At 46.0% G+C, this 103396-nt stretch overlaps 12 protein-coding genes and 1 long non-coding RNA gene across 17 annotated transcripts; 7 read left to right on the top strand and 6 right to left on the bottom strand.

Moving 5' to 3' along the window:
• Positions 1-10353: 10353 nt before the first annotated feature.
• On the bottom strand, positions 10354-13787 carry LOC135400089 (neprilysin-1-like). Its single transcript, XM_064631829.1, has 2 exons — positions 13571-13787; positions 10354-12558 (listed from the first exon to the last, which is right to left on the bottom strand). Exons 1-2 carry the CDS (start codon positions 13712-13714, stop codon positions 10492-10494), a joined length of 2211 nt encoding a protein of 736 aa, XP_064487899.1. The 5' UTR covers positions 13715-13787; the 3' UTR covers positions 10354-10491.
• Positions 13788-15503: 1716 nt separating this feature from the next.
• Positions 15504-20173, top strand: LOC135400090 (uncharacterized). The gene is made up of 6 exons (XM_064631830.1): positions 15504-15877; positions 16697-16917; positions 18297-18468; positions 19306-19425; positions 19554-19666; positions 19979-20173. Exons 1-6 carry the CDS (start codon positions 15745-15747, stop codon positions 20123-20125), a joined length of 906 nt encoding a protein of 301 aa, XP_064487900.1. The 5' UTR covers positions 15504-15744; the 3' UTR covers positions 20126-20173.
• Positions 20174-24080: 3907 nt separating this feature from the next.
• On the top strand, positions 24081-30734 carry LOC135401533 (endothelin-converting enzyme 2-like). 2 transcript variants are annotated; one of them, XM_064633995.1, is made up of 7 exons: positions 24081-24348; positions 24929-24973; positions 25657-25674; positions 25852-25869; positions 27029-27482; positions 27860-29081; positions 30212-30734. In XM_064633995.1, the coding sequence occupies exons 1-7, from the start codon at positions 24081-24083 to the stop codon at positions 30563-30565; spliced, it is 2379 nt and encodes a 792-aa protein (XP_064490065.1). In that variant the 3' UTR covers positions 30566-30734. The 2 variants fall into 2 exon arrangements, with proteins under 2 accessions (XP_064490065.1, XP_064490067.1); XM_064633997.1 differs by lacking the exon at positions 25852-25869.
• A 1223-nt stretch (positions 30735-31957) lies between these two features.
• Positions 31958-36080, top strand: LOC135400091 (endothelin-converting enzyme 1-like). 2 transcript variants are annotated; one of them, XM_064631832.1, is made up of 3 exons: positions 31958-32869; positions 33234-33386; positions 33870-36080. In XM_064631832.1, exons 1-3 carry the CDS (start codon positions 32834-32836, stop codon positions 35940-35942), a joined length of 2262 nt encoding a protein of 753 aa, XP_064487902.1. In that variant the 5' UTR covers positions 31958-32833; the 3' UTR covers positions 35943-36080. The 2 variants fall into 2 exon arrangements, with proteins under 2 accessions (XP_064487902.1, XP_064487901.1); XM_064631831.1 differs by having other exon boundaries at positions 31958-32195.
• Positions 36081-37753: 1673 nt separating this feature from the next.
• Positions 37754-42240, top strand: LOC135401534 (stress-induced-phosphoprotein 1-like). The gene is made up of 9 exons (XM_064633998.1): positions 37754-37876; positions 38633-38759; positions 38881-38983; positions 39709-39829; positions 39893-39989; positions 40061-40222; positions 40877-40980; positions 41412-41575; positions 42026-42240. The coding sequence occupies exons 1-9, from the start codon at positions 37853-37855 to the stop codon at positions 42096-42098; spliced, it is 975 nt and encodes a 324-aa protein (XP_064490068.1). The 5' UTR covers positions 37754-37852; the 3' UTR covers positions 42099-42240.
• A 904-nt stretch (positions 42241-43144) lies between these two features.
• On the bottom strand, positions 43145-47168 carry LOC135401536 (GDP-L-fucose synthase-like). Of its 2 annotated transcripts, none has more exons than XM_064634000.1 (9): positions 46977-47168; positions 46629-46771; positions 46060-46174; positions 45553-45681; positions 45252-45459; positions 44552-44683; positions 44005-44084; positions 43545-43644; positions 43145-43290 (listed from the first exon to the last, which is right to left on the bottom strand). In XM_064634000.1, the coding sequence occupies exons 2-9, from the start codon at positions 46760-46762 to the stop codon at positions 43235-43237; spliced, it is 954 nt and encodes a 317-aa protein (XP_064490070.1). In that variant the 5' UTR covers positions 46763-46771; positions 46977-47168; the 3' UTR covers positions 43145-43234. The 2 variants fall into 2 exon arrangements, with proteins under 2 accessions (XP_064490070.1, XP_064490071.1); XM_064634001.1 differs by lacking the exon at positions 46977-47168 and adding an exon at positions 46825-46843.
• A 1096-nt stretch (positions 47169-48264) lies between these two features.
• Positions 48265-71029, bottom strand: LOC135401535 (heterogeneous nuclear ribonucleoprotein U-like protein 1). Its single transcript, XM_064633999.1, has 22 exons — positions 70731-71029; positions 69941-70068; positions 69541-69582; positions 69280-69351; positions 69135-69188; positions 68239-68380; positions 67213-67270; positions 66464-66529; positions 64902-64975; positions 64417-64556; positions 63476-63575; positions 63275-63387; positions 62513-62668; positions 61403-61519; positions 61217-61339; positions 56593-56721; positions 55114-55282; positions 52252-52479; positions 51539-51616; positions 49560-49777; positions 49423-49477; positions 48265-49352 (listed from the first exon to the last, which is right to left on the bottom strand). Exons 1-22 carry the CDS (start codon positions 70873-70875, stop codon positions 49078-49080), a joined length of 2682 nt encoding a protein of 893 aa, XP_064490069.1. The 5' UTR covers positions 70876-71029; the 3' UTR covers positions 48265-49077.
• Positions 71030-71555: 526 nt separating this feature from the next.
• LOC135401538 (delta(3,5)-Delta(2,4)-dienoyl-CoA isomerase, mitochondrial-like) lies at positions 71556-76419 on the bottom strand. 2 transcript variants are annotated; one of them, XM_064634003.1, is made up of 8 exons: positions 76210-76419; positions 75848-76028; positions 75694-75782; positions 75427-75566; positions 75192-75305; positions 74127-74255; positions 72556-72720; positions 71556-72063 (listed from the first exon to the last, which is right to left on the bottom strand). In XM_064634003.1, the coding sequence occupies exons 1-8, from the start codon at positions 76238-76240 to the stop codon at positions 71962-71964; spliced, it is 951 nt and encodes a 316-aa protein (XP_064490073.1). In that variant the 5' UTR covers positions 76241-76419; the 3' UTR covers positions 71556-71961. The 2 variants fall into 2 exon arrangements, with proteins under 2 accessions (XP_064490073.1, XP_064490074.1); XM_064634004.1 differs by lacking the exon at positions 76210-76419 and adding an exon at positions 76113-76202.
• A 145-nt stretch (positions 76420-76564) lies between these two features.
• LOC135401537 (retinol dehydrogenase 14-like) lies at positions 76565-77722 on the top strand. The gene has a single exon (XM_064634002.1). The coding sequence runs from the start codon at positions 76573-76575 to the stop codon at positions 77614-77616; it is 1044 nt and encodes a 347-aa protein (XP_064490072.1). The 5' UTR covers positions 76565-76572; the 3' UTR covers positions 77617-77722.
• A 97-nt stretch (positions 77723-77819) lies between these two features.
• Positions 77820-81100, top strand: LOC135401540 (dr1-associated corepressor-like). The gene is made up of 7 exons (XM_064634005.1): positions 77820-77975; positions 78246-78318; positions 78407-78500; positions 79039-79167; positions 79247-79352; positions 80306-80403; positions 81010-81100. The coding sequence occupies exons 1-7, from the start codon at positions 77934-77936 to the stop codon at positions 81071-81073; spliced, it is 606 nt and encodes a 201-aa protein (XP_064490075.1). The 5' UTR covers positions 77820-77933; the 3' UTR covers positions 81074-81100.
• Positions 81101-81885: 785 nt separating this feature from the next.
• LOC135401541 (triokinase/FMN cyclase-like) lies at positions 81886-89698 on the bottom strand. The gene is made up of 13 exons (XM_064634006.1): positions 89333-89698; positions 89088-89198; positions 88853-89037; positions 88321-88399; positions 88062-88154; positions 87647-87681; positions 87480-87561; positions 86543-86632; positions 86305-86421; positions 85967-86110; positions 84198-84332; positions 82642-82886; positions 81886-82178 (listed from the first exon to the last, which is right to left on the bottom strand). The coding sequence occupies exons 1-13, from the start codon at positions 89535-89537 to the stop codon at positions 81921-81923; spliced, it is 1779 nt and encodes a 592-aa protein (XP_064490076.1). The 5' UTR covers positions 89538-89698; the 3' UTR covers positions 81886-81920.
• Positions 89699-91318: 1620 nt separating this feature from the next.
• LOC135401542 (uncharacterized) lies at positions 91319-99780 on the top strand. The gene is made up of 22 exons (XM_064634007.1): positions 91319-91388; positions 91468-91483; positions 91573-91712; positions 91794-91946; positions 92069-92271; positions 93381-93581; positions 94003-94105; positions 94461-94602; positions 94803-94865; positions 94945-95043; positions 95643-95732; positions 95796-95972; positions 96092-96139; positions 96229-96327; positions 96398-96448; positions 97121-97231; positions 97370-97483; positions 97568-97684; positions 98106-98283; positions 98371-98571; positions 98888-99105; positions 99511-99780. Exons 1-22 carry the CDS (start codon positions 91386-91388, stop codon positions 99735-99737), a joined length of 2754 nt encoding a protein of 917 aa, XP_064490077.1. The 5' UTR covers positions 91319-91385; the 3' UTR covers positions 99738-99780.
• A 774-nt stretch (positions 99781-100554) lies between these two features.
• On the bottom strand, positions 100555-101723 carry LOC135401543 (uncharacterized). The gene is made up of 2 exons (XR_010424840.1): positions 101017-101723; positions 100555-100722 (listed from the first exon to the last, which is right to left on the bottom strand). It is a non-coding gene; the product is annotated as an uncharacterized LOC135401543 (long non-coding RNA).
• Positions 101724-103396: the final 1673 nt, after the last annotated feature.

Consider the following 103396-nt stretch of genomic DNA (forward strand, 5'->3'; position numbering starts at 1 on the left):
ACACGCATTAAAGACAATAATTTTTAAAAAAGGAGCACCGTTTAGCTTCGTAGCTACACTCTTAAAAATGAACTTCACCGCATAGCAAGCTCCTAGCCAACCATCATCGCGAATGATATCGTTATCTGCCCTGATTTGTTGAAAATGGGAGGCGTACGCCTTTTCTGTGACAATTATGAACAGCATAAGTGTCACAAAACAGGCGTACGCCTCCCGTTTTCAACAAATCAGGGCAGATAACGATATCATTCGCGATGATGTTTGGCTAGGAGCGTGCTATGCGGTGAAGTTCATTTTTAAGAGTGTAGTATAACCACCTTCCATGAGGTATAACCCATTTGTTGAAAACGTGAGGCGTACGCCTTTTTTGTGACAACTATGAACAGCATAAGTGTAAAAAAAAAGGCGTACGCCTCACGTTTTCAGCAAATCAGTGTTGATAACGATATCATTCGAGACTATGGTTGGCTTGGAGCGTGCTATGCGGTGAAGTTCATTTTTAACGGTGTACAAAATAGGCTATGCGGTGAAACTCATTTTTAAGAGTGTACATATACGGAACGATTCGCGTGAGAGGAACATCTAATGATCGTGCTGCACCGATCAGAGAAATGATTTCTACACTCTAAAAACAGAACTTAACCGCATAGCACGCTGTGCGCCAACCACTGCCACGAATGATAGGGTTGTCGCTTCTGATTCGAAAACAGAGGGGGGCGTACGCCCTTTTGTGGCAATTTTCATATACCCAAATTGCCACAAAAGGGCGTAAACCCCCCTCTGTCTTCCAATCACCATCGATAATACTACACTCTTAAAAATGAACTTCACCCCATAGCACGCTCCTAACCAATCATCCCCTCAAATGATATGGTTATCTGCCCTGATTCGTTGAAAACGGGAGGTGTACGCCTTTTTGTGACACTTATGCTGTTCATAATTGTCACAAAAAAGGCGTACGCCTCCCGTTTTCAACAAATCAGTGTTGATAACGATATCATTCGAGACTATGGTTGGCGAGGAGCGTGCTATGCGGTGAAGTTCATTTTTAAGAGTGTATCATTCGTGCCAATGGTTGGCGCGCAGTGTGTTACGCGGTGGGGCTCTGCTTTTAGAGTGTATGGCGCCGATCGCCACATTGTTAAAACAGAACTTCACCACATAGCACGCTAATAGCCACCATCACCATCATTCCGAATGATATCATTCTGTGTATTGATTTGTTGAAAGTGGGAAGAGGCGCCTATCTGGGGCACATTATCTTGTCCCAGATAGGCGCTATCTTGTCCCTATCTGGGACAAGTTAATGTGTTCCAGATATAGGCGCCTCCCCCCTGTTTTGAGCAAATCAGTACACAGAATGATATTATTCAGAATGATGGTTGGCTAGGAGCGTGCTATGTGGTGAAGTTCTGTTGTAACAGTGCACTGCAAGATTCAAAATCGAAAGCGGACGTTTTGATAGCCGACAATGTCCCCGCTGAAATACGCGGCTCGCTCGAAAAAACGACTTTTTAGAGCGGTCTTTCCTCCAACCCTATAGGGACATGAAGAAGACGTGGAAAGCTGCATCGGTGGCATGCATATTTCTCTCTCCGAATTACTCATACAGATCGTGATGCGTACGGAGCTGAACCTCAACGGAAGTCGTCACGTGACTACAGTGTATTCGCTTCGTATTGTCTGTCACTTTTTAACTTAATTTCGAAATGAAGAATAAAAAGCTTTTCGAAACGGCTTTTGTCAAAAAACATACGACTTGCTTTCTCCTTTCCCATCCGTACCATTTTCATGCTCAAACCAACACTGTCTACAAACGACCACAACTAATAAGCATTGACATAACATCTCCATTTTTTTCTTTTACAAATCAATCAATCAATCAATAAGCATTGAATCCACGGTTGATTCGAGGCGCGTCCCTTTATTGGCATTTGTTATACGCGTGAAAGAATGGAAGATGAAGACGTACACTCTTAGAAATGATGGTGGTGGTGGTGGTGATAGGGCTTGCCGTTGTCGGCCTCACGTATGTGGGCAACGTCACGACTCACGCCCTGGGGGAATGTGCGTCCTGGGCCGACTTCTAAGGGAACTGTGCCGACATATGTCTGAAAGCGTCTGAGGCGCGCGCTCTTAGAAATGATGGTGGTGGTGGTGGTGGTGATAGGGCTTGCCGTTGTCGGCCTCACGTATGTGGGCAACGTCACGACTCACGCCCTGGGGGAATGTGCGTCCTGGGCCGACTTCTAAGGGAACTGTGCCGACATATGTCTGAAAGCGTCTGAGGAAAACCCAGAAAAAACCCCAGACAGCACAGCCGGCACCGGGATTCGAACCCGGGTACCTCCCAGTCTCGACGTGACATGGCCAGCACGCTAACCAGTGGGAGGTACTCTACACTCTTAAAAATGAACTTCACCACATAGCACGCTCCTAGCCAACCATCATCCCGAATGACAACTTTTTCGCCCTTGATTTGTTGAAAACGGGAGGAGGCGCCTATTTTGTGCTCATTATGCGCGGCACAAAACAGGCTCCTCCTCCCGTTTTCAACAAATCGAGGGTGAGAACGTTGTCATTCGGGGTGCTGGTTGGCTAGGAGCGTGCTATGTGGTGAAGTTCATTTTTAAGAGTGTAGAGTACGCAACTATTTCGCAAACTGGAAGTGCCCTTCTACCGGGAACGTTACCGAAGTGGTCGTGATTTGGAGAGCCCGTGAAAGCATTTTCGTATGTGTTTCTTTGGCTGATTATAAAGGGAGTACAAAAGACAGTTAAGGTGTTGCGAGCAATACTGTTGTAATAAAAGCGAATTAGCCACGAATTAGCCGAGTCAGCGAATTAGCCACGTAGGAGTTTATACGTTAACGTTTATGAATGCACTGTGGCCAATGAGTTCAACTGAAAAAAAAAAAAAAACACGCACGCACACACACACACACAGTGCCCTTCATTGATTACTCTGTTTATGTCTGACGTGTACGTACTACTAGCTGCGTACGAGAGTGACATCTAGCGGCATCATCGCGGGTGCAATCTCGCACGTTTATTGTACGTGATTTCGCCGAACTACGCTTATTTGGGTCAGCATTATGAGCACTGTCGTCTGCTCGAGTATTTTTGGTTGGCACTTTTGGTTACAGAGGCGTCAGATGCGATAAAGCGAGGGAATGGGGTTCTGCTACTCACAAACTCAGTCTCGTTCCCTGAGGCATCCTGTGGAATAAACGACATCAAAATTACCTCTACGTGAGAACAAATATAGGGAAGAAAGTGAAACCATTATTTATAAGTCTGGCGTAATACTATACACATACTGCATAAACCGCGTCTCACGCGTGCGTGCGTGCAAGGTACACATAATCCTGATTGGTTGTTATCGAAGAGCTTGGCTTCTGTGAAAAATCTTACCGCCTTGGAAAATTTAATATATCGGAATCAACTTGCAGCAAACCATGAGCTGCGAGGGAGCATTTTATGTCATGTCTGACCCTGAAAAGCTTCAATGTCCCAAATACGTTATTACGTCGTGACACCGGGCACGAAGCCGGAGAAGCAAATGGAACGTTTCAGGGTAGCAACTAAATGGCGCTGGTTTGAGAGTGCAGCAGTCACGATGGACCTACCGCACACCCTTAAAAATGAGTTTCACCACATAGCACGCTCCTAGCCAACCACCATCCCGAATGACAACGTTCTCACACCTGATTTGTTTTTAAATCCCATTATGCACGTGCATAATGGTACAAAATTGGCTAATCCTCCCGTTTTCAACAAATCAGGAGCGAGGATGTTGTCATTCGGGATGGTGATTGGCTAGGAGCGTGCGATGTGGTGAAACTCATTTGTAAGAGTGTAGCACTACGGAGGGCCGCGAAAATCTTGAGTACTGCCTCCTGTCTTTTTAAAAAAAAAATGAGTAAGAAAATAAAAGTAGACCTGCGCAATGAAAATTAGGTGTACGTTCGTCAACAGCGAATAAAGACTCTGAGAAGTGTGGCACCGTTCATCGAAGGTTTCTGTGTGTAGCGTGCTTGTCCGTCTTTAGAAAACACATTTTCCACGAAAGGAAGACCCTTATATGGACACTTTGTGCCCGGTGATGTCGTAAGTTGGTCGCACTATCGTTCGACGCACTATACACGCAAGCCCCGCAAGTTCGGGGAACTGCAGGGAAGCCAATGTCTCAAAGAAGCCCTCATGTCCCATGCCAATAGAAGCTATTCCTTCCTTCGGAACATCTTTAGTCGGAGCGACAGAACGGTATACTCGGTCGCGAGAATATACTGTGTGCATTCGCTAATTATTTTTTTATGGATTATCAAAGAAAAAAAAATATCAGCAAGCAAAAAAAAAAAAAAAGCAACAGATTGCTTTCGAAACACTTTCTATCGAGATGGCTGTTATTTGTCGCGCGACTGATATGATGCTCACCTGAGGGAAGTCCTTCAGATCGAAAACGATAAAAGAGAGTTTTTGCACTGCGTACGCAATTCCTTTGCGTGCGCTGAAAAGTGGCGTGTCCTCACTGCGCACGCGCTATACGCAAGGGCACGTTCGGCGCATGTGGAATACTGGCCCGCTATTTTCGTGCGCATGCACTACTACAACTTTCTTGGCAGTGTTTTTTTTTAGTTTAGTTTTAGTACCGCGTACGCAATCGCATTGCATACGTATGTATGTAACGGGTGCACACCCCACGTGCACCGGACGTGGCTGTACATGTAGCGCGTGCGACATGCGAATACGCTGTTTCCTCGCGTACGCGCAAGGCAATTGCGCACGCTGCAATAAAAAAAAAATCTTGTATTCTACGCGTTTTCCGCCATCTCTTTCTTTCTTTCTGTCTGTTTGCTTTCACCGCAACAAAAATGAGGGTACACTCTTAAAAAATGAGCTTCACCGCATAGCACGTTCCTAGCCAACCATCAACTCGAATGATATCGCTGTTGCATAATGTAAAACCCCGAGACTACCCTACACTCTTAAAAATGAACTTCACTGCATAGCACGCTCCTAGCCAACCATCATCTCGAATGATATCGTTATCTGCCCTGATTCGTTGAAAACGAGAGGCGTACGCCTTTTTGTGACACTTATGCTGTTCATAATTGTCACAGAAATGGCGTACGCTTCCCGTTTTCAACAAATAAGGGCATATAACGATATCATTCGAGATGATGGTTGGCTTGGAGCGTGCTATGCGGTGAAGTTCATTTTTAAGAGTGTAGCCATTTTTTCATTGTGATATCGCTGTGTGCCCCGATTTCTTCAAAACGGTAGGCGTACGCCTTTTTTTTTTGTGACACTTATGCTGTTCATAATTGTCACAAAAATGGCGTGCGCCCCTGTTTTCGGCAAATCAGGGCAGATAACGATATCATTCGAGATGATGGTTGGCTCGAAGTGTGCTATGCAGTGAAGTTCATTTTTAAGAGTGTAGGAGCCGCTCTGGTCCCCCTTGCGGTGCCTTTTGTTATGTGTTCGCACCGCGAAGCAACTGTTCCTATATGAGCGCGCGTAGAGACGTCGACAGGATACATCAAGAAGAAGTGGAACACAGGAGGGTTAGTACGCATCCTGGTCCGACTTGAGGGGGAACTATGCCGACGTCCGTCTGGAAAGTGTGCTGGAAAGTCCGGGAAAAGTCCGGGAAAACCTCAGCACAGCTTCGTAGAAGGATTCGAACCAACTCACTCCCAATCTTCAGAATGTCCTTGGAATAACCACCAACGAGCGAATGCTGTATCGTTTCTTCCGTGCCGCTGGTCCTTGGTGGTGATCGTCGCGGTGACGTTGACTGCTTGTTGGCTTCACAATCTGTGGACATCGTCACCACTGTAGCTGTGTGAAGATTTGACTTGATATGAGGTGATGGCGTATAAAGCGATGATGAGTGGTGCTTGAAGCAAAAGGATGATCGACACACAATGTGAGCATAATTCAAACCAGGCGGGTTGCGGAGTTACCACTTCGGAGTTGGAATGATTCCGGAATCATTCCAGATTTAGCAGACCCCGGAATGGAATGTAATGGAATGGCGGAAACTGTCCTTACAGGAGTGGAATGGGTTGGTCAAGCCATTCCAGGAGTGGGAACTGACCATACCTTTTCATTCTGAGGAATTGAAAGGAATGGAATTGTGACAAATATCCATTCCTCGGAATGGAATGGGCGATCCCGTTCCGCAACCCTGATAAGATTCCCCTGCCCCGAAAAAAAAGGAAAAAGACGCGACAAAATGCCTCATAGGGGTCTGCACACTAACCTACACCCTTAAAAATGAACTTCACCGCATAGCACGCTCCTAGCCAACTATAATCTCAAATGATATCGTTATCTGCTCCGATTTGTTGAAAACGGGAGGCGTACGCCTTTTCTGTGACAATTATGAGCAGCATAAGTGTCACAAAAAAGGCGTACGCCTCCCGTTTTCAACAAATCGGGGCAGATAACGGCATCACTCGAGATGATGGTTGGCTAGGAGCGTGCTATGCGGTGAAGTTCATTTTTAAGAGTGTAGTTTCCAGAAAGAAGCATGCTACCCTACCCCATTAGGGGTGAGACAACAGCAACGTTTAACAGCTTATGGGATGTCTATGCGACGCATAAAATGATCAAAACACATAAGGCTCCATACATGGGCTCCATTAGGGGTGATCTTAACTAGCTATGCTATTGTGCCCCTATCGCGGTGTTTGTGTCTCGTTTTTAATTGTATTGAATAAACAAAACAAAACATATAGAAAAATAGTGAGAAAAAATAAAAAAAAGTCGCCAATTCACGCGATTGAAGTCGGGGATCGCCAGCCAGCGAAAGGGAAGATGCACGTATGATATCGTACCTATACTTCACGTCCTCCCCCTACCAATACTACCACAACCTGACACTACGCTCTAATAGGTAGGCGTAATAATTTTTCGGGCGCTCGATCACGCTGAGCTTCATAACGCGTCCCATTGTGCTATTGTACGAAGCATATAGCGGTGGTTCCCACCAATCCCGGCCTTGTTTTTCTTCTCTCTCTTACATCACGCGAATCCTGCCGCTCCTTGTCTCCACGAGGCTTTCATAATAAACGGTTGCGGCTCCCGGGAAATTCCGTCCGATTCAATCGCTTTTTCTTTTTCCTTTCCGTTGATGTCCCTTGTCTTTTTTTCTTTTCCTTCTTGTTATCCTTGTAGGTAACAACTCGCAAACAACTGGCCGATAACAATTGCTATACACTCTTAGAAATGAACTTCACCGCATAGCACGCTCCTAGCCAACCATAATCTCGAATGATATCGTTATCTGCCCTGATTTGTTGTAAACGGGAGGCGTACGCCTTTTTTGTGACAATTATGAACAGCATAAGTGTCACAGCAAAGGGGTACGCCTCCCATTTTCAACAAATCAGAGCAGATAACGATATCATTTGAAATTATGGTTGGCGAGGAACGTGCCATGCGGTGAAGTTCATTTTTAAGAGTGTACGCTACACCAGCACCATGCCATAATTCATCTTATTATTCTTCATAATTATTCTTCGTTTAAGTTAATAATAATAATAATAAACACTGAAGCTTCTCTTGATTTATTGATCGGTTGATTTATTCGGGTGCAAGTATTCGTGTAAAGGAGATTGCACTTTATCAAGTACAAAAAAAAAAAACTTTTTGTACCTGATATCAAGTGTAGACCGCTGTACACGAAAGCTCATACCAGAATAAACGAATGAAGGTTCAGTGTTTATTATTATTCTTTCTATTTTTTATTGCGATTATTATTGCGAGTTCCAATCTGGACTAGTTGACATTCCTTCGTTTTTACCCGAAAGTTGTCTCTAAGTGTCCTCGTTCCTCAAACGTTTATCGCCAAGTCACTGGCGAGAACAGTCAACACGAATTTGACATCCTATCCCATGAATATACACTCTAAGAAACAAGGGTGTTAAAAGGTGGTAACTTGTATAGTTACCACCTAGGTCAACATAGCGTCTGATAAAGGGTGTAAAAGGGTGGTAGAAGCATTTATCATGTATCCAAACTGCTACAGAAAGGCGTACGCCCTCGCTCACCGAATCAGAAGCGGTAACCCTAATATTCGTGGCAGGGAGTGAGGTAGCAGGTAGAACTTTGCAACCTGTATAGCCAGGGCACAGACCAGCTGAACACGAACAGCCTAAGTAACATGAAGTTATCGCTCCGTAAAGAGAGCTTCGCCACAATGTTTCGGTGTTGGGCGGAGAAAGCATCTTGCGTTTATCAAATACCGGCGCAGCGTTGTGGTTTCGAGCAGTTAGGCGTCATTAACGAGCCATTTACTTTGTGAGTGGGGGAGAAACTTAGATGATGATCGTGGTAGGAGAAAAAAAAAATAATACGGAGATGCGAGCCTGCTCAACGCGAAGCTTCGACAATGAATGTTGAGCGAGCCGTTTTCAGCATTGCTATACCGGATTTCATTATATTGTTCTTTAAGCGATAGGAAGTGCACTGTACAATGTCGCTTTATGTAACATTCACGTAATCGTTGGCTTCCCGAGAGTCACAATATACGGGTCTGGTCTCAAGCGACGGATTATTTATGACGCTTCCACTGGATGGGATATATGATCAATATGAAGCCACAACAAGCCTTAGAGGAACATCGTAAACCACTGTGGCTTCCTGCACATTAGCCACTGACATGCTTTTACACGCCGATTGACGTAATTCGTTGTTGTAAGGACGTAATTCATTGGTGGACAAGCGTCCTTTCACGCTTCACCGCGTCCAGCCGTGACAAAAATATGTAAACCGAAACCAATTAATTACTGCAACAAATGACCCGCTTGCGTGGCAGATTTTTCACTAAAAGGTGTCCACTGAAGGTCCCAAAAGGGGTAGTACCCATTTTAATACCGACGGCGCCCTGCTTTAGAAATAACGTTTTTTGACGAAACTCATTTGCATTTTTATTTAAATAATGAGCGCCTCCCACACTCTAAGAAAAAAAGGAGTAAAACGGGGAGTAATTGCAGCTTCTACTCCCCTAGTCTGCAATTACTCCCCATTTTAGTCCCCTAACCCAACATTTAGTCCCGACATTTACTACCCAGGACTGCAAATTGTCACTAAACTTCGCGAATGGTCTCCTGAATGCGACAGTCTACTTAAATATGTGCCCTTGGTCAATTTGAACGACAAAAGGGTGTATAACTCAGACAACGTAGCAATTTTCCAGACACACAGAGTAAGAAACAGTTAGCGCATCTTTCTTCGCAAATTGTGCCCTAGTATGGCGCAAGATTTTATATCACTCGATATATCACGGTTGATGGTTTGCTTCAAAGTATTTTCATGCATGCGCACCAATTATGTACCTGGGACTCTTACAACAGCGCGTGAAATCCGGTCTTCACTCTGTGACATGCATTTACTCCCGAAAGGGACTATTTTTTGTGGCAATGCAATTACTCCCCAAAAGGAGTAAAAGTACTCCTTTTTTTCTTAGAGTGTGCACTCATTCACACGGTGCACAGTTTGTAGGCGGTATCGGACAGATACTTGTAAAAAAGGAAGTAGTACTTCGATTGGTGCACAAGTTCGCGAATTATTTAGCCCGGGCATTTAACTGAAACACTCTGCATATGAATACACAGTATACATAGTAAGTACTATGCACGAATTCCTGCACTGACGAACAGCAACGCACGTGTCAACACTCCGCGTGGCGGCCAAAACGAGCCGACAGCTGAACGTGGACAAAGACCGCTAACGAGACTACTCAAAAGCAGAGGCATATTACAGCGTCCTACAAGTTTTCTTTTTGACCTATCCACGTGCCATGAATGAAACCACTTACATTATACCGTCCCGTCGCGTGGACTACTTCGTCGTGACTTCTGGTATAATTCCATATCCGCTAGTCGATTGTTACACCTTGGACCCCAGTACTGCGGGGGGTCTGGAGGCTTAAGACGTCGAAGAGGCGTCAGATTTTGGTAAAATGTTGGTCACGCGTCGCTGAACTGAGGTTCTACGCTCAAAAAACAGAACTTAACCGCATAGCACGCTGTGCGCCAACCATTGCCACGAATGATAGGGTTATCGCATCTCATTCGAGGTGAGAGGAGGGCGTACGCCTTTTTGTGGAAATTATCATATATCCATATTGCCACAAAAAGGCGTACGCCCATCACTTTTCTCGAATCAGAAGCGATAACCCTGTCATTTGGCAACGGTCGGCACACAGCGTGCTATGCGGTGAAGTAATGGCGGGGAGTAATGCGGTGTAATGGCGAGTGTAATGGCGGGGATGTAACATCACGGCGTGTAAGTATGAACCCCACGAAGGTAGACACACTCTTCATTTCTATATCGCACATATTTGATATCACACACCGTATATAACCACGAGAGTACATACTAGACACTTAAAAGCTTCTCATATTTTAAGAACTGACCGAATCTTGAAGACAGAAAAGTTCGTTATCCACAGTTCCTCTTCGAGAACCAAAGATTACTAAGTGAAGAAATCACATTTTTCCAGAGGGTTCATGGAGGAATTCGGTGAACACCCAAACGCCTGCGAGAACGCTTTCGAGTTCATCAGCGGGAAATTACAGCGGTGTTGTTCACTGCGGCTTCGCGAACACAGCGTATAGCAATAGCTCATGAAGAAGATTTGTTCGCCAGTGAACTGAGGAAGCGTCGCTAATCGCTGGGATCGTTTCTGCCCTTGCTTCGCTTCATGCTCGAAGGCGCGGAAACTTATGGCAAGGGCTGGCAGGAGCGGAAATATGGGGCTTCCGTCGCTCCTGTTGTTCAAGGCGCAATTCAGCCTAGAGTTGTAGGCTGCGAGGCTATCGTTGCCCCACCAGGTCTCCTCTTCACCGTTTTCTGTCAGAGATGCGCCTTGCTTATCGAAAGACTTGACTATTTCAGTCGCGTAATATTGTCCAAAGCCACCGTAGTTCATTGCGGGAGTTCCGTGATGGTGGTGAAATGGGAATTCTACTGCGTGTAATGCAACGAATACCTTGTTCATGACGTGACTGTAACGGATCATGCTATTTCGAGTGAAAGTAAACTTGCTGTATATCTCCTGGATACGCTCGTGCCCAAGAAGGGCCCTTACGGTCTTCGCGGTTGCCAGGTAACTGTCGAAGAACGATGAGTTGACTGACGGAAACTCCTTGTAGTAACCAGCAAGTGCGTCAGAGGAGCCCAGAATATCGCCTCCTGGCCACAGGTCCGTGACGATACCGAGTAATTTCCTCGCCGCTGTGGATTTCGTTGCGTTGTCAATCCAGCTGGAGTTCGAAATCAGCTGCTCTGAACTATTTTTTACGGACTGGATCAGTTGGTCGACCTTCTGGCGCTGTTCCTTCCCGAAGTTTGTATTGAGAAAGCCGATTACAGACAGCAGGCCGTATGATTTCTGAATGTTCTCGAAGCAGAATAGGAACTTTCTGCTTTCATATTCTTCTGCGCTGCCGTACATGAGGATTCCAGCCTGAGGAAATCCCAGCAGCGCTAACAGTGCATACTTCTGCACAAATGTCCAACCGATAACGTTCATCAGCCGACCAGTCGGTATAGATGTCAATATCATGTCCACGGCTTTCAGTCTCGCGACATTCTGAACGCACGCAATGTCCGAGGCAGTGAAGTTGAATATCGGGTGGTAAAGGGCATTTAAGGTGCTCAACCAGTGTTCTACAGAAACGGACTCAGTGACGGAGCTGATGCCAGCTATGGGGAATGTCACTTCTCTGCGATCTTCTTCGGCTTCCGAGGCCAATATCAGAAGGACTGTGGCTTCGTCCTCTTCCAACTGGGTTATATTGAGCGACGTCTCTAGCATGTCAGTTCTTCCTAGGACGGCAACGTACTGTTTGACGTATGTCTCGTACAAACGCTGCTTCACTATATCCGACTGCCTCTGGACCCACGGAAGCCCTATCGATCCCTGGTCCACATGGACCATGGGGAGTGACCCGCTGCGACGGATAACGTGGACATCAAACCACAGCCCCATGTTCCAGTTCACAGACAGGTTCACGAGCAGATCGAATGGTGATAGGCCTCCTCGAGGTTCTTCGGGCCAAGACATCTGCATCATCTTCATGAACTGGAGGAACTTGTCTCGGTCGTCATTCGACGCTGCCGTCGTGCGCATGCACACATTATAGAGACGTGCTGGCAGAGATATTTCCGTCCTCAACTCCTGCGTATACTGCAGGACGGCGTTCCAAAGCATGTCTTCTTGAACGGACGAAGCGGCTTTCTGCTTCGGTTGCCAACCTCCGCAAACGTACTCGTAGAAGTTGTCGCAAGGCTGTACGACATTGCTGAGAGCAGCTTTCAGTGCGTTGCCATGCGCGGCGCAGATGTCATTGTTGCATAGTATTGCCTGCGCCAATCTCTTCGACAATATTTTCTGAATCAACGCATACGCGGCGACGACCAGCACGAGCGTGGTGAGGAAGATTACAGGGAGCCACAAGGACAGTTTGCGCTTGTTCAGCAGCGACCTTCTTTCATTGTTCCCTTCACTTGTTTCACACAACTGACGCATGCTCTTCACCTAAAAAGAGTCGTGAACATTTCATTAGGAAGGAACACGCTCTCTGCGTTCTGCTACTTTTTTTATTACTTTACTGCGCCTCTCTCTTTTCAGCCACTGTGCTCCCATCTACCAAACAATTTTGTCGGAGCGCATCATTGGCGAAAAAACTTTGCTTGCATAACGGCCACCGGGCAGCGGAACCCCTGTGTGCCCAGCGTTCATTTCATTTCATTTTTTTTTTCATTTCTATTTATTTTCCTTTTGCGCTACAGCTGGAGGAGGTACGCCAAAAAGCAGCAAACGCTGCTTGACTAGGGCACTCCCCCATTGCATTTGGCGTCCGCAGCAGCAAGTCAAAGAATTGCATTAAGTTTCAGCACTGTACAGTGGTAAAAAAGAAGACCTGATGCTAACAGAGATATATACAGTGGTTACAACACGTTGTACAGTAGTATGCAACGCAACACATGACGGCAACACGGAACAAAAACCTCTTTGTAGAACTCAGAAGGCTCGCGGGAGGAGCAGAGTAAATGTTAATATTCGCAAGCAAGAAACGGTTGAGAACTCTCGCCATTCTGGAACTCAAAGACTGTGTTCCATAGTTCGTCCTATGAAACAGAACTTGCCGGAACTTGCAGTTTAAGGGGCGTTGCGTTGCACCCTCATATTCATAGATGCTTGGCTAATATTAGTATGGTATAACGAATTCGCAAAATTCAGAAAGTCCGTTGTAGCATCTCGTAGTTACTGAATTATTGATAATATGAGCATTATATCTATAATATATCCCTGCATCGCATCTGACGCGTATCACGTGTTTCGTATCTCAAGGTAATGCAAGCTATAAAGAAAAGTTGCCTAGAGTTCGTTGCCTTGGTGGCATGAGTTCAGGACTAACTTCGATAAGTCATCAGAGATGCACGTCTATAAAACATTAGTACCTTCCCTCTAATTTAAAATCGCCGAAACGGTCACCGGATGCCTGTGGCAGAACCTAAGACTATCAATGTTCTAAAAAGTCAATCACCATGTCCTTCGATGGTTCATAGCGTTTCTTTGTCATCCATCGTACGGGACTCAATGTCCCGGCAGGAGTAGCGTGCTGACTCGATGCCTTCGGTTGTATGTGTGTTCCAGGATTCCTGGACCAGAGCGGAGAAGGTGACAGCATTGCTGATTTTCTTCGGTCGATACGCTCCTGTTCATGCGCTGAGATTCAGTGTGGCCGTCATCCACTTCTTCGTCATCGGGTACGCGTGGATCTTCTTCTTCTTCGTCCCGCGGAGAATGGCCATTAGCCCCAAGGGAGATCGGCCAGGGCTATGAGGATGTCCAACGGTACTATGACTTGACGGTGACAATTTGGGTGGGGAATGTGAAGGTTGGTGGAGAATGTAATGGTTGAAGTGGTGGAGGTGCTGAAGTTCTTGTTTTGGCTTCATGGCACAAGGGCAAGCATCGTGCATGTCGTGGTTATTTGCATAATTGACATGTAGGGGCATTGTAGTATTCATTAGCAGTAGACATTGTAGTAGAGTCATTGTGTGGTAGTCAGTGTAGATGCGTGACTGCGTGTTTGATCACTGGACCATAGAGCACGAGGCTTCTTCCTTTAACTATGGCGGGCTACTTTAACATCCGGGCTTTGAGCCGCAAATATTAGCATTCACCACCATGTTCGACCCACTGGTTCCACCTCTTCGTCCTTTTCAGTAATTTTTGTACAAAGTCTGACTTAGACTTGTCTACACTTTGTGATTTTGACACAAGCGTACGTCTCTGCAGCAGAAAAGCTTTACTACCATGAAAAACCACTGAAGACGCTTTCCGCTCAAATGCTTTCTTATGTTGCCAGCTGTCAGAAGATCACAGAAGCGTGAATCGCAATGAATTACTGAACAATTGTATAATGCCGTACTCACTTTTAGGACATCAGTTTTCTTCTTATATATATATATATATATATACTCATTGAACGATGCGACAGCGCCAGAGGACACGTGTTTCGCCGTGTTTGCGGCTCGTCGGCCCTGGGTAGCTGCGCATCGTTCGGGATTGGCAAACCAGAGGTCACTCAGCGAGCGATATACACCTGGGAGGGTGACCGAGCACTCCTCAATGCCACAGTGCAAGCCAGTGAATTATAAAGAGGGGGGAAAAGCCATTAAAAAAATAGGTAAATGATGCTAGACGTGTTTGAAATTCAAACTTACAGTTAAGATGGCTTCTATGGCTGCACGTAGAGAAACAGATACTCATTGAACGATGCGACAGCACCAGAGGACACGTGTTTCGCCGTGTTTGCGGCTCGTCGGCCCTGGGTAGCTGCGCATCGTTCGGGATTGGCAAACCAGAGGTCACTCAGCGAGCGATATACACCTGGGAGGGTGACCGAGCACTCCTCAATGCCACAGTGCAAGCCAGTGAATTATAAAGAGGGGGGAAAAGCCATTAAAAAAATAGGTAAATGATGCTAGACGTGTTTGAAATTCAAACTTGCAGTTAAGATGGCTTCTATGGCTGCACGTAGAGAAACAGATACTCATTGAACGATGCGACAGCACCAGAGGACACGTGTTTCGCCGTGTTTGCGGCAAACACGGCGCCGCAAACACGGCGAAACACGGCGAAACACGTGTCCTCTGGTGCTGTCGCATCGTTCAATGAGTATCTGTTTCTCTACGTGCAGCCATAGAAGCCGTCTTAGCTGCAAGTTTGAATTTCAAACACGTCTAGCATCATTTACCTATTTTTTTAATGGCTTTTCCCCCTCTTTATATATATATATATATATATATATATATATATATATATATATATATATATCTGAGATGCCTCCTTCTGGGACCCTGTTGACCTCGTTGTATCTCGTACACCTTCCTCTTGGGTGTTAACATAAGATAAAAGAAGTGGAAACGAAGGAGCTATCGACACATCGCAATGAAGAAACGAAGAAGAAGAAGCGGACTGGACACAACAAGCTGCATTGCTTTCTCCGCTGTGTTGATATACCATGTAGGTGACCGGTTAGATGCTGCTACTACTCCTCACCATTCCGTAGTGTTCGACAACTCCAAAAGTCTAACTTCAGTGTGAACCCCGTACGGCCAGCATCACCAGCGGAACCACCAATGAGAAAAGCATTAAACTGTCCTTCATCCCGTGCCCAGTCGGTGATCTGACCTCTGGAAGAGGTTGTCCATGATCTCAGGAGGGTCGTGCCGCAAAATACTTTTCACGGCTGTTCTGTTTGTGGACGTCATGGCGATTGCTGCTGGACAAGTGCTTCCCAAGAGGACCAGCAGCACAGACATGGATGGACATTACCAGCTTTGTAAGTTAAAGTCTAGCATAATCATTTGTGCTGTATGTGTTCGGGCATACAACGTGCGGTAATAACCTTGTTCCAGCTTGTGATGACAGATGAGTATCCCCCCCCCCCCGTGTAGAATGTTGAAATCACGGACGAGCGATGCCACAGGAATGGTTTGGCCTAACCTGGCACAATGCAGCTTGGGGAGTCATTAGTCAGGGTACAGATCTGTCTCAATAAACAAGCTTCCCAAGCAGCACAGTATGTCGGCGCAACATTGAATCAATATTGGTCCAAGATTGGACCAATTTTTTGCCGGTATTGCCAATATTGGGACAACATATTGTGCTGCTTGGGTTATTGGCCGATAATGCACCAACCAAGGTCGGGTAGGCCAGCCTAGCTATATTGCCAAGCTTGGCCCAATCTTTTTTGTTGCTTGGGCATAGTTGGCCCATCGTTGCTGTTAATCGGTGCGCCGCCATCGTGCCGACAAAGGGCCGGCTATTGCCCAGACTTGGTTCTATACTGGCCCTGTGTTGGCCGCATGTCTTATAGCCCGCTCTGCTACATTGGCAGTATTATGTCGGGCCGAATAAGGCCAATGTCAATCCCCAAGCTTGGCCCAACCTTTTTTTCGCGAGGACGGCCCAACAACTTTTAGGTCGGAAGCACACATCGGCCCGGCATTCTGCCGACGTTGTTTTTCCCCTTGGGGAGACACCCTGCGGTCCAGGAAGGGAATATATGGCGTGCATTATAACCCCCCACCTACCACCCACCACCCAAATTCTATTCTGTGAATTAGAAGGTGCTCAACAGGCGTGTTAATGCGTGCAGTCTACATGAACGATCACTGTGGCGCTGGTCAGAAGCCCCAGCAGATCCATCTTCTCCTATACAGCGAGAAGGCGAGCGCCATCTTGTTCTCTCACCGTCGCAACTCCACCCTGCGTGCTGCCCAGTGTGCTCTCTCCTTCAAAGTGGATGGGAAGTTCATCCTTTCCTTCAAGTTCTTCGACACACTTTCTGAAAGCTTCCTCTGCTTCATGTACCTCGAGGTATGAACGCCGCCATCATGCATGGCATCTATAACCCGAGCACGAAATCAGGTTAAGCTGGGCAAAATATATTATTTGTGTTAAAGTAGAATGCATATACGTGTGTAACCGTTGATGTATACGAACGCAAAACAAACACTTTGCAAACACTTTAGCCTCACCATTGCCCGAGCAACAACAAAAAATTGAAAAGTGCAGTTAGTGCGTAGCACCGACGTACTCGAACCCGCTCCTCCGTGGCTAGTAACGATAGGACGCGGAGAGCGTGTTGGTTATACATAAACATGACTAAAGAACACAACGAAAACAAGGAACGGAACACAGCATACGTGTCTTTGTGGTTTGTCTTGTAGTGTTCTTGTCCATCTGTGGTGCTTCTCATGTGAGCGACAGAACGATTAGTCGAGCACTTTTATCGAGAAAAATCAATGTAACACGAGAACAATGATCAGAAGCGAAAGTGTGCTAGTAGTATAGGGACGTGTTGAGTGAGAGTACAAGACTGGGCTAACGCGAACACCTCCTCGCCAATCCAGCAGTCGGCGCGATAGTGCCAGCGTCTGTCCAGAATATTCTTCTCTCGCCAGCAGCGGTCGGACGCCGGACTGCGGACTCGCCACCAGTCGTGAAACCTTCGAATGTATCATACGCTATGCAAATAGGTCAGCCTTTCGCGCAGCCCCTCAGCTTTTCCCTCTCCCCTCGTGCATGTAAGGAGGTCTCCTTGGCTCACTCTAAAATAACGTTCCACAACAACTGCATGTGTAAGTGCACCATAGTGCTGTGACCCGTCCGCGAATACCCGCTTAATTCCTGCTTTCTGAGTGGACAGACGCTTTGTCACCTGCTTTCTCCAACATTTTCTTTCTCTCATGCGCAGAGACCTACTGCCGTAGCGTAACCGACATTGAGTACGCTTTATAGCGATCTTCGAGGCGTTCACGGAGTCTTAACTGAATATTATTTGTATCAATTTTTCATAATTTCTGTTCCAAAGAGTCATACTTGCAACAAAGCACCATGCCAGACACGACTCTATAATACTATAAGCACCTGACACGATCCACCCACATTTTTAGTCATGATCAAAAAGCCTTGATCAAGAAAATGATGCCAATCACTGGTCTTTTTAATCGATGGAATCCTAGCATGTATAACCAAACACTCTAACTATCGTCACGACACATAACAAATATCACCAACAATCGTCTGCATTAAACGTGCCATGACGCAAAGCGGCCATTTTTGCGACGTGTAGAACTACGTGCGAGATTTCTACCAGACAAACACGCCTGGTAGGTTTGTCGTGATGTAGTTGTGTGGGGTTCCGTGTTAGGACTCGCCACTGTGCAGCTCAGACTGTGTTTAATTTCCATCAGATCTCCACGACTGCGGAGTCAACGGATTTGTTGTGTGGGAAGGACTACACGGGTACCAAGAGCATGGTGAAGGCGTCCCCTACGATGACCCTCAAATGGAGCGTTTCGTCGAGGCATGTACACAAGACCATCGGAGGCTTCGAAATTGTCATCACAGGATTCCAACAGCCAGGTATGGGTCTGCAACTGTAGACTCTGCAAAAGTATACAAGTCATGTGGAGAAGTTAGCTAGCAAAATGGCGCTGCGAGCATCGGCGCCGTCACGGGGGTTACAACGGGGCCGTTGCTCCCCCGGCTTCCAGAAACGGCGGGGTTCTGAACCAAGACAATGTAGTTGCGGGTACAAAACTTCTGCCAGAATGCCAAACATTCTGGTATGCCCCCCCCCCCCCCCCGCCCCGCCCCTGGAAAAAATCCAGGCAGCACCTATGGATGCGAGCATCATATACAGTCAAACCTTCTCAATATCATGCCTGGTAATCTGACGTCCTTGCTTGATGACCATTTTGATCGAGAACGTTCCCTTCTCCATAAATATTTCTCGTCAATATGACGATTAGCTTATCTGACAATGACCAGGATTGTTAGCACAAATGGGAGGGAGCGAACACATGTGCTCTACACTGGACAGTACGGCCGCGGAGGTGTTGAACGCACGATACTTTTGTCTTACAAGTGCTCTGTGCTTCCGGATGACGCATGTCCAAGCTGCATGTCCAGATGACTTATACAATGTGATCCATGATGCTCTTGTGGCACAACCGTGACAAATCGGGCAAGTTGGTAGATGTCTAACGTGGGGAACTAGCGTAAAAGACGTGGACAAAGGAGAAGCTTATGGGACGAGCGCTCTTTTCTGTCCGTGTCTTACACACGCTCCATGAATATCGAGAGGTAGTAGCAAACCTAAGCTGAAGGACTCGAGATTACCGCGGGCGTACTGCTACTACGCGAGTGTGTGTAGGATTGTGTGACTACTGCACTAACATGAAATCGGTTGTTGTGCAGAGGGCAGTGGCGGCTGCGGTCGTGGTCTCAAACTTTGTAACAACGGTCGCTGCATCTGGGATGGCTTTGTTTGTGATGGAAGAGATAACTGTGGCGATTACAGCGACGAACGACTTTGCTGTGAGTTGTTGATGTGCCTTGCAACAGTTTTCACAAGTTCCATTGCTCAAGGTTAAAAATCACACGTTTAAGGGAGAGGCTGCTAGGGTGATAACGACGTACTGTCATTTCTTTTTTTGCTTTTCTAGTTGCTGGGCGACAAGACTTCTCTTTGTACCTCATCGCACTGTTCCTTTCTTGTCTTTTGTTTGTGGGAATTGGAATCGTCTTCAAGATCATGTACAAGAAATATCCATTGGTGGTGAGTGTGAAGCATAGAGACCTTAAGCTATATGACACCAGCGCGCTTTCTGTAAACGATGTTCTACTAAGATACTCACCATGGAAGAGTGTAAGACTATGACGGTAGGGAAATGTTGGTCTGCTCGCATTGTCATCACGAGATTCCAACAGCCAGGTACAAGCATAGTGGTACACCAGTGTAAGGTGATTGATCTAATCAATCACTCAATCCGATGCCTTTCCACATAATTGTGAATGGCGAGAATAAGCCAACTGCACACATGGCTGAAGCTGTTGCGTGTAATCGGTGGTCCGATTTTTGCCATTCCAGATGCCTGAAAGAGAGCCAGAACCTATCCCAACTGGACCAGATCCGGGTACAATTCAGACTGTTCTTTTGCCAGGTCCTCCGCCTGCCATGATTGTGAAGCGTAAAGTGTCTTCCTCTTCGGTCCGCTCAAAATCATCGAACAAATAGAGGAACGTAAAATAAAGTGTTATACTTGTTCATGCCAGAGCTCCTCGGCACAGAGGGAACTTTGATATGTACTGAGAACCTGATAGCTGCGAAACCAATCTAGGTGTTCTCGTGCCAAACCGTCAGCCTCAGGTTGTAGTGTTCCCCTGACAAAGGTGCTCCGTACAGATCATGTCACAATCAGGGATTTCCTTACACCCCGCCAGGGAGGATTTTTGCTACGCCCCCCTGAAATTTCTCAGGTGACCCCACCCAGCTCGGCCACCAACACGTTCTGGCAGTGAGTCCGGCGCAGCGAATTACATCCTGCACTGTCAAACTTGAGCTGTAGAACCACAGTAATGCAGATGATCGTACCATGCATTTGTCCAAAATCATTTGAAAGTGACTGTTCAATAGATATATTGCCCGCATATACGAGCAAAACTGCGTGCTGGTACGCAAACTCAATGTGGACCATCAAGAACCATTTGCGCCCAATTCAATCAAGCGAGGTACTCTACTTTTTTTCGTCTAAGGTTTTCACCGTTGGTTACTAGGTATTCATTGAGCTTCGTGAGACAAGGTGCTAGCCTTTTTTCTTTGTCGGTCGTGTGATTAAGCATCTTAATGTTGAAATGCCGTTCATAATGAACCTGTATTCTACTGTACTGTGTTCTAGCGTAATAACATTGTACAAATAAAACGGGAAAGCTGCGCAGATATGTCACCATTGTGCCACGACTCTTTCTGTGTCTAAGAAAAATCACGTATGTGGAACCTTCACCAAGCATACCTCCCCCCCCCCCCAGTGAATTTGTGGGGAAATCACTGGTTACAATAGGAGGGACATTGCTACAACAAAAACGACACTACACTGTACAAGGGAATGTCACAAAAAGTGGTTTTGCGTGAAAGTGGTCTTGCCGGAAATTATGATTGTCCAGTTCATTTATTATTTCTGGAGGTGACGAGTTCCTGCCGCGGATGCAACGTAAGTGATTCGGATGTGGAGTTGTGAGAGCGGCTTGAACGAAACGGGCCCCTATTTTCCGGCTCGACCCAGCCCGAACATTCCGAAATGAGACCCAGCCCGGTCCGAATCTGTCAAAGAATGACTAGATCCGCCCGTCGACTATAGGAGCTGCCAAAGAAATCGTTACAGAATATCCAGGGACACTTTCCATGCGAACACAGTTTAAAACATCGTTACATTCCAGACTGTTGCGCCCTTCTCGTTAATAAATAACGAATGGCTGATCAAGCTTTGATGCCTAATCATGAGACCCTTATGCGTCCCGAAAGATCATGCGTTTTCTAGCTGTTTCTAAAATGTTTTATTTGTTGTGCTGTCGGTGCGTCTCTTGTTTTCGAAATAAAAATATTCACAATGCATCGCACAATTGAGGCATGGCTCAGCCCAGGCCCGGAGCCGAACAGGTATGGGTCTCCCGAACCTGGCAGGCGGGCGGATCGTGGACCTGTCCGTGTCATCTATAGAGCTGACATCGGCTCTACCTTATGGATGGAATTTGGGTTTGTCCGATGCAGTTCTTTTTGTCTGGGCATGTGAAAGTACAGTGAACAAAAGAAACAAACGGTCAGTCTTGTAGCGCGTTGTCAGACGTCTATAGTCATAGTCACTAGTCATAGTCAGACGTCTGCTGTCTGAAATATGATGTCCTGTAAGCTGAATGGTCCTCTCACCTCCGATTGCTCCGGCAATCTCTTTCCTTTCAGACTTTTTTTTTTCAGGTCTAGAAAAAAAAAGGATCCAACGAGTACGGCGGGTGTTCAATGCGTTCAAATCCCAACTCCCTCAGAACCTGCGTTTGCCTCGCCTGCTGTATGTGCCGGTGCATTGTCCTGTAAAACGAGAATGCCTTTCCATAGCTTCCCGCGCCGTTTTTCTTTGGAAGCCTCCTTTAATAGGCATAGCAAGCTGCATAGTAGTATGCCGCACTAGCAGACCATGAAGAAGACATTTATATCGCCGTTCCAAAGCCGGGTAAAGGTGTAAAAAGCAACAAAAAGCCCCAGAGATCACCCCTCTATGTAACTTGTGAGGTCGCAAAGCTCCACCAAATGCAGTGCAATTACTTCCTGATACTGTATTACGACACTACTCTCTTTGTAGCTTTTTTGTTCACCATTTCCAAAGGTAAAGCGAACACAGCGCAGTAGCGAAGTGTCTGTGCTAAGGTCTGTTCTGAAGAAGAAAGAAGTCTTCAGAAAGGGCTAGCTGCCACTGCCTTCCTGGCTGAAGAAGAAGAAGAAGGGTCATCTCCATTCTGAATCGAATCGCAGGATGAAGACTGCACAGGAGCCTTGCAGAACACCGCAGGGTGCAATAGAATTCTCTCAACAGACAGCGGACTTAGGCTCAGCTAAGCGAGCAAAGAGCTCTTCTTTAGCCTCCTGGAGAGGGCGGCTACGTTTCTTCTTGGGTGTGCCTACTTCTCCCCTTGGACTTGCCGGGAGTTGTGAAAGCAGCATAGGCTGCCGGTATGGCAACGCCCCTTGTGGGCGGTTCGTGGACAGCATCGCGGACCTTTGCATCCGAACAAGATGTGGCCATCTTGAAGACAGCTGGCGTCCACTCTATCCCAGTGGCCTTGGTCCCCACCGACGGTTCGAGGGTCCGACTGGGAAACCCTAGGCTTCTGCACTCACAAATGGAAGCAATCTCATCATCATACCGCGATGTGACTGAGGTCAAGCCTTACTCATCGGGCGGCGTCTTGATCCGTACTGAAAGCCTTCGTGTTGCCGTCGACTTCCTGTCGTGCTCCCACTTCGGGTCTTCCGCGGTGAAGTCGTTCATCCCCTCTCACCTTGTCTCGATTAAGGGCGTCATTCGCGGTGTGGACACCTCACTTGCGGTTGGAGACCTTTTGGAATCATTCTCCTCTGTGCATGCCATCTCCGTGCAGCGTTGTTCTAAAGTGGACGGGGGGCAGCGCATTTCCTTGCCCACAGTCATCGTCTCATTTGCTGGCTTTACGCTTCCTGCGGAGATCAAAGTATGGCCTCTTATCTTTCCCGTGTTCTCTTTTACTTCGCACCCCCGTCAATGTACCAATTGCTATCGCTTCGGTCACGGCGTTCGTAGTTGTCGCTCCAAGGCTCGATGTCGAAAGTGTGGAGGTGAGCACAATGAACCCGACTGTACGTCCCCAACGATCACCTGCTGTCAGTGCCACCAGTCACATTTTGCGGATTCTCCTTCATGCCCGGCTAGAGAGTCCGAGCAATGCCTCTTGTCTGTTATGGACCAGCGGCATTGCTCGAGGCAGGATGCCATACGCGTGGTATCTGGGCGCGGCGCATCCTACGCGTCCGCGGCCAGCGCCGCTAGCTCTGTCCCTGTAGCCCTTAATCAGTCGTTCCTCATTGATCTCATCAAGACTTGTGTCACGCAGGCGCTGGAAAAGTTCTTCAGCTCTCTCATTCCCACCGCTGCCGTCGCTAGTGCCTTGCAGTCGACTTCGGCTGCTAACGAGCCTCGACCACAGGAAGGCGCATCAGGTGTAGCCTGCACCAGCGTGCAGCTGCCGGATAGGCCGTTTCCTGATGCTTCATCTCTTCTTTCTACTGACGGCTCCGAGATGGACCTTGCGGGCCCCTCGCCTTCGGCTGAAGGTCAGGCAGGTCAGCTTTCTCCATCGTGTAGAAGACGGAAAAGGCGGAGACGCAGGGATAAGGCAGGGAAGCCTGAGGATATTCTGACCCAGCTAGTCCAAACAACAATCGTCAATGATTCTCAGCCTTAGCGTCATTCAGTGGAACTGCCGTAGCGTGTTATCGTCTCTAGTTGATTTGCACCTCGTCATTCAGGTCGTCATTCCATTCCCCCGCTCATCTTTTATTCAGTCATTTCACTCATCTCATCCTCTCATCGCTTCACGTAACCATCGTCACCATCAACCATCAACTGGGCCCTCATGTCACGATCCGTGGCCAATTGCCCCGTGCTATGCGCCACTGCGGAGAAAGACGAAGAAGAAGAAGAAGAATGAAGACTGCTGAGAAGAAGCAGAGCAAGAAACATGGGGCGCGAAAGGCCTCACCTGGACCTTCAACAGGCCATTCGCCGAACCGTTCTCCTGGCCCTTCAGACAGACGTTCAGCCGGTCAATCACCAAACGTTTTAACGGGTGCTTCACCAATCGGCTCGACGAGTCCTTTCGCGAACCGATTTACGAACCGATTCGATCGGAATCGCGGCCAACCTGCACAAAAAGGTAATGTCAGTAGGCGGCGAATTTTAAGCAAGATTCGTGGGCTGTACTATAGCAGTGGGACTGATGGCTTTTAAAAGTTGGTGAGTGTTTAAAAGTGAAATAATGCATGGAAGTGAGAGAAGGCCATATACCCGAGTCTAAAAATATAAGAATTATATATGTAATTATATATATATATATATATATAAGAATAAAATTATGTGGTCTAGAACCTTTTTATATGCATTTCATTAACACCATCTGAATCACAGAAAAACACGGCCACGCTAAACCCAACGGCTTCGGATGGGTGATATTGCGAAAGGTATGAACCTTGGGTTAGGTCAGGTAGGCCCATTTTAGTTAGGTTAGGTTACACAGATTGGGGGGTCTGGTGGGGACGGGGCCCCACACCCAGGCACGCACTAAGCGGTGCGGGCATGAGACTGTGCCTGACTAAAGATGGCGGAAATCAGCCCCATTGCTATAGTACGGCCAAACTCCAAATTAGGAGGCTAGTGCGGAGGCTAGTGCAAGCTGTTCCTCTCTCAGTAGCTGTAGCTCACGGTTGCAAAATGACCCCAAAACTTTTTCTTTTCAGAGGCCTCTCGTACTGGTAGCCGGAAGCGAAAGCCCCAGAAGCAGCGTGAGCTCCCGTACATCCTCAATAGTGAACCGACTTAATTGTATTCGTTCTAATGTATTGATCGGCCCATCTACGCGTTAAATGAGTTTGTTCTCAAGGACACGATGAAGACGTCCCGCACGATTAATTTTACGAGAGGGCCACGGCATAGGCGAATTTTAGGGGCATGTCTCTGCTGGAGGAACTAGTACGTAATAGACCTCTACCTGTTTTTAAACAAATATCGTTATAGTGCTCGACAGCGCCACGAATTTGGTAGAGTTGAACTATACGTTCAAAGCTAGTGGCTAACAAGGTCGCGCCCGAAAGCCCCGGTCTTGAGGGGATTACGATGGTCTCTGACAGGGACGCGACTTTCGGCCCTGCTTTTCTTTCAATAAGAGGCAGCGAACAATTGCCAATCCTTGGAACTCAGCTACTCCCCTTCCGATTTGTTTCGGTTTCGGCCTGTCTACCAATGTCAGCATGATGACGTTTGTCGGGCAGAGGCTTATTAGTAGCTCGGGAAACGAAGGACGGACTACAGGGCACTGAACTGACAAACACACTCTCTTTCACGCTCTAGTTCAGTACATGTTGTTATCTTATGCCCCTCGCATTGCGAATATTTAACCGTTTCTGACGAAACGTGCCGCAACAGCTGCATAAGCTCGTTTATCTACTTTTTTTTTTCTTTTTTTCAGGCGAATACAAGATCGAAGGTAAGTTACTGTACATCGTTACAACACTCAATGCAATGCACTTGCTACTGTTACCTGAAGCGGACCCTTGTTCGTAACCACACGTAGATCTGATCGCAACAAACGCCATCCTGCACATTGCCTCCACAACCTAAAGCTTTCTCCCTTTTACTTTTTTTTTATTTATTTATTTTTCAGACCAACCGAAGATTGACGGTAAGTCCTATTAATTTCGATTGTAGTTGTCGTGTACACTCAGGCTGAGTGTATTTTTGAAATTTTATCAGAGAATAATGATCCCGTACGAGAGGAGAATCTAATATTGAGAACGCGTTCCATATGACAAGGTCCCACATGAGAACGTGGTCCACGCACCAGACTTCTTCACCAAATCATGCGATAGTATGGCATGATTTTAAACAGCAGTTGCTCCTTAGCGTGCAATAACATATAATTTTTGGAGCGTGTCGTCATGAACCAGATGCGGCCTGAAGACTGGCGTGAATGCAATAAATGACATAGGAATACAGTGTGAGATGTTTGAATTTACGGTTCTCCGATAGGCGCGCCCCTGATGGCGAAGGAAAATTTCGGTGAAAGGGGTTGTGATACTTCTGGTTCGTTACATGGTGCACGCGTTGTACTGCACGGCCGAATACTGAAAAAGTAATTATTGTTCTACATATCGAAGTCTGTAGGAGACAAACCCCTGAACACACTTCACATCTATGCATTTTCATAATTTAATACGGCATAGTTTTTTTTAACGATGAAAGATGAAACTCACTCAAAAGGTTAGCCAGCTGTAGGACTCGAACCCACAAGTTCTGGATTGCCGGTCCAAGGCTCTACCAATTGAGCTAAACTAACACGCCTTCTCAGTGACTTCCAGGGTGCGTCATCTGGAGCGACAAACCAGCCACTCTCTCTCACTCAACCTCAACCTGAGTGAGAGAGAGTGGCTGGTTTGTCCCTTCAGATGACGCACCCTGGAAGTGACTGAGAAGGCGTGTTAGTTTAGCTCATTTGGTAGAGCCTTGGACCGGCAATCCAGAACTTGTGGGTTCGAGTCCTACAGCTGGCTAACCTTTTCAGTGACTTTCATCTTTCATCGTTAATTTCTTAGGCAAATTGAAGCTTTGTATGTATTTGTCCCTTCTATGTTGTTCCAGCCTCAGAACATCAGTTCTTTCATAGTTTTTTTTTTTCTTTTTCGGCTGAGTGTCACAGCCCCGTTAAGGATCCGGACGCCTCAGCATTCTGACCTGGAAGACCGTAGGATAATGTGTTGGTGACGAATATTTCTGGGGGGAATCCTATGTCAGCAGGAATCATCCAGGAGGAGATAACCTTTCCCACTTTTTCTTTCGCGCAGTTGCTGAGGTTGCTGAGGAAGACACCAGATCCCCTAGTCCTGCAAGTATTAGAACAGAAAAGAAGTCAATATCTTTGAGCCGGACCATAATTGTGATCTGCGTCGTAACCGCCGTGTTCCTCCTCCTACTGTCTCTAGTCTTCAGCGGCACTTTTAAGCGACTTTTCTACAGCGAAGGTCATACCGGTTGCCGGAGCAGCCAGTGCCTTGAGGCTTACGACCTCTTCCAGACGATGCGCAGTAATAACATCTCGGCATGCAAGGATTTCTACCAATATTCCTGTGGCGGGTGGCACGCCACAGGGTCGAACCAGTCGTCGGCCATGGAGATGCTAGAACGCATGCTCTCGGACTCTCTCAACCGGACGTTTTATCTGAAGGCCCTCGAGGTTTCGCAGAAGAACCGCTCTTACAACGTTCTTACCTTTTACAAGTCTTGCTACGCATTTTTCAGGTAGCGTCAGTTTGAGCTCTTCGTAAGATAAACAAACTCTCGAAAAATGTTGATCACGCGCGCAAAAATCCAAGCCCGATCCAGTGTAGCGGGCTGTAAAAGTTGATCGTGGATAAGTAACAGTGATTTACCACAGGTTCGAGCCCGACCTATAGGACCGGCGATGTACGGGCTCGAGCTCGGGCTCCGCCCGGGGCCATACTGGTCCAACCCGAGCCCAGTCCAGGCCCACAAAAGAGGCGGCTTTAAGCGGGCCGGGCAGAGCTCGGGCAGTGCTCTAGCATAATTCGCTTAAGCTTAATTGAAATATGCAACTTAGCTTCTTTGGAACTGTAAATTCACGCAGCTTTCCTGATGACAGTGTCGTTATTTTTCAGCGTGGAACGCACTTTTAAGGAACTGCGAGAAGGCCTCTTACCGCGCTTGAACTTGTCCTTGGAGAAGTCAATGAAAGATCCCTTGTCCATCTTCAATGAAGCCGTGCACATGACACTGTCGAGAGGAATTGATACCTTCTTTTCCATCTCGATTGTACAGAGCGATGGCAAGTATCTAGTTGTGATTACGCCTGGAAAATCGCTGGAACGGAAACTCCTTAATGACGCCGAATCAGGGGATCGCTCCCATTTCAAGCAATACATGCACGATTTCATGGCGACAATCGACCCTGGGGTGCTCGACGGCAAGACGCGAACCCAGATCATGCTCCTCGACGAGAAGTTCGGCAATATAACGAAGTCATCCGGAAGTGTTGTCACAAGGAGGGTTACTGTAGGAAGGTTACCCACTGTTCCCGAGATGATGACGGAGGACAGCTGGCTTGAAGCGTTGCGTCGCAACCAGCCAACGAAGAATCTTGAAGAGGACAGTACCGTTGCCGTGGACGACATGGAAATTGTCCAGGAGATCACTGAGTTTCTGTTCTCCGGTAATACGTCGTATATGTCTCTCTACCTAATGATGCAAGCGACGGGGACTTTCCTAAAGCTCCACTTCAACGCCCATGTCGCTCCGCAGCATCTCTGCACCATGTTGTCGTGCCAAGCCTTTACTGCTGACTTCACGGTCCTGGCTGCTAAGGAGCACATTGGGGAATCTAGGACAAAACATTTCCATTTCTTTTTTAACAACGCTCGCAACCAACTTCTCAGAAGCCTGTCTACAGGGAACTGGCTTGACAATGGCACCCTGTATGGTGCTGCCACTCGAATGAAAGCCATCGCCTTAAAGACCCCTGCTTTTGAGGCAGAAGCGTTGTCGTCAGGTGTACCTGTTATGAAGCCGGATTTCTTCAGCAATTATGTCGCCATGTTAAAATATAGGAAGGAACAAGACAATAGGCACCCTAAAACTGATGATGAAAGAGACAATGACGAGAATGAACCCCAGTGCAACGTCTTGTTAGGAAGCGCTGCCATATTTCATGATGAGAAGAAGGAGATAATAGTGCCCATACTTTTCATGATGCCGCCTTTGTACTTCGACGTTGATGGGGATGACTTCATAAACTATTCGATCGTAGGCAGAAACCTTGTTGAACTCCTTACGATGTCCTTTATCGGAGGAGGAGATGAAGATCCTCCTTGGTGGTCAAATCAGGTATGTCTATTTATAGAGTTTATTTACTGATGTCACAACTGTAGAGAGGTGGTGGTGAAGGACCTTGCCGTTTTCTGCCTCAAAGAGGTGGGCAACGTTTCTGTCTTCACATAGTGTTTAATTGACCCTAGATCGCGTGTCTAGGATGCGATCCATGGCTGAACCCCCCTCCTTAGAAAAATCCTGGATCCACCCCCGCCTCCAATGTGGAATTCCAATGGCAGATTCGGAGCGCCTCCGGAGCAAGTTTTGTTGCTCCGCCGAGAGCAAGTCTGTTCGATTGGCAGATTGGGAACAGTTCTAGAGTCTTCCAATGGGAGCTTCGAAGCGGCATTCGAGCCAAGCTCGCTCCAGGGAGCAACGCAGACTGATCCGCCAAAATAGGCAGATTCAACCGGAACTCTATGTGACGTGTCACTTGTCGCGTGTGCTTTCCATTTCCTGTCTCTGCTTCGCCAACATGGCCACTTCGCAACGCGTCCTCGCCGTGACTAGTCTTTCGCGTCGTACGTTGGTAATTCTGTTTCGCGAAGGAAGCGATAAGTCAGAAATTACAATGGCAACGTTAGGACATTAGAAGGACCTTGATGTTGCAAAACATGGGGTTATAATGGAACATGAGTACCTTCTTCCTCCGTCTCTGGCCGCCATGCACCAAGGGAGATTGGCCAGGGCTAAACTCCAAGTTGGGCGCAAGTGTTCCAGTCGCAGATTCGGATCGCTTGCTCTAGGCCAGATCAAGCCGCTCCTTTGCAGTGTCTGCCACTTGCTCCGACTCTGCCATTGGAATTCAACCTAAGTCTCGACGTGGCGTGGCCAGCAGGCTAACCACTGAGCCACGCGAGCTGATCATAACTGTAGAGGGCACTAGCTTCGAAAAGACGAGACCGCACCAATGATGTTGGTCCTGAAGCAGTTTGGTTTCTGTTTTGCTGAATTTAGAGGACTATTAACGCTACATTGCTGGAGACGCGCCAGCGACCGTGACGCTCCCCAGCAAGTCACATGTACTTCGGCATGTACTTCAAGCTTCAGACTTCTGTCGTTCAGTCGAAATACGAGGGGAAAAAAATTTAATTACCGTGTCTGGCTAGACTACTGTTAGATTGCACTGTTATCTATTCCGCCAGGTATCGTCAGCATTCTACGACAACACGCTGTGTTATGGACGTCAATTTACGACTCTTCTTGGGAACGCCGTGGGAATGACCGCCTACGTGAGGAAACGACTCTATGCGTCACTTCGAGCGGTGTCCCAGGCAGCGGCCTCGCTGGGAGATATCTTCGACGAAAAAGAACGGCAGTTGTTCTTCGGACGTGTTTGCCAAACCCGTTGCCGACGAGTCTTTGACGCTGAACCGGCGCCGATCCCTGCCAGGCCTGTGTGCCACTTCGCCGTTCAGAACGTCCCACTTTTCTTCGATACCTTTAAGTGCGCTGCAAACGACACGATGAGACCTCAGATAACCTGCAAACCTATGTGATGTAATAATGTATGACGCTGCGCAAATGGCGTTTGTGGAGTACGCTGAAATTTATTTATTTATTTATTTATTTTATTTCAAAAACACAACATTTTAGTTCAAATGTTTATATATTGCACGGAAATCGAAGTCTGTGGGCATAGATATGAAATAAACAAGCTCGAACGACCACTCTGTTAACTCTGTACTTGCACAGTCAAGTACAGAGCTCTTAATTCTTTTATTTACGTCATGAGCAGGGCCGGTGCTAGGGGTGTACGGGGCCTGAGGCAAAGGCACATCGCGGAGCCTGTTTCACACGATTAAGTGCATATTTGATATTTTAAAAAAAGTAACCCCTGGTTGAGGGCTTGGTGCGCGGGGCCTATGCAGGCGCCGGGCTTAAGGCGGTCGCCTTACTGGCCCCCTATCGCCGGCCCTGGTCATGAGCGGCTAAAGCTGAGGAACATTCACATTTACTACTGTGTCTCGTAAACCACGGGTGGTAGAGTTTGGAAACATTGGCACGGTGGAGGATGAAGAATAGGAATAACGTTCAAGGCGAAGGAGCTAGACCACGTTACGACGACAACGACGCCTGAATGCGAACTTCAGACCAACCTGACAACGCGCCACAAGTGGAGCACCCGTTGATGCGTTGCCTCGGGCCACAGACGGGAGAACTTCATCTCATAAGGGGCACGTACTAGGATAGAAAATTTGAGCTTGATAGGCACAAATAACGGTGGATGCACATTTTAATCGCGGCTTCATCGATGCGCTCCTTCGAAATACTTCGCCAGTGAAGCTTATGCGACGGTTGCATACAGGGCGCATTCTGAGAGCATCTGTATATAGAGCCCATCTCGTTAGTGAGTTCTCGGAAGGTTGCGCCATGATATGTGGATTCATGCTTGCGTACTGCCTGTTACAAGAGGTTAGTGACCGCACTGGATCATGGTGATGGTGATGAGATAAAAAATAAATTAAATGTGGATGTAAATATGCTGTTTCACGAACGTTTCCCAACTGAGTAACTCGGAAAGATGCGGCTCTATGGAAAGGCTTTCTTTTCAATGAACAACCCGCAGACGCTGGCCAAGAACAGAGCCGTAAGCGGCGCATTTGCAAACGTTCGTAAATAAAACTCCTAACTTTTAAATTTTACTTCGGACACTTTCGGGACCTGTGGTTTCAATTAAACTCTGCCCGTTCGTTTGCGTGCGCGTGCATGTGTGTGATACGACACATTCATACATGATACTACTTGAGCCATGTTAACGGAACACTACTGTAATATTAACGACAAGTTCTTCATTAAGTTCTCAACAAGATCCTATTAGTCCGACGTAAGGCTTCGCACCTAAGACCTAAGGCACGGGATGGTAGAGGAGGACGAAAGTGATTGTGACGCACGCAAAGCCTCGTGCTCTCCCCACGCGACATAACCTCTGGGCGGTCTAGGTCGATACAGATGCGCACGGACGCAAAAGAAGCAGCGATGCCATCGCTTCGGCCGGCAGGATCCAGATCTTCACGCAAGCAAAAAGAGTCGAAGGCACCGACCGAAGTTGCCGGGCCGACTTCTACCAACGCACCGAGCCCTGCCCCATCGACATCCAAGAAAAGTTCCGAACCATTGCAAGACGTGGTAACGTGGCTGTCTGTTTTCCGAAATGTGGTCATGTTTGTTTGTTAAAAAAGAAAAGAAAAGCGATATGTATAGGGTGTGTGCGGATAAAATAGCCCCACGTTTACGCGCGTACCGCTATCCCTGCTTACCGCAAGAACTTCGACGCAAGGTGGCGCACGACGACGCTATTATGCGATGAACACACACACACAAAAAAAAAAAAAAAACTGCGCGCGACAAAAAGAACAAAGAAAGCCACGTAAACTTAGTTATCCGTGCATCCCGAATTGCCAATACGGAAGCCAATAGGTGGTCACGGCACAGTTGCGTCCACCTACCGCTAGGAGTGCCAGATTTCGTTTCGGTTTCAACACAGGTGGCACCACTAGCGGTAAAGCGACGCAACTGTCATGTCCCATTGAAAATACACCGGGGGCATGGCGGAGAGCAATGTTCGCGTGGATAACAAGCAACAGTTGGGCTGGTTGGTATAGAGTGCGACATCAAGAGGGCGACAACCTGTCCAGCCCTGTGTATTCTCGTGGCTCGTGTATTTGTTGCTGCTTTATAGACCTCTACCCGAGAAACGTCATCATGACGCTGGTAAGACGGACTGAAACCGAAACAAATTGGAAGAGGAGGGCTGGGTTCCACGAATGGACACTTGCTCGCTGCCTCCTATTGAAAGAAAAGTAAGGACCGAAGGTCGCGTTCCTTTCAGGGACCATCGTACTCCCCTCAAGACCGTGGTTTTCGGGCGCGACCTTGTTCGCCCCATAGCTTCGAGCATAGTTCAACTCTACCAAACTGGTGGCGCTGTCGAACACTATGACGTCATTTGTTTACAAACAGGGAGAGGTCTATTGGTGAATGCAGGTTCGTCTCGGGAGCGCTGTCCCCGAAAGAGGGAGAAACGCATGCATACGAAAACGATAATTTTTATCCAAAATAAAGATTCGTTAAAGATAATACAAAAATGTCCTCATGTCATAATCCTGGTGCCGAATCCATGAAATATTCCTGTTCCAGCATGACAGAACGTCTATTCTTGAGCAGGTGCCCACCGACGCGGGGAAGACAGCAACGCCATCACCTCGCCCGTCCCCACGAAAACAAAAGGAGTCCAAGGCGTCGAGTGCACGTGCCGCTCCTACCAAAGCGCCAAGCCCGTCGACGTTGAAAAGACGTTCGGAGGCGTCGGAGGATGTGGTAATATGATGAATTTTACTATTTAATTTGATTGATGATTGATTATTGATAATGATTGATTGATTAATTTAATATGATGAACAAAGTAATAGAATACCGACGACTGAACAACCTACAAGGTCCTAAAAGGAAGTGCGCCCCAGCACCACGTTAAACAATCCGGGGCTTTTCCATCGCGAGACAACTGGCCCCAGGACAAGAGCCGCCGATATTTCGAATAGAGTCCGTTCAGCGAAGAACAACAGCCTCGTAAGAATAGTCTCCGATTCGTCTAATTTCTGTTGCCCATTGCCCAGGCCTGTTTCATCAAAGGGCAGTCTCTGTTCGAAATATTGCCGGCCTGTCCTCCTGGGGTACTTCACTTAACAGTATCCTTACCGATTCGCTGGATTATCTACCCTTCAACTAAGGGTGCATAAGGGGCACAATTGTCATCAACCTGCCCAGACTTCGCCTAGCACTGAATATAAATCCCTCTTCCAGATGAAGAGGATGCAACAAATGTGTGCAACAACCCAAGGAAACCTTGAAACGAAATCGCTGCCGAAGAAAAGCAACGTCTTCCTGTGGCTCACTGTGGCTGTTGTCCTCGTTGCCGTCGTGCTGGTCGTCTCGACGTACGCGCTTCTTCAGAAAATGCTGTCGAGACAGTCGGCGCAACCAATGCTGTGTACCAACGAAGACTGCGTTTCGCACGGCTCTACACTAAAAGCTGCCCTTAGCGACGCTGTGGAACCTTGCGCCGACTTCTACGAGTACGTCTGCAAAGGTTGGCAACCTGTGAACGAGGCTGCTACAACTGTGCAGGAAGATATGCTTTGGAGCGCAGTACTTAGATATACTAAGCAGTGGAAGAAAGAAACGTCTCTACCAGCGCGTCTGCACATGACCTGCATGAACACATCGAAACCATTAGAGAGTGAGCGAGGCAAGTTTCTCGATTTCATGAGAGCGCTTCGCATCTCCTGGCCCGACAAGCCTGAAAAAGGCGCATCGCCCTTCGATGTGCTCGTCGGCCTTTCTGTTAACTGGAACATGGGACTGTGGCTTGGTGTTCACGTTATCCAGCCCGTCGGATCGCACCGCATGATCTACCTGGACAAGGGAACCATAGGAGATACTTGGTACGAGAAACAGTCGTCGCTGTCAAAGGAAGGTGTTTATAACAATTACGTTGTAGAGTTCCTCACTCTGTTAGGAAAACCTGTGGAAATTTCGCTCAATATAACGCAGCTGCAAAACGACGAAGATACCGTCTTGCGGATGCTATTATCGGAGACCGAATTGGATCAGAGGGAGGCCACATACCCAATATCTAGTATGGAGTCCGTTACGAGATCTATCCCTGTCCAGCTGTGGTTAACAACGTTAAACACGCATTACCATCCAACGTTCAAGTTCACCAAAAACGACATTGTGTACGTTCAAAGCGTAGCGTGGCTGAAAGCGGTTGATGAGATCCTGAGAACGATGCCCAGCGATCGGCTGATGAATGTTATTGGATGGACATTTGTGCAGAAGTATGCGCTCTTGGCGTTACTGGGATTTCATGAGGCGGGAGCCCTCAGATTCGGCAGCGCCGAAGACTATGCGAATACAAAGTTGCTATTCTGCTTTGAGAACACCCAGAACTCGTACGGCCTATTGGCAGTTGTGGACTTCCTCAATAAAAAATTTGGCAGGCACGAACGCCAGAAGATCGACGAACTGATCCAGTCCTTAAAAGGTAGTGCACAACACCTCATGGCGCACTCCGCCTGGATTGATGAGGAAACCAAATCTGCAGCAAGGAAGAAAGTATTGAATGTCGTTACAGACCTGTGGCCCGGAGACGATGTCCTGGTATCCCCTCAGGCGCTTGAAGACTATTACAAGGACTTCCCGCCCATCAACGCGTCCTTCTTCGACAGTTACTTGGAACTCGTCAAGAAGGTCAGGGCTCTTCGCGGACACAAGCGCTTCCACGAGATCTACCAGAGGCACTCTATCTTTACTGCACTTTCCATGTTCCATTACAGTTATGTCATGAACACGGCATTTGTTACGCTACAGGCACTACAAAATCCATTATACCATCGCAATGGAACCCCCGCGATGAACTACGGTGGCTTCGGCCTATTTTACGCGTCTGAAATGGTTAAGTCTTTCGATGAAGAAGGCGTACGGTTCGTAGGCACGACGGAAAACAACGCTCAACTAAGCTGGTGGACCAACGCTAGCTCAGCAGCTTACAACTCCAGACTTAATTGTAACGTCAAGAACAGCAGCCAAAGCAGAGTATTTCCGTTCCTGCCAGCATTGGCCGTAAGTTTCCGTGCCTACACGGAGGAAGTGAATAGTGGGCGACAAGCAGACCTCCAACTAGCGCCACTTCCTGAGTTTTCTGGGAGACAAATCTTCTTCATGACCTATTGCTTTTCGCTCTGTTCAAAGAGCCACAATGAACGACATGACTGCAATTTTCCGCTGATGAACTCTGAAGACTTCGCAGAGGCGTTTAAATGCCCATCGAATTCTTTTATGAACCCACCGCAAAAGTGCAATTTCTTTGTTTAGAACCTCGATCCAGACGCCAAGAAGGCAGTCATGAACCACGCGGAGTCTCTTTACGTTCCGCAGTCGTCTGTGGATTGGGTTCACGTCTCTTGACTGGTACGGCATACTGTTTGCGTTACAAGTAAAGCAAAATATGAACGACAATTTTTCTTTGCCTTCTTGTGGTGCGTCCAAGTGAATTGTGCCAAGGTGCCCTTCAATACAAAAATTACAACACACACAAAGGCACAACAGACAGGAGCGGAAGAAGAGGCTAATATAACAGTATTCATTATGTAGTGTCGTACTTTGACCACCCTCTGAACCAATCAGAATTAATCAATCTGCGTTACCGTCGCCAGATAAGCGGAAAAAATCGCAGGTGTGCGATCAAGTGGTGTGTGGGGTTGTGCAGGTTGATGCGAAGGTGACATGGTAACGTGACATCTGTGCACGCGCAGTTTCGACGTCTGTAGTCGGAAGCACTTTTTTTTTCTCTGCTCCTCTGGAGAACCCTGTATTTTCTGCTGGAGCGTCCTAGGAAGAGAAAGAAATCAGATGTATGCCAAAGAAATGAAACGTAACTGGGAAAGAGAACCTGTCTCGGCACTCGCAGTTTCTGGTTGTTCGATTGGTTCCAAGTTAAAGGTTTTCATCACTCCCTTAGACTTTACTGTGCGAAGAGCAGGGGCAGATCTACAGGGGAGGGGGGGAGGTCCAGATGTCATGTCCTGACCCCCTCCTCAATTTCTGTCTTCACATAGTGTTTAAGTGACCCTAGATCGCGTGTCCAGCATGCTGTCCATGGCTGGACCTTGCTCCTCAGAAAAATCCTGGATCCGCCCCTGGCCAGGAGGAATACCATGAGCCCAATCTTCAATTTATCGTTATCCCCATAACGCGCGTTAAATGCATCACTTCACCAGTGATTCGCCACGAGTTCCTGCGCGAGCCTACCAAACTTCAAATATATTATCAGAAACTTCAAATATACCGACAACGCTTGCTCTGTCAGCGTTCCAGATCGAGGCTCATGAGACACGGAATACAACACAACACAGTTTTTCAGAGATCTGAGAACTTGTGTTGTGTCGTCGTCGTCTTCGTTCCGTATCTCAGGGTATTCCACCATCGTCATGCTTCACCAGCTAGCCTGCACCTTGTCTCTTCTCCATGAGACTTTGCTCTGTCGACCCCACAATAATAATGGTACCTTGATGGTACTTGACCCCCTGTGGTATATGACCGTGACCCTGTGAGACGACGTAAGGTTTGTCTGCCCAGTGTGGCGACATGTTCCACGTGCCGCAGGGACTGCGGATAATTTCAACCACCTGGGGTTCTCTTGACGTGCGCCAGAAATCTCCGAACGCGGTGCTGGAAGCATCGTCCTCGGCCGGGATCGACCACACAATGCATTTCGAAAAAAAAAAAAAAAACATGCGACACGTGCACTCAGTAGCTTCCTCTACTTCTTGTCGCTCCAATGTCTATTGTCTCGTGATGTACCATATTTGATTTCAACCGGAATTAGAGATAAAAGCTAGCAACAATCTTTATCGCCAATTTTCAAACAGAGCGCCAACAGGAAATGTGGAGGCATCATTTCCTTGATCGTCAAGGAGAACACGCACACACATAAAAACAGACCGGACGACACGAGAAATGTGTACCTGACGGTCAGACGACCGAGACGACCGCCTCCACCGTCTCGAAGTGACCGAAACCCCCATACCGAAACCACATGTTGCCAACGTCAAAAACCCATGTTGTCCAACAAATGGCTTCTACGTTATGTACGCCTCGCCGCCGCGCTCACGAGAAGGTTGACCGTTCTCTCACCATTACGCGCTCTCCTCCAGTCGCGTTTTCCTTACATCGTCTGTGAGGTTCGAGAGAGTTCCACATTTTTGCAGCACACATCAACGGGTATGGCGGGAGATAGCCGTGAGCAGGTAAGGATTTTGTACATTTGTTCAGAATACAACGTCACGTAAAGTCTCAAAATAAGGACGTCGATTCCTTAGAGCACAGCCGTGAACGCGAGATCATTTTCGGTACCGGCGTTGTTTAGGGTGCTCAGGGTGGTGTCACATTTACAGAGCCACACACACTTCCTAATGCTACTGTCACGTTGGGTTTCCGCCCTTATGTGTATTTCAGCGAATTCTGCATTCGTCCGAAGGCGTTTAACCTGCGCCAAGCGTTTGTGTTACCAACCCGCGTTATGTGATTTCTTTTTTTTTTTATGAAAATCATTAGGCTTATTTTTTTCGATTACAAAAAAGAAAAAAATATACGTTACGTGCTGTAAGATTATCAGGATTGCCAGTCGTTTGGTGCCGCCGTGATTGTTCTCGGGCATATTTAGGTCTTCAGCGAATTTCATTGTATGCCGGTTTGAAGCGGCGTGCTAAGAAGGAGGCATGGCTGCATGGTGCTTTCCCTTTTCTGTTTTTGTTTGCTTATTGTCAGAAAGAAAGCGTTCTCAGTGAATTCTGAAGCACTGTGAGAGCTCATCGAGGTGTAATCACTGTGGGACGTAACTAAATATACTGAATGTTCGTGTACATTCCGTAGTACTACTTGAGAATGTATGTGAGACAAAACGAACGACCAAGCCCGTCCCAGATCGTTCTCCGCCTGTTTTTGTAAATATTTTATTTAGCTGTTTCTCCTATTTTTTTCTTCTTCTTTTTTTTACAACACAGGCAGTGGTTGAAAAGGAAGCAGGCAACGCTGCCTACAAGAACAAGGATTTCGAGAATGCTCACAACCACTACGATAAGGCCATCCAGCTGGATCCCACAGATATATCTTTCCGTACAAACAAGGCTGGTAAGTTGCCCAACATGGGTGTGTGTGCTAGTCATTGAAGGTGCACCTGTGAATGAGATACTATTGAAATGCCAGTACGTTTTCACACAATACGGGGCTTAAATTTTCTGTGTCATTCCAGCTGCCTACTTTGAGCAGAAAGAATACCAGAAGTGCATCGAAGAGTGTGAGAAGGCTGTGGAGACTGGCAGAGAGAATCGGGCCGACTTCAAACTTATTGCCAAGTACGGTTCCTCCATTGTTATACTCAGCAATGCCCTAGTTTTGACTTGTGCTATACTGTCCCCAAGTAGGTAGTAGCTTTGCACTTTGAAACGTGTCCTGTTTAAGCACAGCTTACCTCTCTCCCTGCATTTGAGAGACCAGAGAAATAAACTATGTATACAGCATTCTGCTGGTCATGCTCTAAGTGAACTCCGTTGCTGATCTGACCATTGTCTTCACATTCACTGTATCATTCCGTCTCAACAACTGGTGTCTGCATGTCTTGAGCTCTTTTTTTGTCTAAATGCATTTCGCAAATTCAGTGTGATTGACTTGTTACAAATATATCAGCTGTATCAAATGTATGTTGAAAAATGTTGTGTTGATTATAGCGCTTCTGTGGCCTTCTGATCCCCTCAGTTGCAGACACCAGTTTGTTGGAAAATCGCCTTACACAAAAATAAATAAAAGGAATACCAACGAATACTTTCCGACACCTATTCTTCAGTTTTAACTCTAAATTATACCCTTTTGGAAAGCACTTTGATGGAGACCGGATGCCATGCCCTCCATGTATCTACGTATATTAATCCTGTAGTTCTGTTATTATTCATCATTCATATTATTCAATCAGTAGTTTTGTTAGTATTCAAGATAAAACAGATAGTTGACCTAGTTGTCTGCAAACACTGTGCTGTACAGTTTAGTTGTGCTCTGGTTTAATGAGGGATGTGTCCATTTTCAGGGCATACGCACGTATGGCGAATGCCTACGTGAGGTTAGGAGACTACCCCAATGCCAAAACCTACTACCAAAAGTCCCTCACGGAGCACAGGATTCCCGACACACTGGCCAAGTTGTCAGAGGTGAGGGACGACGACGTGCTGTTTCGGAGCGTGCGGTAACTTTGCACCTTTCACGCGTCCTAGGTTGAAAGAGTTATTAAAGAGCAAGAGAGGAAAGCTTACATCAACCCTGAGCTCTCACTGGAGCAGAAGAACAAAGGAAACGAACTGTTCCAGAAAGGTAAAAAATCTTTCTCACGTGTTTGAGGGTGCTCTGAAAGCTGTGGTGATTGTACATGTTCTTATTTATAGGCGATTATCCATCTGCTGTGAAGCACTATACTGAGGCCATCAAGCGCAACCCAGAAGATGCCCGTCTGTACAGCAACCGCGCCGCTTGCTATCAGAAACTGGCAGAATTTCAGCTGGCGCTGAAGGACTGTGAGGAGTGCATCCGCCTTGACCCGGAGTTTTGTGAGTGCCTCTTTCTATGGGGTTCCCTACGTGCATGAATGACAGTAGTTAAAAGAAGGTGTTGGACTGACACGACTTCTTTTGAGGGTCCCAGTGAGGTCTGTGTCCAGTCCGTTGTTCTCGAACCTCCAGGGTTCCGCAAGCTAGATGTTCGCGCACCTTTGGCATTTTTAAATAAGTGTGTATGAATGGTGCGCTAGCAGGCTTTCTATGTCGTGCTGATGAGGTCTAGAACAGCATTAGTTGAGAATCACTAGTAGTAGTAATCGCTGGAAATCATAAGGGTCCACCGTGGCACGACACCACCATTCCAATTATGAGTGATCGCTTACATTTTATAGATCACTGTCAGTCTTGCAATGTACACTACATGGATAATGTACACCACAGTGGTGTCCACATTCATTCAGTCTACTGTTGATGACAGGTTTGAAGTCCATTGGTTTTCTTATGGAGCACAATTCTGAAAATTGTCGGCACTTATTTTGGAACAAACGTAGTATTTGGCATCTGCACACGACACACTTCTTGCAAGGATGGCTATTTTTTTAACAAGGGACCATTTTTACTGGTGTTTATGTTCACCTGGAACTAGCACATTTGCACATGTACACAAAGACGTGCATCTGATAAGCTTTGCTCTGTTCCTTTCAGTGAAAGGACATGTAAGAAAAGGCATGGCACTCATGGCAATGAAGGAGCACTCCAAGGCTGTCAATGCATTCCAGAAAGCGTTAGAGATTGACCCCAACAACCAGGTTTGTTTTTTTGTTTTCCTCTTGCACGTAAAGTCTGATGTCTTGAGGGTAACACAGCAGGGTAACGTGAGGGTTAGACGTAAAGTCTGATGTTCCCTAACTGAAATCCACGAGAGTTTACCACGCTTTGGGGGACATCGCAAGGGTTTGCAACCGAGATGTAGGTGACTGTTTTGGAAATGTTGCGCAGTGTAATCAGCAAGTTTCGCTTCAAACAGCTGGTTTGGTTGCTTGGTAGAGCAGAAACATAAAGTCACCGACGGTGGCACTATGGCTGCAAGAGCACTGACAATATTTTGCGCAGTGACCCTAAGTGTAAAAAGAAAGCATGTGTAAGTGTTTATTTAGCTGTGGTTAGTGCCTAGACTGTTTTTTTAAATTTTGTGGTAAAAAAAAGGAGTGAATTCTGAATGGCTTCTCACTTTTTTTAGGAAGCTCTAGATGGTTACAGGAGGTGCACCTTGGCGTCAAATGCGGACCCAGAGGAAGTGCGAAAACGTGCGATGGCAGATCCAGAGATCCAGAAAATCCTCGGAGATCCTGCCATGCGTTTGATCCTGGAACAGATGCAGAACGATCCCAAAGCACTGCAAGAGTAAGTGGTTGATGCTGGTTAAAGCATGCCCTGGTCCTAGCTTTGTTTCTGGTAGAGCCTTGTTTTATCAATACAGATTTAATAATCCACCTGACATAAAGCACAAATGTTTTGTTTTGAATGAAAGAAAAAAAAGTACACTGAAATTCCTTATGAACAATTACTGCTTAATGGGTTGCAAATACACCAATTGTTCAACATGTTCTGCAGGCAGCGCAGTGACTTGTGACTGTGTTGCTACAAACTGAAAACAGCTGTTCACTAGCAGCTCGAGTTGCTGGTATGGAAGAACACCTTAGAGCTGCCTTCCCCAGTACTAGTCGGGAGTTCTGTTAACCAGTTTGTTGTTGTCAAGGGAGCAATTGATGATTCCAATACTTGTCAGTGACAATCAATTTGTTTGTCTGCTGTGACTGATTAAAATGTGACTGTGTTTTGCCCCCCACACAGGCACTTGAAGAACCCAGACATTGCAAACAAGATCCAGCGACTTTTGGAGTCTGGGTTAATAGCCATTCGCTGACCTTCTTGGTTCATCAAACTAGTGTTGCCTGCTTGGTTCCATTGGTGTGGGGGGGGGGAGCCACAAGTGTTTGCCTTCTCTGCGAGGCATCCTCCATCATTTTTGTCATTTGCTAATACAATAAAGAATTTTCTGTTATGCCTTCCTCCGCATTTTCTCGTGGTCCTAGACTGCAGGCAGAAAAGAAACGAGATTGAAGTCACGTTTTAGAACGGTATTCAAGAATGTCCACAGTGAACACCTTTACCTAGCAAAGAGTGTATGTCAGGAAGCCAACACTGCACTGTCTGTCGCTTTCCACCGTGAGGTTACTGCATTTCCATGTGTGGAGCGATATTTTGGCTCCTCTCTGAGACAAGCATGAAAAAAAATTCATTACCGGTGTTTGAAAGTACAAGCTACTGCTACAGAGTAACTACAATCCAAGGGTATACAAAACGAAATGATACAGTAAAAATATAGGCTTTGTAATGCCTATGGCCTGATGTTGGAAAATTGCTTACTCATGAGGTGGCAACAGTTTGCAAGTAACTAGAATTACGAGTAATCCAATGACCATGATTAATTGGATTACCACCAATTACTTCTTTCCAGGATTACTTTTGCAAGTAATTTGTAATGTGCTTTGGAAAACTTGGAATTTACATGCAATTTGTTTTGTTTTTATACTAATTTAAAAATTGTGCATCATTTTTGCAATTTTCCAATTTACATCAAAATTATCTATTGAAATAAATGTCACTGGAATAACTCAGTTACTTTTCAGAGTAACTATTCAATGGCTCCTGAAAAAGTAACTTTTTACAGGTATGCTTCTAACCATACATAGGTATTTTTTTTATTCACCCTACTATTTACAATGGAGAGAAGCAATACGAGGAAATGAACTGGTTGTTCTAAGGAGTCCTCTCTCTCTCCCATTTCTCGGAACCGAAAGGCCACCTCGTGCGTAATTTGTAAATTTGTAATGTGCGTGACGTACATTTGCATAATCTCAAATTACTCTATGAAGTAGATTGGAGCAAAACTGAACTGAGGAAGTACTATTCAAATCACCATACCCATTTATTAACAAAAAAAATACAAAATTGCACTTTAGAGCGTCCACACCCAACAGAGCTAAGTTCCTTGGACCTTCATTTTCGAGCAGTCTTGTAATTTGCAACATACCAGTCAACAGTCTCTTCAATTGCTGAAAAAGAATAGAAAGCACTGTAATGAGAAAATAGCAGATGCAGTTTCCTTTCCTCTTTATTTCAACAGCTGACAGCATCAAAGGGCATTCATGACACAACAGTCACGAACTACGTATGTTTTTCTATTGCTCACATGCTCAAAATGTGCAGTATATGCAGGGATTACTTGCCATTTACCGTCAAATAAAAAAAAAAAAACAAAAAAAAAAAACAATGACTACACAGCATGCAGGTGTTAACAACACAATACCTTTTGCAATGGGTGTGAACTTGAAGTCAGGCAGGTATGAGCGCAACTTCTTATTGCTCGCTGTTTTCTTGTACTGACCATCAGACTTTGATGTGTCATACTGAGAAATGCTAAGGACAAAAACAACAACAACAACAAAAAATACAATAGAAAAAAATTCATATAAAACAAAACTAATATTGTAATGTCAAACACAGAGCAGGATTCAGCTGGCAACAGCTACTGCATTGCATTCGAACCAGTGGGCTTCCAAAGATGGACTGTGGATTTGTCAAACTATGGGTGTACTTGAAGCTTTGATGGATGAAATATTTTACTGGATCCCCCTACTGCTGTCTACTCATTCTCAAGACTCCACTCTACAGTGAAATCGGCATCATCATCCTTCTACATTGCTGCACTGAATATTGATTTACATCACGCAAATTTCAAACATGTTTCTTCTTAATCAAAAGGATACGATCACGTCACCTTTGAAGTCGAACGCATCTGTCACTAGGCATGCCGCGTCTTTTATGCTGATCTCATCGTCTTCGTCAACTAAGAGCAAGAAGAAACTTTTTGCACCACCTCGCAGCATCATCTGGTGGTCACACGGTCACGCATGCTGGAAACATAACTGCACAAGGAACAGACCCATTCTCTCGGCCGTTGTCTGTTCAACCACGCCAACAGAACTGAGGATCCGCCTGTGGCTTGTGCCCAACGATACGCCCTTAGTAATCCGCGCAACTTATTTTCGCGTGTGTTGCCGAGCCAAACATTATTCATGTAACTCACAAGGTTCACCTCGGAACATCAGCACAGTTTCCTGCAGCTTTCCGTGCAAGAGCTCAGCACAAAAGTACACGAGACTTTCATCTGTTACATGAGGACAGGAACTGCCTTTTTCTCTCTCTCTCCCCCTTTCTCTCAAAAATTGGCATTCTGTTATCACTCGTTTTCGTCTGTTTCAACTGGATGTTGCATCTCCAGTCTTTGTTACTTCATGTTATGGATGAGCTCACCTGATAAAATGATAGGGTCAATCTCGTCGTACTCCCTCAGCACCCAGATGATGAGACGAGCCAGGTCAAGGGAATAAATGAACTGCCGTCGGGGGCTTCCGGTGCCCCACACAGACAGTGATGTCCCATACTCTAAAGTAGACAAAAATAAATAACATAAATAAGGACTGTATCCCATTATCAATAAATTTGCTTTGTACAGTATAGTACAAGAGGTGTCGAATTATACAACAGCAACTTTCTCAGAAGACAAGCTACAACTACTAACCTCAAGTAGTCACAAACTTTTTACCTGCGTCAGGCTATTACTTTATGTTTACATTATATTTCATTACATCAGAAAGTCCTCTGTTGCCATGTCGAATGGCACAAAAGTATTAAGCCCAGAACTGGCATTAATAAGTGTGTCATCGGTTCTGCCCCTTTAGATAGAAATGTAATGCAACCAATCAGGAATTAAATTGTGTATATGTGTCCCGTATGTCCCGTAAACTAATGAAGACAAGTACCCTTGAGGCAGCTATCGTATGAATACACCACAGGCGACGCTGCAGTTCATGTTTGACATCATAACAAGCACTCCACAAGAGGGAGACGTCTCACACCACCTAACTACCACAAATATTGTAAATGTTGTTACACCATAAACATGCGACACAAGGAAGCGAGCGCCACCCTCTACGACACCACCTGGCAGCACCTTTGGCTTTGTATGTTTTGCTGATGAGCCCAGCTAGAACATGGCCTTCTTCGAGGTTGAAGTTGTCATGCGGTCCAAATACATTAGTTGGAACCACGGCGGTGAAACGGCAACCGTGTTGAGCGTGGTAAGCCTTGTTCTGGATGTCGATCAGCCGCTTGGCATACGAGTACCCAAAGTTTGAATCGTGGGGGGGCCCATTGTGCACCTGCGCCAGGAACAAATCTGAGTGTAGGGCTTTATGCAGATAATGTGTTATGAATGGCACGGTATATATACGAAGGGTCCAACAATAGCTCACCATGGTCTCGTCAATGGGATATTCTGTCTTGTCGGGAAAGATGCAGGTTGAGAGGCAAGAGACCACTTTCTTCACCCCAGTTTGGTAGCTGGTGTGCAGCACATTATCATTGATCATGATGTTGTTTCGCTGCAGCAGATGAAAAACTACGTTAAATCCCAACGTATTCAACTCTGGTGATATTGGACCCTGCACTGTGATGATGGCCTTGCAAGCAGGTGAGTCAGAACAGATGAAATTTTAGTTAACACTACTACTACAGTGAGCACTACTTCATATTCTGATCTGTTTGAGTACATCGCGTACACATGCTGTACGCATGTTTATATCCGTACATGTTCTACGTGTGTATCCAATCCAGTTATACAGGTACTTGCTTCGTATTTGCTTCGGTTATGTATCTATTTGCTTCATACTCACTTCAGTTATGCATCTATCCGCTTCAGTTCTAAAACAATTATTTGCATGTGCCTAGTATTTTAATGCACTATTTCGAGGAACACATACCAGAAAATCGAGGTTATACTTGAGGTTCTTGAAGAGACCCCCAACCATAGCTGCCAAATGGATGACGTGAGTGGGCTTGTGCTTTGCAAAAAGTGCCTCTGTCTGCTCTCTGTTGCTGTTTACAAAAACAAACAAAAAGTACATATTAGCCACCCTGTATAAAAAAAGTGCATCTCAGTCATCATCTGCTCAAGCTCAATTCTCACCAGAAGTTTGTGCTTTCAGAGCAGATCCGTTACATGTCTTTCATGTCTGAGCAGCAGACGTGCTCAAATTTATGTAACGTTGCTGCAGAGCATTTCTGCGTATGCCCCCAAGAAAATGGTTCTGTTTTACCGTTCTCAAGACCATTACTTTAACAGATGAAGATAATGCACTTCTGCATCCACCTGTAGGTTATCCCGATAGCATAGAAACCTTAACTTATAGATCCCAGCGCTACTTTTAATCAAATAACGTTTCTCTGACTATGGAAAGGTGTCCCGATGGTTTTGTGATCGCTGCTGCTGCACGCAAACGCACCAAATACTACGAAAATTGTCTTGGAAGCAAACACAATTTCGCCGTACGTCAGGTCTGCATCCTTCGAAGATACGAAGATCCACGTTTCATCCGGTCGTTTATCTTCACTTGTCACTTTCTCTACAGCTTTGCCAACTAGACCCGTTCCACCGGTGACCAGAATAACTTTATTCGCCGACATTTCGATGAGCTGGGGAAAAATAGAACCTTTAATTACATAATCGACATTCTCAGAAAAATTACGTGCAATCCCTATTGGTTGTTCTGCACAGGTGAAGCACACCGAACTCGTACCGCACCCACTGCACATCAGTCTTTAAAATGCCACATACGCAACAGTCAATATCAAGCAGAGATAAACTCTGGTACATCGAATATTACAACCCGAAGCTTACTTTTTCTCTCGATTCCGCCGTGAAAAGAGAAGCTGAAGGTATAAGTACTGAATACTAAGGGAATCAAGAAGCGTTATTATATTGCACAGCAGCTTTAATGGGTAGGACACCTTTGTAACAACCAGCTGTACAACAAACTGATCACAGATGCAACCGTGGGGGCCGCCACATTTCAATCTGCTCACGTGACGATTGCACTTGGGCTTGGGCGGCTAGTTCTGTCGCTTTTCACGAAGGCGATACCTGCGCTACAAGCCCGCTACCTTCCCGACTACACGAGACTACAAAACCCATGAAAAAAAAAGTTTCGGGAACAGCTGCAGGGAAAGGAATCGGAATCCTTTTCGTTTCTGTTACCACCTCCGTAACGTCCGTAACGGAGGCACTCATTTGTTTGTTTCAGTTTCGGTTACCACCATTGTAGCTTTTGTTTCTGTTACGTTTCCATTTCAGTTTTCGGCACCGCTTTTTGTTTTCCTTATTTTCGTTTCTTTTTCCTGACGAAACTTAATCCCTCTACGTCCTGAAGTCTATTTTGAAGACTCCAGTGATGCATGTACACTAGAGGCAACGTTATTCAAAATACGTGATTTCTATGAAAATGGTTTTCAGGATGTTACTCACGCTGCAACAGCAGCTGGTCACTCTGTACTTGTACTTACTTATATGCTCCAGGTTGATAGTTCTTCAGTTCATTGAATTTATTTCATAATACGGTGATAATTGATAATTGATTGATAATACATGATACGGTAAATAATCGCGATAAATCAGGTCCTGCATTACCCAAAATCATAACCGTATATTCTAGCCTCCATTTCCGTTCCAGGTATTCCAAGTGTGCGATATATACGTTTCTATTTCCGTTACCTGTTATATTTCGGGTATAATACGGTTTCCATTACTCTCCCCTGACCAGCTGTCTTTCAGGTCCACACACTTCTTTCTGGAGTCAGTGGTTCGGGAATCCGAAGAATCCCAAGCACCGGGGTTGCTATTCTGCACTGCTTCACCATTTTATATGCCCCTACTAGCCGCTTCAGAAACACTTACACAGAAACCTGCCCCAACGGCTTTTCTTGCACCCTGTGCATGTGCCCCTGCATCTTTACCTCCTCTGGTCTGGTCTGGTCTGGTCTGGTCTGTGCACCCCCGTCATTGGAACAGGGAAATTGACGCAACTTGCATGATATTCCAGACTTATTTATTATAGATGCGATATACAAATTCATCTGAAGGAAGTCTGTGCACCCCCGTCATTGGAACAGGGAAATTGACGCAACTTGCATGATATTCCAGACTTATTTATTATAGATGCGATATACAAATTCATCTGAAGGAATGATCTACATGAATGTGTGCTACAATGTACAAAATAATGCACATCCTTTTCTCAATGTTTACTCAAAGTCTTGTTCTAATTAGTGCAGACATCAGAGCACGGGGTCAAAGCTCATGGACGAAACTCTACACAGGTCATTTTTTGCGAGAAAGGTGTAAAAAACAAAGTGCATGAAGTCACACACAAACTACTCAAATGCAGTGATAATGTAGGAACAAAGTCGAGACGCTCGCGACAACGAGGCGGGCAAGAAGAGCACGGAAGAATATTTGGTCCTCACTGGCAGCAAAAGTAGTCAAAATTTTGCAGCGCAGCGTCGTCCAGACACACTCGCAGTGCTCATAATGTTACAACGACAGAGACTAAGCTTAGCAGTTACATTTTTAAACGTAACAGCTCAGATGTGATGGATGCGATGTCCCCCGCAGTGACACGTCATTCGAAGTACTCAGACATAATGCACACAACCACACCCCAGTACCCAATAAAACAACCAAAAAGCAGACCTTGCAAATTGTCAACCGTCAGACAAAACATACAGGCCCATCCCTTTCTTCGGGGAAACACGACATTCCAATTTCTGCACCGTCGACACTAAACAAAGGACAACAGTCTGCGCCTCCCCACATCGTAAGTACATAAAAGGACAATTGCCAAAATCTGCAGCGCGTGTTCCTCGATTAACGTGACAGGATGTTTCTGATGGAGTAAAACAGATTTGTGATGGCCCCCTCCCCCCTTCCGCCTCAAGACACCAAACTACTTCCGCATGCCGGGCTGCATAGCTGGAACAGGCGCGGACGACTGCGCGGTGTAGCTGCCCGGGTATTGCTGAGTCTGCTGCTGCTGCTGGTAGTACTGATTCCATTGCTGCTGGTTCTGGTAGTACTGACTCCACTGTTGTTGGTACTGCTGGTACTGCTGCTGTTGAGCAGCATACCCTTGCTGCTGTTGCCCGTAGCCCTGGGCAGGTGGCTGCGACTGCTGCGAATAGGGTGCATAGTTGCCCTGCTGTTGGGGCTGTCCGTAGTTCTCTGTAAAACAGAGGACAACACCGTCTACTACTGACAACAAGAGCCTTTGACCGAGGAAGCAAGAACTCACGTTGTCCGTAACCCCCGGAGTACTGCTGGTTGTAACCGCCATACCCTCCGTATCCCTGTTGGGGGAAAAAAAGATGACTTTTTTAAAAAAAAACACCGAACACACTACTGGGGCATACACTGCGTCACCAACCATACCTGTTGCGGCTGCATCTGAGAAGGGGGTGGGCCACGGTTTTGCATCGGGGGTGGGGGTGGAGCTCGTCCACCAAAGTTGCCACCACCCCCTCGGCCCCAGCCTCTACGGTCGGGACGGGGAGGTCCTCCGCGCATAGGAGGTCCCCCTCTGCCCCCAAATCCGCCCCTGAAGCCCCCAGGAGGACCGCCACCCCTGGGTGGAGGTGGTCCACCAAAGCCTGTAGAAAAAAGCAGAAGGCACGTCAAACATGTTCCTCGTTATGCAACTTGGTATTCATACACAGAAAGTGTGTTGGGCGCTGTAGGGGGAGCTGCCATCTCGCCCGTCATGCCGAGCAAGAGCAAGAGCTCGTCGCCGAGCAAGAGCGACGTACTATCACTCGGATCTCAGAGGGGCACAGCAAAAAGGTATGTCACAATGCAAGTCTCAAAGAAGCACATTTTTATTGCCTGGTGCTATGCTGCCAACGGAGAAAGTTTTCAAAGAAATTGTTGGTGCAGAGAGGTACAGAATGTTTATGAACAACAATATCATGCACTGCACTGCAACCAATCGTAAAATACTGGACGCTTACACATTAATTTATTGCAGTAATGAGGAGCGAGGCAAATTCGAGCTAATCAACTTGGAACCTGCAGTGCTTCCTTTCTGCAGCTCTGTGTTGCAGTGGTTGCTAGGTGGAGATGAATATCCTGCAGTGCCACTTCGACAGGACTACGCACATCATGTGTCACAGCTCTTAAAGGAGCTGTCGAGATGCCCACAACTTTGTTTCTGTTTTTGGTCAGTACAGAATGTTAGGCGGACGAAAACAGTTTTCCCACAATTAGTGCAACCGTAGCGAAATTGGGACGCCTGCAATAGCTCCCCGAACCTCCCGTGCGCGAAACACCCTCCTTCGCCTTCACGACAGGCACGTGATGAGCGCCACCACGTGCGTCACTATGTGACGCGAGTGGTAAGGACGCTCCTCATTGGACCTGGGATCACACGATCGAGGTGAGCAACATCGCGCGGGCCGGAGCGTCTGCTACCGCTTCGGAGACGCCATTGCGTTCTCCGGCTACGTGATGTCTGAAACGGAGGGTTTGAAGGCTGTCCCCGACACAACCACGATTTTTTGGGACCGCAGACACCACGGGAAGAACGAGTGGTGCAGCCCGAAATTAACTGCGCTTGTACAGCGAAAACCCCGTGCTTCCCGACAGTGTGCAGCCTGTCCAACCGTTTTCACCGCGCAGTTGGTTCAGTGGCTAACAGGTGGCGCCACAATACCGCCGCCATCGCTTGCTTTCTGCTACTGTGAATTCTGAGATTGCACAGAAGCCACGGATATGTTACTCTCGTGATCGTAATCTTATTTTCTCAGGCTGCATATATGCTTTGTTTTTTTTTAGAAAACGTGATATAAATCATATAGAGAATAGAAGTGAACAAGAAATAGCTCGCAATGTTCGTAGCAGACGGTTTTTCCTACGCACGAATGAGGGGCTCTCCACCACCAACGTCACAGTAGAGTGGGTGTGGTCTGCAGTTGGAGCGCTCCGGCCTGTCACAGCGGCAGCGATTTTCCGAATTAATTGCACCGTGGTGAAACAACTTTGGACAGAAATATTTTGTGGGAATGCTTTTCACATACTGCTTTACAAGATGACAGCAGTTTTGGGCCATGTTAGATACCACTTTAATGCTCCTTTAAGTGCATGGAGTGCAGTGCATTAAGTGCATTGCAATATGTTTTGTGACATTGCAGAGTGATGCGGGAAAAAGGAGGAGAATTATGCTTTTTTTAGTAGCACTGTCTCCTGGTAAATAGGCCCAAAAGAGCTAATGCAATTGCACCATCGGACACTGTAAGGTACATTCTTTTATAGAGCATAACTGGAAAACAGCACCAGCAGCAGAATGCACTCACTTGCCATGTCAACATTGGACTCTCAAGTGGACTGACACGATACGATATTTCATGTACACTTACTTCTTGGAGGTCCTCCCCTAAAACCAGGCGGGCCTCCTCTGCGGTCAAATGGCCTCCGTCTATCGAAGCCACCGCCACCTGCAATGTGAAACATACCCACCTCCGATTAGATATGAGCAACCAGTAAAACGATAAGGAAGAGAGATACGTAAGTAGTAGGTACGTAACTCCTTTGTGGGAATAGAACCTATTGTGGGTTTGAAGACAGTCAAGACCACGACCTACTAGATTATAACGACCATGTCATAATGGGAAACTTCTATGAGGAGCCCGTCCGCACGATCCGCTACTCATCTACCCGCGAGATCTGCATCATGATTGGACAATGGAAATTTGAATTTTGAACATGCAGAAGTGGATATACAACTACCGTAGCAGATGACAGCAACAGCTCTTATGAAAACGCATAGAATGATGATAATAATCAACTTTAGAAAGAAGCATCTCCCATGGGACATGCACCGCTTGTACAAAAATACAAAGGGAAGCTGAAGTGAAGTAAGTGAGCTAGCTTCCAAATGTGGCGCTGAGAAGGGGTGCCTATGACATGGTCATCATAATGTAGTAGGTCGCGGTCAAGACAACGAGTTGAGGACACCGGCTGGGACACAACTGGAGATTGGGAGCTGGGACACATCTCTTTTAAACAAGGCTAAAAAAAGAAAAAGGAGGGCAGTGTTTTCACAAACCTCGCACCCCCCAATGACCCTTACCTCGATGAAAGGGTCCTCCACGGAATCCTCTGCCTCCAAATCCACGATCCCGGTCCCGATCATCGTTGCGGTCAAAGTTCGAGAACCGGGAACGGCTCTGAGGTGGGCCGCACGCTGCGCGGCCCTCGTCGTTGTACTTCTTGACGAGGTCCTTGGCCTCTTCCGGCTTCAGCTCGGTGTACTCTACCTCGTCAAACAAGTTGCCCTTCTCCGGCAGCGTAAAGTTGGCTGCCCAAGTGAAAAGGGAGGGGAGGGGAGAAGAATCGAACAAAAGGAGCCGGTTAGAGAGAGCTTCACGCAGACCATCACTCACCGATTTGCAGTGTTTTCCATCTCAGGTGGATAGCCTGTAGCTCTTATCACATGTGGGCATGATGCAACTGTACCTAAGCTCTTTCTTAGACTATGCTGTGTTTCTTGGCACAAGAATGTGCAGCATGTTCTCTCTGGCAGAGCTTGTTAATTCAAGCGATCGGGTAGTGCGTAGCATTAGTGGGTACAAAAGGTGATTTCATTTTTCCAACTTACTATAGCAGTTCTTAGGGAGGTATCTAACTACTGAACGTAACCCTCATGAGCCCTGTTAGCACCCGTATTGTATTCTATTGTGTCACCCGTATTGCGATGTGTCACCCGTATGGCGAATGTCTCACCCGTATGGCGATGTCTCACCCGTATTGCAATGTCTCACCCGTATTGCAATGTCTCACCCGTATTGCAATGTCTCACCCGTATTGCAATGTCTCACCCGTATTGCAATGTCTCACCCGTATTGCAATGTCTCACCCGTATTGCAATGTCTCACCCGTATTGCAATGTCTCACCCGTATTGCAATGTCTCACCCGTATTGCAATGTCTCACCCGTATTGCAATGTCTCACCCGTATTGCAATGTCTCACCCGTATTGCAATGTCTCACCCGTATTGCAATGTGTCACCCGTATTGCAATGGCTCACCCGTATTGCGATGGCTCACCCGCATTGCGATGGCTCACCCGCATTGCGATGTCTCACCCGCATTGCGATGTCTCACCCGCATTGCGATGTCTCACCCGCATTGGGATGTCTCACCCGCATTGCGATGTCTCACCCGTATTGCACAGCCATTAGACTTTGTTCTTCAGAACCTGTTGCTTCTTCAAGGATCACTGAATCACGACAGATAAGTTTCACGAGTCTGAGACCCATTACCCGAGTGAAAACTGCGCATTCCATCACGTGTGTGACAAAAGGGGTCCCGTACATGTCCCGTACAGCCTTGAGTATCACACTTTCCTTCCTGGCAATGTCTGCCATATCACCTGTCTATTCATTTCAGTTCAGTCGTACCACAACTTCTTGGAACTGCATGAGGTGAGCAAATGCAACCTACAAACTACATATATTTATTCATAATCTGTGCACTAACTTACATCAGAACAGAAAGATCTTGTAGCAGCATCGAACGTAATTCACCTGTCAAATAGTCTCCTCACCAAGGCTAACACTTGCTATCGAGCACATGCGCCTTTCAATGTCGATAAAATACACAAAATAGTCAAAACGTCGGCTGCTCCAGCTAAGCGTAATAAATTTCCCCCAGTAGATCCTTCAACTAGTTTTGGATTTCCGTTCATTACTGATTACATACATATAATTATGATATTAATTGTACATATATGCACAAACTAAGGGCTTGTAACCTTAAAAATTTGTGCTGCTCAAAACCATGGCACCATATGACATGTTGTCGAGTAGGTCTGCACTGCAACAAGGTGTTTCCTTCTCTTACTTTCAAAGTGCACACATCTTACAGGCTTTGTCACGAGACAGCACAGTGAGAACAGCTGAACCAGCTGAATTCTAACCAGATTTTGGTTTCGGTATTTCGCATTGCATGTCAATGACCATGTTTGACTACCTTTTCATTGTAGGCCATGTCATTAGACTTCCATAAGAGTAACACAACTTGAGACATGCGGGCAGAGGGTGCACACAGAGTAGGTTAACATGCACCAAACATTATGCGCCCTTTTTTAGGTGGCAGCATGGTCTAGAGAAGTTTGTGAGCCTCTCCTTTAACATAACGCGTATTCAGATAGCAAGCATTTCTTTCATTGTTTTCGCTCATTGCACGTGAAGGTTCGCAGATAAGTTATTCCGGTAGGTATCCACAGATATAATACATGCTTAGTGTAACAAACTAAAGTACGATACGACAGATGATATAACCAATGGCCAGAGTAAGGAGCTCCTCCGAACTCGACGTTTGAGAAGGAGAAGACCTCGGCTATCCACCACAGTGATGAAACAAAAAACACTGCAATTCAGCGGGCATAACAGGGTCATAATCTTCATCACAGGAACTGGTCTCTTCGAGCGATGTGCCCAGGTACATCATCCACGAGCAACAGACGTGTACCAACACCTATCTTTTTGAAGTACCTACACAATGACCTATGCTGCAGAGCTTGCATCACACACATGCTCCCCAAAGCATTCTAGGACACATGTCCGGGAGCGTCTTCACATCTACGCAGAAGCCTCAGAACGCAACACTTCCAGAAGGCTGGAATTTGCGGAGCAAATGAGCACGCCTCCAACAGACTTAATCCAACAACCCACAGGAAAGAAGAGTTCAAAGGATTTGCTAAAATGTTTGTACGACATGGCACATAGAATTAGGATGCTTCAAGAACTGTAGCCAATGCACTGCTATGAGAGACCAGTTCCTGGACGAAGACCTACAACCCGGAAGCAGCAGCAGCACGCACGCACACACACCCAGGGCTCATTCAACCATTCATCGTATCCCTTTTTTTTTTTTTGGCTCTCTCTCTCTCTCTTCCCTTGTGTGCGGAGGAGGAGAGGAGCCAGACCCACCTTTCATCTCCAGCACGGCAATGTCGGGTACATCCTTGCCTTCTTCTTTCTCTCGTTTAGCGCATCTCTTGAGATACTCCTCGTCAGTGGGCACAATCACCACTGCTTTGCGCTTGAAACCTTCAAAGGGGCGCATTTTGCGCCGCTGAGCCGAGGGGTACACATTCGTCTGGGGGGAGCAGAGAGCGGCAGGAAGGAGAACAAGAACAGCCGTGTCAAACAATACACTCTCTTTCTGTCTGCCCTCATGGCCACCAACGTCCACCAAAGAGCATTATTTGGCAGTGTGGTAGTAGTAGTAGTAGTAGTACAATATGTATGTGGTACCCCAGTATCATCATAATCAGCATCATAACCTCCTCCGGCGCAGCCTCAACACTTACCGTCCTCTAATGGGTGTCTTTCAGACAGACTTCCACTTGCAGCAATACACCACACACAGGTAAGTGCTATTTCGTAGGCATGGTACTGTTCATACTTCTGCATATACATCACATTTAATCAGCCTCGTGCAAGGAAGCTTAGGACCTCGTCCTAGACAAAGCCCAGCTCGCGGTATTGGCAGCTCTCATCCTGAGGTACTACCCTAAACATCTCCTTACCGGTCCACTGGATTTTATATTCTTCTATTTATCCAAGATGGTAATATTTCACAGTTTTCATTAGAAGTAGAAGTATTAACATTAGTTAGTGTAAGTGGCACCCAACAGTGCTTCTAGCAGGTCATCTTCAAATTATTCCGCTGAACAGTTGCCGGCTCTACTTCGGGGGGGGTCTCCAGGATTCTTTCTCAATATATTAGAGCCTAATATTGACACACATTAAAACTGACCTCTACACAAACTGCGAAAGCTACGCCACTGAACCCCCTTCGTGTTGCAAGATAGGACTTCCGTTACTTTCAATTTCGAAGAGCTGCCATACAATCCAGAGGACAGCAGCCATCACTCTATATCCAAGCATAAAACATTGCACGGAACATCAATATCGGAACCTCATGCCTGGTTCACCCTATGCTGCTCGACTCACCTGGAAGTCCCTACCTGTCGAAAGCACACTGCAACACACACATTACAAAAATACCCTGACACACAAGCTGGCCGGGGAGGTGTTAAGCCTTTCCTTATCTCCAGTCTTTTCCGTAGTTTGAAAAATTTCTCGTTTCGCTCACCGGAGGCGCTCTCTTCGTACGAGGGCACGACGTCCCAGTGTCTCAGCGTTCCGCCACCTACCTCCAGAGGTCGCCGGTCGTGTCGACCGCGTTGCTCTTTTTCTCTATCAAATACGCGCCGCATAAGGATGGCTACTTACCTTTCCAGTGTCGCTGATGCTCCAGACTGACTCACCATTTTTTTGTTTTCCCTGGCCACGTTAGTTAAATTGACTGACTTCCTTCCACCCTCCCACTCCCTCCTCTAACCCCTCCCCCACATCCTTCCCCGACACCCACACTCCCGTTCCGAGTACCGTGAGCCTCACCTGGTCGAGAATGTAGTGGCGTGGTGCCTGGGAGGCCATCTCGAGCAACTTGTTCAGGCACTTTGTGGACTTGTCGATGAGGACGTCCCAGCGGCCCGCATAATTGCGCTTGCGGGGAAGGCCCATGACCTGCGTCGGGGACGTTCTAGATTAGCGTTTCGCGCGTGCAATGGCAACGTGCACGTTCCAATGTTCCCACCATCCCTCTTCTAAGCACCGCCCTTCGGGTCATTAGCAGCGAATGATTGCACTTTTTATGAAGTTCGTTGGTAAGTATCCAACCCCAGACGTGCTCCATACTTGACTTAAAAAAAAAAAAAAAAAAAGAATCGCTGTCTCGTGTTCGTGAGTTCTTCAGCAAAGGTACGTTCCAGGCCATGCACGCTGTCTGTTCAAAGTTCAAGTTCTGCTTCAAAAGTTCAAGTTCAAGCAGTCCTGCCCACTACATAGCACAGAGTACTTCTTCAAAGATCCACGTGGCCACGTGAGCTTCGTTGAGCCACACTTAAGTCCGAGCAGCCTTCGGTAACAAATGTCAGTTCCACTATGCATGTTCACTATGCCATGTCTTGAAGTCATGAACCATATTCCTCTTCAGTAAGGTTGCATGTGGGCATGTTTGCCATAGTGCAAGATGCGCACGTAGAAATAGAAACATATGCTGTACTAACCGTTCACTGTCGGGTCTTCTCTGCTAGTGTGGTGGGGGGTGGAAAGTTGCAAATTTCATTCACTCACTTCAAAAATGAAGGCAAGTCCAGAAAACAGACCCAAACCCAACGAAATCCCAGATTACTCGATTTTCACAGACAGTTGGTTAGTCACAGAAGAAAAAAAACACAACTCTCTGCACAAAACGTAAGCAACATGGGTGCTGCTAATGATGTGGGTTATTACTCAAGAAACATATTCGCAAGACTGGACTAACTGCCCCGTCATTTTGTGACTGGGCACAGTCACATTATGCTGAGACTTTGTGCTCCTCACTCCTTCAGATGCAACAAATGAATTTGGCAGGTCACTCCTGTAAGCGAAAGAAGCTGCATATCTTCTTTTTTTTGGGGGGGGGGGGGACCCATATATGGGCGTAAAAGTGTTTCTCACACACATAATATGAGTTGCAATCGCTTTCCAAAAAGGCATACCCATTTTGGCGACGAAGTCATAACAATTCAAGAATAGAATTACAGCTACTCATTTGTTGAACAATCCATTACTGTGCGAATCATGATATCCAAAGCTTCCCTCATTCTAACTGCTTCGTGTGACTAATTGGTTAATCCATCACAAAAAAGCTGAATTTCCCCACATTTTCTTGCTTGTAACACGAATGCAATGCAAGAGAGCCATGAGCTTTAGCCTACAAAACTGCACAACATACAACATCAACAGACTACTGTAATTGACTAGAAGCAAATACAAAGTGCATTGTACGCTGCCGTTCTGTACACAGACATCTGTAAGCAGCACTACTTGAGACACTAGATTTTGTATTATGACTGCCCTTGCATGACTGGTTTCCGAGCAGTCTAATCCGATGTCACTTCCATTCAAGTTTCAAACTGCTACTCCCCTTGGAATTGGAATGGAATTCGAGACAACACAGGAAACCGAAGGACAGCCAGTGACCAATTTTTCGGACCCCAAAAACCTTCCCAATTCCTCTGACACAAAAATATGCTGACACTGTCAGGCCGCATGTTATACAGCTAGAGTTGATGTACTTGTTGCTCTGTTTTTCTGACCAGCAGCATCCCAAGAACTGCACTGTAAAGCATAGCCTGACACTTAGCCTGACACCTTGGCACATCATGAGCAGAATCACCCATACATGCTCAACCACTGCAGCCCGAATACATTCCAGCAGTATATTTCTAAATACGTCTAATGCTAAATGACCTGTAGTAGTTAAATACTGTCGGCTACATACTGCAGTAAATGTGCTAGGGGCAGACTACTGGAACGTTGATGGTCACTGCCTCAGCATCGTAACGGCAACGTAGTCTTCAATAACAACGGTGCCAGAAATAGACTCAGTACTAACGAGTCAGGACTCAGGAGTCCAATGAGTCAGGAGATTACAGAAAATCTTCAGGTTCTGTTATCAATTCTCGCCTTCTATCGCGCGTTGTGTTGCACTAGAAAAACGGAGTAACTGCTGGAGCCAATTCATATTCTTCCGAATTCATGGACACTACTACAGCAGACAGTTTCCATCATGCTGGTTTTTCTTAAACAGAAAACATGGTAGTAAAAAGCATTAGCACAAACATCGACCATGACACCGCCGACAAATCAGCTCTAACTGAAGTCCTCCGCGACAAGCCACCTTGACGTGACTTTCAATGACTGCTAATAAGAGATGCATCTAATTTTGCACAAAATTAACTGGTCACAAAATCGAGTTTAGAGCACCTGGATTACGAGAAGGAGGATCGGACAACACTGCTGACAACGAGAACCTTGCTGATGCTCCCCTATCAGCTGCTCAACTGCAGTAATCCTTGCAGCTGTCAGCATTCTTACGAATGTGTACAGTGACAACGCTACACTAGCAGAAATTCACCGCTAAGCATGGGCTCACGTTTGTGCGCCAAAGGGGGCTTGCATGTAGTTAAGCAGACAGTCTTCCAAGCCACGTTGTAATAAAGATTCTGGTGAAAATGCAAATTATCACTGGTTAAAAACATCCGCCTGATCCATAACTTGCAACGATTTCCATGGTTCCTCAAGGTCCGAAAAATCGATCTTTGACTGTGCATGATTTTGTCTCGCAATAACCAGAAGAGCAATCTTGTCCTTCCGCATTACCGTATTTGACCGCACATAAGCCAGAGCCAGAAGTTTTTGGGAATTTTTTTTTTTTTTCAAAATTTGGGGGGTAAAAATTGGGTAAATAAAGGTGTGCACTAAATTCATGTGAATTTGGGTGAAAAAAAATCTCCCGGTATGCTAAATTCGGGGAAAAAATCTGGCTCAGTTACTCAAACTAACCGTAGTGGTTTGGTGCAAACGGTGACGTAACTGCATTTGCGGCCAAAACAAGTAGGTTAATGCATTCCTACAGACATCCCAGCGAGGGGAATTTGCGGGGTAAAAATCGGGTTTCACCCTAAAGGGTGAACCTTCAATTCGGGGTGCAAATTCGGGGAAGAACCGGGTAAAACCCTAAAACTTCAGGCTCTACATATAACGCGAAGTTACATCTTCACCCACAGGAGAAAACCTACTGCGTGAACCCGTGAATTATGGCATGCGGGATTGTTGCAGTCCCGTACTGGAACAGTTAAAACTGCCAATGCTGGGCAAAATTATGTCGGAATCGAACACTTTCCAGACAATACATTGAGCAAACTCTCCACCGCACTGCTTACACGTTTTGCAACAACGTCGCTATCACGAGTATTGTCGAGTATCTGACGATGATCAACCCTTGGATTAACTCCAGACCTCAAACAGAAGACGCACAGAAGAACAGCTTTGTCTGTTGCCGATGTGATGATGATGATGGCTGTGCGACACGTTACGCCAGACTTACGAGATGCAGAACGTATCGCATTTTTTAAATTTTGCAGCGATATTTTCGAGTCACTTTCTGTTGTGCCAACGCACATGTCCAAAGAAGCTAAGCGTCCACTAACGCACGTGAAAGGGAGCCACACTTTCCTTTCACCCTCTCTCAGTACAGTGGACTCCTCCTTAAACGGAACTCCGAGGGAATGGAAATATTGTCCCATTTAAGGTTTCATTTAAGCGAAGTACACAGATTTCATGAAATGCAACTTTATTTCAAGATAATCAACTTCCACTACTGCAGGTAGCACGAAAAAAAAAAGGATTAACAGCTGTTCTCTTCGCATTTTTCGATTTGTTTACAAAATATACCTGCATGCCTGGGGCTTGGAAAAAAAATTCATGCACATCTCAATCCTCTACAATTAGGTTTATCTTCCTGTTCTGCCGGGTAAGCTGCGCATCCTCTTCCCGCGTCCAGATTTCCGATATTACCTGTCAGTATCATGTGGCATCATCCACATCACCCTTCAATGCCTGTGTCTTGACAGACTTCATGAAGACATGTGGACGCGAGCTAAGCCTAACGTTGTAGAGTCAATGATGGATTGGATTGCACTGGCTATAACTTCCGCCCAGGTTGTGAGACGTGAACGGTAATCTTCCAGGTTCGGCGGCATCTCGGTACCACCACTTTGTTACGTTTACCCGAGGTACATAAAACGGGTTGTTTCAATTATCCGAAGATTTTTATCATTGCATGTACAGGAAACCAACCAAAGGTGACCCTACTGTTCCGTTTATCCGCTAATTTCCGTTTAACCAAGTTTCGTTTAACGAAGTTTCGTTTAGTGGGAGTCCACTGAACACGCTGAATCACGGATGCACTGCCGTAGATGAATCACTGCGGAGCTGGGAAGGGTAGATCGGAACTGCCGAGGGCGAGTGGCCCATGATCGTGAGGGTACCGTGCATAATGAGAGCGCACATTTTTAAGGGCCCATTTTTGAGGTAAAAAAAAACCAAAAACTCATTAAATGTGGTCAAATACGGTCAATATAGCTAAACTGTCCCTTAACATGCAGACGACATCAGGAGGGGGCTACCTTACCTTCATCTTATCGATGATGTTGTTGGTACCCAAGACGTTGTACTTCTTGTCCGCGTTCTTCTGACTGTACTCGTTGGCCCAGGTGGTCTTTCCGCATCCCGGCAACCCGCACATCATGATCATCTGTAGCGGTGTCCACGGGGTAATCAAAACTACAGCTACCTCCTGGAGCGGGACATCACTCACCTCGCACTCGGACTTCTTCTTGGGAGGCTCGGGACCTCGGATTCGCTCATCAACGGGGACACAGCTAGCGAACTGGTAGTCTTCAAAATCAGACGGCAGTGGGAAAAATGGCTTCTCCTAAAAATTGCAACGGAACAGTTGAATATTTCTGTAAGAATCACGGACCAATAGTAAAGCTCTGCAAACAGTCATTTCAAAAGGGAAGGAAACGGTTATATGTAGCTGACGTGAGTAGTCCTGCAACAGAGGCAAATACGTATGCAGCATATATTTGCGCTATAGGAATGCAGATTTTTTTCGTGAAGCAACATGTAGCATTGTTATACACCCTTTCTTGTAGCATTTTTGGGCTTAAGCATTCATGTTTGGAAGTATACGAATCAATTCAGCGTGAAAGAGACACAGCTTCCATTTGAAATTCGAATAGAGTTCCAAGCTATTCTTCCGCGAAATTAAAGTCCTGCAAAATATTCTCCAAATGCGCCTCCATCCAAATTCGAGAATTATTAAGACTGAGAAATTACTTTCCATACAATATGTATATGCACAGCACTACCAAACATTCATTACAATTTTGGTTCAGAGCATAAGGTTCGATGTTTCTTCACATAGTGCAGAAGCAAATGCTTTCCTTACCTTGGCAAAAAAATTATCAGGGTGTCTACCAAACTGCAGCCTTCAAATTCCCTGACTTTTCCAGGTTTTCACTGACTATTTCAAGCGAATTCCCTGACAAAAACAAAAAGGAACTTGGTGCCTGCTCATACATTTTGATATCAGATCCAACATAAAACAGACCATTTATTAAGTATTAGTGAGGCTACCCTACTTTTCTGCGTCAGAGCTTGTCATACTGGTGAACTCGGCACTCGCGATTCGCCGCGCATCATCACGGCACTTGTCTGCGATTTTCTGACTTCAGCTGCTTTTTTGCCAAATTCCCTGACAATTCCCTGACTTTTCCAGTCACATCAAAATTCCCTGACTATTCCCTGTTTTCCAGGTTGGTAGACACCCTGATTATGATACTATATAACCACTGAATGTGAGCAGGCTGGGAAAAAAAAAAGTATGAGGAGGTGTCGTATATGTAACCATAAGCACACTCACCTGCTGCCCAAAGTTGATTTCAAAAGCACAGTTTTTGGAGAGCACATGTGGAAAGAGCGGGCGCCCAGCCAATGCTTCCTTGGATACTTCAAACGCAGTGCCCAAGTGTTCACCGTTTTTGGCAAATGACAGCACCACTGGGTCCACGCTCAAGTCCTGTAGAACGACGTGGTCAATCCAGACACGGACAACTCAAAGCACTTTTTTTTTTTCATGTCATCACCACGAGGGCCATATCATGAGCATCACTACAAAATCAGATTTGGCAAAAGTAGCACGAAACTCAGAGACAACCACGAGAGTCGTGTAAGAGTCAGATAAATATAGAAGAATGGAGTCTGCACTTTTGAGGCTAGGTCATATGAGAAGATGGTGGGCACCAGCAGACAGGGAAGTAGATTCAGGTCAGCACTTATTTTTTTGTTTTGTTTCTAAAAGCACACAAATGCGCTATTACTATGGCTTGGGCCAAAGGTCACCACAGAGCACATCACATCATGACTGATAGCATACAGCGTTTTATCGAAGAAAAGAAAAGAGCTGGACCGCCTTTTTAAAGTGACAGTCCAGGTGTTCCAACAAGTACTCAAGAGTTCCCTGCCACTGCAACATGTTGCACTGCAACTCTGTGCTCTCAACCGCACTATCTGCAGCCGAGACTACAGTGCATACTGCGAAATAATTTACTGTTACTTGTCATGTCTTTTGGATACTGGTCTGCGTCAAATTACTGAACAAAAGACTACAATGGCAGACACTCACAGCAAAGCAGGTAATGACGTCTCCCTTTTCAAATGGCTTTCCGTAGTCCTTGAACTTGCAGTTCTCTGAAATCTTGCCGGTTCCACCGTAACCGTACGAGAAGGGTTCCTCGCCTGTCAAAAAGGAACTTGTATTACAGCAGCACTGCACACTGCGCATGTGACATGCTCGGGGCATGTCACAATGCTTCCAGCCACTAACCAAGTTGCATGCTGGTGTCATTTGTGGACCACCCAACACGTGCCACATTGGGGTTGGGCTCATCCGATGGCAGGTGGGATACGTCGAGGAATTTGGTGATCTGGTGGAGTGCAAATCAATCGGTCGTGTGCACAATCCAAGGGAATTCATTACATCGTTCTACCAGTAAGACCTCGATAATTTGACCCCCCGTTAATTCGGAAATTCCGATAATTCGGACGACCTGGGAGGTCCCGGCAAACATCTGCACAAGTCCGTCGGAACGAACGCTCCTTAACTTGGCAGCAGTTGCGTGCGCACCAGATAATTTGAACAATCACGGCTCGAGGGAAGTGTACCAGTGCAAACAGTGGATGCCAAAACAGTAATAATAATAATAAAATAAATAAACGGCAAAGTGCAGTGGACACATCACCATTGTCATCAGCGCCATGACGCCTGGCGCCATCTTGAAGTGAAATCCGCTTTTAAACCACGTGTATCAGTCAGTCTTTGTGCTATCTGTATGCTCTTTTGACATGGATGACAATGGGATGACAATTGGAAGACGCTGTTCTTCGTTGAATTACGAACTCGCAGATAGACAGCTACCTCTGGGTGGACCCCTGATCTGCACCCAAGCCGATAACTTTGCGGCAAGATTGGTCATCGAAGCCTTCAAAGCACCGGAAGGCTGGTTTGAGCGGTTTAAAGAACGTCACTGACTTATCCGCAGAATTCCGTTAATCCACGGACTTATCCATGGATTATCTCCGGTACAAAGCAAACCACACTCTTGCAGTTCTTTTCGCAACGAAGCTACGTTGATAATGGCAAATTCTCCTCGTATTTTGTTGCCCGTTCCATAATTCCACATGCCAATAATTCTGACATTTTCATCGGTCCCTTGCGATCCGAATTAACGAGGTTTTACTGTATTTAAAAATTTCCTTCGGCTTTACCTTGACTTCAAAGCAGACCTTTCCCTTGAGGAAGCCGTAGGAACCCCTGACTCCAGCCCACATGAGGCCAAAGCCGTGCTGGCTCATGGGCTCCGCAGAGAAGCGGGTCTTTTCGATGAGCAGGTTCAAGTCGGAATTGTCTGAAAAAGATAAAGCACATTCGGCTGTCAAACAAACAAGTTCCAGGTATCGTGGATATCAAATTGTAGTATAATTTTTTTTATGTACACGTAGGTAGACACAATGCCAAACAGAAAAGCAGAACAGGATGCCTTCATTAGAAATGTGTGTCACTAGCCGATATTTCAGAGAGCTCGGGCTCACAGTAGAAAAGTATTTATAGCGGGAAAACTATTTTCACTGAAAAGCGGACACCAGAGGCCATTACTCTACATCAATAGTATTTATAGTATAGTATTTCCAGAGCTTTAGTACGTCAGTGAACGCCGAGAGTAAATCGACACAAAATCAACGTGAAGACTTACATGTGTCGAGACACATGACAGTGGCATCGAACGTGTCCTCAGGGAACTCTTCAATTTTTGGAGGTGACCGCGACCTACAGAAGACGAATGTTGCAACGTTTTAGAACTGAACTGCTGAGTACTACATCACAAAACCCCGTAAAAAAACAAAACACAAAGTAGGACACTAGAACACAAATGCAAAATCAGTGTTACACATGTCATGCATTACTAGGTTTGCAATGCTTAACAAGTGGACTCAATTCCCCGCACTTTTCAAAATATACTTTGCACCTCTCTGTAACCACGAGGAACTAAACTTCACAACGAATTAAATATTTGTCCACCGTTTTTATCCAACAGAATCCTAATAGCCGACAATAATGATTCAATAGTGGCGTAAATTTTTCATGTTTGAAGGCCAGTGCCATCATCACATAGCTCTAGGATCATTCCCTTCAGCTGCTGCACACCACTGCACCATCCCAGGCCCCTCCATACCAGATTCTATTTCTTTGTGTCCGACAAGTCTTGTGTCACAGCTGTATGTGACAAGTGCTTTGTGTAGAGCACCACCACTATTCACGAGACTCGCACAATTAAAAGATAAGCAACGTAACTTTACGACGGTGCTACTACAAAAAAAAAAAACTTTATACAATTGAGCAATATGTTTATAGTATTTAGCTTTTCCTCACTCTTTCACTTTGTGTCTTTCCATGGTGCCCATGACGGAATCCGAAGCAGAGCACAAAACAGAGCTACACCCCGTCAACTACCGACATCCCACGGCAGATAACGCGCCAACAAAAGGAAGTGCTTCTAACTCAGACACAAAGCCTTGCAAACAGATATCACGCATACGGCAAACAGCTATCTGCATCTCTTGGCTCACTTCCAATGCCACAATCACGCTACGTGGAGTCGGCAGCGCCTCAATATTCCAAGGCCGTGAATGTTGGTTGGTTTGGATAACATTACATCCACGGAAGGTAGGCGAAAAAATGAAATGTTACGGCAAAGCAAAAAAAATCCTTAATGAGAATAATTTTTTTCCATTCTCGCACGATATAATAAAAAAACAATTCCAAGGACGTCTTTCACAAATTAAGGCGGCACTTCGTTACGCTCACTTAATGACAATATGTAATGCTTACTAATTTGGATATAAAGTGACCTATCTCCGATTTCATCGTACTTCTGCAGCAGTAGTAAGCTGCATAGTTCGATGTACAATGTGTGATGTCATCTAGGAGTTCTTGAATTGCTTTTGCATGCACCATAGAGCTATATATATATATATATATATATATATATATATATATATAGATAGATAGATAGAGAGAGAGAGAGCACGTTCCATGCCATGACTCAAACAAATTACTCTCCTGCATGCAACTTAGCTGGCATGAATCAAAGTGCAGTTTATGTCTGAATCCTCCAACAGCCTCCAGGAGAAAGAAAACCCAAGCCCAAAGCCCACAAGAAACAAGAAGCAGACTGAACAGTCACAACATTAAAATTGCTGCTTTTTTTTTTCCAAGGGTGCGCAATAAATATTGCACATATTTCTTTCAATGTACCTCTTTGGGCTGTGACTCCTGCGGCTGTGATGCTTGTGGTGTGGTGACCTGGACCTAGAACGCCGTCTCCATTGGACAAGGATAGAAAAACAAATTCTGATGACTGCAATATGTACGTACAACACTCGAGCGCAATGCCGCATCGTTCCATGTCCAGAAATACTCGCAGCTTAAAAGAGCAATGAAATTGCACTTCACGTTGCTCCGAAACGAACAGACTATTACAGCTGCTTGGTTATCGTTACAGTACTGCCCACGTGCCCCTCACGAACGTGTCGACACAATGTGGCACCGTGCTAGCATAACTAGGGCCTGACTTTTTAGGGTTAAACCCGTACCCGCCCGATATTTACCCCCTCCCCCCGAACAAATTCTGTAAAATTCGGGTTTAACCCGAATCTACCCGAAAACATCCAGGTCGCGTGGCACACTCATAAGCGTGCATTAAAATAAAGTTTGATAACATTGCTAAACATTAGTTCCACGTTAAGACAAATTTTTATTAAACAAAAAAAAAAAATCACCCGAATGCACCCGAACTTTCCGAATGAAAAATATCACCCGATATTTACCCCCCGAATTTGGCCAAAAATAAAACCCGAAAAAGTCAGGCCCTAAGCATAACATGTCAAGACCTTCCAACATTTTGCAGCGAACATCCAAGACAATGTACTAGCTCTATTCCATTTTATGATTGCGCTCCTTCTCTTCCAAGGGCTACAGCTGTTTCATCAACAACGATGGCTCACCTGTTACGATCACCATCGGGACTCCGGGACCTCCTGCGCTTCGCGGGCCGACCAGAATCTGAGGGCAAGAGATGGATGGCACAGTTCAAATTGTGTCACCTCAATATAAATGATCCAGGTGACAGAGCTAAAAGACAGGACATCACTGAGAGCGTCACAGGTTTAGAACACGGGTTTCAGTGCAGTCCGCGAAAAATCTTCGCGTTCGTTAGGGATGTCTCAAACTTTTACAGTATCAGCCCTATCCAACCACTTCGTCAATCAATTTGTGGATGAACAGATCCCGGGCGGTACAATTTCTCTGCCGTATCAGATGGCCCAGGAATATCAAAACACCCGGTGTCTTTTACTGTCTCACTTGCACGGTTGTATGAATACAGCACGTCATCAGGGAACAATGTTGCTATCAGTCGAAGCACCGGCATATCAGAAGAAAATATCTCAACGTCAGCGCAACACGCACTCGCGAATACCCCCCGACAGTTTGTCTCTGTACAGGGGAGAGGGTAATGTTTGGAGAAACCATGCAACAGTCTGTCCACTCACAAGGCAGATATACGGGATTATTCGTGTATTCCACAGAAGAAACCACGTGCATTTCACGTCATAATATTCCCCCTAATTTGGAAGAAGGACCAATCAGGTCTCTCGACGGGCAATAGGGGAGAGAGGGACACTTGGGAGCTGTACAGACAGCTGGCTTCTTTTCAATGCATATACTTGAACACAGCTCACAGCATGAACAAAAACGAGATATTCGAGAATTTTGTTTTCCTCACTAACCGAAGTACACACATGTTACTTTTGCATCTACCCCTTGTAACGGGCCGACATTAGTACTCTTTATGGACCCCGGTACTTAACAATAAGCACCATTTTCCACAATTTCATGCACACAAGCCGAGTTTCCTCTGTGTAACTGCGATCCAACGATAAATACAAGCCACATGACCTACAGCAGAAGGAAGCTCGAGCTATAGGACGGAAATGCACCCTCCTCCGTCCTCCTCTCCCCTCCCTCCTTACCCTCTTCCGGTTCTCTCTTGACGGCAGGAGTCGCCTCTTGGCCGTTGACTTCGGCATTCACCTCGGGCTTCTTCCCTGCAGCATCTCCGGCTTCAGTCTGGTCCATTGGCTCCTGTGCCTTGTCCTGTTCTGCAGGCTCGTCCTGCAAGGTTAACTCCTCATGAACCTCCCGTCACTTATATCTGCACAACAATGAATTCCAGGAACATGTTCCAAACGCGTGCAGTCTTTATTTATAGCCGTTCTGGACGTCACAGCTGCCCGACGTGGTGATCTTTGGAGTAACTACCGATCCATGGGGTTCTTTTCATTACAGTTACCCCCCCGAACATAGGTAAAACCCGATATCTACCCGAAATCCTTGCGGTCCTTCAATTTGTCGTTCTCGGCAAACCATCGGAAAAGAGAATCAGCAAAGAGAGCTATTTGTGACAACCTATTTGCCCTCCTTTTACGATTCCCTCCTGCAGGAGTCAAAGACGAGCCTTTGTGGTAACGCGGGCAAGTGTTTGAATATACCGCGGTCATTCACTATCCCAGTTCCGAGCAGAGACATAAAGATTGTTTCTCGTCCCAGTGTCACAGTAGTGCCTTGTTTCAGATGCCTTTCGTTTCACCCGAAAATTCCCCGGCGATATATCAAACACAGATCAGAGCGCCCCATTCCTCCCCGAAGTCTCGTGCGTAAATAGCACCCAATTTTTCCCTCCCGAATTTGAAAAATCATAAAACCCGAAAAAACGAAGAACCGTACCGACCCAGGACACAGCCTGAAATGTCAACGCACTTTCGTGTGTGATCTCTTTCTATTTTTTTTCTGTTTTATCACTTACTAAAAAGACCGCGTGAGATGCGAGAATGTTTTCATCAAAACTGAATAGGAAGAAGTAGCTCACCTTGACTTTTACATCATCATCACCGGCAGTCGGCTCTGTCTCCGCAGTATCGGCCTGGAGAAGACGGGGACATTACGCATGGTTCATAGAGCTCGAATGATAATAATCAGCTAATCAATCGCAGACGGCGAAACCAGCGACTAACCTCTTCCTTGGAGACTTCCGTGCTTTCTTCTGCTTTGGAATCGTCCGCAGATTCTGCTGCAACGGATCCAGTCTGCAAGCACAAGGAGGTCTTTACCCACCACCCAACAAAGCCGTGAAGTGTAATGGGTTTTTTTTTGCGAAACTCAGAAAGGGTTTTGTTTTCCCCATTGTATAAACGGTTGTCGGCCGGGAAAAGAAGACATAAAAACATCACCGTACGTGTGTAGCAGTATGAATCGGCACGAACGAAATACTTTACCTGAGAGTCCTCTGTTGGGTCTTCTGGCGCATAGGAGGACTCCTGAAAGAGTAGCCTTTTTTTTTACACAAGTTTGCACTTTGGAAGACACGGTGCCTTATTTCATTCACACACCAAGAATTCATATCTGTTAGATATGTCGACACGATAACGGATACACCGCAGACAGCGGCAAAAAAGTCGGCAAAGTATGATACTTTGCTCTCACAACAGCACAGGGCATGTTTTTTGACATTTTTCTGCATTTAGCTACGCATTGATGCGTATCAGACCCATATGTTAATCAGCAATTTGCAAACTTCAGAAATGTGTTCAAGGGCTATACACAGGACATTTGGCTGGTCTCAGACTAGAGTCTGTGCTGGAGTGAAAATAGCTGAGAGTATTTAATTAACTCAACCTGTGTTGCTCCAGCACTGTCCTGCAGGATGCTGTCTTCACCCACAGCTGTGGAGTTGAGGGATTCATCCTGTGACTGATCTGCTTCGTCTCCTCCTCCACATCCACTATCTCCGGCGTCTTCTCCTCCTGCAAAGGACCCAGCCAGCATGACACACAATATGCAAAATGAAGCCAAAGTCCTTCTATTACGCTGCCTTACACTTCATTTTCAAAAACCTTCCTTAAAGCCACAGCGTGGTGATGTTAACTGTTAGCGTGGTTACATCCAGCAATCTTTTTTTTTTTTTTTAGTTTATGAAACCGTGGTGTCCCCCATCAAGGCTCGGTGCCGCCCACCTGAACGAACTAATACTATCAGTAGAGTAACTAACAGAGAAAACTATCAGCATTTTGATGCCACGTCGAATGTCGCTTTTTAACGCCTACAGGTAGGTCTGCCCATAAATAGCTGCCGCAACGGGCAGAGAAATTTCAATATGCCGGCTTCATCCCACCGCACATTTTACCATGTTTTTGTATCTACAAAAGCCACGTCTTTGTATCTTGAGTACGGTCAGCCGTCATATTACTCGAACAGTGAAGTAAGCGATGATTGCATACAATTTCGCTGTCTCTCGGCACTGCACGCAATACCGCTACCTAAAGACGACAAACAGAACGGCATCACCAAAATAGGCTTAACGTCGTACGAATGCGGCGACAACTTCCACAGCAATTATATCCCGTTAATCAAGTCACACACATTGCACTCAGTCTTTCGAACGAAAATATACAACTTTCTACTCTACCTGAGTCCGATCCACCTCCTGTATTTAACACAGCTTTCAGGCGTTTTACAAGCGCCGCTTTGTTTCCTTTGGTATCTAACCCTCGCGACTGCAGTTCGGCTTTCAACTCGACCACTTTTAACTTTGAGACGTCGATGTCACTCATCCTGTAGCGCCTTGACTACGACGACCCCTTAAAAAACGAAGTGTCTCTCGGGTGTGTGGCACTTCACCGGCGACTTCTTTTTGCGTATCACAGAAACACAGAGAAACACGCGACCACACTCACAAAAATGGCGGCCACTTGCGCTCCACTTGGAACTCGTGGTTGCATTTGAAACGAGCCTTCCTATTCGTCAAGCCCGGTAAACGTCACGCTACCCTGGCTAATCGCGATTCGACTCGATGCGCAAACGCAGACGACATCGCGGTAGCGGCACGCGCCACATGAAGCGTGAAGCCAGGAACAAAGGTTTATCAAGGGGAAAACAATGAGCTTATTTTTGCACCGAGAGAGAGAGAAAAAAAAAGCAAAAAATGGCACACATCATTTTCTCATGCGGCATGCGTGCGGCTTCAGTCTTCAATATTCTGTTAGAACCGTACCTTTTAAACTACCATAGCTACAAATCGTGATGAAGTGTTATTATACTTGCGCAATGAAACCACCTTTCTCCTGGCTGTAATGTGAGGCAGATATTTTTGTGCGCTACAATTTGCTGCCCGTACTCAAACTTGTTAGTTTTATCTAGTTGGTGAAAAGCAAGTCTAATATTGTCCATTCTAGAATCTCATGGAAAACATGCAAATGGCTGTCTCGAGTTTTCGATATCTACATTTCATAAAGATGTTTCACATTTTTTTATTGAAAACATTCTTCTCATCTATTATCGACAAAGGAGCAGGAATTGGAAAAACTACATGAGTGTCAACATAAGGGAATCAGAAACATAGCTTTCTACCTAACAGACTAAGTGGGTAGACTCTGCAAGGTCATCATGATAACGGCAAACCGGAAGAAAGGCCTCTTTGGATATTTATAATGCTTCTTCTATAAAAATTGACAGCTTTCCAAAGTCGAAGTGGTTGTATAAATTCACACACATTTATAGGCACATATTTAAAAAGTGAGAGGTCAGTGCAGCAAACTGGGAATAATATTTGTGGTGCTTTCTTTATACATGTAAAAATAGTCAGTAATAGTGCACAAAAAAATAAAAACAAACAAACAATAAACTTTGCTGGAACACAATCATAACTTGGAGAATGCTGGAGGCTCCTTGTCTTTGGTCATTACTGCCATCGCAGCCTTTACCAGGTCCTCGGACTGCAGCATGGACATGTTCCAGCATGCCTAAAAAAATGACCATTTATTAAGCAGCTATAAGCCTATAACAAGTATTTCTTCAGTTGTAGTAGCAGTTTCGCTGGAACGTTACAGGGTAAATATACTCATGAGGTGCAAGCAAAAAAAGTGATGCTACAGATGCTAAAATATTTCAAGCTTGAAGTATTCACTTAAATGGCCTAAAATGGCTTAAATGGTATGTAACAAAGCTCCCAGTTGCTTGCCAGAGCTACACACATGGAAAGCTTTTTAACACTTTTTTAAATTAAGCTGTAAAATAAAAATTGGTTAAATGGCACCAGACAAGTTTTGAGACTCTTCCCAACTGTTGGGGGTCATTGCATAAAAATCGTCAGTTTTCAAAAGCAGGAATGACTGCGTAATTTCACACACATTCACAGGCCCATATTTTAAAAAACGAGAGATCAGAGCAGTTAAAATATAAAATCATGCAATTAGCAAACTACACACATAAGGTTAAGACACCACAGAATTTACCATGAAATGAAGCCCTTCTTCAACCGAGTGGTCACGCGAGTAGACCAGGTTCACTTTGCTTCCTTGGACAGCAACGGGACTCTTGGATGCAATTTCCTGAGCCACTTTGATGGCTGCTTCCAACAGCTGACTCCTGTCAGGAAACACCCGGTTCACAAGTCCTTCCTGTGAACCAGGAACAAATTTTTAGGGACTTGTGTGAACAGAGACTGCATTAGATCAAATAAGCTGTGAGGCTGCAGAGCCCGTTTATTACGATCTTCGATATAACGATAACTCCGATGTTACGATTAAATTGCTGGTTCCCGTCACCGCACCCGTTGAAGTACTTGGAAACAAGACATCGATGTAACGATCGCCGCGAAAGCCTTAGCTCGCGTATAGTGATCATGATCCTCCCGGCGGCCGGTAAAACGCGCGAAATTCGAAACGCAAGATTTTTCGAGCCTCCGTGACGAAGTGCATTTTATAAGTGCATAACCATTTTATCTGAAGTGCATTTATCCGCGCAGGGAGTAGAGGATTAGATGCGCGACTTCTATGGGGCTCGTGAGAGGTAGAGGAGGTTGCTTCGTTGCTCCCTCTCCACATCGTTCTCTCGCCCTCAAGAAAAGTATCGTGCGTTCCAAAATATGAGTTGCTAGACAGTTGCATGTCGCCACACAAACACGCGTCGACGAATTACCCGTGGACGAGGCGCGTTCTAATGGGAAAATGCAGTTCCGATAGTTAGATTGATAATGGTTACGGCACAGGATGACGTGCTGTGGACGAAGACGCCGATCTCAAAAGGTGCGGAGCTTCACGTGGTATCGGCAGTTACGTTGTCCTTGGAAAAGATTTCGACACAAGGCTGTGTCAATTTACAGCTACATAAAATGATTTTGCGCCCTCAACAAACGTGCATATTCAGCGGCGTTCTACTTGTACCGTCCTACTTCGCTGACGTGATCCCGACCGGCGATTTCGCGAAAGCTCGCATATAACGATAACTCTGATATAACGATCGCATTTCGCGTTCCCGTCAATATCGTTAAAAACGGGCTCGACTCTACAACAACGCTGCTTGAAACAGTACAGCACAGGAAACAAAGCAGACATCTTGGTGGACCCTAGAAAGGTAAATCCTACCAACTAAAAGCTCACACATCACTCTTCTCGAGAACAAGAAATATGTACTTCCACTCTAAAGAGATCTTGTCAGATTGAGCTGTACAAGGCCTCACGAGTTTAGGATCTTTGAGGTACTCAAAAATTTGATTTCATTGTCTGGTTCGAAAATTCTTTTCGAACCACCTATTGCAACTTCGCATTCACGCAGCTTTACATTTAAATTGGTGCCTGAATTTCAACCTTGGGATGGGCATCATATACCACTGACCTCACCTCTCCCCAACCTTTTCATAAATAATAGCGAAGAAGACAGGATCGTACACGTGCACCCTTGTTATTACTGCTCCATTAAAAAATAAAATAGAAATCACCACAGAAAGATTCCTTCATATTTAAGCAATTTTGGACATTGTAACTTGAAACTGACATAGTAAAAACTTGATTGATTGGTATATTACCTGCTTGGCCTCCGTAGCGTCCATCTTACGAGCTGTAAAGATGAGCTCGCTGACGAGGCTGCGATTTCCGATCACTTTAGGCAAACGTTGCAGCGTCCCCACGTCAGCAGCTAAACCCAGCTCCACTTCCTAGAAGTGTCCCAAACATATAGATGTGATGTTGTAGTGGATGAGGCAATTAAACATACATAGGAGTAGAAACACAACACAAGCCTCACAATGCCCAGTCGCATACTTCAATGGAATCATGGTAGTAGATACATAGATAGATCCATAGATGTGAGTAACATATGAAAAAAAGTATTATTCGCATACACACAGAGTAATAGAATTATATATAGAACTATATATAATAGATGCAATATAGAATAATATAGATATAAGATAATATATATGAGATATAATATAGGAGAATAAAGAATAATATAGAATTATATATAGAATATATATATACAGGGTGTTCAAAATTAAGCTTTCACCAGCACTTTATAAATAGGCGAACAAAAGAAAACTGGTGCTATTTTTCACGTTCCTTGAGTAAGAAACAGGTTCTACATAATTAGCAGCACCTGTTTCTTACACAAGTAGCATAAAGTTATCATCCGGTTTCCTGTCATCTCTGTGTTTGCATAGCGCTCGTGACAGCTTAATTTTGAACGCCCTGTATGTAGAAGAATATTATGCTATATAGAAAGAAATTTGTACAGCGTCAGGGGGAGCTCTCACACTCTTTGACCCTTGCTACCCCTTCTTATATCACCAATTGCGAGTTCAAAATTGCAAACAAGACTGCCAAAACAGGAATAACATGTGGTCAGTACAGATGAGCCAGTTTGTGACGATATCGACAGGAACGCGGAATCAAAACATTATGTCAGAGTATTGCTGCGTATTAACTTTCACGAAATCGACGCGCAGGATCACATCAGCCAAGTAGCACGGTGCCAAGAACAATGTCACCGAGCCTGCACTTTTGTTGGGAGCATGAAAACATTGTATCTGGCTCTCGGTTTGAGTCTGATTCCATGAAAGCTTTTCAGACGACAATAACATGAGAGACAATACCTTCACTTGAAAATAGGCATCTTGGGTACAGTATCTAATATCGCAAGCAGTCACGAGGTCCACGCCCCCGCCGATGCAGCCATTGTGAACAGCTGCAATCACGGGCTTGGGGCACTGTAACGAAGAACAAATGCAGACTTTACGTTTTTGACTTTGCCTTTTCACAAAAACGCTTTAAGGATGGCTGCGATCATATATAGTGTGCCGTCACGGCTACCTTTGAGTGTGACACTACCTTTTCAATTGAAGTAAACGTATACTGGAAACGAGTTATGAGCTCTCGAAGTCTGGAAGCCTTTCGTGCCGTGTCAGGTTCACCTTCCTGATCACCTGAACTTTGCATTAGCATTGCACCAACATCTGCAAAGTCCAGACCTGTGCAAGAACAAAAAATGTACGCGAAACACAGACTTTATTTACTGGGACCAACAGCAGGAAAAAAAATTTTGGGGTGGTTGTGTGGCAACTATAGAAAAATCAGTGCTGTATTAGTGTACAGTACCAGCAGTGTACATTTTCCCAGCTCCCGAAAGAACGACTGCCCGACAGTTCCCGTCTCTGCTGATATCGTCAAAGCACTTCGGCAGCTCTCTGTGGAAAAAATGGGAGAGTACTCAAGGCGTGAACCCGCGCACGACGACATGGAAATGACTCACTCCCAGAACTTCCTGTTCATGGCATTCAGCTTCTGCGGGCGGTTGAGTTCCACTTGCAGAACATGTTTCGCTGGAGATGTTACCGCCAGCGTCTCGAACTTGTACTCTATGGGAGGCATTTTATCGTTGTGCTCGAACCGCTTACTGGGATGCGATGTCAGCTGGAGGCCCCGGCGACGTCCTAAAGGAAGTAAGACGTTCGCATATATTGGACTTTGAATCGTATTGTCTTCTAGAGTGTCTTGCTACAGGCATTCTTGCTTACAATACATGAATAGTAGAGGATATCCGCTACCATGCCGTACAAACAACGCAAAACAGGGATGTTTGGTCAATCGCACGATGACAATAACCTGACATACCAACTAGCAAAACCGGTCGAAGGAGAGCCATGCGGAAGACAGAGTATGTAAATAAAACGTAATGAAACAAGTTCGGGAGCAACCAAAGTGAGTGCCACCGTGCTTCGTAGTCATTAACAGCACATGACTATCATAAATTCACAAAAACAATTCGAAGCGACTGTACACTTCAAACCGCTTGAAACCAATCCGAAACCTATGTGTGTCGTTCATTGAAATTATGTGTGTGAAAACTTAAATATAATTATTAATTCGCTGAATCATATAGAGAGTTCTACGCAATTTTTAAAAACGTTTAATTTACTTCCATTTACATTTTATCTCATTGTTCATACTCGCAGCGCATGGGGGCGCTATGGCGTTATGTTCCAAGCAGAAGCAGAAACTGCGATCGCAACGCTTGGAGCAGTTGTGCAGGTAACACAGGCGATGGGAATTAAAAGTGTTGGACTCTGCGTCGTAGTTGGGATCATAACTTGTTACGTTATCCGGCGATGGCGAGTAAGGACGTGGGGAAGATGTCGAAGCAAGAAATCCATGATAGGAAAGACTGTCATCATCACAGGCGCCAATAGCGGCTTGGGAAAAGCAACTGCAGCGGAGCTTGCCCTGCGTGGAGCCAAAGTCATTCTAGCGTGTCGGGACATCAGCGGTGGCTTGGCCGCTGCCACAGAAATTCGATATAAGACATCAGCCGACACTGTTGTTGTACGATACCTGGACTTGTCCTCTTTCGCGTCCATTCGTTCCTTCGTCAACAACATTCTTAAGACTGAGATGCACATTGATGCGCTGGTGAATAATGCCGGCGTTTTCCAGTGCCCGTACGCAACTACTAAAGAAGGTTACGAACTTCAAATCGGTGTAAATCATCTGGGCCATTTCCTGTTGACAAATCTGCTTCTTCAACGGCTCAAAAATTCCCAACCGAGCCGCGTCGTTGTGGTCACGTCTCACCTCTACAGGAAGGGGAACATCAAAGCACCCGACCTTGTCATGAAAGAACATGAGTACAACAAGAAGAAGGCATACGTGAACAGCAAGCTGGCGAACGTTCTATTTGCCAGGGAACTTAGCCGTCGCCTCAAAGGAAGCGGGGTTCGTGTCTACGCAGTGAGCCCCGGGATGGTTTACACGAATTTAGGCAGGCATCGTAAGCTGCCATGGTACCTGGTGGTGCTTTTGCTGCCTTTCGCTTTGTTTGCAGTGCGTACTCCTGATCAGGGATGCCAATCAATTGTAGACTGCGTAGTGAACGAGGAATATGAACAACATACTGGAAAATATTACAGAAACTGCAAGCCAGAAAAATGGGAACCGATCGCGTTGGATGACGACCTTGCTCTCAAAGTGTGGACAGCGAGCGAATCGCTGACCGGCGTGCTGTCCGCCGAAACTCTTGGATAGTGTAATATAAAACGTATTTTTCAGGGCCAAATACATGGGATGTCGACTGGATAGTGTTGCTAAGGTGGTGTTCTATATCTAGTGAATAAAATATGATTGAAAATGGCATGCAGTTGCAATTTCTGTAGCAGCACTTATGATCCAGGTGTACTGATGAGCAGACGACAGTTACGAAACGACAGGTAAGGCTGAATCAGCTGCATACGGGTCTGCCGCGTGAACTCGCCTGCCGAATCGACCTCTGCGTTGGAGCTCGAGTGATTAAAATTGGGATTAGTTGCATAAATATTCATTTCTGAGCAATTTCATCACGCAGTATGGTAAACAAAAAGAAGAAATATAACGCTAGGTTTCCTCCGGTACGTCCAAGCGCTCCACATTGACTGAACTTAACTTCTCCGGGTTTTTTTTAACGGAGCCGCAATATCGGAACCAGTGGATGTAACGTTTGGCGGCAGTTTCATGTCATTTTAGTGAAATAGAAAACCCTGTTTTGCAGCTTTGGCGTCCAGGTTGCGCTCCAACAACTGCGCTACGGTGTTGCGTTGTTGAGATGTGCATTTTGATCGAACTGTGTCATGACATGCGTGCTAACCCACACACTTGTTCGTAATGCTGCATACTTGCAGGCTCGTATCAAGAAAATAATGCAGAAGGATGAAGAAGTCGGCAAAGTTGCAGCTCCAGTACCTGTCATCATCTGTATCCTTCCTTCCAAAAGGCTACTTGCTTCCTTTTTATTGCGCGGACAATCTGCAATTCCTGTTAACATTTCTTGACGTAGCTACAGCTCGAGCACTGGAACTCTTCGTGGAGTCCCTCGTTCTGCAAGCCAGCGAGATTACACGTTCCAGAAATGCCAAGACGCTCACAACGTCACATTTGTAAGCAAGTTGTTGTTGCACATTGACTGGCATTCCAATACTCAGTGGATGTGACAGGGGACCAGACATGCCTGTCACTTTTTAAGCAACGCTGTGACAGACACAGAGATTGTATCCACAATATCATATGCACTCCCTTCATTTTAGCAATTTTGAATTAGCGGCAACAATGGTTGTCGATCCGATGTCATAGTATCCTATCCTATCAAAATTCTGTACAGGCTCTTGGGATGGTGTGTAGTGTCCTCTGTGGACCATTCAGACAAAACTCTCCCACAAGGGGTGCAGGTAATGACAAGGCAGGTATAATCAAGTGGTCCATGATCCTGGTAGGTGACGGCAAGTGAAACACAGACCAGTGTGTCATTTCCCAACTAAGCCAAGACCACTATTCTTGGCACAGATCTACTGGTAGAGAAGTGTAGACCCACTCTTGGTACAATGTCCGTTATAATGTTGATGTAATGTGTCGACAAAAAGCATATTTTTGCATCCACATTTGAGCGGCAATGACTATAAGGGGTGATGTCTCTCACAGGAAAGCATGTATCCTTTCCGATGAGCGACTGGTGTTTCTAAACGAGCTGGTGTCGGCCATCCCAGATGTACAGGGTGAAGAGGATGTTTGTGAAGGGAATGCAGCTCCCTCTAGGCCAAAGATAATGAGGTAGAGAGTGTGTGGAAAAAGAGAGAGATTTGAGAGTCTGCCAAAGAAACGCCGTATCCTAAGACCTGTGCATTTGCAGAGCTCGTAAACCCCGTAAGATCAGTAGGAACTCGGCGGGGCCAAGTCACTCGACTGCGGAAGACACAGACAGTGTCGATGATGAAGACGACTACGATTTGGAGGAGGTGAGTTGAGGAGCCGTCACTCTAGGTGCCACTGCACTCATGGGATGCAGTCCTTCCCCTTAAATGCCTGTGGTTTCCCCGATGTATTGTTTCGAAAATACTTACGAAGTATGCACAGGTTGGAAGCGATTGGCTGTCTCGTATATGTGGCCAGTCTCAGGCATTTGGGGCCAGTCAATTGACCCAATCTCAGTTATTTGCTCCGAGATCGAACAGTGTTGGCCAGTAGTTAACTACATGTAGTTAAACTACTAGTTAAACTACCTGATTATAGTTAAAATGTAGTTATCAACTACTTGCAGAAATGCAGTGTGCAACTACTAGTTAAACTACTATTTCGAGTCGTTAATCACAGTAGTTAGGTTACTGCAGGCGCCAACTACTTCAGATTTTGCCGCGAGCTTTACGGCAGGATTGCACTTCCGACTTTTAACTTGAGCTACTTGTTTGATGAGAATGGAGGTGCAGAACAATTGTGCCGTGCATGCGTACTAAATCTTCACTTTTATTGCTGCTTATGATTCATATTTAGGTGTCCAAGAACACTATAGAACGGGATTTGTGTTGATGGACGACGTTAAGTAGTTAGAGATGTAGTTAAAATACATTGCAGTAGTTAAAGAAATAGTTTTAACCACCTCCCCTGAAAAGTAGTTGAACTACTAGTTAAACTACTCCATTGCGAAGTAGTTAGTAGTTATAGTTAAACTACTGTAGAAGTAGTTAGTGGCCATCACTGGTGTTATCCACACTACAGGTTTTCCCGGCGATTGTAATCCAAGTTCCAGCTAAATTAATCCGTGCCCCATAAAGTTTGCATGGCACGTGGATTAATTTCGATGGCGCTTGGATTAAAATTACCGGGAAAACCTGTAGAAAGTCGATCTGGCAGCGAATAGTTGTGGACGCTGGGAAAAAAAAAAGAGTCTGAAACGTAACCTGTTCCTGTTCAGGAGACGGACGAGGGGAGCAGTGAGAACACGTCCGAAATCCCATCCAACCAGACGTATGGTGCTGTGATGAACGCTTCACCGTTTCCACAGCAAAACGTGTAAGTGTTGGGCTGTTAATACGTACAGTGCAGTTCCTGTGACAGTTTTCTGGCAAGTTAAAACACACGTGTTACCAGGGTTCGAGGTAACTCGTTACCGTAACTAAGTTCCCTTTTTTTTTTTTTTTGTAACTCGTAACTTAACTCGGTACTTTTGGGCCATGGTAACTCTCGGAGGAACCCGTTTCTTTTTTCGGGTAACTTTGCCAAAGTAACTTAAGCTAATTTCCGAGTTACGTTTAATTCGCTTTTCACTCACGTCCACATATTTTCCTGCTTTCTCTCCGGTTCTTTCGTGGCATTTTATGCCATAAAACGCGATATTCAATCAACGACAGTATTCTATTCAGGAAGTAAGAGCTGCTGCCATTGTGCACCCGCAGGGAGTAAGATGCAAACAGTTTGAATTGTTGAATTTTTTAAGCAACTCCGTAACTGCGAGTTACATTTCAGGCTGAAGAACTTCGTTATTAACTTAGTTACATTTTTCACGCGGTAACTTAACTCGTAAAGAGTTCTTTTTGATGGGTAACTTGTCGATGTATGCATGTTACACACAGACCGGTATTTTTACCGGTACACTTTACTTTCTTTAATCCTTTCTAGGGTCGCACCCATGCAGTCGTTTCCTCGGTATCCCCTGAAGGTGGATGACGACTACGACTCCTGAGAGGGAATAAATGTCCTCACCCACCCATCCTTCATTTCATTGCTGCTGCATTTAGTTTTTGTAAAAAGCGTGCGTATCATTTGCATTTCTCACCAGTCACCCTTCAGCGCAACTTCACGTCTTCATCCCAAGTCATCGCAGCTGTGTTAAACATCGCTGTAAAACTTGCACCACTGTAAAAGAATCAGTCTGTTTATGATCAGGATTTTTCAATGTTTGTTGAGAGATTTTTTTTTTCTTCTTTGTATTATCATTAAAAGCGAGTGAAATAAAGCTTTTGACAGGAATAGCAAATGAAAGGCTACTCTTTGCGGTGTTCGCTGTAAAAAAAAAAGAGGAAAAAGTGTTTGGTTGCGGAAAGGAACGAGGAGAGATAAAGCTATGTGTTGATTCATATTGCAATGTCAGTGGGAAGTGCCTAGGCTTCTATTACCTGGGTATTGTTCACCATAACACAAAATGAAAGAAAACGGCTGTGGTTTAAGTAACAGACATACAAATGACAAGAAGCAGACAACTAGACATACTACAGCAGACTACATATTCAGCTTATTGCATTGCATCCACTGCATTGTGGTACCATGTCCACTACTGCAGTGTACTGCGTATTGCAACACTGTATTAAGCTGGAACCTATTCACAAGGAAAGGCACAAAGAAATGGTGGCTATATGTGCTGCAGCTTGGCCATATGAGCTGTCTGTAACCTGCAGAAAATTGCAGTCACCGGTGCAATGTCCTGTGGTCTATGACAGCACAGGCTCTGCCAGCTATGACAAATATGTGAATGCAACAAGGGGTTACAACACAGGCTTCACACTTTCTGCACACATTTATTAGCATGGTTATCATGGTGCATTTGCAACAAGTGTCTTGAAGACCCAGGACATCCAGACTTCGACAGCTCTTGCTCCAGGGTCGGGATTTTTCAATAGGCTCGGATTGACGTATGAAGCACGTCCAGCCTGTGCATGCATGTTCACTGTTGATGCTACAGCCTTGGCCATGGCAGCTACCGCTTGTTTCTCTAGTTTAGCAAGTGCTTCTGGTTCAGAGGACCAGGTATAGTCCTGGAGCAGGGTAAGGACTGCATTCAATATATCCAGCTGGAACAAACATCGATTAATTGTGTCAGTTAATTGGATGTCATAGGCACAGTGCAGAGCAGTGATTGACTCAGCAAGACCATCAGTGTGCGTGCTTCCAGAAATCCTGTCACTTGCACCAAATAGGCTTGTCCATCATGGCACACAGGCATTGTGAAATTCCCAAAGCAATCTTAGCTCTCTATGCACTTTTGGCCCCTAAGCTGACAGACCTTAATGCAGAACAGCAGCAAGTTTAGACAAAGTCTTCCCTGGACTTGACATACTGGTTAGTGAAGTGGAAAACTGACAAAGTTGATCTGATATGCCGCTAAAAACACAGACATTCATTCCTTTGCACATACAATTCATAATAACACATGAAACACATGACAAAAGACATACAAGCTTGAAAGACACAAATGTAGGAAGCTGGACTATCCTGCTTCAACGTGACTAGAGAGGTATGTACTGTCCTACGTACCATAGTGCGATCGCCAACCTTTGCCATGCTGTATTTACTGATGAGCTTCATGCCCATGTCAAGTGCTGATACCCAAGCATTAAAACCAGTGAGCATTTCAAAGGGCCTGGAGGCTCCCAAGAACAACAGTGAGTAGATGGCTCCAGATGTGCCTCCCATGCTAGTGCCCACAACGTGAGACATCTGACGGAACACCTGCTCGGGGTACTTGAGTGTGCGCCGGTTTGACAGGTAAGCCAGGATTGCTAAAGGCAGCGAGAGGATAAATTATTTCAAAGCCTACAGTATGCGTATACCGGTGTTGCGGAATGGGCCGATCCATTCAATTCCAATTCCGTTACGAGGAGTAATCGCGAGTCGAACTCCCGTTCCTTTTAATTCCTCGGAATGAAGACGCGAGGCTCATTTTCATTCCACCCAAGAAAAGGACATCCTCATTCCCACTCCGGGGCTAAAGTCATGCACTATGGATGACCTTCGGTTGAATGGTTGCCAGACACTTACTTTGAGTGGCCTCCGCTCAATACCCTGTGTGCTGGATTGCTCTATTCCGGCCCCAAACAGGTCTAATTCCATTCAAATTCCATTCCTTAACAGCTGGTGACTTAACTCCATTCCCATTTTGTTGCGGTGCGCTAAAAACGGGGCATCATTCCAGAATCATTCCGATTCCGGAATTTTAATTCCGCAACTCTGGTGAGTACCGAAAAGGTACTGATAACATGTTTACGTGGTCTTGTATAGCAACGGCAATAGTACAGTAAAACCCGCGGATAGCGATATCGCGTATAACGATATCCCTCGCAAAACGATGGTCTTACCGTCAAAATAGACATTGTTTCTATGGGGAAACGACCCCCGTATAGCAATGGAGACCGCAGTTCCGAGTACTCGTATAACGATGTTTGACGCTGTCCCGTGCGCGTAACATCGCGGCGATTTTCGCCGCGATAAGATGCAGTAGAATCTCAATTATACGAATCTCACGGGGTAGCGGAAAAACTTCGTATCGCCCGAAATTCACATCAAAGGAATTAAACCAAAATAAAAAAGTGAGGCAAGAAAATAGACAGCGACTGTTCATTTTCCAATACTGTCAGTGAACGAAATACGTGGTAACGCTTTTGTGCCTCCGTATTTGGCCAATGCTGCTCAAATTCGCGAGATGATTCGAAAGGCCTAGCACGTGCTTTCCACCCGCGAGTCGCGCGACAGTGTTCTAAAGCGAGCTTCTCCTAAAGCACGCAGGAGTTAGGTGAAGCCGACTTGCCGAATGGTGACGGGTAGTGTTGCCAGAAGTTGTCCCGCTATGTTCCCTGGCTCCCCCCGCGAGTTCTGATCGCTGTTTTCCCAAGCCAGTGCGATGTCACACAGCTTCGCGTTTTTTAAGTATCTGTTTGTTTCTTTTGCACACGCGGCGTGCCGCGCGACTTTTCGGGAACGCGCTATATAGGTCAGCCCTCGTTTAACGATGTACCTGTATAACGATGGAATTCGCGATTAGTCAATATCGTTATACGCGGGTTTCACGGTATTAAAAAGGAAACGTGTTTCACCCCTTGCTCCAGCTGAAAGCGTCGTGCCGCAGTCTCCATCACCACTCTCGCTGTCAAGTTTATTGAATTCTTTCTCGTGTGCAAGAACTGCATCGCAAGCTCGCACTATAGCTTCTCTGAAGATACGCTGTCCATCTGAAGAGTGCAATACACACAGTTGAGTTCCTGATATACAGGGTGTTTATGAAAGAACTGATGTTCTGAGGCTGGAACAACATATAAGGGACAAACACATACAAAGCCTCAGTTTGCCTAAGAAATGAAAGATGAAAGTCACTGAAACGGTTAGCCAGCCGTAGGACTCGAATCCACATCATCAGTGACTTTCATCTTTCAGGGTGTTTATGTTTATTTGTTTCAGAATTTTTATTTAAAGACACTAGCAGAGCAAAACAGATGTTCCATGGCCTAGCTGACATCCCCTCGGGGAAAGTATGCAACTACAAGGTGACCTAAAATTCATTAATTAACCCAAATTAGGAGATTTTGGACAAAAGACAAAAAGATCAAAATTCAGGGGTGGACATCTTCACGCACGTGCGTGTTTCAGGATCTTTTAAAACGTGGAATGGCTTTCAACTAGGATGGTTTCTCGTTCTGTTCTCCCGCTTTTGTCCAAAATCCCATAATTAAAGAGTTCATTAATGAATTTTAGGTCAGTCATCTTGTAGTTGCATACTTTCTTCGAGGGGATGTCAGCCTGGCAGTAGAACATCTATTCTGCCCTGCCAGTTTTTTAATAATTATGTAATGAATAAAAATAAACACTGTATATGTAGGGCCTGACTTTTTCGGGTTTTATTTTTGGCCAAATTCGGGGGTAAATATCGGGTGATATTTTTCGTTTGAAAATTCGGGTGTATTCGGGTTAAATCCCGTTACGACATATTCTGTCGTCAGGAATTAGGGTGTATTCGGGTGATTTTTTTTTTGTTTAATAAAAGTTTGTCTTAACATGGAACTAATGTTTAGCAATGTTATCAACTTTATTTTAATGCACGCTTACGAGTGTGCCACGCGACCCGGATGTTTTCAGGTAGATTCGGGTTAAACCCGAATTTTACAGATTTCGTTCGGGGGGTAAATATCGGGCGGATACGGGTTTAACCCTAAAAAGTCAGGCCCTATGTATATGTAGTAAGCATGGGTACAACAGGATATCATTGGATTAGTCGTGATTTTACTACTAAAGCCATGAAACTGAGGTACCAAGGTGCATTCGTAAATATACAAGCAAAAACTGCCAAGCAGATAATGGTCACACTGTAAACCTGACTGGCACCAACAGCGCAGTTATGTGCAACACAAGTTGGAAGTGTACTCTGCTCTCTGGTTGCTTGGCATAGCAGCCCTGATTCTTACATCTCCAAAGATACCAACAAAACTGCCATGAGCCGAAACACGTACTGACACCTGAAATATGGCTGTCGTCGAAAAAGCCAGTGTTCACATTCTTAGGCACCCTGAGGCTGGTGTTGTGTTTGTCTGTTGTGTGTTTCAGCCTCGGAACTTCCTTTCAATCACATACTGGCATGTTCTATACTGATCAAGATGCCCCAGTCTGATGCTCACACGTAGACAAAGTTTTTAAAAATTAAACCATAGCCAGTTTAGAGATCAATCCCCCAATGTTATGCAATAATGCGGAAATAGGCATCGGTAGGCCGAATCGGACCGCGCTCAGAATCTGAAATGTGCCTGACAGCAGTCAATGAAATAACTGTGTCTACAGGCTCGGACTTAGCAAGAGAAAAAAAATCTGTGCTCACCACGACCAAGTTCATAACCAGGTCCCGTCTCTTCGTCGCTGTCTGCTTTTACTTTCACGATGGGCTCCAGCTCCGGAGGTGTGAACCTGGTGCAGCCTTCTGGGCAATAAGGAACCGTCCATGCAGGGGCAGTGGTCGGGAAATCTGAAGTGTTCACCAAAAACAACTGAGGACTGGCCCTGGACCTCTGCTGGAACGCGCAGTTGGCAACAATGGCACTTTGAATTTTTTTGCGGGCACGTTGAAGATGCGACGGGCTCCTTTCATTTCTGGCTAGAGGCTTTAGAACTCCAACACTTCGTACGCTATGCATCTACGACAACATCCAAAGTACGTACCCAAATATCGTAGCATCTTGTCGTCCACCCTCAGGATGCTCACAGAGAGTCCAGCACTTTCCAAGGAAGTCATGTAATATCCTGTGTAGGCCCTCAACACGTGTACTTCAGCCCTTTCTGAAAGACACGTTCGCACGCTCGTTACGAGAGCTTTCTTCTCCCCGCTTACATATTGCTAATTATTCGTCGTCTGTAGGAGTACACACTTTCGCCATCTCACGAGAGGTCAGGTTCTTACCAATGTAACCTATGACTTCTTTTGCCATGATGTTCATCTCTAAGGCCGTCAGACCACCCATGTTGTTCAGCATGAGAGCGACACGTTCGCCTGCGTTGAGACGAAGACGTCAGTGTTGTCCAAGCAACCAGAAGAAAACACATAAATATTACGTTGTACAGTCCAGCCAGTTCATAACGATATCGACGGGAACGCGAAATCAGATAGTTATGTCGGGAGTATTGTGATGCGTGAACTTTTGCGAAATCACCGGTCGGGGTCACGTAAACAAAGTAGAACACTGCTGAACGTGCACATTTGTCGAGAGCACAGAAGCATTTTATCTAGCTTTATCATCATTCAGCATTCGCCAACATTCTCAGTATCGGAACTGCATCGGACCATTAGAATGCACCGCATCCACGGATAATTAGTTGATGTATGTTTGTGTGGCAACATTTTACCACATTTTGGAAGGTACGTACGGTACTGCGCAACAGGGTTTTGCACCGGTACAAAATCCGTTGAGCATGTGCAAATGCGTGTCCAACTATGCGCCTTTTCTCATCAAAAATATGTCCTGGAATCAGACGCTGTCGTAGCACAGTAGCGTGCAGCAAACCAGACTAAGAAGGTGAGCGCCTTGCAATGCACGCATCTAATCCTTGTTATGCACGGATAAACACACTGCATTCTCACTTTAATGCTCAGAGAGGCGAGGCTCTTGAAATTGCCTAGTATCTTGCTTCTCGATTTTCACACGCTTTATTGGCCGTGCATAAAAAAAAAGCTCTGATCACTACACGGGATCAAAAGCTTTCAAGGCAATCGTTCTACCGATGTCTTGCTCACTTGCACTTCAATGAGCGAACTGACGGGAAGCAGCTATATTTCATCGTAATATCAGAGTTATCGTTATATCGAAGATCGGGCTCGACTGAAAAAAATGAATGCTCACCCTTTTTGACAGGCCAGTAGGTTTTGATCGCATTTCTCAAGTGATCGATCATGAGACGAGCAGTACTACTTGCATCCAGATACTAGAGAAAGTGGGTTTCTCTAAATTTTCCGTATCACATTTCCGGAAAAAAAAAAAAAAAAAAAAGAAGAAAGCAGTAAGCTTACAGGCAGCCTGTTGGCCCCAGCTTCACCATGAACACCTGAAAAGCGTACAAATTATTTGGCACAGTGCAATGAGAGGCTTCCACGTGCTTTCTAATATATTTTAAAGGAGCATGGAAGGCACTCACGTATATACTTTTTTATCGTGTCATACGAACACACTATCTTCAGGAACTGTTACGCAAAATAGTATTACCTTCGGGAAGTGCAAATTTCCTGGTAAAATTAGTAATTTACGAGACTGCACGCAGCAGCGGCGACCTCGCCCATTCTACCCCTGGCGTGAGGTGACATCAAGTCAGCCAACACTTCATGCTCCTTTAAACGAACATTTCCAGAGAAATATAAACATTCGAGAGCAGGGTAGCCCAGAGTGCATGGCTGCCCATCCTTGAAATATTTTCCCAATCATACTCACCCATTCCTAGCTCCATTTTGTCCCGTGGAATAACGAAGAGCGGGATATCCTTCCCCGGCAGAGCGCAGGTCGTCAGGCCCACGCTTATAGTTCCTAGTACGAGAGACATGAAATTGTGACAAATTTGTTGCATCACAAAAAGAGGAAATGGGACGGTTAATTAAAAGTTGCGGCCATACCACAACCCTCCTTAGATTTCTTTTTCTTGCTAGCACGTAGGACAAGTTTGTCGTATTGGTTAATAAGATTCTCAACATACCCAGGAATGGCTTGATTGTCTCTATGTACTTTTTAATTTCATCCAATGATTTTCCTTCTTCAGACATTGCACCTGCAATCTGGAAGGAAGAGACTGCTGTTTTTTACGGTACGATACTTCTGGGCAACTCGACACCTACAGCCAAGCTCTGTCGACAAATCTAAAGATGTCCGTGACTGGCTTAGCATACACAATGTCGAAGTATAGTGCACCTGCATGCTTCACACCATTTCTTGCACATCGATCATTTTCTCATCCCCCCCCCCCCAAAAAAATATTGTGATCGTAATACAATTTGTATGAATATGCATGGTAACAGGCAAGATGATACATATTGAAAAAGATTATACAGATGCCACACACACAAACACCTACAGAGTTATAGCTCCCTCCCTAGATTAATATCCTGGGCAAATCCCAAAAGGATGGATACCTCCACTGCACATGCATACAACGTTCTCTCTCCAACAACACATTTGCTATGCAAGAGCAGAATATCTCATGGGGGACAACTAATTTGAAAGGCAAATACCTTCATCATAAAGAGCGAACCGCACAGCCCCCTTTTTCCTGTAGACCGTGGTGCATGTTGAATTGCCGTATCATCGTCGATTAGTATCATGTCACAAGTGATGCCCTCGGCCTGAGCTTTCTCCACGGCAATTCCAAACGTGAGCCGATCGCCGGTGTAGTTGCAGACGAACACCAGAATCCCAACTTGGAATAAAACTTTTTTGCGAAAAAAGCTTTTGCGAAAAAAAAATTACCATTGTTCTTATGTCCCAACGTACGCAGCGTCCACAGGACATGCTCAGAAGATGGTGACGTGTAGATCGGACCAGATACTGCAGCAGTTAAAAAACCGCTGCCGACGAAACCTATAGAAAATAGTAACGTGAAATGCAATGTGCCGCTTCGAAATTCGAAGACTAACATCGAGTGAAACTAGGCGACTACTGGTATACTTACCACCACATTATCGAGCCATCAACCAAACATTACGAATGCTTACCTCCAAATCCAGGTTCGTGTCCCGAACCACCGCCAGCCAATATGCAGACCTTGCCAGTGGTAGGCAGGCTCTCGTAATCATAACGGATCAGAGCGCCACAGTTTTTCAGGACTCGGACGGCAGGATTGAGAGCCACAAACCCATGCAAACTGTCATCAACGCATGACTGCGGCGAGTTTATGAATTTGCAGCGGCTCTTTTCCATGGTGGGAGATATGGTTCAGATCACCCAAAAAGGAGTCGAATGCGCGCGACTGTTTTCACGAGCCACTCGTGACTCTTCCACGTATTCTCGCCAACAAGCAATCCAGCGGCCTTGGTGCTCGCTGTAAATGCACCACTTATGTTACACGTATCTGTCACAGACATATCTATAACACTGCGATAAATGCACCTCTTTCGAAGTTGATTACCACATGGGCATACAAGAGTGATAGATTCAAATTTTCGCTGGCCGCGGGTGGGCGTTGGCGCTAGTTGACTGTCAAAATAAATTTCGGTTCATAGGCGTTGGAGGCGCCACTAGACATCTACCCGAGAAACGTCATCATGACATTGGTAGACAGACTGAAACCGAAACAGATCGGAAGGAGAGGGCTGAAAGAAATGTAGTACCGAAGGTCGCGTCTCGCGTCCTTTTCAGGGACCATCATAACCCCGCCAAGACCGTGGCTTTCGGGCACGACCTTGTTCGCCCTCTAGCTTCGCGTGTAGTTCAAGTCTACCAATTTGGTGGCGCTGTCGAACACTATGAGGTCATTTGTTCACAAACAGGGAGAGATCTACTGGTGGCGCTGTCGAGCACTTTGACGTCGTTAGTTTACAAACAGGGAGAGTGACGGTGACAAACTTGACGGTGTCGTTGTCAACTCACGCGTGACTTCATATATGGTGCTGTTCCTCCGTGTAGCAAACGTGAAATCTTATATCGCGTAATTTTTAAGCGCGAAGCGAACGTCATCAGAAGAGAGATTTTAAACTCCGTTGTTGGTTGGCTGGGGGCGTCGTGCGCCCTGGGGTGGGCAAGCAGCAAGCAACTTAATCCAGAAATTAAAATTATAATTAAAAAAATTCCTCTGAAACGATAAAAACCCTCTCTTAGTGCTTCGCTCGTGTGCCTTCCAAATGGATTGTTTTGGCCACTATTCAGTACTTCCGTAACGCCTTCAGCAATATGGGCTGCAAAACTTGTAATGTGTTTCGTCCATTCAATGTGAATTTCCAAATGCTTTCGAAGGGGACTCGTATAGCGAAAATCGGCAAAATGTTTACCAAAAGGCAACGTAAAGTTTGTCTAATTAAAAAGATATATTAGCCTTACCAGTGCTACCCGGTGCCCTGGCTCACTTATGGATATTTATTGAATGAAAAGAGAAAGCAAATCAGAAGTATGAAAAGTGATTATGCGTTGCATTCCCTGTCATCTCACACCTGCCCTTTTCCGCTTCCAGCATTCAAATATCTTCCATTTCAGTTTTTTCTTTTCTTTTTTTTCTCACTTCTTAGGGCAGCGCTTATATATAATTTTGTGTGAAAGTATTTGAAAATGCAGTACTTGACTGCAGAAAAGGCGAGTAACAGACGTCCGACAAGTTTTCGGAAATGAATTCTGGATATAGATTATCCCAGTGGCTAGTCGGGACACGTGCTTGAGTTTACGTCGCAACCCCGGGTGGCATAGATGTTTGGCGACGTTGATACGAAACTCGATGTCTGCAACAGAGCCCAATCTCCCTGCGTGGAAGGCCACTATAAGGCCACCGCGCGTGTGAGGAAAAAGTATACGTAGATCGTCATCATCTCCTTCTTCATCAACATACGATCAACCAGCTTGTAACCATTTAGCTTAGCCCTGGCCAATCTCCCTTTGCGGATCACGGCCACTGAACGAGGAGGAAGATCTTCCACAGCCCTGGCCAATCTCCCTTGTGGCTAATGGCCATTCTCCATGGGAAGAAGAAGAAGAAGTTGATAATGATGAAATCGCATTGTTAGCGCGTGCAGACAGTCGTTACTTTCGAGTACCTTGACGCACCTCTTATCATTCAGGACTATGGTTAGTCTCTGTCCCTTTACCTGAGATAATACGGAAGTCCTAAGACCGCGTTCACTAACGGACTTTCTCTCTCTTCCAGTCCCGATATTCCAAAGGTAGGTTTGTACCACTCGTCTTTGCTTGTGGGTAATGCACTGAAGACACCGTGTCAACGTGTCAACTATCAATATTGTATATTTCAAAGATGTAGGTACATCCGGGAACCTGGTGAAGATTCACGTTCCAGACAAGACCTTCGAGGTAGACTTGGATTTACTGAAACGGCACAGCTGTTACTTTGCGAAATGCTTTCACAAGCTGCCTCAAGAGGCACTGAAGATCCCCGTAAGACACCCGCCATGACCTAAACTGTTCCCAATACCGAAATAAATTACATATCATGTGTCAATACTTCCTCTATTGCAGCTGGAGCTGAACGATGTGAAAGCGGAGGTGTTCGAAACCCTCCTGCTGTTCATGCAGACTGGCTATCTGGACACGGACCCCTGGAACGCATTGGAACTCTACAATGCCGCTTCTCTGCTCGGGGTTCACAAGGCCATTAAAGAGCTAAGGAGGGTAAGAAGTGTTCCACATGTTCTCTGGCATATACAAGAGGAGGCTACATAGACTACATAGATAGGTTTGGTGTGCTGACATCAAAACAAGCTGTATAGAGGAGCGCATGTCCGCTTTACCAGATCTCCCGGATGGATTCTCGTCTGGAGCGATTACTCGTGTGGTATCGTAACGTGAATAAAACGGGCGGCGGCAGAGAGCGTCAAGCGGCCCTGAGGATGGTGGCGGCTCGCTTCGACGAAGTGGTCGCCGACGAACGCTTCGTACGGCTGGGTTTCACTGAGGTCATTCCTGTGCTCTCCTGTTCCACACTTGGAACTTCGAGGCAAGTACATGATGCGATGGAATATGGAAATATGCTGGAGGCCGAATTCTGCCATGGCTGCACGCAAAAGAAAAAACGAAAAAAAAAAAACAAATCCATTACGGATTTTGTCACTCGCATGAGCGTACATTATAAGAAAAAATAAACAAATAAAATAAAAGTACGGGGTGTTTTCCGATAAATAATCGGATTAAAAGATCTACTTGTGTGAACATTACGGGGTCAACGCTATTTATCTCGGGGGATATTTTCCCATTACTTCCGAGCACTTTTCTCAAATTTAATTCGTGAGAAATTGAATTTTCAAATTTATCTCTGAAATTTGCCAAGTCAGCTCGAAGTTTTCTTGACAGAAACAAAAAACGCGCGTCGGATTTACCCCATTGCAAAGAAAAATACATTCCCTAGTACTCTGGTGATGGCTGAAAAAAACCCGTCGTTTCGAGGCACGCAAATTGTCGGCCGAGCGGATGCGGCGGAAGAAAAACTGTCACCCGCCCTTTCCTGCTTCCTTCTCGCTCTTATTTCAAAGAGCTTTGCGTTGCAACCATGCGGCCGTTATCAACAGAAGCTTGAAGAAGGAAAAGTGAAAGGGCATGTGGGCCCCCTCGCATGGTGTGAGCGCGGCCGGCAATTTGCGCACCTCGAAATTACTATTTTCGCATTTTTTCCGGCTATTGCCACTGTAATAGTAAATGTATTTTGCAATGAAATCGGGTAAATATGCGGCATGCGCTTTCTGTTCCTGTAAAAAATAAAATAAAAAATAAACACGTAAGGTTGGTTTGACAAATTTAGGAATTCTATTGGGAAAATTCAATTTCTCGCGAATTCAATTTGACAAAAGTGCTCAGAAGTCATCGTCCGAGTTAAAGAGCGGTGACCCCCATAATGTTCACACAAGTAGATTTTCTAATAACGATTTGTTATCACATTTGGTGAAACACTCAGTATTTGCCACATGACCGGCACACTAGTACTGCTCCTGGCTGCTCAACTGTACACCTGCGATGTTCAGTTCCAAGTTTTCCCGCATAACTGTTTTCGACTGGTCCTTTTATTGAGAATCATAGAGGACCAATTCCGCGTCTTGTTCGTCTTCCGTGCAGGGAACTAGCCGTGTTCCTGGCTGTGCTGAAGTGGCTGAACGCAGACTATGGACGGCGCCAACAGCACGTGGCGCAAATGTTCAAGTGCATTCGCTTCTCTCTGATGTCCCGAGAAGAAATCGTGCACTGTTTCTACCCACCAGTGCTTCCTCAGGTGACGCGGTTCCCATCAATTGCCTTCATGCTCTTCACTGCTTACGGGTACGTCTAGACGAGCACACAGTTCCCCGTAGCTTGGTAAACAAAACAGCCGCTATTCTCAGTCAATCGCGTGCTGACTGTGTGGTCTACGATGGTCGGCATGTGAATTGTCCCACAGAATCGCCGCCGATGACGATTTGTCGATTTGGCTTCTGGACGTGTCACAATCACCATACAAAAGTGTAAAATGTTTCTTTAGTTTATCGTCACACATCCATCGAACTGATATGCTATGCCCTTACATCCTGTTCCGAAGTGCGCGCGACAGCGACGCAATTAACTGTCTTCTCCCTGCGTTTAAAGAAACTGAGAGTAAACGAACATTCTGATCATGTGTTGGCGTCTCTTCAATACAAAAAACTGGCGGGATATTCCTGAGCCTTACAAAGCGTACAGGTGATGATGTGTTGTCCTCTAACAGCGTGGTGTCTTTGCGTGAAGAAGGGAGAGAACACCTCATGGCTAAGTATGCGAACCAGCCCAGGATCTACTTGCTTGCTGACAAGAAAGGTCCACCTCTGTGGGTACGTGAACACCCGACAACAGCTCTCTTCTCTTTCTCCCTCTCTTTCTCTTTGCGGACGGTCTAGAAAGTGGCTGAAATAAGGGTGAGCAGGCAAGCGAGCTGGTGAAAGTTCGACGAAGGCATACCTTGAGCTTGAGGGAACGATAACACACGAACGATAACACCTCGTCTTGTCTACTTCTTCGTGTGTTATCGTTCCCTCAAGCTCAAGGTATGCCTTCGTCGGCCTAGAAAGTGGCGTAGAATTATTTCGACGTGTAGTATATCTGTCTAAAAAAAAGGATTATCCCGAACACCTCGCTGGAGTTGAGGTGGAATCACCCAACGACTGATGGTAGTTCCTGTCATGTCAGGACCTTCCTGATCCCCCAGAGAACAGTGCGGCCTACAAGAGACACAAGGCCGCAACGGTGATCCAGTGCAGCTGGCGCAGAAAGCAAGCACGTCGGGAACTCAACCGCTTGCGCAGAGAGAAGGAGTTGGCACAGGAACACGGTAGGAAGCCTCTTGCCCTTGAAAGAAACAACCAGCTCTTTCGTAGATGACCAGATTTGAGGTTTAGCAACCGGCTGTCGTGAGTCCAAAACCGGTCAGGGAGCTAAGAACAGCTGATGCCTCGGGCCAATCACGACTGACAAGAACATCAACCTATACTGTCATACGTCTATCATGGGCAGCAGCGTTTTATGTTCCAGGTGGTACCACTGTACCCTTGAACAAGGCTGCGCCAGAAGGAGGGGAGACAAAGACTAGCGGAGGTGGTGTGCGGACGCTCTCACATCTTGCACCTGTGGTGTAGGTGATTAGACTGTAATTCATGTGCTGTCCCTCTTCCAGACGAGAGCTCGGAGGACAGCTCAGACGATTCAAACAAGACACAGCAGAGCCCTTCACGTGAACCATTCACACCATTCTTTAAAGTCGTCATCAAGGACGGTACGAAATGATATTCCTCCCACGATATATCCATGTAACAAAGGGGGCTCGGCGTACAAGCAGTATCGTTTGGTATCGTTTGGCCACTGTGTCACGTAGGAGTGGGTAGCTCTGGCACGAAATGCCCACTGCACAATCTGCGCAATGGGGTAAAGAAGCTAGGGTAAAGCATTGAAAAAAAAAAAAAACTTAATATAGGTCGGTTCTTGGGTTGAACGCCGCACCCTGCGACGCCGTTTCACAATACATTGCTCTTGTTGCAAGGAAGGATGTCCCTATTGTCAGACGCTCATCCCTGGGTTTCTCGTTCCCTAATCAGGGGTCCCTGGAGCCAAGTACGTTTCGGGGGGGGGGGGGGGCAAATAGACCAAAATAGACTCAGTTTTGTCGACCTTCTCGTCTCTGGAAATAAAAAAAAGTGGAAAGAGACCACCTTAGGAGTTACTACTAGGACTACTAGGAGCACTGCTTACTTTTGAAAGTATTTGCGAGATATTCCCAAAAGTATTCCAGAGAGAGTAACTTGAGCAGAATTGTGACTTGAGTAAAAGACTGGGTAAAAGACTTCCTATACTGATCCATTAAAAAATGTCTTTCAGAGATAACAGATAAGAAGCACGATTCCGACAAAGACGGAGGTGACCAGGGCATACCGCTCGTGCCTCCACCACCTAAGAAGGAAGACACTGGTATACGCTGTACACAGTTCCGTATGATGCCTTTTTTTTGCTGAATATTATGACGTCGTGCAGCGAAGCCACCAGAACAGCTTGCTGAAGATGGCGGCGTCCCTCCATTCGTTGAGAGTTGGGATGATCCAGCACGCAAGGCTGAAGCAACAGAGTCTCCGTCGCGAGGATCAACCCTCTTCATCAGCATCCAGGGCTCTCCTGGTGAAGTTGCTGCGGTTCAAGATGATAGCGCCGCCGGTATGCCAAAGCTGCAGACATATACCTGCTGTGCCAGAGACGTCCGCAACACACAGCCTGCGTTCAGAACACCCATGAAACAATGTTGTGTGACACAGTTTGTCGTCTGTTCCTTTCAGATCATCAAGCGTTTCCGTGTGATTTTGAGAGAGAGTTCGACTCGAGAGGCAAGTATATATGCTTCAAGAAAAGGCCAAATGCTGTTTCCATTACTGAACAAAGGTAACGATACTGCCTTTTTTCTCCCGGAGTGTAGTTTTCCTCGGCATGGACTCCTCTGCGCATCCACCAACGCGATCTGTTCGTCTGCCTTCACCCGAACGGACCAGCAGCCCAACCAGCTTCCAGACGATGCGTAGGTCTTCCTTCGTAGTTTCTAGTGTTTGCATATATACTGCGATATTAACTGGAATGATCATTTGCAGAAGGGACATCCCGTTGTCCTTGGGCGTTTGGCGACGATTTCGAAAGAGCGTGTAAGTGTAGAGATCAACTAAATGATTTCAACTGAATTGACTCCCAGTTTTCGGTGTGTCCCGGATCATGGAATCATGCGTGCAAAATACTTCTTCGCGTAGATGACGCAGATACGACCAAGACAGATATGAGATCAAGCAGACGATATGAAATGGGCCGCTGGTTAACGTTTATTCCCTCGTCAAGAGGTCTTGCCGAGCGCCCATTAGCTCACAATGCTGACCAGGAAGCACTCTAGCTGCAACTAACATCACAAGTGCGATATGACAGTATGGTACCGTAGTACAGCATGTCCCTGCATTGTTAATACATCATGGTCATGAGTACCTCACTTCGAAGCTCCAGAGAGGAAATCCCAGGTCCGGAGCTGGACGCTGTAGGCGGGTCGGTTCAGTTCCCAAGACATTGTTCCTACGTTGACATCCTGGTATAGAGGTCATGGAGAATTGATGGCAAAGACCAGGAAATTCACCATGTCTATAGGTCTTCAGACGCACTGATTGTATTTCAGCAGCTATACGTGAAAAATTCGGAATGGAATTTTCAACTTTCACTTTGCATATTCCCCATAGTTAGGTGCTGATGAACACAGTCAGTATCTGCACGTGCTCAGACTAACTGACTGAGACTCCGACTGAGACTAAAACGAAACGATTTGTTCTTTTCCGCAGCGCACGTACGCAGCTTTACGTACGACACCAAGTCGACGTTTACGAACCTGTCGACAAACCTATCTGGCTCTTTTGAAAGCCTCGATCCATTCAACAGGAGCCAGAGCGGGAGTGAGTACGTTAACACACGTTCCTGCAATCAAGCGATACGGCGACAGAGGGCTACAGTTGCGCATAAGGCCCGCTGCAATCGTTGTCACGTTAATTGTATCCCACCCATGTACCAATGTATTGGTTTGCTTCAAACAGATTTTGTAATTCCATCTAATATGGCAAAGTACCTGGAGAAGCTAGAAGCCCCGTCCCTGTTGGACCATCCCAGTGTCCTTGTTATGGGAGGGCTCAACTTGGACACCGGAATCAGTGAGATCACATCCGTTCTTGCGTGCATGCCCAAAGTGATCCAAATAATTAATGACTAGTCCGCTTCGATTTTTCTTCTTTCAGGTGGCTCCGTGATAACTTTCGATCCTTCGTTCAATACCTCTCAGCAATGTTCCACTCTCCCAAATCCTCTGCACCACCATCGAACGGTGCTGTGTGCATCCGATATCTTCGTAGTAGGCAAGTGAATAATTTTTTTATTCCCACGGAGTACTCGGTAACTCATAGCTGTAATTGCCTTGTGCGACTATGTAGCGTGTAAATCAACCGTTACACTAGATATTTTCTCAATAGGTGTCTGCAACGACCGGACAAATTAAAGTAACGGGCACGGGGTCACAGACTTCGATATCTTAAAAACGGATACTGTGTTCATTCCAGCGAAGCACTACTCATGTTGCAATTCCCATCCAAGCTTTCCAAAACAACCCTGTGTCTTGTGGCCTCTAAGGCTCGATTCCAGTGTGAGAGCTAGGTCTTGTGATTTGGCGAACCAGTCGGGACGACTAGCAGCTAGGGTACCATGATGCCATCAAGGCACATCAGGGTCGAAACCCCTTCTGTGCCCGTATAAAACATTATAGGAGATGTGATGTTTCAGGAGGTATGACGGAACCTTCTGATGGCCCGTACGTATGTAGCAGACGATGCTACAAGTTGAGCATTCCACGTATTGAGTGGAATCGTATAGCGGACCTCAAGACCGAGCGTGCCCTGCACGGCCTCATTGAATGCGACGGGAGGCTGTACGCCATGGGCGGCTTGACTGTGGAACGCAAGTACGCGGCAGTCTTCCGCAGTAGTCCTATATAGTATCGTGTTCAGTATAAACCTGAGCTAGCTATTGTGTGTCCACCAACGCGCAGGCCGTCGGCAACCATGGAATACTACGAGACGAAGCGCAATAAATGGACCAAGATGAAGAGCGCCTTGCCACAAGCGACTATGGCTATGGGAGTGACCATGTTCCGCTCCGTCATCTGGCTAGCAGGTGGCATTGTGGGTTCAGGCGAAGACGACCTCGCTTGCACGGCTCAGGTGCACTGCTACGATCCGAGGGCCAAAGCGTACGTCCCTAAAAGCTTCCATTCCTGGAACAGGTGCTTCTTTGTTGAGTAAAGTGGCATCTAGATGCTTCTACAAGAGTTGCGGCCAACGGAGAAGGATGTGTTCCTGACATTTTGAAGTCACCAAAGTGTAGGCAACTTGAAGAGAGTTCATATGTGGAAGGCGATAACGCAACTGAACACTTATAAATCGAGTCGCATTAACGCAGCATCTGAACGGGAGAGAGAGATATAAAATTACGTTTTTGCTTGCCATCAGAATGAACTGCAAAGGTTGTCTTGTGGGACTCGGAGTCCTTGCTTCGTATACTTGCAGATGGACTTCGCAGGCCAGTCCGTTGCCCTCATCCCGGAGCTATTTAAGCCTGGCGACATTCAGAGATACTGTTGTGGCAATTGGAGGGTCAACGTCACTCGACCAGCTGCAAACTGGAAGCCTTTCAGACGTATGCGCTCTCTCTGAAGATAACACCCAATGGGATGCCTTGCCATCTCTCCTCAAGCCCTGCCATGGTTCCGCCGTTTGTGTATTCGGTAAAGCTTCCCCTGGGTTCTTAACAGGTTCGATAGTAGCATGTTGAAAAGCAAGAAGGTCCATGCTTTTAGCACAGATTAACAGTGCCTTGAAGAATATGAATACAAGTCGAATAGATAGCGTGCTAAAGAACACCATAAGATTAACATAGAACACAGTAATAGCACGCAAGGACTCTAACTCATTGTCAGTTTACCTTACTACGGGAATATAAACCGTATCTAAAAGGAGATGAGATATATACCTTCTAGATCACCAGCAACTCCAGAGTGATGTTCCGTAAAGAATAATGGTTACATACCGCAACTTGGGACAGCCAAAAAGTGCCCAGGAATAATAGTCCCTGTTATCATTTCTGACCGTTACTCCGTGGTTACTGTCTGACGTTGTGTTGTCGTTGGCAGGTGAAAGCATGTACGTGTTCGGTGGAATCAGCAACGGGACGGTGCTCGCCGAAGTGCAAGTTCTACAGAAGGATCAGTGGTCCTGCTGTGCTCTCTTGCCCATGGCCGTTCTAGGTGCAAGCGCAGCGGGTCTGCCACCCATGAAACGCGCTGCTTCTACGGAGACCCTTGACGGCAAGACGCGCAAGGATGAAGACCTCATTATGTGGAGCTGGCATAACCTGTGACCATTTATATATACGTAATACAATAAACGATTCTTAATATGGACAGATGTCCTCTGATATTCCGACTATGTTCTCTCAACAGAAATGAACACGAGGCGTTGACATCTTGAAAGTGATTTCCTGCTTCAATGATGCGCGCTGTTCAGTTGTTCCTTCAGGAGGCGCAAGTCTTCAGCATTCAATATTCTGTACACACGAGGTACTCGATAATACCAGTTCGGCGAGGCCGCCAGCGATTTGGTGACAGGATACGGGTTGATACAGGAAGGGATGTTAAATACGGTGTGCTGGGCTCGGACCCACCATGTTTGTCCCGCGTCGTGAAAGAACGAATCATCAGTCGTATGAGCGACTAGGTACTGCTGAAGAAGCACCTGACAAGTACCAGCGGGTGCTTGTGGATAAGTTCGCTTCCACCAGGGGGTGGATCCAGACAATCAGTTTATGGGAGGAGGGGGGGAGGACCTTTGTCGGAGCGCGTAGTGGGGGAGGGGAGAGAGGGAAATCCAATGTATAAGTAGAAGGCAACATTTCCTTGAGCTTGAGGAAGGACGAGTACGGAACAGCAACAAGACAGGACGAGTTGCCTTCGACATCTGCACACCAGCTCGCTTGCCTCCTTGTGTTATGTTCAACCAATGTATAAACTGAAGTTTTTTTGTTTTTTTTTTGGGGGGGGGGGGCAATCGCCTCCCTTGGATCCGCCACTGGCATCCACATTGGTGGGGCTTTCTCGTGAAGCTACCAGACGCGTTTAGTACAGACTTCTCTTGTTTGGTTTACTTGGTACCCTCGCCGTTCAGACTGTTTACTCCGGTTACTAATTTCCAATATGTATTGCAACTATTGTGTCATAAAACCGAGGTTTCCCGGAACAAGATCACTGTTGCCACGATGAGGACCAAAACAAGGAATGCGGTGGCGTACTGCAAAACCCGCCTCTCTTGTGCGTTCATGTGCACACCGCTGCTTCGCACAGGACCACCTGAAGGAAGGAAGAAAATGTGTCTTACGGACTCATTCCTCCAAAACAATATGGCACATGTTAGAGAAAGCAATGCCGGAAGTTCGTGATTAACTCCAGTCCAGGGCTAATACTTTCTGAACGAAGAGCCACGGGCCATTGAAACTCCAGAGGTACGAAGAGCAAGTGGTTTCGAATTAATGCATTGAAGACTAATTGTAGTGATCGCCTGAAGGCAGTCAACTATACGGCACACACTCTAAAGCGCCGCTACCTGAAGCAAGGACCGCAGCGTCCGTCTGCACTAAGCCTTACCTTTACTGGATGAAGCAGTCCTTTCATTACTCAGTGTAGAATATGATACAGCAGGATTTGATGTCACACTTTGGAGATCACCATCTTCAGGTAATACTTGCACGACTTCTGACATGAAAGCCGAACTTGACGGCGGCTCCCCTCTTACACTCCATGCCTTCACAGGATCTTCCGATGTCCTTCGGACTATGTTCCCCTCTGCATCCCCCTCAGTACGGCTGTAAGAGGGGGCACCGCCATGCCATCGTCCTGAAGATGGTCCTGGACATTCCGACGAGCCTACATTCCTGTGGTCACTGCCGGATACTAGTGCAACTGAAGGACCTTTGCCTTTCAACCTAGGGGACTCGTGTAGAATCTCTCCTATGGTTGTATCCTTGCTTGCTGGGGTTATTGCCGACCGTAGTGTGTTTTTCATGGCCGATTTCTTCGGCAGTGCCAAGTAGGCTGAATGGCGTCTGTTGTCCGCTTCCCCCACCTATGGGTTATCATCAGCAGGATGTACACATTGTGTTCGCTGCCGGCTATTATGCCATGGTGATTGCGATTGCGATTGTGATGCACTTTGTTATAGATATGCACGGTAGGACAGTACAGCGTTACAGACGCGAAATGCCGCAGAGATCACGTGCCAGATTTTGGCACATAATGAACTGGACTCCTCGAACAAGAGTGTCACACTACACATCGAGATTTGTACCTTTATATAGTTTTTGTGTATGGTTACACTCCTTGGTCCATGGCTCTGTGTATAACGTCTCTGTAAAACACCATAATAATAATAATAATAATAATAATAATAATAATAATAATAATAATAATAATAATAATAATAATAATAATAATAATAATAATAATAATAATAATAATAATAATAATAATAATAATAATAATAATAATAATAATAATAAAGTAGTTGTTAGAGTATCTGTTGTCCCAAACAGCGGCGTAGCTAGAAAAATGCTTCGGGAGTGGCTCTTTGGGGACTTTACACGGGAGAGGAGGATTACCCTCTCGTTTCACTCTCCTAAATGCACTACCGAAGGTACCATTTCGAGGGAGTTTGAACACCCAGAACTCCCCGGGCTACGGGAGTGGTCCCAAACGCTATCCGACATCTGCGTAAGATGCATAGACACTACATGACCCAGTATTCTGGCGCAGTTTTGTGTGTGCGTGTGTGTGGAGCAATGAGGAGACTTGCAATTTCGAGTAATAGTGATAATAATAATAAAAAAAGACGTGTACCAGGACACGAGTACAAAGGTCGTACAAGGTTCACCGAGGCTTTTATTTCATTAAATACAATGGAAGAATCGGGAATCTCCAAACCACATCAGTTTTTCAAAGTATTCATCATAGACATCTAGACACGTAAGATCTAGACCTCGCTGTGGCAACTCTTTGATGCCTTTTGCGTAGGAAGAAGTGGGCTGCTGTCGTGGTCACTGCAGGATATGGAGGGCTTCATCCGTGTTGAACGTCTTTCCTCCAAGGTGCTCTTTAAGGGGCCTAAACAAATGGTAAACGCTTGGGGCTATATCCGGGCTCTATAAGGGACATGGGGCAACCCCCGTGTGAGGCCGGGCATTGTCATGAAGAAGAATGGCACTTCCGGACAACATCCCAGACCTTTTCTAGCAAATTGCGTTTCGCCGGCACCCTTTATCAACATGGAGTAGTACTGCGGGCATTATTCGTGACCCCTTGCTCTCCAAGGAGTCCACATGGATGACATCCCGCATGCCCCCAAAGACAGTTCCCATGGACTTGCCAGCAGATGGCTGAATTTTGCTTTTCTTTGACGGCGGGGAAGCCTTATGCAGCCATTCCATTCTGCTTCTTGTAGGCTCCGGTGTGAAATGATGCATGCATCCACGTTTCATATGTGATGATTGATCGCAAAAATTCGCCCCCCTCGGATTGAAATCGGTTCGGCAGCTGCTCAGAGACTGCCTTGCGCGCTCCCTCCTGGTCACAAGTGAGGTGTCCCATCTTGCACAGACTGTGCGGACCAGTGAATTATTGTCTCCACACTGCCGACGCTAATATTGCGTTGGGCTGCGATGTCCCGAACTGTTACTCCCCGGTTCTCGAGGATGGCTTGCTCAACGCCTGCGATGTTCACTGGCGTGACTGCAGTCGGACGAACGTGTCCGTGTGATTCATTCGTCACGACATGCCGTCCTTCGCCAAACTACCTGCACCATTCGTAGACTCTTCCCCTTGACGTCGATTTTTATTTTCCATACTGTAACTGTAATCACTGCAAAATCTCAGCTGGTTTGACGTTCTCCTTCACAAGGCACTTGATCATGCATCGCTGTTCCACAGCTACAGACACACTGCTCGTCGCCATGATAGTTGCCGCTGACCCGGG

This window comes from Ornithodoros turicata, chromosome 7 (genome assembly GCF_037126465.1).
Source record: "Ornithodoros turicata isolate Travis chromosome 7, ASM3712646v1, whole genome shotgun sequence".
NCBI classification, from domain to species: Eukaryota; Metazoa; Arthropoda; class Arachnida; order Ixodida; family Argasidae; genus Ornithodoros; species Ornithodoros turicata.

Bases quoted from the DNA above. Each gene is read 5' to 3' on its own strand.
- LOC135401541 (XM_064634006.1), bottom strand. From the start codon at position 89,537: ATGGAAAAGAGCCGCTGCAAATTCATAAACTCGCCGCAGTCATGCGTT. The intron at 86,422-86,542 runs GTAAGAACCTGA...CGTGTCTTTCAG, and splicing joins AGAAGTCATAGGTTACATTG to AAAGGGCTGAAGTACACGTG. The intron at 82,179-82,641 runs GTACGTAGGACA...TGTTTGTTCCAG, and splicing joins AGGTTGGCGATCGCACTATG to CTGGATATATTGAATGCAGT.
- LOC135401536 (XM_064634000.1), bottom strand. From the start codon at position 46,762: ATGTCGGCGAATAAAGTTATTCTGGTCACCGGTGGAACGGGTCTAGTT. The intron at 43,645-44,004 runs GTATCCTTTTGA...AGCATTTCTCAG, and splicing joins ACTTCAAAGGTGACGTGATC to TATGACACATCAAAGTCTGA. The intron at 43,291-43,544 runs GTATTGTGTTGT...ATTCTTTTTCAG, and splicing joins GTTCACACCCATTGCAAAAG to CAATTGAAGAGACTGTTGAC.
- LOC135401542 (XM_064634007.1), top strand. The intron at 95,973-96,091 runs GTATGCCAAAGC...TGTTCCTTTCAG, and splicing joins TCAAGATGATAGCGCCGCCG to ATCATCAAGCGTTTCCGTGT. The intron at 97,232-97,369 runs GTGAGTACGTTA...TGCTTCAAACAG, and splicing joins CAACAGGAGCCAGAGCGGGA to ATTTTGTAATTCCATCTAAT.
- LOC135400089 (XM_064631829.1), bottom strand. From the start codon at position 13,714: ATGCTGTCACCTTCTCCGCTCTGGTCCAGGAATCCTGGAACACACATA. The intron at 12,559-13,570 runs GTGATTGACTTT...GACTCTTTTTAG, and splicing joins ATGAACCATCGAAGGACATG to GTGAAGAGCATGCGTCAGTT.
- LOC135401537 (XM_064634002.1), top strand. From the start codon at position 76,573: ATGTTCCAAGCAGAAGCAGAAACTGCGATCGCAACGCTTGGAGCAGTT.
- LOC135401534 (XM_064633998.1), top strand. From the start codon at position 37,853: ATGGCGGGAGATAGCCGTGAGCAG. The intron at 38,984-39,708 runs GTACGGTTCCTC...GTCCATTTTCAG, and splicing joins GACTTCAAACTTATTGCCAA to GGCATACGCACGTATGGCGA. The intron at 40,981-41,411 runs GTTTGTTTTTTT...CACTTTTTTTAG, and splicing joins AGATTGACCCCAACAACCAG to GAAGCTCTAGATGGTTACAG.
- LOC135401533 (XM_064633995.1), top strand. From the start codon at position 24,081: ATGCGCCACTGCGGAGAAAGACGAAGAAGAAGAAGAAGAATGAAGACT. The intron at 27,483-27,859 runs GTAGCGTCAGTT...GTTATTTTTCAG, and splicing joins TCTTGCTACGCATTTTTCAG to CGTGGAACGCACTTTTAAGG. The intron at 29,082-30,211 runs GTATGTCTATTT...CTATTCCGCCAG, and splicing joins CTCCTTGGTGGTCAAATCAG to GTATCGTCAGCATTCTACGA.
- LOC135401535 (XM_064633999.1), bottom strand. From the start codon at position 70,875: ATGAGTGACATCGACGTCTCAAAGTTAAAAGTGGTCGAGTTGAAAGCC. The intron at 64,557-64,901 runs GTAAGTCTTCAC...TATCTTTTTCAG, and splicing joins TGTCATGTGTCTCGACACAT to ACAATTCCGACTTGAACCTG. The intron at 61,340-61,402 runs GTGAGTGATGTC...ACACCGCTACAG, and splicing joins AGAAGAAGTCCGAGTGCGAG to ATGATCATGATGTGCGGGTT.
- LOC135401540 (XM_064634005.1), top strand. From the start codon at position 77,934: ATGGTAAACAAAAAGAAGAAATATAACGCTAGGTTTCCTCCG. The intron at 79,168-79,246 runs GTAGAGAGTGTG...GTGCATTTGCAG, and splicing joins TCTAGGCCAAAGATAATGAG to AGCTCGTAAACCCCGTAAGA. The intron at 80,404-81,009 runs GTAAGTGTTGGG...AATCCTTTCTAG, and splicing joins CCGTTTCCACAGCAAAACGT to GGTCGCACCCATGCAGTCGT.
- LOC135400091 (XM_064631831.1), top strand. From the start codon at position 32,019: ATGCGCACGGACGCAAAAGAAGCAGCGATGCCATCGCTTCGGCCGGCA. The intron at 32,196-33,233 runs GTAACGTGGCTG...ATTCTTGAGCAG, and splicing joins CCGAACCATTGCAAGACGTG to GTGCCCACCGACGCGGGGAA. The intron at 33,387-33,869 runs GTAATATGATGA...TCCCTCTTCCAG, and splicing joins CGGAGGCGTCGGAGGATGTG to ATGAAGAGGATGCAACAAAT.
- LOC135400090 (XM_064631830.1), top strand. From the start codon at position 15,745: ATGATCTCAGGAGGGTCGTGCCGCAAAATACTTTTCACGGCTGTTCTG. The intron at 15,878-16,696 runs GTAAGTTAAAGT...TAATGCGTGCAG, and splicing joins GGATGGACATTACCAGCTTT to TCTACATGAACGATCACTGT. The intron at 16,918-18,296 runs GTATGAACGCCG...AATTTCCATCAG, and splicing joins TCTGCTTCATGTACCTCGAG to ATCTCCACGACTGCGGAGTC.
- LOC135401538 (XM_064634003.1), bottom strand. From the start codon at position 76,240: ATGGCTCTCCTTCGACCGGTTTTGCTAGTTG. The intron at 76,029-76,209 runs GTATGTCAGGTT...TACTTCCTTTAG, and splicing joins TCGACCGGTTTTGCTAGTTG to GACGTCGCCGGGGCCTCCAG. The intron at 75,783-75,847 runs GTGAGTCATTTC...TTTTTTCCACAG, and splicing joins ATGAACAGGAAGTTCTGGGA to AGAGCTGCCGAAGTGCTTTG.